This window comes from Ornithorhynchus anatinus, chromosome 2, assembly GCF_004115215.2.
Source record: "Ornithorhynchus anatinus isolate Pmale09 chromosome 2, mOrnAna1.pri.v4, whole genome shotgun sequence".
In the NCBI taxonomy this organism is placed as follows: Eukaryota; Metazoa; Chordata; class Mammalia; order Monotremata; family Ornithorhynchidae; genus Ornithorhynchus; species Ornithorhynchus anatinus.
The window spans coordinates 97,610,264-97,754,442 of NC_041729.1; the positions used below are offsets into that span (position 1 = coordinate 97,610,264).

Here is a 144,179-nt window from a genome sequence, read left to right on the forward strand (position 1 = left end):
AGATGGCGGGACACAAACGCCACCAATAATGGTCTGGAACACAGCCAGCTCACTAGCACTGAAGCAAAATTCACAACAACCAGCTTTCCTGAACAGGACGTAGAAAGGATGATCAGATATTCAGAGCTGAAACGGGGACGGGAGGGAGCACTCAAGCAGGGAGAGCAGAACAGATGTTTTAAAGACTCACTGAGTCCAAATCTCAAACAATGCAACATAGCTGTGAACCGCTGGAAGACCACTTTGGCTGAGAGGGCATCCTGGCGGTCAGCAAGCAGAAGAGGACAACATCTCCATTACAAGAGACTTAGGAAGATCGGGAGAATGAGAAACAGATTCAGAGAAGTCGACAGGACCTGCAAGGATCCATCCATTAGCATAGCAAAGGACAATATTTCTGGGCCCACGATTTGGAATGGAGTAATAATAATAATAATGTTGGTATCTGTTAAGCGCTTACTATGTGCCGAGCACTGTTCTAAGCGCTGGGGTAGACATAGGGGAATCAGGTTGTCCCACGTGGGGCTCACAGTCTTGATCCCCATTTTACAGAGGAGGGAACTGAGGCACAGAGAAGTTAAGTGACTTGCCCACAGTCACACAGCCGACAAGTGGCAGAGCTGGGATTCGAACTCGTGAGCCCTGACTCCAAAGCCCATAGCAGAGTAGCAGAGTAGGAGTATGGTCTAGAGGAAAGAGCGTGGGGATGGGAGTCGGAGGATCTGGGTTCTAATCCCGGCTCTGCCGCTTACCTGCTGGGTGACCTTGGGCAGTCGCGTAACTTCTCTGTTCCTCAGTTTCCTCCTCTCTAAAATGGGGATTAAATACACGCTCTCCCTCCGAATTAAGTTGTGAACCTCATGTGGGATGGGGACAGCTGCCCATCTACATATACTTTCTCTATTCCAGTGCTTAGTACAGTACCTGGCACGTAGGAAACGCTTCAGAAAAACCCCAGCTATTATTCATTCACTCACTGTTCCTCTCATCCCCATCCATGAGTTGGCTTGCAAACTATAGAACCATACATGAAACTGATCACTGGATCAAGGAGCGGAAGAAAGGACCTTGGATTTTCCTGTGCAGGAACTAGCCTTGTAGCACTCTCCATGCCAAGTCTAATTATAATAATAATAATAATGTTGGTATCTGTTTAGCGCTTACTATGTGCCGAGCACTGTTCTAAGCGCTGGGGTAGAAACAGGGGAATCAGATTGTCCCATGTGGGGCTCACAGTCTTAATCCCCATTTTACAGATGAGGGAACTGAGGCACAGAGAAGTGAAGTGACTTGCTCACAGTCACACAGCTGACAAGTGGCAGAGCTGGGATTCGAACTCATGACCTCTGACTCCAAAGCCCATGCTCTTTCCACTGAGCCACGCTGCTTCTCATGCTGATTCTGTCCCCTTCTCAGGCTGTGCGTGCCCCAATTTTGCTACTGCACCTCTTCTCAAAGGAACCCACTTTGATTTCACCCGTGATATAGGTTGGGTAGAGAGGGGTAGGTTGGAATCACGGTCCAATCTCTGCTCCTGGACTCCACCATCTTCCCCTTCCTCCCCATGCTCTTTCCACATGGCCCAGTCCTTCTGTGATGGGAGGACTCTGCTACACCAGCCCCACATCAAACACCACACTTGTGAAAGCAAACACAGCCCCAGCTTGGCCACTGAAAACTTGCCCCCATTCCCATTAGGACATCCTAGAATTAGCAAATCTCTAATTACTTTTCAAGCTCTGTAGTAGAGCTGATGATAAAAAAAAAAAAAAAACCGTAGAAGGCTTTGCCACATCCTTAATTCTAAAAATCTGGGGGTAATTTAAGAGAAGCATAGCCATGTGTTTTTGAGTAACTAGCCATTGTCTCTTTTGTAAGCATAGTTTCATGTCCAAGAAGGATTTAGAGCCCACTCAAGCCCTTAAAAGGCTTGGGCAAGAGCAAGGTATCATACACACTCACAACTCACAAACACACAATTCACCCCCAAGGTTTTGGGTAATCTCCAGCTCTAGATGCATGAATTCTGAAGGCACCAGTTGACCAGTCTCCTTCCCAGCATCCTTACTGTGGCAAATCACAACTTGCAGTGGCGTTGTGTGTATATCTATGATTCTATTTATCTATTTTGATGGTATTGATGCCTGGCTACTTGTTTTGCTGTCTGTCTCCCCCTTATAGGCTGTGAGCCCGTTGTTGGGCAGGGACTGTCTCTCTCTGTTGCCGAATTGTACATTCCAAGTGCTAAGTATAGTGCTCTGAACACAGTAAGCACTCAATAAATACGATTGAATCAATTGTACACCTTCCTAGAGATGCAGATTGCATAAATGATGTGAAAATTAAACTGTTTGGATCAAAAGCTGCCCCTGCCCTCCACCACCAAAAAATCCCCAAGACATTCCTAATGAAATAATGTACTATGGCCTAAGCTCACCCTAGTATGCCTTCAGCAGATGTAAGCAACTTCTGAGATGAGCCTGTGATTTGTACCATGTATGCGTGCGTTCCCAATGCATCGCCCAAAGGCCATTCTGTATTTGCTCGGTTTGCACAGGTACATTGTGTTCTCTCGTGCACCATACCCACGTAGTGCATGCCTCGAGTTTGTGAGCCCTTTCGGGTAGAGATGTTCAATTGAATCCTGTCGACTTTTTGGGTGACGCTTTCGGTTCCATTGGTGCTTAGTATAGTGTTGAGTTGGAAATCCTAAACACTGATGTATCTCTTAGCGGGCTTTAATAGGTTTCATAACACTGCTTTTTGGTGTTGTGGTGGGAGTGTTCTCTTCACTGACCCTATAAGAGTCTTCCTGTTAAACGTCAGGTTAAAACCTAGTTTCCAGGTTTAAAACTAACGTACTGAGCCACTTCTTCAGTTTGTTGGTCTCTGGAGGTAGACACTCTGACTTACTCTGTGTGAAACAATAGAAGTGATGAGGGGATTAAAAGGGCAGCAATCACATGTTTGTCTAGTGAAAATGACGGCACCCTTGATTTCACCTGAATCCTAAGATATGGGCTTGTCACAAATTTGGATATGGGCCAATGAAGGAGTTCGCTTTCTTCCTATAAAATTGGATCCTCAAACGTGTTTCCTGTTTGGCCTGGAAATCTGCTGATGGACAGGTGCTGCCCTAGCCCTGATTCCTTTACTCTTCTCTGGAAAATATCTGTGGAGTCGCAATTTAGGAAACATATTTAGGTTTCAATGGCCAGACCTTGCGGGAATGGGACAACTCAATGGCCACTTTTTTTTTTTTTCATTCTCTGAGGACAAGTTCCCTTCCTTGTCATGTAATCCTTTAACCCTTATGTTTGAGTGAGGGTAAAGTAGGGACTTCTGATGATAACAAAACAGCTCATCTAATTCTGCTTATCCTTTGGCAATTCCATTGATTTGCTGGAGTTTTTGTTCTGGTGAGGGAAAGAATATGGGTCTGGAAGGTAGAGGACCTGGGTTCTAATCCTAGCTCTCCCACTGGGCAAGTCACTTAATTTTTCTTTGCCTCAGTTTCCTCATCTGCAAAATGGAGATTCAATACTTATTCTCCCTCCTACTTAGACTGTGAGCCCCGTGTGAGACAAGAACTGTATTGTATCTATCCCAGTGTTTAGTACAGTGCTTGATACACATTATGCACTGAACAAATACCACTAATACCTTCCTCCCACTTTCTTGCATATTCCTCCTCTCTTTGATTTTTTTTTTTCAGCCTCTCTCTTCTGGCACCTTCTCGACCTCTAACATCCCCAATTCTCATATATATATATACGTATATATATATATATATATATATATGAAATCCTGTGCTCCACTGACCCTTCGGGGATTGCTTAATATTCCTTCAGCTACTCTTGTCCTAAGATCTGTCCCAACTCTCTTTGAACTCGATTTCTGACCTTCTTTAATCTGGATTTCTTTGTCACATCACCCGCGGCTCCTCTCTAACAACTCCCTCAGCCAAATAAAATCATCTACATACTTCACCCTGCTGCCTGGATCATATGTTTAAGGCATCATTCTGCATATGCTGCCATTGGCTTTAAGGCATTCAGTGAGCTCTCTCTCCTTCTTACTTATCCACTTCTCCCATTTCCCATGCCCACTTTGCTCTTCTCAAACTAACAACTCACTGAGTCTCATTCTCATCTCACCTCAGACCCAGCTCTCTCCACCTACTGGGCTGTAGACCATAAGGTCCTTGTGGGCAGGGAACTTTTCTACCAACTCTGTTCTACTGCATTCTCCCAAGTGCTTAGTACAGTGCTCTGCACACAGTGAGTGTTCAATAAATACCGTTGATCGGTTCTATGCCCTGCTGAAATCTTACCTTCTCTGGAAAGCTCTTCACACTGAATGCTTTTTGCCTTCCTAGACCATACTCTCTCAATTACCACCTCAGAATGTCTGTGGTACCTCCTACTTAGACTCTCTCTTGCCACCTGTAACACTTCTGTACCTATCGACTTATGCACTGAACTTTTTAATCACTGATTCATCCACATCCATTTTTCTATTTTCTTCCTCCCTGATTTATTATTTTTTTTTGCTTCTAGCTCTATTATACTCTCCTAAGCACTTGTACACTGCCCTACACATTATAAATCTTGTTTTATGCTGTCATCTCCGAGACAGTGATGCCATGGACGCACCCCTCTCAGAACGCCCCACCTCCGTCTGCAATCGTTCTGGTAGGGTATCCATAGAATTTTCTTGGTAAAAATACAGAATTGGAATACGGAATTGGTTTACCACTGCCTGCTTCCATGCAGGAAACTTGAATCTCCACCCTTGACTCTCCCCAATGCTACTGCTGCCCAGCAAAGGTGAGCTTTGACTTATAGCAGATTGCCTTCTACTCACTAGCCACTGGCCAAGCTAGGAATGGAATGATGATGCTGGTATTTGTTAAGCGCTTACTGTGTGCCGAGTACTGTTCTAAGCACTGGGGTAGATACAGGGTAATCAAGTTGTCCCACGTGAGGTTCACAGTCTTCATCCCCATTTTACAGATGAGGGAACTGAGGCACCGAGAAGTTAAGTGACTTGCCCACAGTCACACAGCTGACAGGCGGCAGAGCAGGGATATGTGTTTACTTGACTCTGCCAGGGAGGGACCCTGAGAGGAGACCCAATAAGTAATGTTGATCAATTGTTGCTTTAGATCCCGGAGACCACCTGTTAATTCTCAAAACTCTTTCCTGACTAGGTTTCAGTGACATGGCTCTCACTTTATACTCTTAGCTCTCCTTCTCTTGGCCTTGCTTTGTGTTTTTTTCCTCTGTGTCCTTTAGGGGAGGTGGAGTGGGAAAAGAGGTAGAGGAAAAGTTCTAAATGGCTCAATTCTGGGACCTCTGCTCTTCTCACTCTACACTCATGGTCTTTGGGAATTCATCAAATTATATGGGTCAATTACCTCTTCTTTATGATGTCACCCAAATCTGTCTCCATCTGCTCTCCAGACTCACAAATCCTGCTGTCTTGAAGATGTCTCCCATCTGAATCTCACATATCTAAAACTAAACTTCTTATCCCCCCCCATCTGAATTCTTCCCTCTTACTTGACTTTCCCACCACTTATGACAATCCCACCTGTCTCCCTATCCACCTTGTTATAATTTTTGATTCCTCTTTCATTTGCATCCTACACTGTGAGTCTCTAAATCTTGATGATTTCTCTTAAACTTCACTCTTCTTCTCCACATTTCCAACCCTCATGCTCCTAACCAACCGTTATCTCCCAGCTAGATTGCTAAAACCTCCTTTCCTGCCACCCGCCTCAATTTTTTTTTGTTCTTTAAATGGTATTTGTTATGCACTTACTATGTGTTAGGCACTTCACTAAGAACTGGGGTAGATATTAGCCTAGATGGACACAGTCCATGTCCCAAATGGGGCTCACAGACTCAATTCTCATTTTACAAATGAGGTAATCAAGGCACAGAGCAGTTAAATGACTTGTCCAAAGTCACACTCTTCCAACTGTTCTTTCACTATTCAATAGTATTTATTGAGCGCTTACTATGTGCAGAGCACTGTACTAAGCGCTTGGAATGAACAAGTCGGCAACCGATAGAGACAGTCCCTGCCGTTTGACGGGCTTACAGTCTAATCTTCATACAGTCTAATTCTTCATACAGCTGCATGAATCATTTTTCTAAAACTCTAATAAAAGCATATTACTCCCCTCCACTCAAGTCTTCAATGGCTGCCAATTTGGTTCTTGCAGAAAACTAAAGCTCCAGACCATCAATAAATATGATTGACCGACTGATCAGTTTCAAGGTTATCCAACAGCTAGGTCCCTTTTTCCTATCTGTCCTCTCGCTCTCATACCCAGCTCCTTCTCTTGGCTCTTTGCAAGCAAGCATCTAAACCAGCCCTTACTTTCAACTCTCCAACCTCCCACCTATCTGGGCAATGCCTTCTTCTCAGTTTCTCTGCACCAGGATTCTCCCCTCTTTCAATGCCCACCTAAAAGGTATCTTCTTCAGGAAGTATTCCCTGTTCAATCTGAAATCATCCCTTCTGCCCTTGGATTTACATATCTGTATATGTTTGTTGTGATGATGATAATGCTGTTGGCATTTACTAAGCACTATGCGCCAAGCATTGTACTAAGATCTGGGCACAAAATCATGTGGCACACAGTCCCTGCCCCACATGGGACTCACAGTCTAAGGGTTGTCATCAACTGTGTATATTTGTAATTTATTCACTTTTTTATTTATGCACCTGACATCTGTCATCTTGTTTGACTGATTCTCCTATTAAAATTGTAAATTACTCGAGGGCAGAGACCTCATCTTGTTTTGTAAATCCCCCAGTTCTTTGTGTTTTGCACATAATAGGCTCTCAATAAGCACTGATGATGTTGGCGTTTATCTACATGAAGAACTATTTTTTCTTCTCTCCTCTCTTCTCCTTTTTCTTCTTCCCCTGACATCTAAATTATTAGAAATCATCTATTTCTCATGGTAGGAGAAAAATTGGTAGGAAGAAAAGCCATGATTCCCCAAGACAAGTGGGTAGGTAGAGATAGCTGGTCACTGAGGATGAGGGGACAGAGAGGGAGGAGAGGCAACCTATAGATTACTGTATCCACTGTTGCAAAAGGGAGTCATTTAATTCAATGGTATTTATTGAGCGCTTACTGTGTGCAGAGTACTGTACTAAGTGCTTGTGAGTACAAGAACAATAAACAGACACTACCCCTGCCCACAACCAGCTTACACTTTAGAGGGAAGTCATTCTGCACAGCCAGGGAGGGGAGGGAGGACCGTGGCTCACACTCCAGGGCTGGAGCTGCTGATTTGCAGGAAGGATGAGGCTGGGCAGAGCCGGAGATCCCTCTGTTGCCCTGGTAACTGTGGCATCTCCCGCCCTCGGTCCCTCCCCGTGCTCCGGAGCAGCATCGATCTATACAGAGATGCCATGTGCACATTGAAGAGCACAGGCAATGTGCTGCAGGGCAGAGCAAACTGGATTTCCCCTGCTACTTACCCCCATGTGATAAAGTATTTATATGGGATTTGTGGGCATGCCAATTTATCTGATTTTTTTTTGGTTGTTGTAGTTGTCTGTAAACTTAGAGATGATTGGTAACCTCTTTCTGTTACAGATGGCTTTTTCCCCATAATGAATAAAAAAATGATGATATTTATGTGCTTACTATGTGCCAGGCACTGTTCTAAGCGCTGGGGTAGATAGAAGGTAGTCAGGTTGTCCCATGAGGGGTTCACAGTCTTAACCCCCATTTTACAGATGAGGTAACTGAGACCCAGAGGAGTGAAGTGACTTGCCCACGGTCACACAGCAGACAGGTGGCGGAGCACTTTCCGAGACCCTGAGTCCCCATGGAAGCTCAAATGAGAGGTCTTAGTCTATGAAGCCTGGCTTTGCAAGCTCAGCTGAGGGATCTTAGTCCATGTGGCCTGGCCTTGCTGGTGAAATTATGCTTTTTAGTTAATCACTAACTACATGCCCAGCACTGTACAAGAATATCAGCTCCCACGTGGGACTCAGAAGCAGGGGGACCTAATGGAAAGAGCACAGGCTTGGGAGTAGGAGGACCTTGGTTCTAATGTTGACTCTGCCAACTGCTTGTTGTGTGAACTTGAGCAAGACACTTAACTTCTCTGTGCCTCAGTTACCTCATCTATAAAATGGGGATTAAGACTGTGAGCCTTATGTGAGACAGGGTCTGTGTCCAACCTGATCAACTTGTATCTATCCCACAGCTTGGTACAGTGCCTGGCGCATGGTGAGCACTTAAATACCATAAAAAAATCAAGGTTTCTGCATTGTGCCTCCTGGATCTGCTGGAGAGAGAAAGAGGGAAAGAATTTCCTCCTGTTTAGAAATCCAGGATTTAAACCTCTTCCAGTGAAATCCAAAGGTGACTGCTTTAGCCTCCATTCCCAGCCCAGTTACCCTGCTCTAAAGACAAATGCTTTGCAAAAATCTTGTACTTGTCCCAGAGCTTAGAATAGTAGCTGGCACATAGTAAGTGCTTAGCAAATCTTGTCTTGTCTCATGCTGTTGAGTCATCCCTGATCCATAGCGACGCCATGGACACATCTCTCCCAGAATGCCCCACCTTGATCTACAAATGTTCTAGTGGTGTATCCAAAGAGTTTTCTACATTTAATTATGAAAATGATTTACCATTGCCTGAGAGGGGAGCTTAGCAAATACCATAAAAAAGATTGTGGCATATAGTAAATGATGATGGTATTTTTTAAGTGCTTACTATGTGTCAAGCACTGTTCCAAGTGCTGGGGTAGATACAAGGTAATCAGGTTGTCCCATTTGGGGCTCACAGTCTTAATCCCCATTTTACAGATGAGGTACCCGAGGCACAGAGAAGTTAAGTGACCTGCTCAAAGTCACACAGCTGACAAGTGGCAGAGCCGGGATTAGAACCCACGACCTCTGACTCCCATGCTCTTGCCACTAAGCCACGCTGCTTCTTCAAGTGCTTAAAAAATACCTTCGTAATTATTATTACTATTGTTATTATGTGGATTTAAGAGGGCACTCCCTCTGGCAAGTGTTTCCTGAGGAAAATATTTTCAGACCCTCTGGCTTCTCACTGAGGAATGCTATCTCGATGTGCCCAGATGCACCTGAAGAGAGGCAGGGATGAGCCCATCACATTCCTCTTTCCCCTATGACTAGCCCCAGTTAAATTTTCCTGTAGAACTCTTTTGAAGAGACCAGAGGAACAGGTGAAGAGGTTAAAGGGGCCACAGCACTGGTGCCTTGAGGGTCAAGGGGCCTCTGATTCTTTTTTTTTTTTAAAGTTAGTGATTAAAAAATTTTAAATCTAGGCAATCAGTGGTATTTTTTGAGCACTTACTGTGCAGAGCACTGTACTAAGTTTTTGGGAGAGTACAATAGAACAGAATTGGTAGCTATGTTCCCTGCTCACAGTGAGCTTACTGTCTAGAGGGGGAGAGAGACATTTAGTATAAATAAATTATGGATATGAACATTAGGGCTGTGCCGCTGAGGGTGGGGTGAATACCAAGTGCCTAAAGAGTAGAGATCCAAGGTAAAAATCGAAGTAAATAATGGTCACTTTGTAAATGAACAAGGGCAATGTGCAGCCTGTCTGAGGAAAAAGATGTCTAGTTGCTCTCCTTCCCCTTCACCCTTGTTTTCCCTACAACTAGCCCACTCCTGAGCTCATAGAGGCTGACCAGCTCCAGAAATGATGGTTTAAGGAGAATATTCCAGGCTCTCCCCTTACAACACTGAGTATGGAGCCCCTCGTAGCCTTAGCTCCCATTTCTCCAAATTCACAGTCTGGTGTGGCAAGGAAACCAGACTTTCTACCAACACCACCATCGGAGAGTTGGTATCCATTGCTTTACTGAACTGGGTGTGTACTGTGTGCACTGTAATAAGCCCTTGAAAGCATACGGTAAGAGTAGAGAAACAGTTTGCGGCCTAGAGAAGCTTGCAGTGTAATTAGGAAAGACAGGAAGATACAGATTGCGTGCCTAGAATGGAAACAAGAGTCTAAAGAGATACACAACTTTTGTTACCAACAAAAGTTGATAGAGTGGGCGGCCTGGACTAATCTGGCAAAACTAGTCTGTGAGTTCAAGGTTAAGGCCACAGATCCTTATTCAAAGGTTAAAGCTAAAGATCCTTCCATGGATCTCATTGATCGTTTTTTTTCTAGAGCAATCCAGACTTATCTTTCCACTGGAGTAAAGAAAGGGTTTTTTAATAACAACTAGCAGTGTTAATGCATCGCATTTCCTTCCCTGTGTTATTTAAACAAGACTCGCATTTCTTATGGATCATCAGGTATTTATAAGGATCCTGGATCACACACTGGCAATCGTCTTCTTTTCATTAGGACAATAAATACACGAGAGTCCTCGGGGTTTTTGACTTACCCCTTTTGGACTTAGCGGTGCACGTTTCTCATTAAGCAATAAACATCTGTCATCTGCCGTTCGTTAATATTAATTATAAATGGTCAGTGGCACATGGGCTTCAAGTCCAGCAGCTGAGAGTTTTCTAAATTTGATCTCTTTAGGATCTGTAGAGCAAAAAGTGTGCAGAGCAGTTCTTTGGTGCCTACGCCGACTTGAAGGGTAGTTTGCAACCAGAGGTTTTTGTTTCTGCACTAGGCCATCTCAGGGGGCGACTGGCGGAGGGCTGCAAACTGAGAAGGGCACAAGGGTAGAAGGTTGGGGAAAAGGGAGTAGCGGGGAGCTACAGACAGAAGAAGCCGTCATCCTAGATGCCACAAGCCTGCCCGGTACGGGCCGTGTGTCTCATCTTTCATGAATGAATGCTGCAGAATTTTAGCTCTGAAAGCCTCTTCTTCTCCACCACCCCCCTCCTTCCTTTTTTAAATGGCATTCCTTCTGATGACAAATGAAGAAGAGGAGTTTCAGAGAGCAAATGGATAGGAGGGAAGACGTTCCAGGATGAGGGGAAAAAACTCCGTGGTTAACCCTGACGTCAGGGCTGCCTTTCCCAGTTCTTTATCTCTCCATCTCCTCGGTAATACAGCTGAAATAGTCTCTTTGCAGGCTAGTTTTTTTCCTTACTCGTGATTCTCCCAGCACTGATCTCTTGCTCATGCCTCTTTCCCTGTCTTAACACCTTTGGCTGCTCCATTTGACAAGAACCATATCCCTTTTATTGCCATTGTTCTTGTCTGTCCGTCTCCCCCGATTAGACCGTAAGCCCGTCAGACGGCAGGGACTGTCTCTATCTGTTGCCGACTTGTTCATCCCAAGCGCTTAGTACAGTGCTCTGCACATAGTAAGCGCTCAATAAATACTACTGAATGAATAGCCTCCTTTAATACCACTTCCTCCATGAAGCCTCCCCTGATTCATTCTCCCTCCTCCTCAGTCATACCCGCCAATTGGCCTTCTCAGCACATGTTCTGTTTATTTCTCAATGACTGAGTGAATTCTAATCTTGATATAATTATCTAAATCCATTCTCACTCTCTCTTGACTACTCTACAGACATCCGTTTATATCCACTTGACTTCCCAGTTATACTGTGAGCTCCTCACGTGCGTGGATTGCATCTCAAACTTCTTTCCTAGGTCTTCTGTGCACCACATACTAAGCTTTGCAAGCTGTATTCGTTCAGTTGATATTGTTGCTGGTGATTCTGAAAATATCTAATGGTGCTCATTCACAATTTGACCTTATACATTTCCTGGCAAAGCACCAGACTTGTGTTTTAAAGCCTGAAGGGGCTTTGCAGAACAAGTAGATGGTATTGGCCCTGAACCCTTTTTTTGGTTTTGTGTGTGTGTGTGTGTGGTGGGAGTGTGTGTGGGGGTATTCATTAAGCACTTACTTTGTGCCAGGCACTGTTCTAAGTACTGGAATAGATGCAAGGTAATCAGGTTGGATTCAGTCCCTGTCCCACATGGGACTCACATTCTTTATCCCCATTTTACAGATGAGGTAATTGAGGCACGGTGAAGTGACTTGCCCAGGTCATGCAGTAGATATGTGATGGAGCTGGGATTAGAACCCAGGTCCATGTGACTCCCAGACCCATGTTTTCTCCTCTAGGCTATGCTGCTTGTAGTTTTTAAACATTAAAAACTCCTGAGGTGATAAGGCTAAAGAAGCAGCATGGCATAGTGGATAGAACACAGACCTGGGAGTCAGAAGGTCATGGGTTCTAGTCCCAGCTCTGCCACTTGTCTGCTGTGTGGCCTTGGGCAAGTCATTTCACTTCTCTGTGCTTCATTTACCTCATCTGTAAAATTGCGATTGAGATTGTGAGCCCTAGTGGGACAGAGGCTGTGTCCAACTTGAGTTGTGTATATCCACCCCAGTGCTTAGTACAGTGCCTGGCACATAATAAATTCTTAGCAAATACTGTCATCACTAAAGCCAATGAAATGACAGCTCATGTGAGTCTGATGAACTACTCATAACATGGATAGGGTGGCCAGCTTTTTGTGTTTTATTCCAGATAACCCATTTGCAACTGCTATGCCCCCATCCCGCTCTGACATAGTATCAGATGCTTTTATATCCAGTTATCTTGATTTTTGGAGCCGAGCCTTCCTCTGTCGCAGCTGCTGCCAGTGAGTCCATGGCTTGGACACTGTGCTAGACTTAGTGGTATCCTGAGAGGGTATGCAAAGGCTTTGGTTCAAGTTGTGGGTTCTGGGGCCTCCCCAGAGAAACGTTCTGCAAATGCACAAAATCAGGAGTTTTGCAAAACATCGAGTGATGGCATTACATTACACTCTATACCCTGTGTAACATACGTGATGTCTTATGTAACTACTTCATAGAGGTGGGCCATCAGTGGCCAACATGAAGTGGATGGGTCATCTTGGCAGATTGACTCATGAATAAGCAGTCTTTATCAAGGACTGTGTGGTGATTATAGCAGAATTCCCCCCAAATAGTTTAGCTTCTGTATTTCCCTATTGCCACTCGAAAGAGGATAGCACAATTAATAGATCTTTTTAGGCATTACCATCGCCTACTTACACTGCGAGCCTCCTGTGAGACAGGAACTGTATCCTTTCTGCTTATTTTGCATCTACCTTAGCACTCAGAATCATGTTTGGCACATAGTAAGTGTTTAACAAATGCCCCTATTATAATTTTACTACCTATGGGAGCATCTGTGGAGTCATGACAAGTCTGTACTTTTGCAATCTCCCTATATATAGTATTGTTTCACCACCACCACCACTGTCCTCTAAATTCTACCCAAAACTCAACTCTAACATAAAGCTACCCTGATTAGCTTTTTGTTCCACAGCACTTATGTAGCCCGGAGGCCCTAATGTACATATATGTAATTTATTTCTATTAATGTCTGTTTCCCCCTCTAGACTGTAAGTTCACTGTGGGCAGGGACTGTTATACTGTACTCTCCCTAACACTTAGTACGTTGCTTCGCACACAGTAAGTGCTCAAATACAACTGAACGATTGAAATGAATGAATGGTCACACTGCACACTACTGTTTCCTCAAGACTTGTCGAAATGTTTTTCTGTTCATCACTCTCTTGTAGTTTCTATTTGAACATTTTCATCTTATGCCAGGCTGTCTCCCCCATTACACTGTAAGTTCTTTAAAAGCAGTGATCCCTGAATACCACTATGTTCCTCCCAGCAGTATAGACCTTATGTACTTATTTTTATTCTCTTATCACTCCTCCTAGCCTGTAACTCATTTTTGTGTGTCTCTCCCCCAGTAGATTATAAATCTGCTCACGTGGTCAGGGAACATATCTACCAACTCACTTGTATCATACTCTCTCAAGCACTTAGTACAGTGCTCTGCACACAGTGCAGGCTCAATAAATACTCCTGATTGGTTGATAAGTTCTTTTCAGGCAGGAATCATATCGATCTCTGCACACTCCCAAGCATCTAGGACAGTGCTCTGCACAGAGTAATTGCCCAATACATTTTATAGATTGGCTCCATTTAGTCTTTTCTTCCAAATGCTCTTGGGGCCTACCAACCTCTTTCCATGTGTTGTAAAAAAAAAAAAAAAAAAATAGGTGTTCAATCAATACTGTTATTGATGCTGATAGTGATTGCATAAACTCGCTTAATATATGTTGCGCGATGGTATTTACTGAACATCTACTGAGGGTTGTACTCTCTATTAAGCTCTCGGAAAAGTCCAACAGATGCCCAAGACATGTTTCTGGGGAGCTTACCTTGCTATATGTGGGTTTTGAGAACCCAAAAATATGTGAGACTGGTTATTAATGCTTAAAATATAATGAAGTCACAATGTCTAAAAAGTCACAAATGTGTCCATAAGGTTTCTGAGTTAAAAAGATATTTGGGGCAGAGAGGACTTTTTTATGACAATGTTCTACTGAATGAGAGGGTGTGTACGTGTGTGTATGTGTAAACATATGTAATTTCAGCCTCTGCCAGTTAAAAAAAGAAAAAAAAAAAGGCCCCCAAAATACCACAACAAAAGCCGTCGACATGGTCGCTACTGGGATTGCATACCTTGTAAGTGAAGGAAAATTCCAAAGGGAGACAGGAAGTCTGGGAGAATCAGCTCATGTAGCAAAATGATGTAAGGAATAAGCAGCTCACTTGTAAGGAGTTAAATCTTCTATAACAAGTTATTTGGTGAACATTCTTACAGAAAGCTTCAGGAGCAAAATTGCAAGTGAAGTGGTGATTTTTATAAAAAACAATATCTCCATGTGGAATATTGAATATCTGCACTAGAGGACTGTTTTCTTCTGATTTACCTATCAGAACCCTGAAGATGAGCCTTCAGAGGAGAAAGATTTGGCCCCTGACATTTCGCTGGTAATTACATCTCCTAGAGGAATAGAACAAAGTTCAATTTTAATCCACGTATTTAGTCCTTTGGGATTTAAGTACTAGGTAAAGCATTTCGGCCTTTTTCCTTGATTGTCACTACTGAACGGACCTTTTCTGTGAGACTACCCGTCTACTTTATTATTCCTTGCATTTCTGATCTATTCAGTTCCTGTTTAATGGAATATTAAATTTTTAAGAGAAATTCCAAGTTCATGGTAAATTCCTTTGAGCATGTGTTACCGGAATGTAATCGTCCCTAAACTCAATTGTATAGTGGGAGTGTAACTTCCCCTGTGACTTTAAATACCTTTAAACATCTATGGTTAACATTCTCACTACCTTCCTGTGGCAAAATATACAGTCCTTTTAATTACCCCAAATGCTCAACATGTTTGTAATTCCCAAATTGCCACTCTATCACAGTTAACAGCACTATTTATTGCCACTGTGTATTTCTAGAATTTGACTGGAATATTATTTTCAGCTACTGATCCAAGTATTTACCACTGAACATTTGTACGATTCCATTTCAAACTTGCCTAAATTTCTTGTGGCTTAGTATTTATTTGAAGAACGCTTTCTAGCAAAGCTCTGCTCATGTCCACGTCCCATTTTCTATAATCCTGTTTTTAAAAATCTGCAGTTGTCTTTCTTGTCCACTGCAAGTTGCTAAAGAAGAGAGTGGCTGATGTTTTAAATCCGCTATACATGTTGTTTCTTTCTGGTCCCTGGGTTTTTAGTTTTGGTTTGACAAATGGATGTAAAATTTATGTCCATCCCAACAGTAACAAGTTTCTCTAAATGCCAGGGCTGTGTGCCATCATCTGCTTTACCAGTTCATATTTTTTTTTAACAGGTTTTTTTTTTAACCTGTTTTAACCTGTTTGCATGTGGAGGATTTTTCATATTGAAAAGAAACAAGCATTTAAGCTACTGATAAACCTTTCTGTGGAAAGTTTTAATGAACCTAGCTGTGGGGGAGGCAGGCGAGAAGGAAGATGTAAATGGAGGATGTGCAAAGCCGAAGAAGATGGAAGTAGATAAAGTTGTATTAATGGGATGAGAGCTTCCTGGTGGATTGACTAAGTGTGTGAGGCAGAGTGAGGGAATAACCACTTTGGAGAACAGGAGGATTTACAGTGAAGCTCACACAGGTATTCATCTATTCTGTTAATGTTTACCTCTGGAACCTTTCTGAGGCACGACTGAGCATGGATCCAGTTTGAACCTTTGTGCTACAAGCTTGAGGGAAGCAAGATTCGAGTCTTTTCTTGTTCCTCGGGCTCCTGTGGATGAGCTTCTGACTCCTAGATAGAACCATCTAATTGTAAAAAATGGAACGTGTTCTGCATACCAGTGGGTTCTATACCTGTGCCGTGTCCAAGTCAGTTTTATTTTAGGGATGAAGAATTACTCAGACTTCTCCATTTTCTTCATGGGCTCAAATGACCCAGTCTCTGTGTTTTAGTCCCTAACTGCAACTCTAGTGCTAGACCAGTGCCATGAAAATCACCTCAATTTCTATAGGCCGTGTAAAGGAAGAAATGATCACTGCCCTCATTTTGAAAAACGAATCAGTGGTATTTATTGAGTGCTTACTGTGTGCAGAGCACTGTATTAAGTGGTCAGGAGAGTACAGTACGATGGAGTTGATAAGGCATGATCCTTGACCACAAGGAGCTTACAGACTAGAGGGGAAGACAGTCGTTAAAATTAATTAGATGGACATGGACATAAATGTTGTGGGAGTGGAGTGAAAATCAAAGTGGTTAAGGGTTACAGACCTAAATTCATAGGCGGTGCAGAAGAGAAGCCAAATAGGGGAAGTGAGGGCTTAGGCAGGGAAGGCCTCTTGAAGAAGATCTGATTTTAGTAGGACTTTGAAGATGGGGAGAGTAGTGTCTCAGATATGGGGAGTTCTAGGCCAGTTGGAAGACACGAGCAAGAGGTCGGGGGCAAAAAAGATGAAATTGAGGCACAATGAGTAGGTCCGCATTAGAGGAGCAGAGTGGGCTGACTCGGTTGTAGCAGGAGATCAGTGACGTAAGAAAAAGGAGAACTGATTGCCTTAAAGCTGATAGTAAGGAGTTTTTGTTTGATATGGAGAAAGATGGGCAACCACTGGACGTGTTGGAAGAGACAGGGGACTTGGGCTGAAAGGTGAGAAAGTAGACGAACCTCAGCCGGGCCCGAAACCGAGCTGTCCGTAGGTTTGGAAGATCCTTACCGAATCTGACCCTACTTCAAGGATAGGAAATGTGGACTGTCTTGGCAGAAATGAACAGTGAATAAACAAAGCAACCCTTTGCGAGGCAGATTCCTCAATTACAGCAGGTTGGCTCCCAAAGGCTCGAGTCGTGACCCAGCGGCATATGCAAAATGTAAACAAGGGATGCAGTAATTAGCTTCAAGTTAATTTTGAAGTCTCCGTGGTCTGGTCCATAACCGAGTAAAGGGTCAGTGACCATGCTGTTGTCCTTCACACAGAGCACGCACTCGAACAGCTGCTGGTGAGCATAAGACTGTTGGAGCAGCGGTTTACTGGGTCAGACCGATAGTCCATCCTTCCTGAGGCTCTGTCTCTTGACAGCAGCAAAGAGACAACTGGAGGAACGCTGTGATCCATTGCAATCCTGAACAATCGCCCCCAAAGTTAAGGATGGCCTGTGCAACGCCTCAATTCTCTCTTCTAGATCCTGACTTTCCTGCAGTAATCCTTTATAGGAAATAGCGTGTTCAAGAGGAGCTGGGAATCGATTCATTTATCTCTGAATTGATCCGAACTCCTCTCGAACCTGAGGATATTTCCTGCCTGCACAATTTCCTGCTGTAATTCCACACACCTATTGTCAAATGTCTTTAAGTCCCTAGAGTACCATTTTCCTCCAATCTCCAAGAGGAGCCTCATTTCCCCTCCTCTTTCTCCCTTCTGAGTCATCTGTGTATTTAGATTTGTACCTTTTAAACGCTTGATACTCACCCCACCTTCAGTCACTTAGGTTCACATCTGTAATTTATTTTACTCTCTGTCTCCTCCTCTAGATTGTAAACTTCTTGTGGCAGGAATGTGTCTAACAACTTTATTGTAGCGTATTCTCCCAAGCGCTTAGTACAGTGCTGTGCACGTAGTAAGTGCTCAATAAATGCCATTGGTTGTAAAATTTGAGGGGGGAGTTGTACCCATCTATCATAGGCACACGCTAAGCAAACTCGTCAGGAATTTTGAAGGAGAAAACATCTAGTTTCACTCTGTCGGGATCGCCCTTTCTGGATTCCACCGCTTTAGCCATGAGCTATGGGTGATTCCTATCATTTCCAGCTGTGATTACAATGTACAAATAGACATTCTTAGAACAATAAAAGTATCTTTTAATGCTGAGTGGGAGAGGGGCCAGATTAAGGAGGAATCCTGAAAAACAGCTTTAATGCAAATGAGGTGCCTATTTGGGCAGTGAATGTCTCCTTGTGATTTTCCTTCATTTCCACTTTTGGCTAAACAAATGAATAGAAGATCATCCAGATTTCATTCTCTGATATCCAAGTTTGGGGCTCTTCAAGAGCTGAATTACAACAACAACAAAAAAACTTTTTTGCTGGTTGAATTGCTGGTTGAATCCTACTCCAGGACACCAGCCCTAGTTTGATCCACCACTGAGAAGCAATGAGGCTTAGTGGCTAGAATAAGGGCCCGGGAGTCAGAAGGACCTGGGTTCTAATTCTGACCCTGCCACATGTCTACTGTCTGTCCTTGGGAAGTCACTTAACTTTTCTGTGCCTGTTACCTCATCTGTAAAATGGGGATAAGAGTGTGAGCCCCATGTGAGACACGGACTGTGTCCAACCCGATTAATTTATGTCTACCCCAGCTCTTAGAACAGTGCTTGGCACATAGTAAGTGAGCACATAAGTACCGTAATTATTCATTTTTATTATTACTGGCATAACGAACAACTGTAAGGTTTGGGAGTCTGGATTCAGGCAGATCAAAGGAGCACTTTCTCCAAAGTACACCACTCTAGTGTTCTGTGATGGGTAACCCATTGGAAACCTGGCAAAGCTTAGCCTCATCCAGTGGGACATTAGTTGCCTGCCTTGGAGTGTCAGGTATCAAACCAATCCCTTTTCAGAGAACCTCAGGAGGCTGATGAGCCATCCAACATGTCACCAATCAATCAATTATATTTATTAAGCACTTACTAGGTGCAGAAAGCAGTTCTAAGTGCTTGGAAGAGTACACTGTAACAGAGATGGTAGACATATTCCCCGCCCACAGGGAGAAGCAACATGGCCTAGTGGAGAGCCAGAAGGACCTGGGTGCTAATCCCAGCTCTACCACGTGTCTGCTATGTGACCTTGGGCAAGTCATTTAACTTTTCTATGCCTCAGTTACCTCATTTGTAAAATGGGGATTAAGACTGTGAGTCCCATGTGGGACATGGACTATGTTCAACTTGATTATCTCATATCTACTCCAGTGCTTAGAGCAGTGCTTGATAGATAGCAAGCCCTCAATGAATACCATAATAATAATAAAAAGGAGTTTACAGTCTAGAGGGACCAACCACAAGTAATTAGTTGGTAGTTCCCAGTGATATTTAGCCCTGGGATACTGTGACCTACCCCCAACCCCATCCTTTGAACAAATGCAGTAGAAGAATGGACAGCATGGTCTATGAAGGTCCAATTCATATTGTGATTCTATATTTTAAGGAATAAAGGGAATGCTACCTTGAATTTGTAGAGATGCTTTACTTTTCTACATGTTGTTGTTTTTATTTTCATTTCATCTTCACTTCACCCCTGGGAAGTCAGGTTTACTGTCTCTCTTTTTCAAAGTAGGAAAATGGTGGCTGGAGGGGTTAAGTGGTTTGTCTGAGGTTACCTAGGATCTCAGTGCAGATCTGGAACTAGAACAGGCTGCTGTCTCCCAGATCCGTGCTTTTTCCACTGAACCCCACTTTATCATGAAATTCACTTCCTGCTTTATTGCTGGAAATGTAACTGAAAACACAGCTACCATCACCAGCACGCACCCTCGCTCACAAGTATAGCCCACACCCCTACTTTGGATAGGCTCACCTGTCAGGGAAAGTTCCTACATCATTCACTCGATGGTATTTATTGAGTGCTTAGTCTGCGTAGAGCACTGTATGGAGAAGTTGGGAGAGTCCAGTAAAATAGACTTGATAGATCTGTTACCTGCCCTCAAGGAGCTTATATGTCAGGTATTGTTTCATCTGTGTAAACCTATCAATCTACAGTGTCGTGTATGTAATTTTTCTATCCCAGCGGTCTGCTTTTGCTGTTGCTCTAATTCATCCTGACTGCCGTGCAAAAACCTGAATAGGTGGTAGCATTTATTGAACATCCACTCGGTGCATTGTACTGTGCTGGGGAATTAGAGAATGACAAAGTGACCTGTGCCCCGCCCACAAGGAGCTACAGTCCAACAGGGGAGTTAAGCATAAAAATATTTACAACTATTTAAAAGTTAAATACTTTGATCAGGCAGCTATTCAAGAGGCCTAAGGAAGGTGTAAGTGATTCATAAATACAAAGTCTGCAGATTACTTTTGAGATGCTATCTTCTAGCTACACGTGCTCAGTAGGAAACAGAAGCAATCGTAGGTTTAAAATGTGAAAATGCCTTCTAAGAGATTTTCCACAGCGCTGAATAGAAACGAAATCTCTTCTAAGAAACAGAAATGTAAATGGTCCTGCATCTGTCCCCTCCATCTAGCTTTTCTTTCAAGGTTAACAGGAATTTTTTTCTAATCATTCTCAAAATCTTGAGTGGCTCAAGATGACATAATGGAGGTAAATTGAAGTTAGAGATCTTAATATTTTAATTTAGATTGTATTCTTTGTCTTTCAGTCAACTGAGCATTTCTTCTCGTCTTGAATACCTGCTTTAGGAATTTTAGCAGTGGTTTGGGGTTTTGGGAAATCCAGTGAAAGATGTATTAAATGTCTCCGGAAACCCAGTTACCTCCATGTGGTTTTGAGAGGTTTCTGAGAAGAGTCAGACACAATGGTTAATATTCACCCAAAAGTTGGGAATTACAGAAATCCGAAGCAAAGATATTAAAAACTAAAAGCATGAAGGCCTGATTTTAACATGATTAACTTAGCAAACTGAAAATTCTGGCTAAAAATAGGACAGAGCAACCAAGGATGCACAGGCCAAGCATCTTTTAGACTGTGAGCCCGTTGGTGGGCAAGGATTGTCTCTGTTGCCGAATTGTACATTCCAGGTGCTTAGTACAGTGCTCTGCACATAGTAAGCGCTCAATAAATTTGATTGAATGAATCAGCAGTCCTGTAACTGAATGGCCAAACCTGAAAGTGTAGACAAATGCAACTCAATTGGTGCCAGTGTAGGTTACATCTATCTGGGACTACTGAGTGACATCATGGGCTGGTTCAGAACAGCCCTCTGAGACATTCACCTTTACAATTTCCCCACTGCTCAAGTGTCTTATGAGAGAAGCAGCGTGGCACAGTGGAAAGAGCATGGACTTAGGAGTCAGGTTCTATTCCCGGCTCCGCCACCTGTCAGCTGTGTGACTTTAGGCAAGTCACTTAATTTCTCGGTGCCTCAGTTACCTCATCTGTAAAATGGGGATTAAGACTGTAAGCCTCACACAGGACAACCTAATTACCCTGTATCTGCCCCAGCACTTAGAACAGTGCTCGGCACATAGTAAGCACTTAACAAATACCAACATTATTATTACTGGATAGGAGAATGTGGGTTTAGAATGTTGGCATTTGCTGGTTTTGGTGGCGTGCTCCCAGCAAGCCCAGAGCATGGGTCACTGGTAAGATATAAAGAAAATTAGGGATGGAGGACATGACCTTGGAGAAATCAGTGGCTTCTCTAGGTATCTGCTGTGTTACCTTGGGCAAGTCACTTAACTTCTCTGTGACTCAGTCACTTCATCTGTAAAACGGCGATCAAGACTGTGAGCCCCAAGTGGAAGAGAGACTGTCTCCAATCTGCCTACCTTGTTTCTACCCCAGCTCTTTGAACAATGCCTGGCACTTAACAAATACCATTATTATTATTGTTATTAGAACTAGCTTGATTTATGGTTTACAATCTATCCAGATGAAACCTGAACACTAGATAAAATGTTGGTAAAATGCTTCTCTTCCTTGTCTTTGCCCGGCTAATGAAGTGCCCTCTTGTACCACTTTAACTGTCCCTGATCCCAAGGGCCCCTCTCAGGGTTGCATATAGAAAGTTGCCAGTCCTCTACCAGTCTCGACTACAGGAGGGACAGACAAGCAGAGGCCTGTCCATTCCGTTCCTAGCTTGGGCAGTGGCTAGCTAGTGGAAGCCAATCTGCTAAAAGTCAAAACTCACCTGTGCTGGGCAGCAGCGGCATGGGAGAGATTCAAGGGGGGAGACTCAGGTTTACCATGTGGAAGGAAGCAATGGTAAACCATTTCTGTATTTTTACCAAGAAAACTCTATGGATCCACTACCAAAATGATTGCAGATGGAGGTACGGCATTCTGGGAGAGCTGTGCCATAGTGTCGATATGGGTCGGAGACGACGCGACAACATAAGGAAAGACAAGATCCCAAGGGCTTTTCTTCCTCTCCCTGCCTTTCTCTGATCCCTCACTCTCCCTCTCCTTCTCCCTCTCCCTTTTCCTCTACTCAGGACACTTTTTCTTTTTTCCATTTTGTTCTGGAGAAGAGTTCTTTTCACAGTCTACTCTCTCTTGATTTTCAGTATCAAAGTCTTTCATCCTTTATGAATAACCAGCCTTTGCCACCCAAACAGAGCTAATTAAAAGTTCTCAAATTCTCCAATCACCTCAGACTTGAAAGATCAAGGCAGGGAGATGACAAAATTAAAGTTTAAAAATCACAAAGGATGGGATTAGGTGAACAGTGAATTGCATTTCAACCCATCCCACCACCCAGGACAAGCGTTATTACCATGAAGGAATTTGGTCCAAAACATGAAGAAGGAAACACTTTTTCACTCAATGAGAGGAAAGCAAATGAAATTCATTCCCATAGGAAACTGTACGGGACAAAATATCAACAGATATGAGGGCTTTAGAGAAATTGGAGTAAATGTCCCCAGTGAGTTACTAGACATAAAATTGGTGATTTTTGATGGTTCAGAGCACTGTACTAAGCACTTGGGCAAGTATATGTCAGCAATAAATGGTTACATTCCCTGCCCACGACAAGCTTAGTTTACCACACGGTTCCTCCAAGAAACTTGTTGCCACTTTCATGGCAGAATATTGGGCTGGTTGGGTCACTGAGCCTATCTAGTTAAGTTTTCATGTCATCCACACTGCCTCTAATTTTAGGATTTAGAGAGAGAAACACTCCACATCTCATAGTGGTGGTATTTGTTAAGCATTTACTGTGGGCCGAGAACTCTCCTAAGGACTGGGGTAAATACAAGATAATCAGATCGGGCATAGTCCCTGGCCACATGGTGCTCACGGCCTAAGTACAAGGGAGTAGGATTTAATTCCCATTTTATAGATGAGGAAACTGAGGCCCAGAGAAGTTAAGTGACTTGTCCCAGGTCACACAGCAGATAAGCAGCAGAGCTAAGATCAGAACCCAGGTCTTCTGTCTCCCAGGCCAATGCTCTATCCATTAGGCCATGCTGCTTCTCATATAAATGTTTATATACAATTTAGAGTTGTATGGAGCAGCACATTTATATTTAATCTTGGGTCCAACACATATCTGCTATGTGACCTTGGGCAAGCCATTTAACTTTTCCGGGCCTCAGGTTACCTTATCTGTAAAATGGAGATTAAGACTGTGAGCCCCAGGTGAGACAGGGACTGTGTCCAACCTGATTAACTTGTACCTACCCCAGTGCTTGGCAGATAGTAAGTGCTTAACAAGTACCATAATTATTATAATATGGATTTTATGTTTATGTCACTAACCTTAGGTGCAACCTTAGAATTGAGATCCTGGTCATCAGTCCAACTAGCCTCCCACACTCAGGAGGGCAAAGAGGAAGCCAGAAGAGTCTTCTCATGATGCCCTACCCTGACGGAAGTTATATGGCAGTACTTGGAACTGAGCCCATCAGAGGAAAGGTGTGACGAAGAAGTAAGGGGGCTAGATATTTGTGGAAGAAGATCTTTGGCTATCTTGCAGTTGAGAGGGTGGTATTTATTGAGCGCTTACTATGTCCAGAGTGCTGTCCTAAGCGCTTGGGAGAGTACAACAGAATGAGCAGACACGTTCCACGCCCCGTGCCTAGGAAAAGCAGGTCACAGAGAAGGTGTATTGCTGTGACCCTGGGCTTACCCAAGATCAGAGATGAACCCAGGCGTGGGCTAGGATAGCTCCTAGCAGGTGCTCCTAAAGGGACGCCAGGGGCTATTTCACTCAGGATTTAATGCCGTGAACCCCGGGAACATACCTGATCTATTCTGGACTGTGAATGTCTACTACTTTGCCTTGAACCCCCGTGGACATGCAAGCCAGGTTTGTATAGCAGAGGGTGTATGCCTGGAAGGGATTTCTGGATAGAAAACTTCTGTTTCTGGCCTGATTCCACAAAGGGAAAAATCATCTCACTTAAAGCAGTGAAGTAACACTAGTCCCAAGTCGATAAGATAAACATGTAGGCAAGACAAGATGAATGGCTCTTGGAGCCACTAGTCCCGCCTCCTCAGGAACCCTGAGGTCAACACAGCTGTTTGAGATTCTCTAGCCCCAGGCCCCCTGCTGCTTCGCCGGGAAGCCTCGTGGACTATTCCAGAGTCCAGTCAGGGTGGCAGTGGAGATTGAAGAGCAGCATAGAGCGGTCGGAACTCCCGGGCAGCAGCTGTCGATCAAGTGGCCTCCTGAGCCAAACGGAAGGCATCCAACCCCAGCCTGGGTCAGGAGATGGCTTTCCGACGAGCTAGAAATATGATGAGAAGATTTTCTATTTGCCACGTACCTTCGGTTGGACGGGAAATGGATCTGAGAATAGCTGAGCCGTTAAGAAACAGGTGGAGGCGGGAGTTTCTTAGAAACTGTTCTTTGTCTTCCCATGCTTAGGTGCTGATGACACTAATGAAATTTCCTTACCTCCTTGGTCTTTATATTTTCTGGGGCAGAACGGTGCTCTCCCGGTGTATCTTAGGCATGCGTTTTTAGAGCGATAGTGAGAATGAAGGTGGCTTATAATGGAACAGCTGCAAACAGCTGGGGAAGTAGTTGGTCCAACTTGCAATCGAGATAAGAATCAGGGAAGACGCTTAGCCTGGGAGAAGAGAAGATCAAACAGGGATCTACAGACTTGTCTCAGCAAGACCAGTGAAGGCTGGGGTGGATCTTGAGACTCCTGGAAAGAAGTGAGCCGCCTCCAAGGGGAAGGTCGCTGAAGGTCCGGTTGGATCATGGGCAGTGGAAACCAAGGAACACCCTTCCCTCTCCAACCCAAAGTTGGTTTTCTTCCAATCCCCCCCCCCCGAATGCATTCACTCCCCTCTGTCTATTGGTAGCAATGGTGCTGACTGAGAGCTTTCTGAAGATAGAGCACTTAGTGACCTCAGTCTTTTGGGACACCTTGAAGAAACAGAAAGATCGCTGCCCAAGAGGAGTTTACAGTCTAACGGAGGAGACAAGGAAACATAAACTGGCAAAAATACAATAGTTAAATGAGCCCGAGAATAGACGTAAATAGTAAACCCGTCTCGTTTAAATAAACAAATGACAACTAAGTAAATAGGTAAGAGAAGAGGGCTTCTGTGGGGGATTGATTTGGGTTAAAAACTGCCCTCTCAGCTTGCTTTAAATTGAAACAGAAGTATAACAGAGGATGAGAGAGTGGTCTGTTATGACAGCGGTGGTAGGTCTCACTAATGGCTGCTGGACTCTTAACCACTTTGATACTCACTCCATCCTGACAGCACTAATTAATGTACACATCCTGATACTCTACTACTTCCTCTCTAATTTATTTTAATGTCTGTCTCACCCTGTAGCTCTTTTTTTTTCATGATATTATGTATCAGGCACCATACTTAATGCAGGGTAGGTAAGAGATAACCAGGTTGGAGACAGCTCCCATTCCACATGGGGCTCACAGTCTAAGTTGGAGGGAGGAGTGTTTGATCCCCCTTTTACAGATGAGGTAACTGAGGCACAGACCTTTCTGAGCTCACAAGAGGACCTGGGTTCTAATCCTGGCTCTGCCACATGTCTGCTGAGTGACCTTGGGTAAGTTAGTTCACTTCTCTGTGCCTCAGTTACCCCATCTGTAAAATGGAGATTAAATCTTACTCCCTCCTACTTAGACTGTGAGTCCCACATGATATAGGGATTGGGTCCAATCTAATTACCTGGTATCTACCCTAGCACTTAAAACATAGCACAGAGTGCTTAACAAGTACCATTAAGCAGCGTGGCTCAGTGGAAAGAGCACGGGCTTTGGAGTCAGATGTCATGGGTTCGAATCCCGGCTCTGCCACTTGTCAGCTATGTGACTGTGGGCAAGTCACTTAACTTCTCTGTGCCTGTTACCTCATCTGTAAAATGGGGATTAAGACTGTGAGCGCCACGTGGGACAACCTGATTCCCCTGTGCCTACCCCAGCGCTTAGAAAAATGAATGAATTAGAACAGTGCTCTGCACATAGTAAGTACTTAACAAATACCAACATTATTATTATTATCCTTATAATTATTAAATGGAGGAGCCCAGATTAGAACCAAGATCATCTGACTCCCAGGCCCATGCTTTTTCCACTAAACCTGCTCTTTATTGGCAGAGATTGTGTCTACCAATTCTATTGTATTATATTTTCCCAACTGCTTAGTTCAGTGAGCACAATAAGAGGTCAGTAAATGTAATTATCCACCCCTCCCAACCCCAGCCCCTCAACAGATGACTGGCAAGAAAAACACACTGAGCTTTAGGAATGCATATTATATAGTATTCTTAAGATACATCTACACATATGAAGTATCTGGATGCTTTAGTCTCATAGCACCTTTGAGACTGAATTAGCCAGATTTGCCACAAAAAAAAAATGAAAACAAACAAAAAATGAAAAAAAACAAGCACTCATGGTCTTGAAATACCCAGACTATTCAGGTTAAATTATTCTAAACATTCCTTAGCCCTGAGGCTTCTCCTCTTTCTGATAAGGTATTGTACTTTTCTTGGTGAATCTGTATCATTTCTCCTTCAAGGTAGCTCTCTCTCTCTCTCAGTCCACAAGGACAACCAACGTGTTCTTCCTCCAAGGATCCTGTTGCCACTGTTGGAGTCAGAATATTGGACTGAAATATCCTTGGGGTTGCCTGAGTTATGGTTTTAAATTGGATTTAAATTTTTATCAAGTTCTGACTCAATATTAGAGAAACAGAGTGGCCTAGTAGAGCATGCAACTGGGAGTTAGAAGGAACCGGTTTCTAATTCCAAAGCTGCCACCTGTCTGCTGTGAAACCTTGAGCAAGTTACTTCACTTCTCTGTGCCTCAGTTACCTCATCTGTAAAATGGGGATGAAGACTGTGAGCCACATATGGTACAGGGACTGTGTCCAACCTGATTAGCTTGTATTTATCCCAGCACTTAGAACTGGGCCTGGCACATAGTAAGCATTTAACAAATGCCATAATTCCTATTTTTTAGAAAGGCATTGCGGGACTTTCAGCATTCTTTGTAGTTAGTGAGACTACTTAGAAACTAGATGATGGATCGATAATTCCATTTATTGCCCTTGGACTTACATCCTTTATTCACCCTTCCCACAGCACTTATGTACATAATCAAATTTTTTTTATATTGTTTGTCTTCCCCTCTAGCCTGTAAGTTCACTGTGGGTAGGGAACGTATCTACCAACTCTGTTGTATTGTACTCTTCCAAGTGCTTAGTACAGTGCTCTGAACACAATAAGTGCTCGATAAATATGATTGAGATAAAGTGCTTACCTTTATATTTGAACCTGACCTTTCTACATGCCTATACAACTTGGCATTCATGTAAACATTACGAATGTTCTATTAACTATTAATAACAATCAAAAACAACATATCCATGGCCCACCTTAGCCTAAGACTCTGTCTCTACAGCAGCAGCAAAAGGCTTAGAATAGTTACATTCCTGGACATTCATCCTGTGGCTAGATACGGGCCATCTAATGATGCCAGTTTTTCCCCTTTACATATCTAACTTTCCCTATAGAAAATGGGAATGTGCACTTCTTGAGTTAGTGTAACAAATTAAGGGGGTGATATTTTCAGCTGTTTGGTTTCTCAAGATGAATGACCTCTCCGTTCTCAGAGTCTGAAAACTTGTGGGATAGGAATGAGAGTCTCTGCCTCTCTCTTTTTTCCCCCTCCTTCTTCTTTTTCCCTTCCCACCCCCAGGCCTGGGATTCAATGAAACTTCAATTTAAGGGCCCAAGGTTGGAAAAAGTGTGAAATTAAGTCAGGAATACGCCTGGCTATCAGACTTCTGATAATGAACTTCTATCTTGCTTCCTGCAATTTTCAATTCACATGGCTGGCTAGTCTGCTCTTCCCCCTCGTTCCTCAATATTGCTGCCTGAATCCCTCCTTCTTGACGAGGTGACCGAGATCCCGCACACTGTGGAGTTAAAAGTGTATCCCTGTCCCAAGTGCACACTCTGAGGAGAACGTTTTATGTTATGCAATAAGGGTCATGATCAGGACGTGGAACAGAAGTGGTGGGAAGATGAGCCAAAACCGTTATTTTCCTTTGGGAACTGAGAATATTCAGCATCTGTCAGCTTTAGTTCTGTTCCTAACCGGGTTCGGTTCCTCGCTCGATTCCTGTATTTACCTGGTAATTTTAAGATTCTGTGTTCACTGGCTTCCTGGAATATCATTTGTTTAAAAAAGAAATGAAACGGTTTCAATTGTCATGGTAACTCTTTTGGTGAGCGGCGTTCGTCAAGAATTGGGTTGCTTACAAATCACTGGAGGATTTAATCAGGACCTGGGGCCAAACACTATTCTCAGTTGTGGGCATGACTCCTATTGGCTTCAAAATGGCCAACTTAAATAGGAAATGAACCGAAAAAGGCTATCGCAATAAACTCTGTGAACACAGTCTCCCTCCAGGATCCATTCCCAGTTCAAGTGTCATGGCTGAAAATGACTCTCGACCTTGTGCTTTTCAGAGGCGATGGGTTTCACTGCTCATATTTGAGTTCACGAAGCACACTGGCAAAATGTAAACATGGCGACCCCTCTCTCACCCCAGATGAACTCACATAAATTAGCAACCAAATTTAATTTTCCCTTTCTACAAGTCATTGGTCACAGTTAATAACATCATCATCATCATAATTTATTCTGAATCCTGCTGAAGTAAATGGCACATTTATGGAAAGAGAGAAAATGATCAGAGAACACCTGTAAGTCATTAAATTTTCCTGAAAACCATTTAAAAAAAACAATTCTCCATAAACACAAGTAATTGAACTTTAGTAGGAAAGTACCAATGAGAGTGAGGAAATAGATGTTTGCCAAATTCTGTTTCTAAAATCAAATATGTTTTGGATTAATTGGCAACGAGGGCCAAAAAGGCCTCTTAAATTGGCCCGTGTCCATTCCTTAAGCTACATCTGAAGTCAAAGGTTTAAAAAATTTGCAAACCAAAGCAACCCACTCAAAAACCCATTGGCTTTAAATCAATAGAATCAAGGCCCATGTAGATACTGCACTGTAGCTATTCACTGTCAAATCTTCGGCTGGCTTCCACAACATGAATGCATAAGAGACCTTTCCTATTAAAAGGAGCAGAAACACCTCTCAACTGAATTAATCCACCCTCTCCTCCTGCCAGCTTATGGAGCCGTTTCTGGGAAAATAGAAATCAATGTTTAGCCTACAAGAGAGGAAAGGGAGGCTGTACACTTATCCGGGAAATCAGGGTTATATAAAAAGTCAATCCAATTTTTGGCTATCTGTAAAAACCCCTATTCATCTACCTCATGGCAAGAATATGGGAGACCTGTGTTCTAACCCCAGTTCTACCACTTGCCTGCTGGATGACCTTGGGGAAGTCACTTAACCAACCTCTCTGTGCTTCAGTTTCCTGATCTGCAAAACTTGGATTAAATACCTTTTCTCTTCCTACTTCAACTGTGATCCCTTTGTGGGACAGGGACTGTGTGTGATCTGAATGTGTTGTATCCCTCTCCAGCAGCTGGCCTCCTGCTTGGTGCACAATTAGAATGTGCTAAATGTCATTGTTGATTAAATAAACCTCCGCTTCCCTGGACCCCCAGGGCCAGTCGGGAAGGGGGGACCCCATTACAGGAGAAAATCTTTTCACGTGAATTTTTTTCTTAAAAAATGCAGTGCTTTCCCGCTTTTCAAGTCAACAGGTTCCCCGTATGCTAAAATTTTATGAATTTGGCCATTTTCTTCTCTTCAAGCAAGGGATCCCTTAAGGTCTGACCTAGAACTCTGTTGGATTGCTTCATTTGAACCCCTAAATATACCCCAAGAGTCACCCCAACATCTGTTTCAGTGGTGTCATTTAATCCTATTCTCCCCAAATTCAGCAAGGTTTTACTGCCTTCTCTCTACAGATGCTGTAGAGCAATGCATACACACTCCAAAGGATTCCCTATTCCCTCTCCAAATATATTCCCTAATTCTTTGTAAATCACCCTTAGTTGTGGAAATGCAAAAATTAGTTTCCCCGGCTTCTGTGTGTAGGCAGCAAGGCAAAGAGGGAAAATATATGAACAGGGGAAGTTTGTTACCACCCACTGGCCGAACTCAATCATCATCTGGTTGCTTGGGGAACACCGCCGATGGGCAGATCCTATGTGCCCCTCTTATTAGAACCTCTGGATAATGAAGACAAGGCCAGTTGATACCTTTGGAGAATCAGAGGTTGAGGTGGGCCACTTGCTGAAAAGGGTAATAATGATAATAATTGTGGTATTCTTAAGCCCCTACTATGTGCCAGGCACTGTAGTGAGTGGTGGGGTGGATCCGAGTAAATCGTGTTGGACGCGGTCCCCGACCCCCATGGGGCTCACAGTCTCAATCCCCAATTTAGAGATGAGGTAACTGAGGTCCAGAGAAGTGAAGTGACTTGCCCAAGATCACCGAGAAAAACAAGTCACCCTGAGGAAGGAAGGGAGAATGGAAAGGAGAGACAGCTATCAGCCCAGACAGACTAGCAGAGGCAGGTATGCTGCTCTGAGAGAAACTGTTGCCATGCAGCAGTAAGCCCAGTCCGGGAAGTGAACCCAGGAACAGGGGCTTGGCTGTCAGACACCAGTGGCATCTAGGGGAGAGTGGCACAACTGCAGATTGAGGAATTGTGTTACCCTCTTCCTGCTGTGGTACTGTAGTCTCAGGACCCCTACTGCTGGTCAGAAAACTGTTGTAGTTACTGCACCCAACATACAGCCTCGATGCTACATTTTCATACATCTTAGAACATTTTCTCTGTTCCCCCTGTTTTTGATCACCCATTTAAGTTCAACATACAACAGGTGTTTGGGTTTTTTTTTGTGTGTGTGTGTGATCTTGTCATGTTTGCTGCTCCATGTGGTATTGGTAGAACTGTTTGTAGAACTGTGGCCTAGTAGGCCCCTGCAGGATAGGAGCCAGAGAGACCAGAGTCCACAGCAGCTGTACAATAATGCTTCTTCTGGGAGAGAGGGTTCTCTTTATTGCCTGTTTGATGTTGATATTGTTTGGAGAATTGTCAGAGAGCTTCCTAGTCATTCACTCATTCAGTCGTATTGATTGAGCGCTTACTGTGTGCAGAGCACTGTACTAAGCGCTTCCTAGTGATCCTGCTAAGGTTTATCGAACCATCCTCGCCTCGTGCCTGTGAACAAGTCTGGGATTTGAAGGCTCATAGTACTAATCAGTGTCCCAGGCTTTAGGGGAAGGGGAATCAAGTGACTTAATTACAATTATAGTACTTAAGAGCTTTCTATGTGCCAAACACTGTACTAAGCACTGGGGTATATACAAAATCATCAGGTTGGACACAGTCCCTGACCCCCACGGGGCTTACAGTCTAACTAGAAGGGAGTAGGAATGGGTCCCCATTTTACAGATGAAGATTACAGATTTGACCCAGAGCGCAGAACGCTGAGGGTCATAGAACCAAAGAATATAATGGCCTCAGTTGTTTTATTTTTTAATGATATTTGTTAAGCACTATATTAAGCACTGGAATGGATACAAGCTAATCAGGTTGGACACGGTCCACATCCCACTTGGGGCTCACCGTTTTAATTCCTATTTTAGAGGTGAGGTATCGGAAGCCTAGAGAAGTGAAATGACCTGCTCAAGGTCACACAACAGACAAGAGGCAGAGCCGGGATTAGAACCCAGGGACTTTTGACTTCTAGGACCATGCTCTCTCTACTAGGCTACAGTTCTACCAATACCACATGGAGCAGCAAACACGACAAGATCACACAAGCACACACACACACACATACAAAAAAACCCAAACAGCTGTTTTAAGATGAACTGAAATGGGTGATCCAAACCAGGGGGAACAGAGAAAATGCTTCAAGATGTAGGAAAATGTAGCATCAAGGCTGAACGTTGGGTTACGGCTATCGCAGACAGACCGGCCTAGGGCACTACTGCCCAGAAAGGGGTGATCCTTTTTCCAGCAGAAGCTTTGAGAGACTCATAAAACAGAGAAGACTGAAAACAATACTAAGTGCTTGCTGCAAACAACAAATGTTATCAGCACAAGAGATTTTTACGTGTGCAAGATGTGTTCTGGACAGGCAGTATAGCTGTAATAATAATAATAATGTTGGTATTTGTTAAGCGCTTACTATGTGCAGAGCACTGTTCTAAGCGCTGGGGGAGACACAGGGGAATCAGGTTATCCCACGTGGGGCTCACAGTCTTCATCCCCATTTTACAGATGAGAGAACTGAGGCACAGAGAAGTTAAGTGACTTGCCCACAGTCACACAGCTGACAAGTGGCAGAGCTGGGATTCAAACTCATGACCTCTGACTCCAAAGCCCACGCTCTTTCCACTGAGCCACGCTGCATCAGAACCCCTGGATAAAATCACCTGCCCTGGCAGAATTTTTGAGATTCTGAAAACTATATGTGCAAGTAATATGTCAGAACATACTGCAAGACAGAATTCTGTAGGCTCAGCAAGGATAGACAGTGTGAGCCCCTGGAGGAACAGGGTTCTTGTTTAATTCCCATCTGTGTTCTCTTTGCCAATGCTTAGTGTAGTGCTCTGCACACAGTAAGCACTTAATAATAATAATAATATTAATAACGTGGTATTTGTCTAGCACTTACTATATGCTAAGCACTGTTCTAAGCCCTGGAGTAGAATCAAGGTAATCAGGTTGGACACAGTTCCTGTCCCACATTGGCTCATGGTCTTAATCCCATTTTACAGATGAGGAAACTGAGGTGCAGAGAAATGAAGTGACTCGCCCCACTGTCTCATGGCAGACAAGTGGCAGAGCTGGGATTAGAACCCATGACCTTCGGACTCCCAGGGCCTACTCTGTCCACTAGGCCAGTATTTCAGTGATAGGGTCAGCAACCTTCCATGAAGGTTCCAGGAGGATGAGGTAGGTCCAGTGCATGCTATATTGCGGGATTATGATTATGAAACCAACACAACCCATTTGGAAGTTCTCTCCATACCTCTTTCTCCCTTCTGACACTTCTTTCTTTGCACTGTGCACTTCCTTGTTTCACTCACGGCGGGGCACGGGCTGCCCTTGGCTGAAGGATGTTGGACGATTTCTCTGATTCGGGTTTCGGTCCCTCGTTTGAAGCCACACGTCTTCCCTTTCTTCGTGCACGGACCCCACGAGCTCCATTCGCTAGCTTCACAGTGCACTGCAATGAACAACAAAGTCAGGCAGGGTTGGCTAATGGCCTAGGTTGGGTTCTTAATTTCTACCGATCCCAGGGCTCAGAACAGTGTTGGACACACAAGCGTTTAACCAACACCATTAAAAAAAAGTTAAACACAACAATTCATTTCATTTGTGCCATTAGATTGTAAACTCCTGGGTCTGGTGGATGGGGGCGAGGGGGACGACATGTGGTTTGTTTCTCTCATATTTTCCCAAATGCTTAGTACAGTGAGCTGCATCCAAGAGGTATTCAATATGTATCACTGATTGATACTAGCCAGAATCTCGGTCCACATGCCATTTAGGTATCTCAAGAATGGGTGGGATTATTTGAAGCTTTGGCTTCAAAGCTCTCCATCACCTTGTCCCTTCCTACCTCACCTCCCTTCTCTCCTTCTACAGTCCAGCCTGCTCCCTCTGCTCCTCTGCCACGAATCTCCTCACTGTGTCTCATTCCCTCCTGTCCCGTCGTTGACCCCCGGCCCACGTCCTACCTTTGACCTAAAATGCCCTCCCTCCTCACATCCGCCAAACAAGCTCTCTTCCCCCTTCAAAGCCCTACTGAGAGCTCACCTCCTCCAGGAGGCTTTCCCACACTGAGCCCTCCCTTTCCCTCTGCCCCTCCTCTCCTCCCCATTGCCCCTTTTCCCTCCCTTTGCTCTACCTCCTTCCCCTCCCCATAGCACTTGTATATATTTGTACATATTTATTGCTCTATTTTATTAATGATGTGCATTTATCTATGGTTCTATTTATTTTGATGGTAGTGATGCCCGTCTACTTGTTTTGTTTTGTTGTCTGTTTCCCCCTTCTAGACCGTGAACCAGTTGTTGGGTAGGGATTGTCTCTATCTGTTGCCGAATTGTACATCCCAAGTGGTTAGTACAGTGCTCTGAACACAGTAAGGGCTCAATAGATACGAATGAATGAATGAATGATTAAAGCACAAAAGTGGGGAGAGAATGGAACAGGAAAGGGGGGGAGGAATAGAGCGTCAATTTGCAACCTTTCAGTACTCATATTCCCACACATCGCTGACTGGAAGGAGCATCGGATGGGGTGACTGTGTTTAGCAATCTCACCTAGAGGCTGTAGGAGCCTTGACATTTAAATCAATCCTGGTGGTTTCTTGTTTGAACTGCTGCATTTTTCCTAGCAGAAGTTCCCTCTGCATAAAAGCATCAGTTATTTCTTTCCATTCAGCCATCCCAACAGAAGTGGCATCCTATTGATAAGGGGAACATTTGGAAAACTCCATCCCCTCAACATCAGTCCATAACCATCATCTGGGACAGAAACTGTGTCCAATCTGATGATTTTGAATCTACCCAGAGCTTAGTACAGTGCTTGGCACATAGCAACTGCTTAACAGATACCATAATCATTGTAATTATAGTCTCTTCTCTATGGCCTCTGCATCAATTTTGGATCCAAACTCTCTCTGACCACATAAATAGGTAGTTGTCCCTTGATATTCATGGAGATTGGTTAGAGAAATCTCCATTAAAGAGAGGAAACCACAAATACCCACTGAACCCAACTGCAGTTAAAGCACTAGAAGGTCAATCCTACTATTAGTGGAACGAGCATGGGCCTGGAAGTCAGAGGACCTAAATTCTAATCCCGGTTCCTCCACTTGTCTGCTGTGTGACCTTGGCCAAATCACTTAACCTCTCATTTTTCTCACCTGGAAAATGGGGATTCAATACCTGTTCTCCCTCCTACTTAAATTGTGAACCCTGTGTGGGACAGGGTTGCCGAATTGTCTGTTGCCTGTTGTCTATCTGTTGCCGAATTGTACATTCCAAGCGCTTAGTACAGTGCTCTGCACATAGTAAGCGCTCAGTAAGTACTATTGAATGAATGAATGACAGGAATTGGGTCTGATTGGGTTATTTATACCTCTCCCAGTGCTTAGCACATCATAATTGCTTAACAGATGCCACAGTTATTAACTCACAGCCATCTGGGCTTTCTATAGGGGGAGGAGGGAGTGGAATTGCCTCACTCTAGAGGCAGGGCTGCAGTTGCTGAAGACCAAAGAAACCAGAGGCAGCAAGGGCCTAGGGGTGGGGCTACAGCCCACCGCCATGGCTACAGTGGCCGTGAGGATGGGCATTGCCAATAGCAAATAAATAAAACCGCAAATGACACAGGACTGCTGTTCATTGTTTCCTCTCCTGTAAGGTTGTGCAGTGGTTGGCTTGGCTCAGGTTTCAATCAGTGCTACTCGCTAGAAGAATCTGACCTTCTACAGGAATAGAAACATAAACCCATCAGCATTGTCGCGATTGGGTCATCTCCCTGTCTAGACTGTAAGCTCATTATGGCAAAAAGTGTCCGCTGATCATTTTGTACTCTCCCAAGCACTTAGTACGGTGCTCTGCAAGTAGTAAGCAGTCAATAAATACTGCTGATTGATGGATTGATTGGGTCAGACTGTGATACCCCCAGCTCAGAACCCTGCCTCAACTGGCTTCTCATGGCTAGGGATGGACCATCCAGGATTCCTAACTGTTCACTTCTACATCTCTGACTTTCCTCTAGTAGCCCATTGTGAACTTCTTTTCCATGAATTTCACCAAATCCCCTCGAACATACCAATATTTTTTTTTTTCCCTCTGGAATATAAGCTCCTTGAACGCAAGAACTGTAGCTACAAACTCTATTGTCTTGCATTTAGTACAGTGCTCTGTACACAATAAGTGCTCAGTAAATAGCATTGATTGCTTTAGGCCTGCCTAATTGTCCATGGGAACAAATTCTATGTGTTAACAACTTCCTGTTTGAAAGTGCATTCCCTTTTTGTTTGTGGGCATCTCCTGACTTCCTGCCCCTCATCCTGGTACGGTGGGATTTGGAGAGCAACTATTCTGTATCCACCCAGTTCACTCCCTGTATCATTTTATAAATTACCATCACGTCCCTTCTCAGCTTGCATCTTGCCTGACTGAAAAGCCCTAATCCTTTAAGTGTATTCTCAACTTTCTCCATCGCCCCCAGTTGGCTTGGTTGCATTTTTCCTTTCTCCGGCTCTGTCATTTCCTTCCTAAGAACCAAGGATCAGAACTGTCCACTGCATACAGATGAACCTTAGCGATGACACCTCTTAAGTGTTGCTATGAAACAGTGTCGCCTAGTGGCTAGAGCACGGGCCTGAGAGTCAGAAGGACCTGGGTTCTAATCCCGGCTCCACCACCTGTCCGGTGTGTGACCATGGGCAAGTCACTTAACTTCTCTGCATCTCAATTATCTCAGCTCTAAAATGGAGATTAAGGCCGTGAGTCCCGTGTGGCGCAGGAACTGTGTCCAATCTGATTTGCTTGTATCCCCCCAACACTTAGTGTCGGTGTCATCCTTGACTCTTGACACCATCCTTGACACCATCCTATCCCTCCGTCGACCCCTGGCTCACGTCCTCCCGCGGTCCCGGAACGCCCTCCCTCCTCACCTCCGCCAAACTGATTCTCTTTCCCTCTTCAAAACCCTACTTAAAACTCACCTCCTCCAAGACGCCTTCCCAGACTGAGCTCCTCTTCTCCCTCTACTCCCTCTGCCATCCCCCCTTTACCTCTCCGCAGCTAAAGCCTCATTTTCCCCTTTTCCCTCTGCTCCTCCACCTCTCCCTTCCCATCCCCACAGCACCGTACTCGTCCGCTCAACTGTATATATTTTCGTTACCCTATTTATTTTGTTAATGAATTGTACATCGCCTCGATTCTATTTAGTTGCCATCGGTTTTTACGAGATGTTCTTCCCCTTGACTCTGTTTATTGCCATTGTTCTCGTCTGTCCGTCTCCCCCGATTAGACCGTAAGCCCGTCAAACGGCAGGGACTGTCTCTATCTGTTGCCGACTTGTTCATCCCAAGCGCTTAGTACAGTGCTCTGCACATAGTAAGAGCTCAATAAATACTGTTGAATGAATGAATGAATGAATAGTGCAATGCTTGGCACATTAGTAAACACTAAACAAATACCACGATTATTATTATTAAGTCCAATTCCCCGCCTTTGCTATTTTCTGGGAATTTTTCATTCACTTGGAAGACATCTAAAGTCATTAAGGAAATGAAAAGAAGTGGATGGAAAAAGAGATTTAATGATTAGGAGTGAATGTAGAGCCATGTTCACCTTTTATAATGTCTTCTGCATCATTATCAAACACTAGTAGTCATAAGGTTTATTAAGCATTTACTATGTGCAGAGCACTACACTAAGAACTGGGAAATAAGCAAAGGTAGGAATTAGATCTGGGGATACTGTTGGGAAGTGAGTGAACTCCTTTGAGAAAACTCCTTGGCAGCTAAGGGTATCTGTACCATCTTCCTCTTCTTCTCTTCTTACCACCACCAAGAGTCTTTTGAACAAAATGAAGAAGCCCCCAAATACAATATTTGATCTAAGATGGGCTGAGAGCCTGCTTATTTGCTTGGAATTCACATACAGCTGGCAGCATTCCAAATACACTCATGTCACCAGTCCCTAGAGAATTGAGCAGAACCAATTCCCGACTTTTCAGGCTGGCTGGTGGCTGGCTGATTCTTTCTGTGATTCCTGGGTCAGGCTAGCTCTGAGGCACAGGGGTGAGGGCCAGGAAGGAGGGTGAGAGGACATTGCTCCTGATGTCCTGGATTCAAATAGAGATTTGGGAACATAGAAGCCTCGTAACCTGGGTTGGAGGAAACAGGGAGGGAGCAGAGACCTCTTGCTCTGGACTGGAAGTTCAGATGTGGATCTGGGGATTTGATTTAGCTCATTCTGTAACCGGGATGTGGACCCCAGTTATATCCTTTATATTTTTTCTCAGCGCTTAGTGCAGCACTCTACATACAGCGAGTGCTTACTACTATGATCAGAACTACCATTGTCTCATCCTCTGGGCCAACTCCAACCCTGGGCCGTTGGACTCACGAGGCAGGTAGGATTCATCCCAGAAGCCGTGGATTGTTCACCGATACCCCCATGTGAGGGGAGTACCTTCTTTTAATCAAGTCCTGTTGCGGACTCTCCTCAGCAGGAAGGTTATTATTTAAAGGGTCCCTTCAGCAATTCAACTCCCTCCCTCTTGAAAGCATAGCATGAGGTACTTTGCCTCTGCAAGTTATCCCGTTTACTGAACCAGGAAACCAGTCTGTTCATCATTCCTAGCTTCAAGGAAGGCCAGCCTCTGGCCCCCAGCCCCAACCTTTCCAGAATACTCCCTCGCCGGTGACCACCAGGAGAGACATTGAGTGGAGATTCTCTGGTTGAATTAAGCCTGAGCTTCCTGATGCAGATTCTTCTTTTTATAAAGTCCTGTTTGTTAGCGCTTACTGTGTGCAAGGTATTGTTCTAAGCGCTGGGGTTGATATGAGCTAATCAGGTTGGACACAGTTCCCGTCCCACATGGGGTTCACAATCTTAATCCCCATTTTACAGATGAGATAACTGAGGCACAGAGATGCTAAATGACTTGCCCAAGGTCAAACAGCAGATGGATGCCTGTTTACTTGTTTCGATGTCTGTCTGCTCCCTTCTAGACTGTAGCCCACTGTGGACAGAGATCGTCTCTATTGCTGAATTGTACTTTCCAAGTGCTTATTACGGTGCTGTGCACACAGTAAGCACTCAATAAATATGATTGAATGAATGAAAATGACAGAGCCAGGATTAGAACCCAGGGAATTCTGGAGAGATCTGCCAGAGATTTTTCCCCGATGTCTAACTCCAGTGTGCTGGGGTCTGCTGTCTTCATTCACTGAGGACTGACCTCCTCCCTCAGGAACTGAGTTTGCCCAAAGTCATATGCCACATGACTTGAGCCACAGGATCTGGAGGAGGAACCCACGGTGATCTCTTTGGGGGTGGTAGCTACTTCCAAAAGGTTCACCAAGCGTGGGACGGGAGTTGCTGCACGCTGCTTAAAATGGAGAGGAAAAAAACTGTCCGGGAATGACAGCGATCCCTTATGGAGATGGATGGAGGGTCCAGGAAATCGCACAGTTGCAGTTAAACATTGGAATCACCTCCCTCCGTGTCAGGCCGAGCAAGTCGAAACCCTCCCCTCTTTCCAGGCAAAGGGTAGGGCCATATGAACATCTCAGAGGAGACACTCGAGAGACGTGGAATCAATTTAGATGCTGTATGCGATGGAGGCCCGAGCCAGCTAGCTACTTGGTGGCCACCAGTGGCGACTCACAGAATTCAACTCTCATGGCAGTTGAGCCCGATCTAGAATTCGTAGGAATGCTCGCTCTCTCTCCCCTCCCCACCCCTTACAGGAACACCCTTACACCCTTGTTCCTGTGCGAGATGAGATCTGGTTTGTAACACAGGCTCCGGGGGGGTTTCTGAGGTAAATATAATGGTCCATCATCCTCCATTCCCCCAAAACTATAGAAAGAAACAGGAAGCAGTGAGACCACATAGATAAGTCCATCAGCTTGTGTAGTGGATAGAGTCTGGGCCTGGGAATCAGAAGGTCATAGGTCCTAATCTTGGCTCTGCCACTTGTCTGCTGTGTGACCTTGGACAAGTCATTTTACTTATCCGTGTCTCAGTTGAAAAATGGACTGTGAGCGCCACATGGGACAGGGACTGTGTCCAACTCGATTTGCCTGTATCTACTCCAGCACTTAGTCTAGTGCCTGCACATAGTATGTGCTTTACAAATATTATTATGAATGTGATTGTAAGAGGGCCTGAGAGTTAGGAGACCTGGGTTCTAATTCCAGCTCTGCCACTGGCCTGCTGTGTAAGTTTGGACAATAATAATAATGAAGAAGAGAAGCAGCGTGGCTCAGTGGAAAGATCCTGGGCTTGGGAGTCAGAGGTCATGCGTTCGAATCCTTGCTCTGCCACTTGTCAGCTGTGTGATTGTGGGCAAGTCACTTCACTTCTCTGTGCCTCAGTTACCTCATCTGGAAAATAGGGATTAAGACTGTGAACCTCACGTGGGACAACCTGATTACCCTGTATCTCCCCCGGCGCTTAGAACAGTGCTCTGCAGATAGTAAGCGTTTAACAAATACCAACATTATTGTTATTATTATTATTATTATTAATGATGGCATTTTTTAAGCACTTACTATATGCAAAGCACTGTTCTAAGTGCTGGGGAGGATACAAGGTAATCAGGTTGTCCCACATGGGGCTCACAATCTTAATCCCCATTTTACAGATGGGGCAACGGAGGCACAGAGAAGTGAAGTGACTTGCCCTAAGCCACACAGCTGACAAGCGGCGGAGTTAGGATTTGAACCCATGACCTCTGACTCCTCAGCCTGGGCTCTTTCCACTGAGCCACACTGCTTCACTAGTCACGTGATCTCCCTGGGCCTCAGTTCCTTCCAGTGTAAAATGGGGATGATGAAACCTGTCTCTCCCTACCCCTCGGAGATGATGTTTTTGTAGTAGACGTCATACTAGCGGCATTTGCTGAATGCTCCCTTGAGGTAGTGTTCTGTACTTGGCTCTTGGGAAATACAGAATAACAAAATGACATGTTCCCTGCCCACAACGAACTTACGCTCTAACAGGGCAGCCAAACATAAAAACATTTACAAGGATAAAATGAGATCACTGAGGTGAAAACGCTATGTAATATTAACAGTGCTAAGCTGTTTTTACTCAAGGGCAGTGGAAATCCCATATTGCTATCAACAGGAAAAAAAAATCTACAACTCCTTACTCCGGAAACCCCTCCCTTCTCTATTTTTGATCAAAAATAGTACAGTAGCTCTCGTTATTGAATACATTTGTACAAATGCATGGTGAAATTGAGATTTTTTTTTCCAGGACTGATAATGGACCTTAAGGTTACTATCTGCAAAAAAAAACTTTTTTTTTGAAAGCTTTAGACAGCAGAGAAGGGAATAGCATTGAATGGAATCCTGAAGTAAAATAGATCCCGTTCCTGATATACCTCGAAAGAAATGTGATCTTATCTCCATGATTACGAAGAACAAAACATAACTAAGAACCCAACCACAAAATACATGGCAAATCCAAACATATCGAGGGGTAGGAGTAAACTCAGACTTGTGGTTGATTAATCAATTGATTATGGTACTTATTCAATCGATCAATCAATTGTATTTATGGAGCACTTACTGTGTGCAGAGCGCTTGGGAGAGTACAATATAGACAGAGCTGGAGGAAATGTTCCCTGTCCAGAGTGAGCTTACAGTCTAGAGGGGGAGACAGACTGCAATATAAATAAATAAATTGCGGATGCGTACATAAGTACCGTGGAGCCGAGAGTGCAGTGAATAAAAGGTGAAAGTCAAGTGCAAGGGTGACGCAGAAAGGGGTGGGAGAAGAGGAAATGAGGGTTTATCTGGGAAAGGCCTCTTGGAGGAGATGTACTTATTGTAGGCTTACTATGTGCAGAGCACTGTGTTAAAAGGTGGAGCGGATACAAATACCCAGTTAGTTTCCCCAGAAGGACGTTGGGCTGCCAGGATTTGGCAAATCGAGGTTCCTGGCAGAAACTTTCCCTCAATGACTTACCCCACCCGTGCATTTCTAACATTCGGAAGTTCTGCTCACCAACGCTGGTGCACTCCATGGTGTGATTATTGGTTTCCAGTCCTTCTGGACAGCTGTCGAGGCACTTCCCCATGTGGATGTAATATCCATTTTTACACTTTGTGCAGAAGGTTCTGGTGAAACAAGTTTCACACTCCGCTTTGCATTCTGAAAGACGAGAGGAGAGAGGAGGAATATATCTCGCCTTTATCACCCTCCTTAGACCACCAGTCCCCACTTCTGTAGATCATCCCTTAAATTTAACTTGACAGAAAGCTGCAGGGCAAGTAGGCTGGTTACTTAAAGAAATTGGTTGAAATGTTTTGTGTACTGTGGACTTTGGATAGAAATGTGTTGTATTTTTTTCTTCTCTGATCCTTAGCTGGTCTGTTTCCCTAGGTGGAACGGATTGGAATTTTTATCTTGAATCAAAATAAAAGAACAGAACTCATCAACTTCTAGGCTTTGAGGTTATAAACCTATTTTGCTCCTTTCACGGTATTTAGGTCAATGCAGACTACATCCACAATTTTGTGACGATACCAGGAGACGTACAAATACGTGGGTAATTATTTTATCTTGAATCCTGCAGAAGGAGAGTCCAGCGACCAACCTTTTAGAAAAATTTATGTTCAAATCAAAAAGGAAAGTTCCTGAACTCTTACCAAGGCCAATCATGGACATACCAAATGGAGAATTGAAAATATGTGAAAAGAGACTCTGTCTTTATTGACTCTTGTTTCCTTTAGCATGGGGGGAAAAAAAATCAACATTTTGGGGAAGAACCAAGGGCAGAAACCATGTTTCCTACTGGTACAAACAGAAGTAACTTTGTTTTCAACCCAACAAAAGGAGTTTTGCAATTTATTATTTAATCGCACTGGCAAGGGACAACTGAAGTCTGTCTGAGTCCCTTCGTCTTGAGATGGCAAGATTCTAATTAACTGGGAGAAGCGTCTGCCCAGTTGGCAACTGAGATCCAAAGGTTCTGGTAGTTCTGGACTCCCCCCATCCCCATCCTGCCACCAGCCTGCCTAGAAACCTTGTGTCTCGGTGGGACGAGATAAGGGAAGGTGGGGCTGCTTAGTGGAAAGGCACAAAATGACTCCTGTCCATAATACGGATGTGTTGCTGCCAGTCTTTCTGAGGGAGACTCTGCGGGGGAAGGAGTTGCAAGGCCTGGGAGACTCTCAGCTTCAACTTCAAGGGGCAATTAGGAGAATCAATCAATGGTATTTATTAAATGCTTACTATGTGCCGAGCACTATACTAAGTGCCTGGGAGAGTACGATGCAACAGAATTAGCAGATATATTCCATACCCACAGTGAGATAGGTTCGGAGTCATAAGGTTCAATTGGCCCATGCGAAATAGGGTCAAAAAGCAATATTTTTCCACTACAAGAAGTTGCAAAAAAATATGCCTGCCCCACGAAGAACCACTCAATATCATGTTCCATAGACTATCATAACTTGCTGCTCAAGAGCCAAACTAGACAAATGGAATAAGCCCTTTTTGTTTCGTCTTTGAAATCAAAGGTTTATATTTGAAAAATACTTGTTTTTTTATTTGTGGATCTTCATACTGAGGACAGTTTAAAAGTAAGGCTTAAAAGCAAGCATTGCCTTTGCATGTCCCTTTGCAACTTTTCATCGCTCTAGTTATTATTAGCAAACAACTCTCCTGTGTTTTAATTCGGGGAGTTTAAAGGTTGGCAGGGATCATGCCTACCAACTCTATTGTATCATATTCTCCCAAGTGAATAGTACTGGGCTTTGAACACAGTAAACGCTCAATAAATACCATTGACTGACTGGGGGATTTTGTAAATGAATAGCTTTCAACCAGTCTGGAAATGTAGACTCTCTATGTGTTGGAGAGTAGAAAACAGGCAAAGGGTTTTTTTTTTAAATGAACAAGAATTTCTTGGAAAGATTTAAGACTTGGAAATGGCTGAAAGTGGCCAGTTCTTACTAAACCTAAACTGGCCTGTCTCTCCCTACTTCACCCCAGTTATTCGTTTTGCACAGCAGTCACTTTCTCTCTAAACACTCCTCACAGCCTTTGGCAAATGACCATGCTGAATTCTGTGAGCTAGCTCTCTCTCTCTGAAGATGAGCATGCGAGTAGTACGAGATAGAGGGTTCTGGAAGATTAGGAAAATAGAGGCCGTGCAGGACCTTTCATTAGAAGAGAGTCAACACTTGTCAGTTTATCCGCTGGTTCTCACAACATCACTCGAAAGGGAGATAAATTTGTCTCTGTTTTCCAGATTGGAACTGCAGGAGGCTACCAGAAAGAACAGAATGATACCGCCGGGTCGTTGTGCTTATTTTGAATGAAAGTCTATTTTCCCAAGTTGTTTTTTATGTTACATCATCGAGTCTTCTAGCAGCTTCATGATATTTAACTCTTAAGGCCAGCGAGATACTGCCCTGGGTAACTGCCAACCCCGTGGCAATCAGGGGAATTTTTCTTAAACTTCTAAGGGAAGCTTAGAAATCCACAGGTATGATTCAGTTTCCTCCACTTACAAAATAAGCCAAGATTCTTCTTTCCAAGACATGTATGGAAATGGGGTCGGGGCGGGGGGGGGGCGGTGGCGGGGGGGGGTCAATCGATCAATGGTATTGATTGAACACTTACTGGGTGCACGGCAGTACAAAAGAGTTATGAGAGTCATAACAGGGTCAGGATCAGGTAAACGTTTATTTAGCATTCACTGGATGAACAAAGCACCTTGGATGCCATACGAATGACAAGGCTCTGAAGGTGACAGTCAAGCACAGCTAAGTCTGGGCACTTACTTGTACACTTATTTATATCTGGATATCGTGTCCCAAAGTATCCACTTGGACATGAAGAGAGACACACACCAATCTGCTTCATTCCAATCCTCTCCAGAACGAAAAAGAGTCGGGGCTTACATGACAAGCACCCGTTGTAATCAGAGCAGGTCGCACATCCTCCTTGACAACCCTGGCTCACGTTAGGATGCACTAAGGAAACAGGGGGAGAAAGACAAAAATCCAAAGTTAAACTAAAGAAGGTGAGAGCCGTGTTTTGAGTACCGGGGAATCTTCATTTCGTTCCACCGCCTAGCAAGACGGGAAGAGATGTAGTTTGTTTTTTTTCTTTACACTCCTATCTCTGATATTTTTCATTCCTTTCAGCCCTCAGCTTGCTGTTGTATACTTAAGCTGATTGGACTTGCTCCTTTCTTACAAAACGACGGCGCTTTGCATTCATCTTTTAATGATTCTTCCCATAGTGAGATTGTCTGCTGGGAAATTCATCATCAGGAAACGTGATGGAATCCACCTCAGCCTTTCTGCTACGGCCCGCCTATAACTAGCTGGATTGTTGCTATAACTTAGGTGCTTATTTGCATGCCTTTTTTTAATGAATTATTATTTTGGCTCTTTCAAAGCCCGGCTGGGGGAGACCCGTCTCTAATTTCCATTCTTGAGCCTCTATAGTCCTCACAAGGTAGCTTTGACTAAGGACAGCAGGTTCTGAGCCTAATTCTTTAGCACCATATCCTCTTGGGCAGCAGGATTTACTCTTTGACCCCATGCAAATTGGTCCTGAAAACTCAAGCCGCCCTGCCCACCCGCCTGCTTTTCCTGGAACAGTCACTCTTGGCGAGGAGTTAATCTCTATGAATTACCACATGGAACATATGTAAGGATTTATAATCATCCATGTTTAGTTTTGGGAGGTTGTATCCTCCTGACCCTGTGTTGATTCCCTGAGGGCTGGTCCAGTTGTCAAAAAAGAGACAATCAATGAGTCAAATAGTTTACATGGGATGGACGCCACCACAGTTCTGAGATGCGAGACATTGTATTAGCAAGATTTAGTGAGCAAACTCCTGGAGATATTTGATCACATCAGCATTTATTTGGCCATTTTTTTACATGTCCAAATCACTGAGAAGCTGGGAAGCAAATCATTGAGAAACAGCATGGCTTAGTGGATAGAACATGGTCCTGGGAGTCAGAAGGACCCAGGTTCTGAATCCTGGCTCCACCACTTGTCTTCTGTGTGACCTCGGACAAGTCAGTTCACTTCTCTGGGCCACAGTTACCTCATCTGTCAAATTGGGATTGAGACTGTAAACATCATGTGGGACAGGGACTGTGATCAATCTGATTTGCTTGTACCCAGCGTGTCTCAATGGAAAGAGCAGGGGTTGGGGAGTCAGAGGTCTTGGGTTCAAATCCCGGCTCTGCCGCTTGTCAGCTGTGTGACTTTGGGCAAGTCACTTAACTTCTGTGCCTCAGTTACCTCATCTGTAAAATGGGCATTAAGACTGTGAGCCCCATGTGGGACAACCTGATCACCTTGTATCCTCCTCAGTGCTTAGAACAGTGCTTTGCACATAGTAAGTGCTTAACAAATGCAATCATTATTCTTATTACCCACCCCAGCACTTAGTACAGTGCCTTGCACATAGTAAGCCCTTAAATATTATTATTATTATAATTGCCATTATCATGCTTCAACTATTAACACTGACTGTTCATACTAGGGCTTTTGAGAAAATTGACATGACCAAAAGCAAAGTTTATTGGAGATCATTTGCTTTTCAAAATAGAAATCATCTGCTACCACAAGAAAACCATATACAAAAAAGGAAGAGAGAAGGTCAACCCACATGGTTAAAAATAGAAGAATAAGCTGAAAAAAAAAATCCATGAGTAGAGATTGAAGATGAAGCTTAACAGGAGACATGCTTGAAGTTTACTAAATCATGAAGGTCGAACACAGAATTGTTGTTTCCAAAATCCCACACCTACCAAGGGCATCCGATATTGTTGGCAGGTGGTATGGTCAAAACAACATAAAAGGAATAACTTTCCTCCAGAAAGCTTTCTCCAATTAATTCACAACACTCCAAGTCATGCCACCCCAACAGACATTCTTAACACTGAAATATTATATTCCCATTCCCAGCACATACAGATATATATGGGTATAGTCAACCCTTTATTCAACTACTTCTTGTTCCTCCTATTCCCACAGTTTGTAAATAATTTTTCTTTGTCTGTCTCCCCCATTAGATTATAAGCTTCTTGACTGTACTTCTGCTGCACTCTCCCAAGGGCTTAATGACCTGCTTTTCTTTCAGGAGGCCCTCAGTAAATACCAATGATTGATCAGTTGCAAATACTTATTCACTCAGCAGGTGGTAAATGGATCAAATTGGTTATCACGGGAAATGTGCCTCTGAAATTATCGGCAGATCCAAGAGGATTTGGATAAATTCGTGAATGAGGGGTTCATACTGAATCGCTAGAGGGAAAGTTAGAGATGTAGAGGGGAAGATTAGGGATCCTTAACCCAGAGGATGGTCTCTGTAGGAGAATTTGCCCAAACCTTTAGGCTTTCTTAGCAGAGAGAGAGAATACTAGACTGGATGGAACATTGGTTTGAACCTGAAATGACATTACTAATGCTTTTATAGCCTTGATTCCTGTTGATTCCCTCTAGTCTTTAAGCTTCTTGTGGCTTGGAAACCTGTCTACCAACTCTTTTATACTGTAATCTCCTAAATGCTTAGTTTAGAGGTCTGCACGCAGTAAGTGCTCAGTAATTACCACTGTTTGATTGACTGAGTGTGACAGAAATTCCAGCACCTTTGTAAAACCAAGATGATGAGGTCAGATATGCCCAGTCTTTTCCAAAGCATCTTGGACCATCTGCTATCAGTCGCTGCAAGACCAGCCCCCACAGAAAGCCTGTTGAGCCAAGGACAAATGCCTCGTCATTATTAAAGCTGTCTTCCAGGCTAAGCCCAGTGACCGCAGAGCGCTTCACCACAGAAAACAAATCCCCGTGGGCTTAGTTGGACAGGGACTCTGCAAAGTGAACCCCAGAAGGCGTTAGTTGAGAACGAGAGGTCATCCGGTTGACTGACCAGCATCCTCTGCCTAGAGGAACCAACCCCTGAATCAGCCACAGGAGCCGCAAGTAGCTCCTTCTCATTCCAAGAAACTTTGTAAATAAACGGAGGGGGGTGGGGAAATGTTTACGGCAACAGGGAGAGAGGGGAAGCCTGCTTCTTCTGTGCGTTCATTTAGGGGTCCAAGAGGCAGTTGGACAGGACCTTACATCACAGGACCTGAGGGGACTGATGTTTTGGAATGTATTTATGTTTCATATTAAAGTTTGGTGTGTAATGATTGGGAATATTTGGAAGATGTGTGCAACCTTTTGGGCCATGAAGGAGAGGAGAGAGGGAGAGGAGAGGAACAGGAAAAGAAAAGAAAGAGAAACTTTCTATCCATTAGCTCTTCAGTATCCAGAGACAGCTGGGGACTTTCTACCCAGTGGGCCTCTGGCTAATTTATTGATATTTTTCCAGGATATATTCATGACAAGATGATGCCTGGAGCTAAAGACAAGGTCCCAGAAGACAGCTTGAAGGCTGGCTGAAGTTCACTGTGTTGAGATTTTAGGAATCTGGCAATGAAGACATCTAGCCCAATGCTACACCCTGCACTGAACACTCAATTTTCACTAGCGAAGCCACTTTCCGGCCTCAAGAATATTGGACTTAGAGATGCATGTGATGTCTCATGCATCATACCAGGCATGACATCATATGCTTTGGCAAAAATATGATGGGTTTGTCTAAATGTAGGCTATTCTTTTGGAAGGAGTCTGACCTCCTCCTCAGTTGCTTCAGGGCCTTTGTACTCCCTTCCCAATTCTCTGTGAACAAGGATGTCACAGACCTTGGCACTGAAAATAAAAATGCCAGATAATAATAATAATAGTAATAATGGTATTTGTTAAGCTTACTGTGTACCAAGCACTTTTCTAAGCACCTTTCTAAGCGCTGGGATAGATACAAAGTTATCAGGTTGTCCTATGTGGGACTCAATCTAAATCCCCATTTTACAGATGAGGTAACTGAAGCACAGAGAAGTTAAGTGACTTGCCCAAAGTCACACAGCTGACAAGACTAGAACCCACCACCTCTGACTCCCAAGCCCAGTTTCTTTCCACTAAGCCACGCTGCTTCTCAGCCAAAAAGTCAACCAGGCAGAGAACAGATCAGATGAGATCCAGAGTGCCCAGTATACAATCAGGTCATCCTAATAAAACCATAAGTTAAGTTATGCTTTCCTAGGCATTTTGGTCAGACCACTCTTAGTTTCTTTCAACAGGCTCCTGATTGGGCTCACTGTGGTGTGTTATTTAAATAAATTGCTTGTACCCAGGAGTAGGACTGGGTGACTTTAAAGTGCAAATCTACCTTTACATGAAATTTTGCAAAAACATGACCCTTGAGTTGTAGAATAATCGAATGTTTCATACTGACTTGCTAAGATTGACCAAAGAGAAATCCCCATTGCAACAAGCAGAATCCAAACTGTAGTTCTATCTGTAGTTCAAACTGTAGTTCTGTTCATTCAATTCATTCTATCGTATTTACTGAGTGCTTACTGTGTGCAGACCATTGTACTAAGCCCTTGGAAAGTACAATACGGCAACAGATAGAGACAATCCCTACCTATCGACAAGCTCACAGTATAGGAGGGGGAGACAGATGACAAAACAAGTAGAGAGGCATCAATACCATCAAAATAGATAAATAGAATCATAGATACATAAACATCATTAATATCTGTAGCATCCCTGTAACATTTTCAGCCATGCAAGGTAAGCACTAGTTCACATTCTTAGAACATCAACAATCATTTGACATATCTTAAAAGAGAAAGTGAGGATCTGAATGCAAATTTTTTAAATGTACCAAAGGCATCCTCTCTGTATCTTTGACCGTCATCACATTCTCCAACTTAAGTACCACCTGGAAAAATAGGACATAATTAAATCTACAAGTGTATCAATAAATTAAACTCAATGAAATTGAGGTGATTGCAAACTACTCTACTTTCTCTCCTGAAGAAGTGCTTATCTCATCATATAAGTGACATCATCAGCTGTACTTATTTAGTTCCTACTGAGCTATAAGGTACTTGCAGGTGTGTAGAAGTATAAAATGTCATCCCTGTCCCTTAGTTGTTCATATTATTCCCCAATTATCCTAAAGATGTTTCTCCATTCATTCCTAAAACTAAACAATTTATCAAAATATATAGAAAACACAAGAGAAATTCCCATTTTCCCCAAGACTGACAGCTCTCCCTTGTTGAAATTGTTTTAAACTCCAGTTGTGACCTATTGGAAGGAATTATCTAGGGAATCTTCTCCCCTGAAGATTTTTTTTTTTTTAATGGGTTACTTTCCCATCTGGCAAGATGGTTGGAGTGTGGTCTTGCTTGAAAGAAAGGGAGGGTGGATTAGATCCTTCCCAACCTTCAGAATCTATGAGTCTGGGATCAGAAAGATTCTTCATGTTGGCTTTGGTGGAAGTGTTTGCTTGCTTTCTTGCTGTATAAGGATCGCTCAAATTATGTTGTCAGTATTATGCAACTAGATATTTTAAATTTCCCACACTGCCCTGGGAGGCAAGACTTTCTGCTTCTGTGGGATCCAAAACCACAGAAAACTGCAGGAAGTAATAGATTTTTACTTAAACCCTTTTCCCTCGCTTTCTTTTGCACAGAGCCAGAACCTGGAAATGAAGACTCCAGCTAGATTGACCCAGTTATGGATGACTCCTTAATTCCTGCAGGAATACACAATTCCACATATGTAGGTCATACCTATACATCTAGGGGAGAAATGGGAAGGCAGAGGATGCAGGTGAAGAGAAGGGCAGACTGAAATAGTAAAAAGTCCATCCTGGGACTTCTAGGCTTCAGGAGGTGGAAATTATTTCCATTACTCTGCATGGATTTCATATCAGTGATTGCCCTTCTCTGGAAATTAGGCTTAATGAAATTATTCTGTTATCCACGGAGTGGAAATATGGGGATGGGGCAAGAAGGAGAGGAAGGAATGGCATGTAACCAAGTTCTGATTCCCAGAGGAAATGGTTTCCATCTTCAACATTGCTAAACAGTGACTTCAATTTGCCTTGCCTCCCTTTCAATAACCAGGGAGAAATAAGGTTTACTGGGCTCTTGGGCAGGAAGTTAGGCACAGAAGGAGGTGCATTGGCTCATTTGGTACCACTTGGGGCCTGATTTAGGGAATTTCTGCTGCAAGATGGAAAGCCTCTGGCTGAGGGAATTGGATTCCCCCTGATTTTCAGCATAGCCATAAACTAGAGCACAGTGGTGAAATGCATGTGTGTTTCCAATAGCTTTGTTCCATGTAATTGCACAGGGCTGAATTCCCACTCCTATCAAAAGAGAAAAAATTATGTTTGTTTAGTCTGATATAGAATGCATATAAATCATCATCTTCTTGGGAAGCAGCACTGCCTAGTGGAAAGTGCACAGGTCTGGGAGTCAGAGAACTTGGTTCTAATCCCAGCTCTACCATTTTATTAATGTCATTTGTTTAGCGCTAATATGTGTGAAGCACTGTTCTAAGCATTAATCAGATTGGGCAGAGTCCCTGTCCCACATGGGGCTCACAATCTAAGTAGGAGGACAAAGAGGTATTTCTTGCTGTAAGACCTTGGGCAAGTCACTTAACTTCTCTGTGCCTCAGCTTTCTCATCTGTAAAATGAGGATTAAATCCTGCTCCCTCCTACGTAGACCGTGAGTCCCCTGTGAGAGAGGGAACGTGTCCAACCTGAGTATCTTGTATCTACAACTCTTTGTAAGTGCTGCACATAGTAGTCGCTAACAATTATCATTATTATTATTATTAAAAAATGTCCTGAAGGAGTTTCAGTGCTGAATCATTCTGGATATTGCCATAGCAGTCTCAAAGCCTCCAAGAAAAAAAACAAGATCATTCAGAGAAGTTGACCTTCTAGTCAATTCACCCAGTGGTGGCCATTTCAAAGGCAAAGTTGTTCTTTCCTCAGCAAAGGGCACATTTAGAAAACTTGTTGCCTCAGGAAGTTGTGCAAGACAAAAGCAATGGCAGGTTCAAGAGAGATTGGAAAAATTGCTGTTTGAGAGGTCCATGTTGGGTAATTATTATTATTAATAATAATAATAGTTGTGGTATTTAAGTGCTTACTATGTGCCAGGCACTGTTATAAGCACTGGGGTAGATACAAGATAATTAGGTAGGACACAGTCCCTGTCACATATGGGATCACAGTCTTAATCCCCATTTTACAGATGAGGGAACTGAGGGCCCGAGAAGTGAAGTGACTCACCCAAGGTCGTACAGCAGACAAGTGGCAGAGTCAGGATTAGAACCCAGCTCCTTCTGGGTTAACGAAGAAGTTAAGAATGTAGAGGGAAAAGTCAGGAGTGTTGGCTAATCTATCTCTAACCAGAGAATGAAAGTCCAGTAAGGTGATAAATGGCAGGGTTCCTGAACAGGTCCTGTGGCCACTGATGAGGTGAACACAGAATAGTAGGCAACTGGACTCTTGATATGATGGTGATGATGGTATTTGTTAAGGGCTTACTATATGCCAAGCACTGTTCTAAGCACTGGGGTAGATACAGGGTAATCAGAATGTCCCACATGGGACTCACACTTTTAATCCCCATTTTCCAGATGAGGCAAATGAGGCCTAGAGAAGTTAAGTGACTTGCCCAAGGTCACACAGCTGACAAGTGGCCGAGCCGGGATTCGAACCCATGAACTCTGACTCCAAAGCCCGTGCTCGTTCCACTGAGCCACGCTGCTTACAGAGTTGATAGACATGTTCCCTGCCCACAATAAGCTAGCCAGGGAGAACCTTTTGGATTATTTTAGGCAATGTGTTACATTGTTGTGCTGTTGTGCTCACATCTCTCCCTTCTTCAACAGAGGCTGTCCAATTACCATCCATTTCTTTCCGCAGCAAGCAAAAACTCCTGAACGTTTTTTTGATGGTACTGTTAAGCGCTTACTATGTGCCGGGAACTGTACTAAGTGCTGCGATAGATACAAGATAATCAGGATGGACATAGTCTCTGTCCCACAGAAAGCTCACAGCCTTAATCCCCATTTTATAGACGAGGTAACGGAGGTACAGAGAAGTTAAGTGACTTGCCCAAGGTCACCCAGCAGACAAGTGGAGGAACTGGGGATTAAAACCCAGGTCTGCTGACTCCCAGGCCCCTGCTCCTTCCCTTAGGCCACGCTGCTTCTACCAATGACTTCAAGGTTCTCCATCAACTTCCTTATCTCTCCTTTTCACCTCTGCTCCCCAGTCTGCTCCGTTTACCACTCCCCAGTCAATCAGTCAATCAATCAATGGTATTTATTGACCACTTACTGAGCACTGCTTCCTACTTGGCCCATTGCTGTCTACCAACTCTACTGTATTGCTCGCTCCCCAGCACTTTAGCACAGTGCTCGAGACACAGCAAGAACTTAATAAATGCCATTGATTCATTGATTGTATCCTGCTCATGCCCTCCCTGCTGTTTGGAACTACTTCCTGCTTAAGATTTGCCAAGCCCCAGTTCTCCCCGGTTTCACTCCATAATAATCCTAAAATCCCACCTACTTCCAGGAGGCATTCCCAAGGTAATAATAATAATTGTGGTATTAAGCACGTAATATATGCTAGACATGGTACTAAGCTCTGGGATAGACACAAGCTAAATCAGGTTGGACACATCCCCTGTCCTATGTGGAGCTCAAACTCTTAAACCCCATTTCACAGATGAGGAAACTGAGGTACAGAGAAGTGAAGTGACTTGCCCAAAGTCACATAGTAGATAAGTGGCATAGTCGGGATTAGAACCCAGGTCCTCTGACTCCCGGCCTGTGCTCTGTCCACCGTACTTCTCCCAGTTAATGTTCTTCTCCCAGGTCAGAGTGTCCTAAGCATCACCTCAGTTCTTATTTATTGATTTTTGTACTATTTAAACACTTCTTCACTTCCCCATCCTCCCATTCTCTTATTCACTATTAAAATAATTCTGTCATCCTTGAAAGAATGTAAATTTCATAGGGGCAAGGATTGGGCCTTTTTCATCTATATATTCTCCTAACTGCTTAGTACAGTGTTCTGCAACTAGAGTAGACAGTAAATAGTAATGCTTAATTGATCATACTTAATTCGAAGAGGTCAGGCTGAACCTAGTAGACAGAGCTTGAATTGGATGTTCCAAAGTTCACATCTGAGCCCTTCCAGAGACTGGCTTTCATGAGCTTCCACAAATCTAGTCAACTTCTGGCCGCCCATGTATTTAAATTGTAAATGATGAATTATTGATTTATATTAATGTTTGTCTCCCTCTCTAGATTATAAACTCATTGTAGGCAGGGAACATGTCTACCAACTCTTACTCTCCCAAGCATTTACTACAATAAATACCATTGACTGATTGATTGATTACAGAGCTTCCTCCTCTGTAAACTGAGGGTAATGCTTCTCTGTTCCTGCCTCCCAAAAGCAGAGGTGAATTTGTGATTATGAATAATAATAATACTTTCTTTAGCACTTACTATGTGCCAAGCACTGTTTTAAACAGTGGAGTAGATGCAAGGTAATTGGGTTGGACAAAGTCCCTGTCCCCATGAGGCTCACATTTCTTAATTTCCATTTTACAGATGAGGTAACTGTGGCCCAGAGAAGTGAAATGATTTGCCCACATGGCAGACATGCGGCAGAGCCGGGTTTAGGACCCAGATCCTTCTGACTCCCAGGCTCGTGCTCTATAGGAAACCAACAGTAGAAGACGATTCCGGGCCTCTGGGATCCAGAGGACAAAGCGTGGTTGTTTTCGTGATGGTAATTTCAAAAGGCAATAAGCTTTAATTTCCCTCACTTTGAAAGGTCAAAGGCAAATGTGCTGAATCTACTACAACTTGTCCTTTTGGATGGATTCCACCATGGCGACCTGCCCACTACCTCGGAAGGGTAGCCTCCCCCACGCCTCTGCGCCTAGAAATAGTTCCAAGTTGCAAGATGGATGTGACTTGTTGGGCCAAGGGTCAGCAGATTAGAAAACTGGCCCAGTTACTACAGCAAGATGGCCACAAAAGGTGGAGCCAGAACACAGACTTCATCTTGCAAATCATTTAAGAAGACTATCACGCAAACGAAAAATTGTACTTAGCCTGCAAAAATTACCATCTCTCCTCTGCCTCCTCCTTCCCATTAGGATGCAAGACCTTAAGTAATACCTTCACTGGATCAGATCAGTCGACCAATGGAACTTATTGAGGGCCTGCTGTTTGCAGAGTACCACGTTAAGTGCTTGGGGGAGTTCAAGAGAATAGGTAGACATGATCCTTGCCCTCAAGGGACTTACAGGCTATTGGGGGAGATAGACATTAAAATGAATTACAGTAGAGGAATCTACTGACTATAAGGATGTGAGAGTGAGGTTGAAGGTGGAAGGTGGAATGAGCACTTTAAGTGGTCGGGAAGCAGCGTGGCTCACTGGAAAGAGCACGGGCTTTGGAGTCAGAGGTCATGGGTTCGAACCCCGGCTCTACCACTTGTCAGCTGTGTGACTTTGGGCAAGTCACTTAACTTCTCGGTGCCTCAGTTACCTCATCTGTAAAATGGGGATTAAGACTGTGAGCCCCACGTGGGACAACCTGATTCCCCTGTGTCCACCCCAGTGCTTAGAACAGTGCTCGGCACATAGTAAGCGCTTAACAAATACCAACATTATTATTATTATTATTATTAATGACTCTAGTCAGTGGAAGCAGCGTGGCCTGGTGGCAAGAGCACGGGCTTGGGAGTCGGAGGTTGTGTGTGACCTTGGGCAAGTGGCTTCTCTGGGCCTCAGTTACCTCATCTGTAAAATGGGGATGGAGACTATGAGCCCAGTGTGGGACAGGGACTTTGTCCAACCTGATTAACTCATATATACGCCAGTGCTTATTTGGCACATAGCAAGTGCTTAACAAATACTGTAATTATAGTTATTATTATTATTACTATTATGGGTGATGCAGTAGGGAGGGAGAATAGGATAGGAAGATTAGAGATTAGTCAGGGAAGCCTTCCTGGAGGAGATGAGAGTTTAGTAGGACTCTGAAGATGGGGAGAGTAATGGTCAGTCAGAAGTGAAGGGCCCGTGAGTTCCAGGCAAGAAGGAGGGTGTGAGCATGGGGACAATGGCAAGAAAGACAAGAGCAAGCTACTGTGCCTAGTTTGGTGCTAGAGGAGTGAAAAGTGCAGGTTGGCTTGTATAGGAAAGAAGAGAGGATGCGTTGGGGAGAGTGAGAGCTAATTGACTGCCTTAGAGCCATTTTGTTTATTTTGAATCTACTATACGTGGGCTTCGGTGGATGTCCCCTCTTCCTGGTGGTAATGAGATTTGATGGAAATGATTTTGTACTTGCTCTGTTCATTCAATCATATTTATTGAGCGCTTACTGCATGCAGAGCCCTGTACTAGGTGCTTGGAGAGTACGATCCTCCCAGCCATTGTCTTTCTGGAACCAGAAGTCCTAATCTCAGTTTGCCATCATATGGAAGCCGTTCCATCACCCAACTCTCTCTGGATCTGTCAGCTTCGGTCTTCACTAGACTGTAAGGTCCTTCTCTAAACTATAAACTCCCTGTGGACGGTCAGTCGTATTTGTGCAGACCACTGTATTAAGCTTTTGGGAGAGTAAAATATAACATTCATTCATTCAAATGTATTTATTGAGCGCTTACTGTGTGCAGAGCACTGTACTTAGCACTTGGAAAATACAGTTCAGCAGTAAAGAGAGACAATCCCTGCCCATCCAGGTCTTACAGTCTAGAAGCGGGGAGACAGACATCAAAACAAGTAAACAGGCATTAGTATAAATAGAATTATAGATATATACACATCAAAATAAGTAAACAGGAATCACTATAAATAGAATTATAGATCTATACATATATACATAAACTCTGTGGGGCGGGGAAGGGGGAAGGGCAATGGGAGCGAGTCAAAGTGACATGGACGGGTGGGGGAGCTGATGAAAAGGGGAGCCTACTCTGGGAAGGCCTCTTGGAGGAGGTGATCCTACAATAGGGCTTTGAAGTGGGGAAGAGTGATTATTTGGAGGATTTGAGGAGGGAGGGTGTTCCAGGCAAGACGTAGGACATGGGCCAGGGGTCGATGGCAGGACGGGCGAGATGTAGGCACAGTGAGAAGGATAGCGGCAGAGGAGTAGAGTGTGCGGCCTGGATTATAGGAGAGGAACGAGGTGAGGTAAGAGGGGCAAGGTGATGGAGAGATTTGAAGTCAACGGTGAGGAGTTTATAACAATAACAATTTTAATTTTTGTTATTATTGTTATAAACTTCTCACCGTTGGCTTCAAAGCTCTCCATCTCCTTGTTTATAACAATAAACAGGCACATCCCCTTTCCGCAATGAGTTAACATTCTAGAGGGAGCTCACGGTCTAGAGGGAATATGTCTATCAGTTCTGTTGTATTCTCCTAAGCACTTAGTATAGTGTTCTGTTCACTATAAGAACTCCATACATACCATTGACTGAGTGACTGACGGCAAGGAGTTTCTGTTTCACATGGGGATGAATGGACAACTAACGGGGATTTTTGAGGCAGGGTGAGACGTCTGAAGAACAAAGTTTTAGAAAAGTGATCCAGGCAGAAGGAGAGGGATGAGGTTGGAAGTGGTGAAGCCTTTGGTGAGATCGATTAGGAAGATCCATCCAGTCCACTGTTCTGTCTATATTACCGGAAACAATATTCGGGATGGTTGCCTTCCTGGATGTCCATCATCTTGGTTTTTGATAGACTGCTCAATATTCCTAGGGTTCTGCCTTTACCTCACCGACTTTCCCTCTAGTATTGGACTCCTTGTCTACGTACATCTCAAAAACCCCCTTGAAACTCCTAATACTTTCAGCTGTTCATTGTCATGTAGGCATAAATTCCACATCCATCAGCCTGAGCTATATATCTTTTCCCCAGTCCTATAATGTCTCCTAGGCACAGCTTCCCTGCCCCCTATATACTGTAAGCTTGATGTGGGTCAGGGAACGTGACTACCAGCTCTGTTATACTGTACTCTCCCAAGTGCTTTAATTCATTACTCTACCCACAGTAAGTCCTCCCTGCACACTGATAAAACTTCATACAAAGCAATGTATAAAAATAGAAAGCAAGCAAAAGAGGGAATGAAATTGAAAAGGTAATATACACCAATGTGGTTTCAGTAAAATTGTGGTATATGCTAAATGTTTACCATGCGCCAAGCATTTGACTAAGCTCTGGAATAGATACAAGATAGTCAAAGACATGCAGGTGTTCAAAAAGTAAATGTCTCCATCACATACAGTTCAAGGAGGTCCAGTGGATTAAAAATGAAATACAAGATGTTCAAATCTTTATTCCACCATCTGTTTGGTGTGCATAGAGAAATTAATGCCACTGGTGCTGCTAATCTTCTTGCAGTATAGCTCAGAATTACTTGGAATTCCAGCGTATGTTGAAAAGACGTGATGAAAAGAGAGGCTGGAGTAGTTTTGAAATATGTATTTTATTACAAATGAGTTGTAAAGATTTTGTAAAGAGAAGCAACGTGGCCCAGTTGAAAGAGTATGGATCTAGGAGTCTGAGGATCTGGGTTCCAATTCTGTTTCAGCCGCTTGTTTTCTGTGATCTTGGTCAAGTCACTTAACTTCTCTGTGTCTCAGTTTCCTCAACTGTAAAATGGGGATTTGATACTTAGACCGTGAGCCCCATGTGGGTCAGGAACTGTGTCTGACCTGACTGCCTTGTATCTACCCCAGCACTTAGAACTGTGCCTGACACCTGGTAAGTTCTGAACAAGTACTGTTAAAAAAAGTAAAGATTTAAATTACCAAACAGTGGGGCCTGCCAACTGTCACTGGATGCTAAGAACAAATAATTTCATGAAATTTGTGGAGAAGCTGTATTATGTGGTTCATGTATTTAGAGAAGCAGCGTGGCTAAGTGGATAGAGTACAGGCCTGGGAGTCAGAAGGACTTGGGTTCTAATCCTGACTCTACCATGTCTGCAGTGTGACCTCGGGCAAGTCACTTCACTTCTCTGGACCTCAGTTACCTTATCCGCAAAATGGGGATTAAGACCGTGAGCCCCATGTGGGACAGGGATTGCATCCAACCTGATTAACTTGTATCTACCCCAGCATCTAGAACAGTGGTTGGTACATGATAAGCACTTAACAAATACCATAATTAAAATTAGTAGTATTATGGTTTGTTAAACAGACCTAGGGAAACTTTTAAAAACAAATCCTATCACTTTACTCTTTCAGGAGCCCTGAAAATATTGTGAAATACCCCCTCTTTGTCCTAGCTGTCATTTAACAGCAAACCAACATCTTCAGATATCAGTGGGTTTTAACACCGGTCCATTTCATCCTGTCAGTGTTTCAAACAACAGTTGGGCTCTGTGCTTTCAGCCGTGAAGATTGCAGGTGCTCAAGGCAAAGCTGATTGTGTCTGTAACTACACAACTAAAAAGAACAGGAGAAAGTAAAATTCTGTGTTGGGTCTAACCATCACTGTAGGAAGATTCTCTGCCTTTTAGAGAGATGCAGCATGGCCTAACGGAAAGAGCATGGGCCTGGGAGTCAGTGGACCTGGGCTCTTCCACTTGCCTGCTGTGTGACCTTGGACAAGTCACTTAACTTCTCCGTGCCTCAGCTCCCTCATCTGCAAAATGGGGATTCAATATCTGTTCTCCCTCCCATTTGTACTGCGAGCCCCATTTGAGACTTGGTTATCTTATATCTACCCCAGTACCTAGTACAGTGCTTGGCACATAGTGAGTGCTTAACAAATACCACAATTACTGAAAAATGTCCTGCAAGAACATCAAATGTTTTACTTTCTTGAAGTTTTAAAGCAATCTGGTGAAGGGAGGTTAAGGTGTATATTCTAGAGATAGGAAACTCTGCTTAAAATAAAACCGCGGCAAAAAACCGGCTTAACATTAACGAGTAATTATGCAGCCTTTCAACTAAAATCAAAGGAACCTAAAATAATAGATGATAAACTGTACATCTTGGTCACTTTTAACAAATCTCTGATATGCATTTTTTGGCAAATGTATATAAGCTTGGTAACTTGGGGCTGTGGTCCCACTGCCAGGTAACCAAACCAACCTGCAAATGGCCACGGGACCAGCCAGCCTGGAGAATTGTGGCTAGATACTTAGATGCCTGACAGAGAAATGGTCCAAGTCTTCACAGGGTAAAAATAACCCAAAACCCAAAAACTCTTATTGGAAGAAAAAGAATCCTGACATTACATCTTTTTTAAAGGTGAAAAAGTTTTCGGTCTCCTTCTCAGTGCATCAGAGGGGTGAAATTTACAGGGATATTTTGACGTAGTTTATAGAAATGGGACAACAGGCGTTTCTCTGGGGCCGTACAGAAGGGGGTTGGGATCTCCTGGTTGGCTGCGAGTTTCACTTTACGGCTAGGATAAGGCCGGCCTTTCAATCTCTGGCCTTTCCCTCCTTAGAAGAGGAAATACTGCACAATTTGAAATGTTGGTTTTGTTCTTTTTCCTTCCAGAATTGAATTATTTGGCTGCATGGAGATTCTGTATCTGAATCCATCAGTGGTATTTATTCAGCACTTACTGTGTGCAGAGCATTGTACACCTTGGAAGAGTGTGCACAATAGAGTCGGTAGACACCATCCCTGCCCACAGGGAGTTGTTCTCAAACTGGGGTCCAAGCGTCTCTGGACTGCTACTAAGCTAAATTTTGCACAGGAACCCAAACGGTAAAATCAGAAAGGTTGAATCAGTCACCTTGAACCCTCCTACCTCACCTCGTTATTTTCCTACTACAACCTGGCTGCACGCTTCACTCCTCTGATGCTGACCTACTCTCTGAATTTCAATCTCGTCTATTTGCTGCCGACCCCTCGCCCACATCCTGCCACTGGCTTGGAAAGACCTCCCACTTTATATCCAACGGAAGATCACTTTCCCCACCTTCAAAATCTTATTAAAAGCACATTTCCTCCAAGATGCTTTCCCTAAGGCCACACTTCCTGTTCTCCCACTCCCTTCTTCATTATTCTCCTACTTGGATTTGCACCCTTGATTCACTCCACTCTGAACTCCACGGCACTTAGGTATATACCAGTCCACATTACTTAAATCTATACCAGTAATTTATTTATTTATATCAATGTCTGCCTTACCCTCTAGACTATAAGATCAGTGTGGGTAGGGAACGTGTCTACCAGCTCTGTTATACTGTACTCTCCCAAGTTCTTAGTACAGTGCTCATACTTCGTACAGTGCTCAACACACAGTAAGAGCTCAAAAGATACGATAGATTGAATCCTTCCCATACCCTTATTGAATAGTTGACTTTAAGGACTCATAGCCACAGAAGTGCCAAAACTGTACCCCTTCCACAACCTCCAATCAGTAAGAAACTTGGGTTAAACCAGGCAGCCCTTTTCTGAAACGTTTCGCCCCATTTCCCGCTCAGAGAAGCTAACAGAGAAGGAAGTATATTTTCTCTTTTGGTTCTGCCTTGAATTCTTTTAGAAAGCCAATCTTCTACTCCTTTCTAATATTGTTTTAGTCCTGCATGGAATCAGTTTGGTGCTGGAGGTTCTGGACGACTCCAAAATTTGAGGTTCACTGATCTGCAAGATTCCTAGGCGAAATAATCTCAAAAATCTCAGTAGTCTATGTAAATCTAAATAGCCTAATAATCCCAATTCTTCTACTACTACCTCGACTAAGAAGGAGCTTAGCCTAATGTAAAGAGAATAGGCCTAGGAGTCAGAAGCTCTGGGTTCTTGCCCGCTGTGTGACCCTGACCTTTTCTCTGTTTCAGCTTCTTCATCTGCAAAATAGATATTCAGTACCTGTTCTCTCTCCTTCTTAGATAGTAACTCCAGAGTGGAACAGGGACCGGGTTTAATCTGATTATCTTGTATCTATCCAGTGCTTGGTCCACAGTCTTTATGAACAAATGCCTAACAAATGTTAAAATGTAATTATTTAGTCAATGGTATTTTAGTGGCTATTGTGTGCCAAGCACTGTATTAGGTACTGGGGAGAATACAATACAGTGGAGTAGGTAGATACAAGGAGATTTCAGAAGAGAGGGATTAGTATTGTTATTATCATCATCATCATCATCATCATCATCAATTGGTCATTGCCAGGAGTAAAGGAAAACCAGAAGCAACATGTCCTAGTGGAAAGAACCCAGGCCTGGGTGTCACAGGGACCTGGGCTCTAATCCCAGCTCTGCCACTCTTCTGCTATATGACCTTCGGCAAGCCACTTAACTTCTCTATGTCTCAGTTATCTCATCTGTAAAATGGGGATTGAGAATGTAAACTCCATTTGGACCTGATTAGTTTGTATCTACCCCAGCACTTAGTGCAGTGCCTGGAACACAGTAAGTGCTTAACAGATACCATAAAAAAAAATTACACACTGCTGGTCAAGTGGTGAAAGAGTGAGTCAAATTAACCAGCGTGGCCTAGTGGAAAGCACCTGGGGCCTGAGAGTCAGAGGACATGGGTTCTAATACCAGCTCTGCCACTTGTCTGCTTTGTGACCTTGGGCAAGTTACTTCACTTCTCTTTGTCTCAGTCGCCTCATTTGTAAAATGGGGATTGAGGCTGTGAGCCCCATGTGGGCTAGGGATTGTGTCCAATCTGATTACCTTGTACCTACCCCAGCGCTTAGTAGAGTGTCTTGTACAAAATAAACTCTTAACAAATACCAGATTATCATTATTATTATTAATTCAACTCTAATTGACAAAGACCACCAGCCTGGGAGTCAGAGCACCTGGGTTCTAACCCTGGCTCCGCCACAAAAGTGCTATGTGACCTTGGGCAAGTCACTTAATTTCTCTGTGCCTCAGTTCCCTCACCTGCAAGTTGGGATTCAATACCGGATCTCCCTCCAAATTAGACTGTGAGCCCCATGTTGTAGTTACCTCAGTATTTGGTAAAGGACTTGGCATACCGTAGGAGTTTAATAAATAACACAATTATTTAAGTCACTTTCATTCTTCATCCCCACCCACTCGTCCCACTGCCACCTGGAGTGAATCTTAGAACACATGGGTGAAATCTAGTTGAAAATTTGTGTACCAAGCAAAAGTAGTTGCCTGGAAATTTTGTACTTTCCCAGCTCTAATAAAGAGCATGTACATCCGCCTGAACCAAAGATTTTGGAGGGAAAACTGTTGAGCTGGATGGGCTCCTGGCCTGACCTGGTAATAGTCTTGCTATGAACATTCATGCTGCATAATCATTCCCTACATTTTATCAGATCACAGAACTGCAAGAAATTGCCAACATTCGCAGGGTCTACGGGAAATAACAATTTAAAGAAATGATGCTGCTCTTGCTTCTCTTTCTAATGAAATCCTTTCTTTGGCACTCAGAGGTGGCCCTGAACATCTGTACATTTGTTTGGCCGAAGGAACGAAGAGCCCCCCCGGGCTACTGATAAAGTCTGTCTGTGCAGTTCTGCTTAACAGCTAGGTCTCTGCATAAATATTTTCTTCTGACTTGCCAACAACTCTATCAACCAGTTAGTTCCACTGCTGACACTACAACAACATAGATCCAGTTAGCCAATAGCACATGCTTGGGGTTTTGAGATATCCATTTCTTTATCACCCCAGGGGGAGGAAAATGTAAATTGCTGGATCAAAATCTTTAGCTGTTGCTAAAGGAAGTTTCCCCCTTCTTGAGGGATGGCTGCCGCTATTCTTGCTAGTCTGCTAAGTGAAAAGAGAACAGAAGCGAGGGGTAAACTGGGAGAAGAGGACCCAGGATGTTTCAGGGAGATCCAAGGTGAATTAAAGAGTTGGTAGGTGGCATTAGTAATGTTTTGTAATAATTACAGTACCTGTTAAGTGTTTACTATGTGTCAAGAACTGTTCTAAGCACTGGGGTAGATTCAAGTTAATCAGATTGGACACAGTCCCTGTCCCACACGGGGCTCACACTCTTAATCCCAGTTTTATATATGAGGTAACTGAGGCACAGAGAAGTGAAGAGACTTGCCTAAATGCCACACAGCAGACAAGTGGAGGAAGTGGGACTAGAACCCAGGTCCTTCTGACTCCCTTGTCCATGCTCTATCCACTAAGCCACACCACTTATCTGAGGCAGCATGAACTGTAGCTATCTGGTACTTAACAGTGGGCTTCTATATGAACAATGCCCTGGTTAAGAGAATGCGTTTTTTTTGGTGAACCCTAATTAGAGGCTAAAACATCCTCAAAAGTTGGTCATATTAATAATTATGGTATTTGTTAAGAACTTAGTATGTGCTGACACTGTTTTAAGTGCTGGGGTAGATACAGGGCAATCAGATTGTCCCACATGGGGCTCACATTTTTAAATCTCCATTTTTTATAGATGAGGCACCGAGAAGTTAAGTGGCTTGCCCAAGGTCACACAGCAGACAAGTGGTGGAGCGGGGATTAGAACCCACGACCTCTGACTCCCAAGCCCGTGCTCTTTCCACTAAGCCACGCTGGTCATCTTAATATGATGAGGTGCTTTTGCCTCCCTTGTGATTTAAGAACTGCAGAAGTAGAGAGGCATTTTCTTTCAAAAAAATTGACTTTTTTTCCTTAATGGCACTTGTTAAGTGCTTACTATGTGCCAGGCTCTGTACTAAGCTCTTGGATTGGTACAAGCTATCCAGGTTGGACTCAGTCCAGTTCTACATGGGGAGCACAGTAGTAATACCCATTTTGCAGGTGAGGTAACTGAGGCACAGAGAAGTTGCTACTTGCCTAAGGTCCCAGAGCCAACAAATGGAGCTGGGATTAGAACCCAGATCCTTCCGCCTCCCAGGCCCGTGGTCTATCCACTAGCCCAAGCTGCTTCTTAACTTTTGGGTCATTTAATTTGTCAATGTAGTATGAAGAGGCCTGCTTCACCCTGTCAGGTAGGGTTCACTGTGGGTGCACCGGATGGCTGGAATCTCAGGGAGAATGAAAAGATGGGAGAGGGCTAGGACTGTAGTTCTAAACCCACCCAATTCCTGGAATCTCAGGAGGAGAGAAAATGTGTGAGGAGGCTTGCACTGTGGTCCAAAACCCATCTGGTGAAGTGTAAGACGGCAGGATGGGGAGGCTGTCTGTGTGATCTTGGGACCCAACTTCCACAAGCAGGAAAAGTTGGAATCCAGTCCCATTTTTGAAATGGGGATTCATCTCCCTCCACACTCTCCAAAATTGTAAACTCCTCAAAGGGAGAGTCTCCATTTTTTACTTCCATTGTATGTTCCTAAGCTTCTAGTAGAGTGCCCTCCACCCAAAAAGTGCTCACTGTTGCACTGCTCTCTCCCAAGTGCTTAGAACAGTTCTCTGCCAAAGGAAGCACTCAGTAAATACCATTGATTGATTAATCGACCAAATTGGCAGTGATAATGTCGATGACGATGACGGTGGCAACCCCAGATGAGAACATCTTTTTTTTCCAATTCTGGACAAACTCTGTTTCCCGATATTGAAGATTGGGCTGAGAAAATAAAGGGGTATGTCCTCCCAATTCCTCAATCGGGTATCAGGAGGAAAGAAACAAGGGGGAGAGAGACTGATTGAATGCCCATTTGGGGATATTGAATGTCGGGTGACTTTTTGCACGAGCAAACCTCGCAGCCTTACGATCTCATTCCTGTAGAGTGGGCAGCTGACGGGGCAAGCATCTGAATCTGGGGCCCATTCAACCACCACTGAGACTCTTCACAATAGACATCCTCTTCCCTCTGCTAGATTGTAAGCTCCTTAAAGACAGGGATCAAGTCTACCTACCGTACTGTACTCTCGCTAGCGTTTAGAGCAGTGTTCTGCACCCAGTTTGAGCTCAATAAACACCATGGATTGGTTGTGGTCAGGGTCCCTTCTGGGCCCGGAGTGGATGGCGACTAGCTGAACTTCAGAGTGATGAGAAAATCAGGGAAGGCCAGGTGGGTGTCCATGAAAGAATGGGATAAAGGGCAAGGGGTTTGATGCTGTCGACTGAGAGGATGAGGCAAGGATTATCTTTTGTTAATTCTGGTATTTAAGTATTTTCTATGTATCAACCCCTCTCAGGGTCGCACTTGGAGAGTTTCCAGTACTCTACCACTCCTGACTATGGGAGGGAGTCACGCAGAGGCACATCCATTCCATTCCTAGCTTGGGTAATGGCTAGCGGGTGGAAGGCAATCTGCTACAAGTCAAAACTCACCCATGCTGGGCAGCAGTGACATGGGAGAGAGTCGAGGGCGGAGACTCAAGTTTACTATACGGAAGGAGGCAATGGTAAACCACTTCCATATTTTTAACCAAGAAAACTCTATGGATACACTACCAGAAGGATTGCAGATGGAGGTGGGGTGTTCTGGGAGAGAAATGTCCATGCTATTGCTATGGGTCGGACACGACTCGACAGCATAAGACAACAATTAATCAAACACTGGTCAAAGAGCAGAGGACAAAACTAAGACCCAGTGACTTGCCCTTTCCTGGTGCTTGGCCTCCACAACATCCCTAGGAGAAGGTAATTTGGGAGAGCTGCTCTGGACTTTCGTCTTTATAGGACCCACCCCTCCTTTTTATGGTACGTTAAGCCTTTACTATGTGTCTAGTCATGTTCTAAGACCCGGAATTGATACGATTTAATAAGACTGGATACAGTCCCTATCCCACTTGGAGCTCACAATCTAAGTTGAGAGAACCATTATTGAGTCCCCATTTTGCAGTTGAGGAAACTGAGGCACCGAGAAGTGAAGTAACTTGCCCAAAGTCACCAAGAGGCAAGTAGCGGAGCCAGGATTAGAACCCAGGTCTTCTGGCTCCCTGGCCCATGCTCTTTCCACTAGGTCACGATCCTTGTACGAAAAGAAATCACTTGGTTTGAGGAAAATTGTCCCAGTTGGGAGCCAAGAACCAATATGGAGCATAGACTTGGTCCTGCAGGGTAGTGGGATGTGCAGGGAGGGAAATCACTGTTCCTGGAAGCAGCATGGTATAATGGATGGAGCCTGGGTCTGGCAGTCAGAAGGTCATGAATTCTAATCCCAGCTCCACCTCTTGTCTGCTGTGTGACCTTGGGCAAGTCACTTCACTTTCTGTGACTCAGTTACCTCGTCTGTAACATGGAGATTGAGACTGTAGCCCCATGTGGGACTGGGACAGTGTCCAAGCCAGTTAGCTCGTATCCATTCCAGCGCTTAGTACAGTGCCTGGCACACAGTAAGCACTTGCCTGGCACACAGTAAACACTCATTCATTCAATAGTATTTATTGAGCGCTTACTATGTGCAGAGCACTGTACTAAGCGCTTGGGATGAACAAGTCGGCAACAGATAGAGACAGTCCCTGCCGTTTGACGGGCTTACAGTCTAATCGGGGGAGACGGACAGACGAGAACAATGGCACTAAACAGCGTCAAGGGGAAGAACATCTCGTAAAAACAATGGCAACTAAATAGAATCAAGGCGATGTACAATTCATTAACAAAATAAATAGGGTGACGAAAATATATACAGTTGAGCGGACGAGTACAGTGCTGTGGGGATGGGAAGGGAGAGGTGGAGGAGCAGAGGGAAAAGGGGAAAATGAGGCTTTAGCTGCGGAGAGGTAAAGGGGGGATGGCAGAGGGAGTAGAGGGGGAAGAGGAGCTCAATCTGGGAAGGCCTCTTGGAGGAGGTGATTTTTAAGTAAGGTTTTGAAGAGGGAAAGAGAATCAGTTTGGCGGAGGTGAGGAGGGAGGGCGTTCCGGGACCGCGGGAGGACGTGACCCAGGGGTCGACGGCGGGATAGGCGAGACCGAGGGACGGCGAGGAGGTGGGCGGCAGAGGAGTGGAGCGTGCGGGGTGGGCGGTAGAAAGAGAGAAGGGAGGAGAGGTAGGAAGGGGCAAGGTGATGGAGAGCCTTGAAGCCTAGAGTGAGGAGTTTTTGTTTGGAGCGGAGGTCGACGGGCAACCACTGGAGTTGTTTAAGACTTAACCAATACCATAACACTTAACCAAAACACTTAACCAATACCATAATTATTACTTAATAATAATAATGTTGGTATTTGTTAAGCGCTTACTATGTGCAGAGCACTGTTCTAAGCTCTGGGTAGATACAGGGTAATCAGGTTGTCCCACATGAGGCTCACAGTTAATCGCCATTTTACAGATGAGGTAACTGAGGCAGAGAGAAGTTAAGTGACTTGCCCACAGTCACACAGCTGACAAGTGGCAGAGCCGAGAGTCGAACTCATGACCTCTGACTCCGAAGCCCAGGCTCTTTTCCACTGAGCTACGCTGCTTCCCGATAATAATAATTATAATTATTATTATTATTATCACTCTTCCTCCCCACTGGAGCAAGTCAGAAGTGATATTTCCCAAACCAACCTATTTGTCTGGGACTCGGAAGAACTGAGATCTGGTTGCAGCTCAGCTACTGGCCTAACTAGAGAAGTCAAGTAACCTTTCTGGTCTCAGCTTTATCATAGAATAATCCCTGCTTCTCCTGATCAATAATCTAATCAAATGTATTTATTGATCACCTATTGAGCCCTGTATTGAGTGCTCCCTGCTTTCAAGGAGATAATAATCTAAATGGGTAAGCAGACACAAGAATAATTTACGAATAGGAGGAAGTAGACAGCGGAAAGAAAAACATGTGGGAAATCAAGTGATTAAATAATAATGATGGTATTTGTTAAGTATTTAACATGTGTCAAGCACTGGGATAGATACAAGTTAATCAGGTTGTACACAGTCCCTGTCCCACATGAGACTCACAATTTTAATTCCCATTTTACAGATGAGGTAACTGAGGCACAGGGAAGTGAATAGACTTGCCCAAGATCACACAGCAGACAATTGGCGGAGTTGGGATTAAAACCTGGGTCCTTCTGAGTCCTAGGCCTGTGCTCTAAATAATGAATGGAGTATGTAAATTCACATGTATCAAAGTGCTGCCAGTGTTGCTGATGGACTAGTAGAGGGTTTGGTCCGGTGAGTAGAAAATTAATCGAAGTAAGACTCCTAGAAGAGGTGAGATTTCAGCAGGGCTTTGAAGATGGGGTGAGCTATTATCTAGGAGATTCAAAGAGAGAAGGAATTCCAGGCAGGAGAAAGAGCATGATCCAGGGGTCAGACATGAGAGAGTTGAGAATGAGGTGAGAAGGTGAATTATAGGATGTTTGGAGGACAAAATGAGATAAATAATGAAAAAGTGCTTCGGAAAAAGAAAAGCACACTGCAAATTCAAGTACACTCAGTGCTGCCATAACGTGTTTTTTTCCAACATATTTGGGCAAGGGCGTTGTTAGGGAATTTGGGAAGGTTCGCCCAACCACCGAGCCTGTTTAGCTACAGGGCGCACCGTGTCAGGAGAAATGAACTGTGTGCATGCGCGTGAAGTGAAACGGGTGAACATTTTGTCCGAGTTTTCCGAAGCATGGGATTGTGGAAGAGTGCAATCTCCACACTATCGGCAAGAGGAAGGGGTTACCTTTCTGCTCTAAGCCAGGTCGTGCTCCCTTCTTAAATGAGTTTTCAAATCTAGGCATAAACCAAACAAGAAGGAGCCTTGGCCTTCTCAGACAGAGAAGCTGAGAAGCAGCGTGCGCGTAGTGGGTAGAGCGTGGGCCTGGGAGTCAGAAGGTCGTGGGTTCTAATCCTGACTCTGCCGCTTGTCTGTTATATGACCTTGGACAAGTCTCTTCACTTCTCTGTGCCTCAGATACCTCATCTATAAAATGGGGATTGAGACTGTGAGCCCGATATGGACAGGGACTTTGTCTAACCTGATTTGCTTGTATCCACCCCAGCTTAGTACAGTGCCTGGCACACAATAAAAGCTTAACAAATGCCATAATATATATATATATATAAAAATGTATATAAGTATATGTGTCTATAAATATGTTCATATATTCATTCATTCAATAGTATTTATTGAGCACTTACTATGTGCAGAGCACTGTACTAAGCACTTGGAATGTACAATCCGGCAACAGATAGAGACAATCCCTGCCCGCTGACGGGTTTACATGTATCTGTGGGGTGTGTTTTTTTTTTTTAATTTTTCCAGGTGTCCTGTGTCACCCTGAGGTACAGGGCTTTGTCCTGTTCTTCTCTACCTTGTGGCTCTTGCTCTAACATCTCAGAAGCAGGACCCAAGAGACCCAAGCTTCTCCACTAGATTGTATGGTCCTTGAGGGCAGGGATTTTGACTATCAACTTAGTACAGTGCTCAATAGTAGGGGCTCAATAAGCTCAATAAGTACCATTGATCGATGGAGAGATCTCCGATATAGGCCATGTTGCGCTCGTTGATTTTGACCTAGAACCTGTGTAGGACAGAGAAGTATGTGTTCTGCCAGTGAATGAGCCATCCTTTCAACAATGGTTTGAGAGACAAGAGAAAAGTCCAGTTAGGTAGAGTTGGAGTTTCGGACTGGCTTCCTACATTTTCATGGGGAGGGGGTGGGACACAAGTGTACCCTTCTAGACTGTAAGCTCGTTGTGGGCAGGGAATGTGTCTGTTTGTTGTTGTATTGTAATCTCCCTAGCGCTTAGTACAGTGCTCTGCACATAGTAAATGCTCAATAATTTTGATTAGTTGACTGACCGCTCGAGTGCCAGGGATCGTTTCTAATTCTCAGCTATATATTCTTTCCTAGGGTTTAGAATGGGACTTTTCACATCATCAGTCAATCGATCAAATTTGTTGAACACTTACTACGGGCGGAGCGCTGAACTAAGTGCTTGAGGGAGTTCAGTATGACGGAATTAGCAGATATGTTCCCTGCCCATAACAAAATTACGGTCTTCTAGAGGGAGCCTTTAGTCTTACTAAATACTATTACTGCGACCAAATGATCTTTTGCTGATTTACCCAAAAAGAAGAAACCCACAAGGGAATAGCCTACTGATCATGCCCTAGTGGTTAGAGCACGAACCTGAGAATCAGAAGGACCTGAGTTCTAATCCCAGTTCCGCCACCTGTCTGCTGTGTAAACTTGGGCAAGTCACTTCTCTGTGCCTCAGTTACCTCATATGTAAAATGGGGATCGAAGCTATAACTCCCACATGGGACAGGTACAGTGTCCAACCTAATTATCTCCCCCAGCACTAAGTACAGTGGCTGGCGCATAGTAAGCGCTTAACAAATACCATTGAAGAAAACAGATTCTCAAAGTTGAGGAGAACATGAATCAGGAGAAGAGGATTACTGGACCAGACCAGTGGTTCATCCAGCCCAGAATTCAATTCCCAACAGCAGCACCGGGATGATTGAATGAATCATATAGTGGTTTCCCTCCCAGTCAACCATCTAGAGATGGACCATTCAATACCCACAACTCTCTTCACAACTCTTGAGAAGTATCATGGCTTGGGATTCAGAAGTCGTGGGTTCTAATCCCGCCTCCGCCACCTGTCTGCTGTGTGACCTTGGGCGAGTCACTTAACTTCCGTATGCCTCAGTTACCTCATCTGTAAAGTGGAGATTAAGACTGTGAACTCCACGTGGGACAACCTGATTACCTTGTATCTACCCCATTGCTTAGAACAGTGTTTGGCACATAGTAAGCGCTTAACAAAGACCATTCTCTCTCTCCTCTACACCCTGGACTTTTCCATGTGACACTGGAGTGGTCAGTAGTAGTTACCATAAAAGGGTTCAGAACCGCCTGATGAGAGACACCACCACACTATTTTTAAACATGCAAGATTTTAGTGTCTGTTAGTAAAAGGAAATCCAGTTAATCATCTAGTGTTAGAGTTCAAAAATAGAAGCCAGTCAACAGTCTGAAGATAGAAATGAGCAATTCTGCGATATGCCTCCCACTTTCCGGCTCTATCAAGCACTACATGGCCTAGTGGGAGTCAGAAGGTCATGGGTTCTAATCCTGCCTCTGCCACTTTGCTGTGTGATCTTGGGCAAGTCCCTTAACTTCTCTGTGCCTCAGTTACCTCATCTGTAAAATGGGGATTGCGATGTGAGCGCCACATGGGACAGGTACTGTGTTCAACCCGATTTGCTTGTGTCCACCTCAGCACTTAGTACACTGCCTGGCCCATAGTAAGTGCTTAACAAATACCATAATCATTATTATTATTATTATTGTTGTTACTAGTCTCTTGTTTTCTCTTTCTGAGAATCACCACTGACACTGTGCTCCATGATGCTTTCAGTTCTTCAGCATATTATAAATTTATGTCTCCCTCTCTAGACTGTGAGCTCACCATGGGGAGGAAACGTGCTTACCAACTCTGTGGCATTGTAGTCTCCAGGTTCTTAGTACAGTGCTCGGTGCACAGTAAGCGCACAATAAATACCACTTATTGACTGATTCAGCATAAATTGGGAGAGGATGAAAATGTCTTTGGTGTTAATGAATGTCAGGCTTCCTAGTCCATCTCCCCCATTCCCAACCAACTTCTTGTTTCTGTTTTATAGTGATCCTGTTTTCCAGAAAGAAAGCCGGTGGGTGGGTATAAAACCCACTCATAATCTTCTGCTTAAACCTCCCTTCTCATGAACACATTCACTGTGCTTACACAGTTTAGATGGGTTTGGGCAGAAATTTATTTTTAGCATGTAGTATTTTCTCCATTCTGTCCTCGGAGTTTAATTCCTCAGTCAAGGTTAAAATGCACTATGCCCCAAATTATGCATACAGTCCCTGTCCCACAGGGAGCATTTGGGGATATTACATATTAGATGTCTTTAGGTGGTTTCATGAGTTCAGGGGCGATTCTTTCCCCTTTCTTGAATGGGGAAAAAGAAATGGTACAGGCCTGCAACTCATGTCCCCCACTGGTTTATGCTGGGCATAGAGATGAGGGGGCCTGATTGGGCAGGGAGAGGAATGAAGGGGGAGGGGGAGGAAAGAGAGCGTGGTGGAGCCAACCCAGTTTGCAGAACTATTCATTCATTCAATCGTATTTATTGAGCGCTTACTGTGTGCAGAGCATTCATTCATTCAATAGTATTTATTGAGCGCTTACTATGTGCAGAGCACTGTACTAAGAGCTTGGAACGTACAAATCGGTAACAGATAGAGACAGTCCCTACTCTTTGACGGGCTTACAGTCTAATCGGGGGAGACAGATAAGAACAATAACAATAAATAGGATCAAGGGGATGAACATCTCATTAAAACAATAGCAAATAAATAGAATCAAGGTGATGTACATCTCATTAACAAAATAAATAGGGTAATGAAAACATATACAGTTGAGTGGACGAGTACAGTGCTGAGGGGATGGGAAGGGGGGGGGGAGGAGCAGAGGGAAAGGGGGGAAAAGAGGGCTGTGAGGAGAGGTGAAGGGTGGGGGTAAAGGGAGCAGAAGGAAAAGGGGAAAAGAGCATTGTACTAGTCGCTTGGAAAGTACAATTTGGCAACAGATAGAGACAATCCCTACCCAACAACGGGCTCACATTCTAGAAGGGGGAGACAGACAACAAAACAAAACAAGTAGACAGGCATCAATACCATCAAAATAGATCAATAGAATTATAGATATATACCCAACTACTTGTAATAATGTTTGGGAATTGGGTTAGGGAGAGACTAGGGCACTCCCCAATTTTAAGAAGTTTGCGATTAGGCTCCTCCAGGCAGGAGAAGCAGACCCACACAGTAAGGGTCAAATTGGCTAATTTCTCCAAGCCTTGGGGTAGGGGGAAGGGGTGTTAGAGAGCAGGACAACTGTGCCTTCTTCCAAGAAGCAGTTTTGCTTCCTAAAATTCTCCTCCCACTCCACCTTCCAAACAATTCCCGAATTCCCAAATTCACTTTGACTGAACTGTAGACCCAGAAGGCTTGCTCGGGTCACCAACAACCTACACCCTGCCAGCAGACACTTCAGCTGAGTCTCTGTTGGGAGGGTTCTGCCTGCTTGCTTTCATTCCCTGATGGTTCATTCATTCATGCATTCATTCATTCAGTCAGTCAGTCATATTTATTGAGCGCTTACTGTGAGCAAAGCAGTGTACTAAAAGCTTGGAAAACTACAATGTAACAATAAACAGACACATTCCCTATCCATAACAAGCTTACAGTCTTGTCTGAGTCACTGTGTAAAAAAACTGCTCTCTAAATGACCTTTTCTGGGAGCTTCAGGGCACCCAGAGAGGTCAGCTTATTCTCCCCCTTTGCCAGGGCAAAATCCGGGCTGGAGAGGAGACTTCATGAGGGCTCAGTGTGCCCAGGACCATGCTTCCACCCTGCCAACAAAAGAATAATCCAGCCAACCACTTGCCCAAATTCTCCATTTTTTTTAATGGTATTTGTTAAGCACTTACTACGTGCCTGGCATTGTACTAAACGCTGGAGTAGATGCAAGTTAATCAGGTTGGACACAGTCCATGTCCCACATGGGACTCACACTCTTAATCCCCATTTTACAGATGAAGGCACTGAGGCACACAAAAGTGAAGTGACTATCCCGAGGTCACACAGCGGAAAAGTGGCAGAGTTGGGATTAGAACCCAGGTCCTCTGACTCCCAGACTCATGCTCTATCTACTAGGTGATGCTGCTTCTCGTTTTCCATCTGGACTCAATCTCCAGAAAAATGTATCGGCAGCCACACCTCTGCAGGGCAAATCTAACCCTCAGGACCGAGCAGCAGCAAGCCAGAGCAGCAACAAGGGGCTTGTTGCTGGAGTCACTTCCCCTTAAAAACAGTAATAATGAAGAGGATATTTATCAAGTGCTCATTATGAGTCAAAGTTAAACCTTGTGGGCAGGGAACATGTCTACTAACTCTGTTATGTTGTACTCTCCCAAGTACTTAGTTCAGTGGTCTGTACAAGTAAGCACTCAATAAATATATTTGACTGATAAGGTAGACAAAAGATCACCAGATCACAAAGAGTTCCTGCTCCACATGGACCACTCGGTCCAAGAGGTAGAAAGTGCAGATATCTTACCCCCATCTTGCATGTGAGAGAACTGAGGCACAGAAAAGTATAGTGGCTTATCCAAGGTCACACAGCAGTCAAGTAGCAGAGCTAATACTAGAATCCCAGTCTCCGGACTCCCAATCCTGTGCTCTGTCACTAGGCCATGCTCGTCTTCTAGACTGTAAGTTCGTCCTCTAGACTGTAAGCTTATTGTGGTCATGGAATATGTGTGTTTATTGTTACATTGTACTCTCCTGAGCGCTTAATACAGGGCTCTGCACACAGTAAGTGCTAAAAAAAAATGATTAAATGACTGACTGATCCCTCAAGCTATGTCCTTGGATGCCCTGTCCCTTTAAGCCCTCTCCTCAGCGGGTCTGACTGACAGAGAGTGCAGTGGACTCTTGCAGGCCCAAGCCCTCCCCTACCTTCCCAACTACTGTTTTGGTGACCGAGAGTCCATATAGACTGACAGTGGGGTGAGGACAGTATTTTTAGGCAGTAGCTGACAATCAGGCAAGTCCCTCGATCGGTGAGAGTGGACATACACGTATGAGCAAGGAATCGCATGCCCCAAACCCAGGTCTGCACAGACTTGTAGAAACACATTTCTGGAAATGTTATGACAAGCATGTAAACTTTCATTTGCTTGGAAACAAAGCTAGAATCACTGGTGCCCTGTAGAGCAGGCTGGATGAACATCTTTTTTTTTTTGGTTAAGCAAACATTGGTTTGAACAAGAACATAATGAGATTTATTCCTCTGATTAATGTATCATAAACAGAGATTCTTTGATAATGGCGATCACTGCTCCCATAGTGTTATGATTATCATATCTGGATTGCTATCCTGTCTTAGCATTTTAAGAGCCACTGGTAGCCATTCTTTCTCTCTCTCCCTCTCCTCTCTCCCTCTAGCTTCAAAGAGCACTAAGAATATTTCCATTAGGGAAAACATTAAACATTAAGTGCGATCAATTTATCCTAAACATCTACCAGGGGAAATCCTTTTCTTGTGAAATTTTTTTTCCAAAATCTTTTTCCCATGTCTACATATTGCCACCCCTTCCATTTGAATCACAGGCAGTGAGGGTACCCATGTACCAAGCGCTTAGTACAGTGCTCTGCACATTGTAAGCGCTCAATAAATACGATTGAATGAGTACCCATGCCGAGTCCTTTGTCATCAATCAGTCGATCAATCGATGTTGTTTACTGAGCGTTTACCGTATCCCGAACATTGTATTAAGTGTTTGGAAGAGTACATTACAAAAGAGTAGGCCTAGACTCTGAGCTCCTTGTGGGTAGGGACCGTGTCCGTCAACTCTGTTTTACTGTACTCTGTTTTAATGTACTCTCCTATGCACTTAGTATGGAACTCTGGACAGAGTAAGCAGTCAATAAATATCATTAATTGATTGATGCATGATCCCTGTCCACAAGAGTTTGTAGTCTAAAGTTCCCCCAGTCTGCAGTACATTACAATATAGAGAAGCAACATGGCCTAGTGGCTTGGGAGTCAGAGGTTTGGGTTCTAATGCCGCCTCCGTCACTTGTCAGATGTGTGACTTTGGGCAGGTCACTTAACTTCTCTGTGCCTCAGTTCCCTCATCGGTCAAATGGGGATTAAGGCTGCGACCCCACGTGGGATAACCTGATTACCTTGTATCTACCCCAGCGCTTAGAACAGTGCCTGGCACATAGTAAGCACTTAACAAATACGATCATCATCATCATTCCAAACCTTGCCCATTCAGGAAAGAAATGCTCATAGTGCAGTCACGGAGTTCCAATCCAAGAAGGTCCATGCTTGACTCTGGGGCTGAACATCCTTCTAGCTGAGGCACTTGTTACCCTGAGCAAGGACCCAAGAGTTTCCTCTGCCATCCCCCTCTGGATTCATTTTCCTAAAAGTGATCCCAGAGAAGCTGGCACCCCCAATCTGGATGCCGGATAATAATAATGATGGTATTTGTTAAGCAATTACTATGTGCCAAGCACTGTTCTCAACAGATGGTGTCCAGCCTCTGGTGAGCCCAGCGGGAGGGGAGTTGGAGAGACCACGGGAGGAATACAGTGCTCTGCACCAGTAAGTGCTCAATAAATACGATTGAAAGAATGAGTAGCAGCCAATCCACTTGCTTAGAACTAGTGAAATGCCGTTAGGAACATTGATTGGATCCTTTCCCATAACGATGCATCAGGCTGCTTCTCTCCGCTTCCCTCTCCAGGCTCCAACGCCCTGCCAACTCTCCAGGGACTCCTTACAAACAACACACTACGGCTCCAATTTCCCTTCACTCTAGTTTTTGCTCTCTTTCCTCCCCTTTGCATTCCCCCTCCCCCCCACCCGCGCTTAAGAGTACTATGTCCAACGCCTAAGATAGCACAGTGCAGGCCTGTTGCAAACATGAATAAAATCCATCATTTAGGAACAGTTACTTACACTTTGTTTAATCTCTAATGGAAAGGATTTCTCTAAATATTTATATCGGAACAGTTGTCAGAATGAACCCTGGAGATGGCTGCCCCTTCCCCTCCTCCCCGCCCCAGGAAGGGAAGGGGAAAGGAGAGATTCTTAGGGCTGTAACTAGCTCCTCCGTCAACTTGACTAGAATGAGCTGGAACTCGCAAAAAGGGACTTCACGGATCAGAGCGATTCATGTAACATTTTTGAAAAGCTACTTTAGTTTACAGCCTTGTAAAAAAGGCTCTCAGCTGGCTGCAGCTTTTCAAGTGAAATGATCATTTGGGTCACAGAGACCCGGTAAATAAATTGTAAGTCATGTAGGCGGCTTGCCCTGGAGGGTGGGAATTCTATGCTCTGGCTTTCTAATGGGATTCTAGAGTCAGGAAGGGAAAGGACTGGTCCCTTGGGAGAGAAACTGAGAGAACAGTAAGAGTGTGAGAGGAGGCGCTGGAGAGAAATCTGTCTGCCCCAAGCCAAATTGCCAAGATAAATGCTGCAGTATTTCATCCATTAACTCTGCTTTCGGCATGTTTGTTTTTTCTTGGGGAGAGCCTTACAGAAGACTGTTTAGTTCCTCTTGATAGGGGCTACAGGATGGTAGGGATGGGTGGAGACGGGAATCTGAATGAGAGTAGTAGTAGGGAGATACAAGAGAGAGGAAAAGAGAGATAGGGAGATGGAGATAGACGATAGAGAAAGAGAGAGAGATGTCTATGATTCAATACACAACTGTGGGAAATATTGCGAGTTTTCTTTTGAACTTAGTCTTGGTTTCTGATTAGAGCATGTAGAGTGCATATTGAGAAATTAAGTTGTATGCTTTAAAAATAAAGTACCTGGGATGCAAACTATCCATTAAAACATGAGGAATACATTACCTGCCAAAGAAAAACCTTCAATACACAATACTGAATCAATTAATCACATCTGTTGAGCACTTACTGTGTGCAGAGCTGTATGCTAAGTGCTTGGGAGAGTGACAGTATAACAGAGCTGGTACACACATTCTCTGCCCACAACAAGTTTATAGTCTAGAGTGGGAGACAGGTATTCATATAAATAAATTATGTAAATATATGTAAGTGCTGTGGGGCAGAGGGAGGGTTAAATAAAGGGTGCAAATCCAAGTGAAAGGGTGATGCAGAAGGGAGTGGGAGAAGAGGAAATGAGAGCTTAGTCAGGGAGGCGTATTGGAGGAGATGTGCTTTTAATAATGTTTTGAAGGTGGGGCAAATGATGATCATAACAGTATTTGTTAAATGCTTACTATGTGTCGAGTACTGTTCTAAGCTTTAGAGTAGATACAGGCTAATCAGGTTGGACACAGTCCCTGTCCCACATGGGGCTCACATTCTTAATCCCCATTTTACAGATGATGTAACTGAGGCACAGAGATGTGAAGTGACTTGCCCAAGCAGACAAGTGGCAGAACCGGAACTAGAACCGAGGTCCTTCTGACTCCCAGGCCTGTGCTCAATCCACTAGGCCAACCTGCGGACTTGAAGAGGGAGCGTGTTCCCGGCCAGAGGCAGGACATGGACGGGATAGATGAGATCGAGGGTACATTGAGTAGGTTGGCATTTCCAGCAGTGAAGTGTGTGGGCTTAGTTGCAGTAGGAAAGGAGCTTAGTAAGTTTGGAGGGAGAAAGGTGATTGAGTGCTTTAATTCTATGGTAAGGAGTTTCTGTTTGATGCAGGGTTGGATGGGAAACCACTGGAGATTCTTGAGGTGAGGGGAACCATGGACTGAACAGGTTTGTAGAAAGTTGATCCAGGCATCAGAGTGAAGTATGGAGTGGAGTGGGGAGGGACAGGAGGCAGGGAGGTCAGCAAGGAGGCTGAGGCAGTAATCAAGGCCGGTTACGATAAAGTCTTGGATTAACGTGGTAGCTGTTTGGATGGAGCAAAAGGGCAGATATTTGTGATGTTGGGGAGGTTGAACCAACAGGATTTGGTGACATTGAATACTTGGGTTGAATGAGAGAGAAGAGTTGAGGATAATGCCAAGGTTACAGGCTTATGAGACAGGGAGGATGGTGGCGCTGTCTACAGTGTTGAAATATCAGTGAAAAGACAGGGTTTGGGAGTTCTGTTTTGGACATGTTAAGTTTGAGGAGTTGTCAGGACATCAAATTTGGGATGTCCTCAAGGCAGAAGTAAACGTGAGCCTTAGCAAAAGAGGCAGATCACAGGTAGAGATGTAGATTTGGGAATCATCCATGTAGGGATGGTAGTTAAAGTCATGGAGGCAAATGAGTTCTTCAAGGGAGTGGGTGTAGATGGAGAAGAGAAGGAGACCCAGAACTGAGACTTGGGGGATTCCCTCAGTCGGGGAGGTAGAGGAGGAGCCCACGAAAGAGACTGAGAAGGAGAGGCCAGAGAGATAGGAAGAAAGACTGAAGAGGACAGTGTCAGTGAAGCCGAGGTTGAATAATACTTCCAGGAGAAGGGAGTGTTTGACGATGTCAAAGACAGCTGAGAGGTCGAGGAGAATGAGGATGGAGATGTTGGATTTGACAAGAAGGAGATCGCTGGTGATCTTTGAGAGAGCAGTTTCTGTGGCATGAAGGGGACAGAAACCAGAATGGAGGGAATGAGGAAGAGAATTGGAGGAGATGAGTTAGAGAGAGCAGGTATAGATAACTCACTCAAGGAGTTTGGAGAGGAACGATAGGAGGGAGTTAGAGTGATAACCGGAGGGAGCTGTGGATAACTGGAGGGTTGAACTGTGATGGAGGTGGTATTGAGCTTCAAAGGAATGTTACTGCTGATGAGGTCAATCAGTCAATTGCATTTATTAAGTGCTTACTGTGTGCAGAACACTGTACTAAACACTTGGGAGAGTACAACAATATAACAGCCACATTTCCTGCTCACAACGAGCTTATAGTCTAGAAAGGGAGACCAACATTAATATAAATAAATAAATGACAGATGTGTACATAAGTGTTGTGGGGCTGGGAGGGGGGATGAATAAAGGTCCAATCTGTATTTGTGGGGGTGGCTGATTTGGCCAAGGAATGAATGACCCTCCATTCCACACTGCGTGTTCCACATTGGGTACGAGGAAAGACTGGTGCTAGTCAGGTGCTGTGTTTGCCTCATCATGTCTGCCACTCTTTGCAAATCTTCCTCTTGGTTTCCCAATGTTCCCAAAGTCTCTGCCCAAGTACAGTAACCCCTCTCTTGATAGCTGCACTCATTCATTTATTCATTCAATCGTATTTATTGAGCACTTACTGTGTGCAGAGCACTGTACTAAGCACTTGGAAAGTACAATTCAGCAACAGAGACAATCCTTGCCCATAAAGGGCTCACAGTGTGAGAAGCAGCATGGCCTAGTGAAAAGACCACAAGCTTGAGAGTCAGAGGTCATGGGTTCTAATCCCGGCTCCACCACTTGTCAGCTGTGTGACTTTGGGCAAGTCACTTCACTTCTCAGTTACCTCAGTTACCTCATTTGTAAAATGGGGATTAAGACTGTGAGCTCCATGAGAGACAACCTGATTACCTTGTATCTACCCCAGCACTTAGAACAGTGCTTGGCACATAGTAAGCGCTTAACAAATATCATCACCATCATCGCAGTCTAGAAGTGAAGGTGGTCTACTTTGGTCATTTCTCATCAAATCTGCTGCTATGTCTCATTGTTGGAAACTGGACTGTGTTGTGCCCTTAGATTTGTTTTCTCCGACTTCCTGGCTTGGACGTGCCCCATTTCTGTTCTCCGTAGAACAGCTGCTTGCATATCCTGCTGACATTTCATCCTTCACAACCTCATTAAACTCTGTCCTTTCCTGTCCATCCAAACTGCTACCATGCTAATCCAAGTTCTTTTCTATCCTGCCTTGATCGCCCCATCAGTCTTCTTGCCGACCTCCCTGACTTTCATCTCCTTCCACTCCAGTCCATACCTCACGCTGCTCTCCAGACCATTTTACTACTCAACTGTTCAGTCCATGTCTCCCCAGTCTTCAAGAACACTCAGCGGTTGCCCATCCACCTTCACGTCAAACAGAAACTCCCTACCATAGGCATTAAAGCACCCTTGCCCCCTCCTACTTTACATCCTTGGTTTCCTACTACTACCCAGACCTCACACTTAACTCCTCTAATGCCAAACTACCCTCTGTACCTCGATTTCATCTATCACTCCTCCAACTCCTCACCCATGTCCGGCTTCAGGCCTGAAACTCTATACCTCTTCTTATCTGACAGATAATCACTAAATTAAAAGCACATCTCCTCCAAGAGGTCTTCCCTAAGTCCTCATTTCCTCTTCTCCCATTCCCTTCTGCATCATCCTTGCACTTGGATTTGCACCCTTTATTCACCCCTCCTTCAGCCCCACAGCACTTATGTACATATCCATAATTTATTTATTTATATTAATGTCTGCCTCCCCCTCTAGATTGCAATCCCTTTGTGGGCAGAGAATGTGTCTACCAACTCTGTTATATTGTAGTCTCCCAAGTGCTTAATATAGTGTTCTGCCCACAGTAAGTGCTCAATAAATACAACTGATTGATCATCGATTCTCCTCACAGGTCCTGGCCAACAGAACAGTTCAGATGTGTGCTTCTCTCATTGCTGGAGAACTTCCTGTGTTCCAAGACTTCACTGGGTGGTGATCCTATCTTGATAATTGCTATTGAGTGTGGTTCATAGATAACGCTTACTAGAGCTAAGTACAGTGCAGAATTAGCAAATACATTCCCTGCTTGTAATGAGCTTGCCATCTAGAGGGACCTTATAGTCTAGAGGACTTTGAAGGTGGAGAGTTTGGTGGTCTGCCATAAATGAAGAGAAAGGGAATTCCAGAACAGAGGGAGGAAGTGGGAAAGGGATCAGTAGCAAGATAGATGAGATTGAGGTTGGGGATAGAGGGATAAAATGTGCAGGCTGAGTCGTAGTAGGACCGCAGTTAGGTATGGTAGGATGGGGAGAGTTGATTGAACGCTTTAAAGCCGATGGTAAGGAGTTTCTGTTTGATGGATAACCACGGGTGGTTTTTGAAGAGTGGGGAGATGTGGACTGAATTTTCTATAGAAAAATGACACAGGCAGCAGAGTGAGATAAGGACTGAAGTGGGGAGAGAGAGGAGGCAGGGAGGTCTGCAAGGAGGGTGATGGCGTAGTCAAGATGAGTTATGATCAACATAGTAACAGCTTGGATGGAGAGGAGAGGGTGGATTATAGCAGCGCTATGAGGGGAGAACTGACAGGATTTTGTGACACTGAATATGTGAGTTGAATGAGAGGGCTGAGTTGAGGATAATGCCAAGGTTACTGGCTTGTGAGTCAGGAGAATGGTTGGATCTACTGCGATGGGAAATGCATATTAAGTTTGGGGTGTTGACAGTCCCGAGACTGAGCTCCCCTTCTCCCTCTACTCCCTCTACCGCCCCCCCCTTCACCTCTCCGCAGCTTAACCCTCTTTTCCCCCCATTTCCCTCTGCTCCTCCCCCTCTCCCTTCCCATCCCCTCAGCACTGTACTCGTCCGCTCAACTGTATATATTTTCATTACCCTATTTATTTTGTTAATGAAATGTACATCGCCTCGATTCTATTTAGTTGCCATTGTTTTTACGAGATGTTCTTCCCCTCGACTCTATTTATTGCCATCGTTCTCGTCTGCCCGTCTCCCCCCATTAGACCGTAAGCCCGTCAAACGGCAGGGACTGTCTCTTTCTGTTGCCGACTTGTTCATTCCAAGCGCTTAGTACAGTGCTCTGCACATAGTAAGTGCTCAATAAATACTATTGAATGAATGAATGACATTCCCTATCTATGCTCAGAATCAAGTTTCCAGGGAAGCCTCTGATATTTCCTCAGCCCTTTGCACCCAAGCTTTGATGCACCACCATTTCTGCTTTTCAGTGAAAACCTGACACCCACAAGCAAGAAAGACATGCCAATGAGATCTCCAGATTGCCAGCAGGAGCTGTTCCCATGCCATGTTCAGGGTTGTTGCTGAGTGTCCCAACCTGTTTTCCTCTTAAACCACTTGCAATTTCCTCAGTGAGGGAGAGGGATGCTCTCCAGCCATTTAATCTATTGTATAAACTGACTGCCTGGTAGCTTCAAAGCACCCTGGGCTGAGTATAGTAGAAGCAAAAGGTAAAAGTCTCTCCCCTCAAGGATCTTACAATCTAATTGGAGTGACAGACAAATCCAAAGCTTGTTAATCATGATTGATTATGGTATTTGTTAGACACTATGTGCCAGGCACTGTACTAAGCACTGAGGTAGGTACAAGAAAATCCGCAGTCTCACATTCTCAATTCCCAATTTACAGTTGAGGTGTTGAGGAACAGAGAAGTGAATAACTTGTCCAAAGTCACACAGCAGACAAGTGGCAGAGCCGGAACTAGAACCCAAGACCTTCTGAGTCCTAGGCTGGTGCTCTGTCCACTACACCACGCTGCCCTCTTTGTGGGCAGGAAAAGTGACTACCAACTCTGTTATATTTTAGTCTCCCAAATGCTTAGCACAGTGCTATGCACGCAGTGCTCAATAAATATGATTAATTGATGCCATGAGTCTAAATGCTGCTACACACCTAAATCCCGATGCTGAATGCAAATGCATAACTGCTAAAGGGGATCCTTGGTTCATGCAGTTGGGTCACTGGAAATTAATCAGATAAGATTGAGGTATATTGGAAATTAGTGAATCAGTGAGGGCTTTTTGGAAGAAGTAGGCATTCCACGTAGGCAATTAGGAGAACTTTGAAGATGGAGTGGGCAGTCTGGGGGCTTTGAAAAGTGGGGGAAGTTCATTCATTCAATAGTATTTATTGAGCGCTTACTATGTGCAGAGCACTGTACTAAGCACTTGGAATGTACAATTCGGCAACAGATAGAGACAATCCCTGCCCAATGACGGGCTCACAGTCTAAACTCTAAAATTCCAGGAGTGTGTACACAACAAGGACGAGGACCTTGAAACGGGAGAGTTGAGTGCGAGGAGCCAGTGAAAGGAAAGGTTGGGAGGAAAGAAGAGCGTGAGCTGAGAAGCAGAGGTTAAAGAGTGCTAATATGGAAGATGGGAAAACTTGGAGAAGAAGCTTGAACCCAGAGGTAGGAAATTTTTGCTTAATTTGGAGAAAAATTCATAGTCACTGAGGTATTTTGAAGAGTGGGGAGAATTTCTGCATCTGTTCTCTAAGGTTAATGATGAGAATGAATATGCCATGGAAGGTGGATGCCTGATCAAGAGGCCTCAAAATCCAGGATCTCTCCCCAAGCAGTGAAGGGTGGAGACCAACTAATTCACTTCTGTTGTTAATTTGTTTCAATCAATCAGTCAGTCAGTCATATTTATTGAATGCTTATTGTGTGCAGAGCACTTTACTAAATGCTTGGGAGAGTACAATAAAAGAGTCGGTAGACACATTCTCTACCCACAAAGAACTTGTAGTCTAGAGGGGGAGAGAAACATTAATGTAAATAAATACATTACAGATATGCACATTACTGCTGTGGGACCGAGGGTGGAGTGAATAAAAGGTTCAAATCCAAGTGCAAGGGCAGCACAGAAAGGACTGGGAGAAAAGGAAATGAGGGATTATTTGGGGAAGGCCATTTGGAGGAGATGTGAAGATTAGCTTGGAAGATGGGGAAAGCTATCGTCAGTCGGATATTAAGGGGGACGAAGTTCCAGGCAGAACGTAGGAGAGGGGTCACCAGCAAGATAGCTGAGATCGAGGTACAGTGGATAGATTGGCATTAGAGGAGCGAGGTGCGTGAGCTGGGCTGTAGAAGGAAATCAGAGAGATAAGGTTGGAAGGGACAAGGAGATTGCTTTTAAGACAATGGTTTCGAGTTCCCGCTTGATGAGGGCAACCAAGGAAAGACGATGGCTAAGACAAATCCACATTCTTGCATGATACTCTGTTAAGGTTGACCCAGATCTACAGATTCTGCAGAGACGGCTGGCTCACAAAGCCATAGACCTCTCTTCTTGCCTCTGTGGTCTGGAACAGTAGACACGCTGAGCTCTCAAAAGGCCTTAGACAAAGCACAACAGAGGAGCCCGTTCATCTCCCGCTTTTCCAAAGTTACGCTGACACTATCCTGGGTTATCCAGTTGCCAAGCTAATAAACTCCGGGCCAAAGAAAAATAAATACGTAGCTCAATGGATTGGGTCATGCGACTTGTACCACATATTGACTGAGGGTCAATTATGACTGATTAGCATTTATGAGCTGCAGGCTGTGTTTGGTTTGTTTGTCAAAGGTATACCGGCAGCCTGCCGGTTGCCAATGAAGACTGGCCAGAGAACAAGATATCTGATTGCTTCTCAATGAGTCCATTTGGAGACGAAAACAGTCTCCACTGAATAGTTACACAGAGGGCAGTGCTGGTTGGAACACCGAGTCTACCAAAGTGGTGAGATGTTCTGAGTTCACCTTGGAAGCCCTCAGAATATAAAAGTCTGTGGGCAGAGTACTGATCGGAGCACATCACTCCCCTTTCCAAGCCTCTCCAGGAGTTCCTCGCTGCCTCTCGCCTGAGGCAAGAAATTCCTAGCCATCAACTTCAATTCCCGTTCATTCATTCCTTCGTATTTATCGAGAGCTTACCGTGTCCGGAGCACTGTACTAAGCGCCTGGGAGAGTACACTATAACAATAAACAGGCACATTCCCTGCCCACTCCATTTGTTTATTCCCTCTTACCTATCTGGTCTCTACTCCCACTTTCCCGCACTGATGCTCTTCGCTCTTCCCAATCACATCTCCTATGTCAGGCCTTTGTCCCTCCAGGAAAAACGTCCCCACTCAATTTCTCCATACTACATCCCTTCCCTCCCTCAAACCCTTCCTTAAAAAACTACTTCCTCCCAGATGCCTTCTCTGATTCCCCACAAAAACTGTTTTTCCCTCAGTCACTTCAGCAATCCTAGGTGCTCATTCGTTTCAAGTCTCATTACTGATTTCTCTACCCTCTCATATGGTTTGTTGTTTATATCTCCTACCCTTCTCTCTTAACTCCTGCATATTTGTTCTTTCCCACCATGACACTGCCAACTCTGTATCGACAGGGACTTTTATATTTTCTCGCTTCAGTGCTCTGTGCACAGGGGGTGCTCAGTTGAAAATGACTTTTTTAAAAAATTTAATAGCTTTTGTTAAACCCTTAATATGTGCTAGGCACTGTATTAAGTGCTGGGGTAGATATAAGATAATCAGGATAGACACAGTCCATGTCCTAAGTGGGGCTCATGGTCTTAATCCCCATTTTACAGATGAGGTAACTGAGGGCCAGAGAAGCGAATTGACTTGCCCAAGGTCTCACGGAAGACAAGTGGCAGAAGCAGGATTAGAACTTTGGACTCCCAGGTCCGTACTCTATCCATTAGACCATGCTGGAACAGGATTTGGGTCTGTGAGGTAGGGAAAAAAATAGCCTGATGATACATCTTTTCTTACCACTCAGAATCAATGGTTTCAATACAAACTCTAAGTCAGTGAATAGACAGGGTTTATTTCAAATATGTTGGCTAATATCTGCAAGAAATACACAGATCGAGTTTTGGCTCTGCACACAGAAAGCGCTCAATAAATACAAATGAATGAATTTATCAATCACCTATTGAGTGTGATGCAATTAACCAAATGCTTGGGTAGATGCCAATGGAGTTAAAGTACATATTTTCTGCTTCCCAGGAACTTTAATGTAAAAGAGGAAACAGACAGACAAAAATGATTCACAGAGTGTAAAAGCAGCTAGTACCAATGGCATTCTGTGAATCATTTAATATTACTGCAAGTTAGTCATATTATTTCAAAAAATATTTCTATTACATTCCAGTTGACAGTCAATGGCCCAGAAGTTTTCAGTGGCGTGTGTATGAAACTGGGGTTTTTAGTTGTCTTTTTTTATGGGATTTGTTAAACGCCTATTATGTGTGAGGCACTGTACTAAGTGCTGGGGTAGAAATAGGCTAATCCGATTTAACAGAGTCCATGTCCCACAAGGAGCTGACAGTCTTATTCCCCATTTTACAGATGAAGTTAACTGAGGTACAGAGAAGTAAAATGACTTGCCCAAAGTTACACAGCAGACGAATGGCGGAGCTGGGACTGGAACCTAGGTCCTTCTGACTGCCAGTACCCTATCCACTAGACATCGCTGCCTCTCATGTTCTTCAAACGGCAGCAGGGATCATGATGGTCATGGAAGGAAACTGTTACGGGCTGTTTCTCCTGCAGAAAACCAATTTTAGGAGTGGGTGAGAAGCAATGTGACTTAGTGGAAAGAGCATGGGTCAGGGAGTCAAAGGACCTGGGTTCTAATCCTGCCTCCACCACCTGTCTGCTATGTGACCTTGGGCAAGTCACTTAACTTCTTTGTGCCTCAGTTTCCTCATCTGTATAATGGGGATTTGATACCCGTTCTCCCTCTTACTTAGACTTTGAGCTCCATGCAGGACAGCGACTGTGTCCAACCTAATTAACTTGTACCTACCCCAGCCCTTAAAACAGTGTTTGACACAGAATAAGCACTTAACAAATACCATAGAAAGGGAAAAAAACCCAAAAAACCTTTTGACTAAGCAGTCTCCTCTCAGGTCCAGAATAAAGGGCACCTGGGACGGTAGTAAGAGAGGTTTCTCATCTCATCCGCTCCACCTGCTCCTGCTAATCAGGTTTGTGTCCATCCGTCCATCCATCCCTCTAAGGTGCGGATGAAAGTGGGAAGTGGGCAGCGGGGAATGGAAAGGAACGGACTGGCTTGGTAAAATGGTTTGCACACAGTAAGCTCTCAATAAATACGACTGGATGAATTAAAGAAGGGGGGGCAAGGGAGTCTGATAACTGATTGTGAAGTTAGGTAGGGTAGGGTGGCTGTAATTGTGTGCGTAGAGGGTGGGGGGAAAGTTGCTATGAGCTGAGCATGAGGGTGGCAGGCCGTCATGGAGGACTCTGAAGAAGTGAGACTGGTTACGCAGTGATACAAATAGTTCGAGTGAAACCTGAACGCTGAAAGACTCCACTTCTCGAGAAAATTTTCAGATACCCACCTCGACCCACGCCGGGTGTCGGAGGTATCTAGGATATTTCTCTGAAACGTGATATGGGCCTCTGTTGGGCCTGGTTAGGATATAGGTTTTCTTTCTGAACTCCCACTTCTCACTTCCCCTGCATCTATCATACTAGCCGACCTGTGGGTCGGGGCTCTCCGAACGTCAGCAGTCCCTTGTAGAGGGTCATCATTCCCCCTGATTTCATCCGGCAGGGGCTGGTTTCCTTCTTTGACATCTGCTCTGTAGAGAAAGCCAACAGGATTCTTGAAGGGAGAGGGACAACTCCACCAGTACTGACTCTCAGAGAAATAGATGTGTGTAGGTTTGTGTAGGCGTAGGTGGATGCCCACAAGTGTCTTCATGTAAGCAGGTGTGTCTTAATAACTGTATAGCCGTGCATATGTGTGCTTGCATGTGGTTGTGTGTGCATATGAGCTCACACCCACCTGAATGAGCCATGTGGGTGGGCATACATGTGCCTTTTTTATGTGTGGTCATGTGGAAGCTTGGATGTGCATGTATGTTTGGGAGCATGTGTATGTGCGTGTGCACAAGTGAGTGTGGTTGTGCTTCCTGCATCGGAGCCAGAAAAGGCAGCAAAGCATTTTACGAGTTAGAAGAGGAGAGAACTTGGCTTGTACTAGTGCCCCACTTTTATTAGACTGTGAGCCCGTCAGTGAGCAGGGATTGTCTCTATCTCTTGCCGAATTGTACATTCCAAGCGCTTAGTACAGTGCTCTGCACATAGTAAGCGCTCAATAAATACTGATGAATGAATGAAAGAATCAGCTGCAGGGTGGGTGCTATTGATGAGAAGAAAATTGGTGGAAAGAGCATCGTTTTCGAGGGAGCTTCCTCCACTCAGTAGCTCTGGTGGTGGCTTCTAGCTCTGAGAGAGCTGCAGATTGGAAGCTGTTGTCATTGCAGGCTGAAATACTGAACTCCAGGTATTCGATCTCAGTGAGCAGCATTTCTAAATAATAATAATAATTGTGGTATTTGTTAAGTGGTTACTATGTGCCAAGTACTTTAGTCAGCACTGGGGTGGATACAAGCTAATTGTGTTGGACACAGTCCCTGTCCCAGTTAGGGCTCACAGTCTTAATCCCCATTTTACAGATGAGGTAACTGAGGCAAAGAGAAGTGAAGTGACATGCCCGAGGTCTCATTGCAGACAAGTGACAGAGCCAGGATCAGAACGTAGGCCCTTCTAACTCCCAAGCCTGTACTCTATTCACTAGACCACGCCGCTTCCCTCCTCAGCTAAGAGAACATGGAACTAACCACACTTGGCCAGAACAGTTCCCTGGCTGGTGGGTATCAACCATCATCTTCATCCTCATCATCCTCATCAGTAGTTGGACAGAACACCTACAGGGTAAAGATCTCTGTGGGCAGGCAACACGCCATGTCTTTATTCAGTACTTCCTAAGCACCATGTTGTAGAAAATAGGGGCTAAATGAATCAGTCAGTTGTCTTTATTGAGCCCTGTATTTATTGTATGTAGAACGTTATACTAAACTCTTGGAAGAGTACAGTCCAGAAGAGTCGGTAGACATGATCCCTTCCCACAGTGAGCTGCTATTACTACTGATGTGTGCAGAATACTGAGGATCTACAATAATAATAATAATAATAATGTTGGTATTTGTTAAGCGCTTACTATGTGCCGAGCACTGTTCTAAACGCTGGGGTAGACATAGGGGAATCAGGTCGTCCCACGTGGGGCTCACAGTCTTAATCCCCATTTTACAGCCGACAAGTGGCAGAGCTGGGATTCGAACTCATGAGCCCTGACTCCAAAGCCCATGCTCTTTCCACTGAGCCACGCTGCTTCTCCACTTTACTGAAGTGGAGCACTTTACTGAAAAGCTGCTGTGTGCAGACCTCTCTCTAGGTGCCCAGTATGTGTGGGGTTTTTTTTTTTTTTTGGTTGTTTTGGTTTGTTTTTTGTTTTTTGGGGGGTGTTTTTTTTTTTAACAGTATGTGAGTGTTAAGCACTTACAATGCACCCAGCACTGTTCTAAGCAGTGGGTTAGATACAAGCTAGTCAGATTGGACACAGTCCCTTTCCACATGGAGTTCACAGTCTGAGTCCCCATTTTACAGATGAGGCTCAGAGAAGTTAAGTGACTTGATCAAGTTCACATAGCATATAAGTGAAGCAGTATGGCTTAGTGGATAGAGCACTGGGTCTTGGGTTCTAATCCCGTCTCTGCCATTTGTCTGCTGTGTTACCTGGGACAAGTCACTTCACTTCTCTGGGCCTCAGTTTCCTCATCTGTAAAATGGGGGTTGAAACTGTGAGCCCCACGTGGGACAGTGACTCTGTCCAACCCAATTTGCTTGTATCCACCACAGCGCTTAGTACAGTGCCCGGCACATAGTGCTTAACAATTGCCATAATTATTATTATTATTATTAAGTGGTGATCCTGGGATTAGAACCAAGGTCCTCTGCCTCAAAGACCACTAAGGCCATTCTAAATGGTGCTCCAACTGTGTGCATGGTTCTATATTTGGTGGTTGGGAAATAAGCGTTAGAAGTATGAGATGCTCTTATGCCACCCACCACCAAAGAGAGTTGGCCTTCGGATGGATTTACCTTGAACATCCATCATTGTGGGCAGGGAATGTGTCAGTTTATTGTTATACCGTACTCTCCCAAGCTCTTAATACAGTCCTATGCACACAATAAGCACTCAATAAATACAATTAAAATAAAATGAATGAATGGTAATTACTGAGTACAGAACACTTCGCTAAACGCTTGGCACTGTACTGTCATCACTGCAAATTCAGCAAGTTGGAAAGTATGACCATCCAATGAAAGATGCACTGGAATAAAATACCAAGGATGACCATCTCTTACCTCTCAAACAAAAGTGATGAAACAAAGGGGGTGTTTTTCGCTTGGGTTTCCAGCTTGGGGAAGAAGCCATTTTTTCCTCCCACAGCTGACCCAACTGACCCCCCAGTCTTGTTCCTCTCTGGACTCCACCAAGACCTGAGAGCTAAATTGAGCAGGACCGAAAAGAGCTAATAATAATAACAATAATAGTAATAATAATTGTAGTTGTAAAGCACTAATATAAGTATTATTATTATGGTACTTGATAAGCTCTTACTATTTGCCAAGTTCTGTTTTAAGCACTGGGATAGATGCAAATTATTCAGGTTGGACACAGTCCCTGTCCCACATGGGGCTCACACTCTTAATGTCCATTTTATAGATGAGGGAACTGAGGCACAGAGAATTTAAATGAGTCGCCCAAGGTCAGATGGCAGACGTGGAAAAACCAGGATTAGAACCCAGCTCCTTCTGACTCCTAGGCCTGTGCTCTAACCATTAAGCAGTTCTGTTTCCCCCCTGAGCACTGCCAAGCGCTGTACTTAGGGCTGGGGCAGAGATACGATAATCGAGTTGAAGTCAATTCCTGTTCCATGTGAGACTCACTGTCTTAAGTAGGAGGGAGAATAAGGATTTAATCTACATTTTACATATGAGGAAACTGAGACAACCGGATGTTAAGTGATTTACCCAAGGCAAGTGGCAGAGTCTCAGGATCAGGTTATGGTCCTCCGTTTTCCCGGCCTGTGCTCCCACGCTCTTTCCACTAGGCCATGCTCTTTCTCAAGAATTTCAAATCAGATCTTTCTGTTACGAGAGCTCTTTAAATGATGCCGATTACTCCCAAACCCTATCCGGCTGCCCTCTAGAAGCCTCACCCCTCTTTTCAACCCAACACCCAGATCGAAAAATTGGCACCCGATGTCTGACGGCCCAATCAACCTCACAGAAGCTTAGCATAGAACGGTCGTTGCTCTAGTAGTTCCCCTAGAACCGATCGGACCCAGTAGGATGGCGAATGATCCGGGAAGGCTGGAACGGTGGAACGATAAAAGTGGCTTGACCTTTCTTCCCGTTCTCTGGGAGGCTGTAACTCATCTATTTTCTGAGAAAGAAGGGCTCGGCCAAGCAATATTATCTTTCTCCTGGGCAAGAGGCAAGGCGAAGTAGTCGTTTTCCCTTAATAAACTGGATTTTCAGGCAGCAGATATTACTTGCTGTCTTCTCTGGAGGGTTCTCTTCCTCTTGCCCATATTCATAATAGTCTGTTTTTCTTCTCTTGCTCCTCCTACGTCTGCTGTAGCTACAAGCTCACCCCACCCAAGTCTCCTTCAAAATGCTCCCCTTCTGTAAAACCTGCATCTGTTAAACACACTAGCAGGCTTAGTACGTGCTCTTGGTCTTTGACTCCTACTCTTTCATGGAGTCTGATCTCTATCAGTCTTTTCTTGCCACAAAATGTCACTTGCGTAAACAATGCTCCATAAATAAGTAATGGGGCTCTGTCTTAGAGGTCTCTATTCTCTAGACCGCTGTTTGTCAGGAGTGACTGCTACCTCATCTCTTATCTCAACCCCAGAGGCCTGATTCTAGTGAAACTGGCATTGTTTCCAACAGCTTCCCATTTACAACAGTGACTAGTAAATTAGAGACCCTATCAACTCCGCTGAGAGGACAGCTTTGATGGAAAGTTACTCTTCTGGCCTGAGGCAAACACTAGCATAAATTACCAGACCGAATTAGTCTCAGATGAAGATAGGCTTTCCGGATAAAGGGAACAGTGAATTAGCTGTTTTTCTTCGGTTGTGATGATCCGTGATTTTTAATGCTTTGACTAAGACAGTGATAGATTTTCTTGTTTCAGCATCCTTGCTTCTCTATAAAATATTCTCAGTTAATAATAGTAAGAATAATAATAGTAGTAATAATAATAGTATGTGTTAAATGGTTACTATAAACCAAGCACTATACTAAGTCCTGGAGCAGATAGTCCTGGAATAGTGGAATTCAAAAGAACTGTGGTGTTTGTTAAGCTCTTTTCTGTGTGCCAAATACTGTACAAGGCATTCAGGTTGGACACAGTCCCTGCCCCAACCAGGTTTTACATTCTAAGGTAGAAGGGAGAACAGGTATTGAATCCCCAGTTTACAGGTGAAGAAACTGGTATACAGAGAAGTTCAGTGACTTGCCCAGGGTCATACAGAAAGTAAGTGGCAGAGCTGGAATTAGGACTCAGGTCCTCTGATTCCCAGGCCTGAATGCTAGGCCACGCTGCTTCCCTGGGTTGTTTCTACTGGGACAAGATATATGTCCCAGGAGTTCAGTGGGCTCTTACAAGTTCTATGCTGGTCTCCTCTAATTATAAAAATTATAACCAATAGGGAATTCAGCAATCACAAACCTAAAAAAGCATCTCAGTGTTAGTACAGGGTGGTCTGGGATCTGTCACACTCTACTGTGAGACGCACCCGTGGCCTAATGGAAAGAGCACGGACCTGGAAGTTAGAGGGTTCTAATCCCTAGTCCAGCCCTTGTCTGCTGTGTGACCTTGGGCAAGTCACTTAACCTCTCCATCCCTCAGTTTCTTCATCTGTAAAATTGGGCAGGGAATGTGTCCACCAAATCGGTTATAGTGTTATATTGTACTGTCCCAGTGTCTTAGAACAGTGCTCTGCATTCAGTAAGTGCTCAATAAATATGATTGATTGCTTGATTGATTAAAATGGGGATATATTACCTGTTCTCCCTCCTACTTGGCCTCTGAGGCTCCACAAGGGACAGGAACTGCATCCAGTCAGATTAACTTATATCTACCCAAATGCTTAGAACAGTGCTTGATACATGGTAAGCACTTAACAAATTCCACAATTACTGTTATCATTGTTATTATTATTACTGCATAACCAAGAAGCATTGTCTTGCCATCCGTCCCTCAAACCTGACAACAGCTGCACCAATCCTGAGGGCAAAGAAGAATGAACAACTTTGGCATCCGCTCAGCCATAATTATTCCCAAGGGCCCAGTGAACTGGTCGTTGAGTCGTCGTCACCTCACCCTCAGGGCTGCCTGGTACCTCCTTCTGCCGCCACCAGCCCAATGTGACCCTGATCAGCTCATCCAGATTTCTCTTGGAAACAAGAGTTAAAAAGTGTCATCAGCCTGAGTTGTTTAGATGGGACTCGGCGATTGGCAGGAAAGCCCAAATTATACTGGATGGAAATCAGGGCTGTCTTCAAATGGGTCAGGGCAAAATGACCAGTAAGGGACCATCCATCCCAAGGAAGGGGAAAAAAGCTATATAAGAAAGAGAATCACTATACTGGGAGGCAGATGTACCTGCTGGATTCTAATCTCGGCTCTGCCACTTGTCTGCCGTGTGACCTTGAGCAAGTCACTAAACTTCTTTTGTGCCTCAGTTTCCTCGATTGTAAAATGGGGATTCAGTCCCTGTTCTCCCTCCTAATTAGACTGTGAGCCCCACATGGGATGGGGACCATGGCTGACCTGATTGATTTACATCCGTCCCAGTGCTTAGAACAGTGCTAGATACAAAGTAAGTGCTTAACTATACCAGTAAAACAAAAACAGACAAAAATAAAACCTTGGTTAGCTCTTTCCTCCCTCCTGTCTCCTTACTCCATTATTATCAGGGCTCTTTCAGGGAAGAGTGAACCAGCCCCATGGTTTTAAGGAATCCCTCCCCTCCCTGCCCCAATGCAGATCTGTCCAGCCCATAATGAATCAGCTGATGTGGGCCAAGTCAGGTTGTGAACCACAGGGTAATAGGCTCGGTGTAATCGTTGTGGTAGTTAAGTGCTTACTATATGCCACGCACTGTACTAAGCACTGTGATAGATTCCAAATAAACTTGTCCCACATGAGGGTCACAGTCTAAGTATGAGGGAGAATTCCCATTTTACAATTGAGGAAACTGAGGCGCAGAAAAGTTTAAGTGACCTGCCCAAGATCACCCAGCGGACAAGTTGGCAGAGCCAGGATTAGAACCTGGCAGGTACATCTGCTTAAGGAGCAGTGCTCATCTTCCCACCCAAACCCTGACCTCATCCCGACTTCCGCAACTCTGTAGTTGGCACCGCCGTCCTTCCTTTCTCACAGGCCCGTAACCTTGCCGTTGTCCTTGACGCTTCTCTCTCGTTCAACCCACATATTCGATCCTTCACCAAATCCTGTCGGTCCCACCTTCACAACACCACTAAAATCCGCCCTTTCCTCTCCATGCTACCACGTTCATGCACTCACTCATTCTATCCCGCCTGGAGTCCGCATCAATCTCTTTACTGACCTACCCACCTCCAGTCTCTCCCCACTCCAATCCATACTTCACTCTACTGCCCAGATCATTTTTCTACAAAAAAGTTCAGGACACATCACCCCCCTCCTTAAAAAACTCCAGTGGTTGCCTACCCCCCTCCTCATCAAACAAAAACTCCTCCACGTTGGATTTAAAGCATTCAATCCGTTTGCCCCCTCCTACCTCATCTCGCTACTCTCCTACTACAACCCAGCCCACACACTTTGTTCCTCTAATGTGCTTCTCACAGTGCTTCTCACTGTGCCTCAGTCTTGCCGCCGACCCCTTGACCGTGTCCTGCCTCTGACCTGGAATGCTCTCCCTCCTCAAATCCAACAGACAACTAACTCTCCCGTCCTCCAAGCCTTCTTGAAGACACATCTCCTCCAAGAGGTCTTCCCTGATGAAGCCGCTTCCCCCCTTGTCCTCTTATTCTCCTCCCTTCTGCGTCGCCCTGGCTTGCTCCCTTTCTTCTTTCCCCTCTTTCAGCCACTTATGGACATATCTGGAATTGGTTTATATTGATGTCTGTGTCTCCTCTCTCTAGACCGTAAGCTCACCTTGGGCCGGGAATGTGTCTGTTGTTACGTTGTGCTCTCCCAAGAATTTAGTACAGTGCTCTGCATACAGTAAGCACTCAGTAAATATGATTGACTGACATATCGCTTTCTTCCCCTCCCTAGGGATGGGTGGCCCCGCAGTGGCTAGTTTGTCTTGACCCATATAAGGACAGCCCTGATTCCCACCCACGATATCTTGGGCTTCCCTACGAACCCCAGGGTCCAATCTAAACAGCTCCGGCTGACGACATACTTTAACGCTCTGTTCCAAGACCCATACTCTTTCCACTAGACCACACTGCTTCTTTTGGTCTTCCTCTGACTAAGTGGAGGAAGGGAGGTGTGGCAGGTCCTGGCAGACACAGCAGATGTAATGACCGCACACCACTGTAGCTGAGCAAAAGGATCAGGCATGCATGACCACCCCGTGCCTTTGCTGAGCAAATACCAGCCCCAGCTGTGCTAAGGTCCAACTGCGGGGACTTGCCCACCCACAACTTCACCCCAACCCAGACGTGAGCTTGTCACTGTTGGAGTTCCAGGCCTGGAATGGATCCCTTCGTGGGTCTGGATGGGGGAGAGATGGGTCCCAGACTCACGACCAAGCCAGACCGGTCCCTCAGGAATTCACCCCATATAGGACTCCACTTCAGAGGGCGCCGCAGGCCACAGAACTTCAAGGGAAATGAGTGCTCATTTTCCTGTCCACTTGTTGACCCGATGTAAAGGAAACCACATTTTCCCAAAAATGCAGATCTCAAATTCTATCGTTTTATAAACGTGACTCCGGGTCAAGGTTTGGTGAACCGTGAGCAACTAGGAGTGGACTATGCATTCGTGGGAGATTCCGGGGAATTCTGAAGATGTTTTGGGATGAAAAAGCAGCACGGAGGTGATTCCCATTTGAGTAGGATGTGTCACTGGAATTCTCAAATGGAACCTCAGGCAATGGAAGAGGCAGAAACTGTCCAGTGACCCTCTGTGGAATGGAAGTGGGAATTGAAAGGAAAGTTGGGAGTCTGGCTGCCTGTCTACTGCAGAGGATTAAATACCTGTGCTTACTGGAAGCAAGGATGAAAATTCCATTGCTCTAGGTAAATCAATCAATTAGGGGCATTTATTGAACACTTTCTGGGTGCAGAGCACTGCATTAAGTATTCATTCATTCATTCAATTGTATTTATTGAGCGCTTCCTGTGTGCAGAGCACTGAACTAAGAGCTTGGAAAGTACAATTTGGCAATAGGTAGAGACAACCCCTACCCAACAACGGGCTCTCAGTCTAGAAGGGGGAGACAGACAACAAAACAAGTAGACAGGCAAGTACTTGGGAGAGTGAATAACAACAGAGTTGGTAGACACATTGCCTGCCCACCAGGACTTTACAGTCTAGAGGAATCTAGATGAATCCTTGCCCCGAATCTAGGCTAAACTCTTCTACAGTGCTTTCAGTTCAACTTCGCCGCCAACTTCGAGAGTCATCTGTTCCCAGTTGTTACCCTAAGTATTTTGGTGAATAAATGTGTCATTTCTGGAATCCATCCATTTGCAGACTCTGCCTTCTATGGTGATGCTAGTGGGACATTGGCAGGAATCATATATTTTCCTCAATCAAGCAATCACTGGTATTTACTGAGCACTTACTATGTGCAGAGTACTGAATGAAGCGCTTGGGATAGTACAAGAGAATTAAAAGACACATCCCCTGCTCATAACAAGCTTACAGTCTAAAAGATGAGCTTGCAGTCTAGAGGAAATCCACTCCTAGGATTAGGATGGACTATCCAACAGCACCCAGTTTTTCCTCAGTGACCCTAATCTTTCCCTTAGTGTTCATTAGAGACCTCTTGCCTAAGAATACATTTTTTTTTCCCAGTACAGGGGGAATTATCAAGCTGCAGTTGTGATCTTACTCTGGCTCTGATTTAGAAGGTTGAAATGCTCACTCTATCACAATGGTTTCGGATATATATGAAAAAAAATAGTAAGAAATGATATTCTGAGGACGGATCATTAAATAGCCAAGGTACTAGATGGCGAACCACAGTTAATTGTCCTTTGTGACTAGCTCTACAATGATTTTCACTAGCAACATTTAGCTTTCTTAACCAATCCCAATACATTCAAAATGGAAATGAAATGGAACTAGTGGGTAAGATGCTGACTGGAACTCAGAAGGTCTAGATTTTATTTTTTTGTCCGTGACTTGTCATCAGTATGGTTCAACTATCCTCTCAATCCTTCATTAGAGCGGCTTGCCGTCCCGGCTCTCAGTCTGGGCTAGGTTTGGACACTGGAAACGTAACATTCCTACCGAACTCCTACCCATTTGAATAAAAGGTAATATACAAAAGTTAAAAAACCTAAGAAAACTTCATTGTCTTGAGAAAATTTGGGACGATTGCCTGCATTTGCACGATTGAATTTTTCCTAAGTAATTCTCTGAGAAATTCCCTGTGGAAATAGCAGATGGTGACTCCATCTTGTGCCAAGATTACCAAGAAAACAAAAACGCCCTTATCAGATTAGAAGCACCTGCAAAGCAATCGTGCTCCTTAAATTGATTTTTAGAAATTATTTCAAGCTTTTCTTATGTGAAATAGATGCAGGTATTTTGTAAGAAAATATGATTTCAAACACCATGAAGCAGAAAATGGGATTTCCTAGTTCTCCAAGGCTCCCAGAGGTTAAAAATATGGATCTTGTGTTCCCTTACCCCTACCATTTTTGAAAATGGAACATTCCATTCTTCCCAATAACGCTGAAAGACTGTCGGAATAAAAATGCTGGTAATATTCCTAAGGAGGAAGATCCTATGAGCTAAACAAATGAAGGCGTGAGGAGCAGCAGGTTTTGTTTTCAGGCTATTTGATTGTGCTAAGGTGTGATTGCAAGGTCATGAATCAAAACAATTTAAATCACCTATCAACTTACCAACCCTCCAACACATAGTCAGTTGAATGATGATGTTATCACTTGAAATACTGCAGACAAACCACAGAAGGAGGGATGCACATTCTTTCTCCAAACCCCCAAAAAGTAAAAAAAAAACAAACCAAAAACCACACACACACACACACACACACACACATAGACACTTCGGGCAACTGAAAATTAGTCTTCAGCATCTTGCGGGAAATGAAAGTTAGGTTAGCAAAAATATGTCAGGGTAGAATGCAGTGTCAGGCAAAGAGACGGTCCACGGAGAACTGCGTATACAATTTCAACACACTGTCTTACATGATTCTCACCAGGTCTCAAAACGGAATATTGTTTTCCTAATGGTAACTAAAGTTGACTCTTTCATTTTGTGAAACTCAATAGCCACACTGGTGGTATTTCAAGAATGCACTATTTGGAAAAAGGATATTTTGATGTGATGGAAGGGGAGGGAGGGGGAAGGGGTTGGGAACCAAAATGTAAACTTTGGATAGAAGAAAATTGATTAGTTGGAAAAGCTGATTTTGAAATACTTAGCTTAACTATTAGAGTTCATCTTTTCAACAGAATTAATTCCCGATGGTAAGATTTGGGGGTGAATTCTGAGGGGGGAAAAAAACAACTGTTAGGCCCCTGTCCTAAAAACATGATACTTTGTTGGATGATTGAACATTTGAATAACTACATTTTAGGCATTTTCTCTGAAGCTCGATCTCAAGTTCTTCTTTAACCTTTGAATATGTACATAAAAATAGAGGTACAACTAACACAAATTGAGTTGTCAGGGGATAGTGATATAAGTTCGAAGCATATGCTTGGGAAATGAGATGGTGAATCTTATCCGGAAGGGAAACTTTAGATGGGAGAATATTTCAACAAAGTTTCTCTGGATGCAAATGGAAATTTCTCTATTTCACACGTAGAAATGTTGACACAAGGGCGGTTTCATATTCATTTTCTATTCCTCATCAATCTACCTAAATTTGAAATTGAAGAGGCATTATCATCGTCACCGTGCTAAAGTGATAAGCAGAAGGTGATATTAATCTGTGGAGAATTCGAGAACTGGTGCTAAGAATGGTGGTAAGAGAGTCTGTGCCATTTACTGTCATTTGATTGTTGTCTTCAGATGTTGCTTGCCTGCATATGGGCTTGGTTATGTGGCCTCAATTCATAAAACGATTATGCAATCTGTACAAGGATTTTCCACCAAAAAGAATGTACTTTCCCCAGAAAGTGATGCACTTGCCTCCCTCGGTAAATCACTTTTTCTGGCAAAAAACTGGAAGCGGCTTCAGGAGCGGGAAACGTTCACAAGATTTTCAGAGAAAATAAAATTAGCACCCTCCAAAAGGAAAAAAAAACCACATAGAGATTTGGGGCATATCGGAGATTCAGCGGAGGCATAGAAACAGTCGCAGATCTGCCTTTTCGGCCCTAGTTCGCAAGCATTGCTAAACTGACACTGTTCTATATACAAGGTAATCAGAAAGAAGGATTTTCGGGTGAAGAAGAACCAATTCAATTCCCGAGACAGTGGTTTTCCCTTGGGAGAAATTCCTGTTATTTTCCTATGGATTTAGAAGTTAATTTAATCACCTTTTAATTCTCTCTCTCTTTTTAAACGTTTGGTATCGCCGTGTGGAAATTCGGGTTATCGTCTCGATAATAAGGCCTCGGCCTTAATTTGGGAAAGGAGGGGGTTCTGGATGGAGTGATTTTTTTTTTTTAGCAAGGAGTAAAGGCAAGGGCCGGCCCCGCGAGGACATCCCAAATTGAAGAAAGGCTGATTCTGATTCTTGCTTTTCCACCAGCCCCCCAGACGTCTCTCCTCAAGGCTGGTCGCGTCCAAAAGAGAAATGGGTCTGATGTGATCCTGACGATCGCTCCACCTGCTTTAGAAAGACTAGATGGGCCCCTTCTCCCCAACTCCCCCGTTTAATTCAACTTCTTCGGGCTCCTTCGTCCAAAGAATAAGTCCACCGCGTCCGGGAGGAGAGTGGAGGGAAGAGAGGGATGCTTTCAGAGGGATTCTTGGACCATGGGGACGTGGTGGCCCTGTCGCGGGGGGGCTAGGTGCGCCCTCCCTCTGCAAGGGGCGTGGTGGGGGGTCTGGGCTGCTGAGTGGGGCCCAGGGGAAAGCAGGCGGCGAGGCCCCGGCGGCTGAGTTCGGGCTGGCACCTGTCGGCAGGCGGTCTCTTCTCTGCCTCCGTCGACACAAGGGGTCGCCCCTCCCCCAGAATTGGCGCAGGCCGGTCCTCTCCAAGAGCGCGGTCGTCGCGCGGGGATCCGACGCCTCTGAGAGCGGGGGCGGGGGGGGGGGCTTTGAGGGGTAAGGGGTGCTCTCTGATGCCCCTTCACCCCACACCTCGAAACCACCCCCGTTCCCATCCCCCCCCCCCCACCCAGAAAAAGAAAGTAAAGAAAAAAGGCTCCCTTAAGGGGAAGGGGGACCCTCTTCCAAACTCTCACCTGTTCTCCCCGCTCCACCAAAAGGGCCCCCAAGGCCAAACTCTAAGTTTTGAGGGGGGCTGTTTAGGGGTGGGAGGAAAGAGGGGTCGCAAGGGGAAGGAGGAAGGATGAGGTTATGGGGGGGGGGGGAAGAGTTATCCCCCGATCCTTTATTTAGAAACTCTGGATAGACTCTTCCCTCAGGGGGAACACTGGAAACAGTGCCCCTAAAAAGACTCCATCCCTCCTCTCAGATCCAAGAGGGGTTTTTTTTGGGGGGGGGAGGGTTAGGGTTGGGAAGAGAGAGGGGGAGCAAGGAGGAGGAGGAAGGAGGAGGTTATAAGGGTAAGAGTTATCCCCCAAATCCTTTACTTGGAAATTCTGGGCAGACTCTTTCCTCAGGGTGAACATTGGGTACAGTGTCCCGAAAAGTCCCATGCCTCCTTTCAGACCAAGTCTTTTGGGGGGAGGCTGTTTAGGGGTGGGAGAGGCGGCCAGTAGCGCAACTATTCTGCTAGCTCTTCTCCCCAACCCGTCCTCCCCAGGGGTCTTTTTTGGGCAGGGACTGTCTCTATCTGCTGCCGCGTTGTACATTCCAAACGCTTAGTAGAGTGCTCTGCTAAAGGTTCAATAAGTACTATTGAATAAATGAATGAACCTTCTCAGGCCGGGGCGGGATGACCGTCTGGGAGGTTAGTACAGTGCTCCGCGCAGAGTTAAGCGCTCCATAAATCATCATAATAAGTGGGCAGGTCACTGAACTTCTCTGAGCCTCGTCTGTAAAATGGGGATGAAGACTGTGAGCCCCACGTGGGACAACCTGATCGCCTTGCGTCTACCCCAACGCTCAGAACAGTGCTTGGCACGTAGGAAGGGCTTAACAAATACCATCATCATCCATAAATGCTATCGATTGATCGATGGGTTCGGGGGAGGGGGGAGGGGTTAACCAGAGGGTAGAGGGGGGTAGATCGGAGGAGGGAATGGGAGGGGGCGGGGGAGGAGAGCTGTGTCTAGGTGTGGGGGGTAGACAGATGCGGATGATGGACAGATGTGGGGAGGAGGATGGAGAGTCCGGGGGTGGCAGGGGTGGTCGGAGAGGGCTAGCCGGGCTGGAGGTAGCCTTTAGGTGGACGGAGATGGATGGCCTGGGAGAGAGGAGCTGTGATGAGGGGAAGGGCATATGGAGGGAATGAGGATGGGAAGGGGCGCCCAGATCTCTCCCGAAGCCGCCTCCTCCAAGAGGGAGCCTCCCCCAAGAGGTCCGGCCCGGGTTGGGGGAAGGCGGGGAAATAATACAAACCATTGAGGGCCGGGGGATAATAAATCGGATGCCCCTGACATGTTTAACTCCCCTCCGCCCCCCCCTCTGAGGCATCGCAGCCGTAGGGGGAGGGGGGGACCAGGGGGAAGCCCCCGGCTCTCTGGCCCGGCCCACTGAAGTTCGTGTTTTTTTCAAGGGTTTTGAGGTGAATCAAACCTTGTCTTTCCTCGGGCCCGGCATACAAAGGGGGCTTTCAGGGCAACGGCACGGGAGGGATGGGGAGGGGGGAGAGACCCAAGCCGGGATGCCAGAGGATCTCTGAACTTCGGTTTGAAAGCCAACCGCCCCCAATCTGCCCGCTCGCCCGCCCAGGTCCTGGAGGAGAGACGGGGCTCGAGGGGAAGGAAGAAGGGTGAGGTTTTAGGGGTAAGGGTTGTCTCTGCAAATCCTTTACTTAGAAACTCAGGACAGACCCTTCCCTCGGGGAGGAGACACTTCCCCCAAAAGGTCTCCATCCTTCCCTTCGAATCCAACCTGGCCAACTAGCCCCCGTCATCTCCGGCTAAGGCTGTCAGAAGGGGTGGAGGGGCGAGGGTCCTGACATTTACTGGGATTTACCTCTACAAGAAGACCAGAAGTGTTGGAGGACGGGATTGGAGACGCGTCCTGCCTTGAGCCCGTTTTTTCCTGCAGGTTGGGCTGGGAACGGGGAAGGATGCTCTGCCCGTTAAGTGAGCCAGGTGACTGCGACTCCGTTGGGCTGGAGAGGATAATGTGGGTGGGTGGGTGGGTGTGAGTGAGTGGGATATCCGAGTATGTATGAATAGTAAGGATGCCCACTTGGAAACGTGCGCTGGTGTGTGCATGGGTGGATACGGGCGGGTGGATGTGAGCTCCTGGGTGGATGAATGAGGGGGACGTCAATGAGCATGAAGAAGAACCGAGAGCCATCCTATCCATCCGCTCCCCCAGCCCTGTCCGGGACCAGCCCTGTCATTCATTCATCCAATCGTATTTATCGAGCGCTTCCTACGCGCGGAGCACTGTACTAAGCGCTTGGAACGGGCAATTCGGCAACAGATAGAGACAATCCCTGCCCATCTGTCCGGGACCAGCCCTGCGCAGGACCGGCCCGGCTCGCTCAGTTTCCCCTCCGAGCAGAGAGCAGGGGGGACGGGTGGAGAACCCCGGCTCCTCTCTCCCCCTCCACCTGCCCCTCCCCCGGACCCAGCAGAGGGGTAGGGGGTGGAGGCACCCTGGAGAAGCAACCTGAGGGTCTTTAAAAGCCTCCCCTCATCTCCCCCTCCCTGCAGAGCGGGTGTCCCGGGGGAGAGCCAGGAAGATGACTCTCCGGGGACAGAGAGTTGTCCCGGCAGAGGGGGCCAAGCCGGGCTGGGCTGAGAATTGGGGAAGGGGAAAGAGAGCGTGGCGGTGGGCGTCTTGACCGTCCCAAGTCCCCCTCCACCGGTGGGGAAAGACAATCCTAGCCTAAGAACGGCTTGTCAGCTGCCCTAAAGAAAACGTCTCTTTGACTCTTCCGCCGTTGTCTCTGCTGCAAGGGATGGATTGGGAGCGTTGGGAAAATCAAAGGAGGAAGCCCCCCTCTTTTCCCTAGGGCCAGCCGGACAGGTGAACAGCAGAGAGAGACAGAGAGAGAGACAGACACACACACTCAGAGAAAGAGAGAGGGAGGGAGGGAGGGATGGGGATGGGGGGGCGCGGACGGTCCTTAAACCGGAATAAAAATCCACTTACTTCTCCGCTGTCGCCTTCCCCGGGGGGCGTTCTGGCTGCCGATGTATTCCATAAAGTTCAAAATGATAAAAAACCAAGAAATCAGTCGCAAGTGCATAGTAACCCGGTAAGGCGTTCCTTCGTCTTCTTCTCTTTCGTCTTCTTTTCCTCCTGCCTTTGCGCGCGTGTGTGCCTGTGCGGGGCTGCGTGCGTCTGTGGGTGGGTGGGTGTGTTGTGTGTGTGTGTGTGTGTAGTGTGGGGGGGGGGGGGTGGGGGTGTGTGTTGGGCAGGTCTTGGTGTGACCCAGACAGAGGCGAGCGGGAGAAACCACTTGGCCACTCAGCTCCAACGGGAGAGATGGGGATGGGGGGCGGGGGTGGGGAAGGGGGTTGGGAGGGTGGGGGAAATGCTCCCCTTCGCCCCTGCCCCAGCCGCCGCGGGGGGATGATGATGATGGTAGTGATGATGATGATGGTGGTGCTGGTGGGGAAGGAGAGGGGGCGGGTGGGGGAGGTGGAGAGAAGTGGGGGGTGGGGAGGAGGGGATGGATGGGGCGGGAGGAGGATTGGATTATTGCGCTTTGGGATGGCCCGAGCCAGGGCCCGGGGCGGGTCTCTCAGGCCAGCGGGCCCCGGGTCGGGACGGGGGTCGGAGGGAGGAGGAGAAGGAAGAGGAGGAGGAGGAGAAGGAGGAGGAGGAGAAGGAGGAGAAGGAGGAGGAGGCCAGCTGGCACCCCAGGGAGGCGGCTGCTGCAGGTAGCATGGTGCGCGCCTGGGCCGAGGGGGGCCGGTGGAGATGTGTCGGGGGGAGGAGGGGGCCTTCAGCACCTCGGCCACGGCCCCTGCAGCCCCCGGTGGCACTCAGGACCTCTCCGCTGCGACCCTCGGGGGCGGGGGGCCCGGCCAAGGGGAAGGGGAAAGACGCAGCCCCGGAGTGCCAACCCCAAAAACTTCCATCTGCGGGAGGGCCCCGGCAGCCGGAAAAGGACCGGAGGGCTCGGGGGAGGAGGAAGGGGCTGAAGGGGAGGGGCGCAGCGGGACCTGGGGGTCAGAGGCGTGGGTCCCCTCCCCTCTGGAGTGCCGTGAGAGACGAGGGAAAAATCCAGGAGGATCCGGGAATAGCGGGCGGGGAGCTAATCCCCTCTTTGGGGGGTGCGCCCCGGGAGAGATTGGTGGGTGCCCCGGCCGCTCACCCCCTCCCCGATTCTTCCCCTCGCTTCCCTTTTTCCTGGGATCCCCCCCTGCCAGCGAGCTCCCCTCCCTCCCTTCGCCCACCCCCTGCCCGGGAACTATGTCCTTTCCCAAAACGTTCTTTTTGGAGCGTTCGAGTGAGAGACGGGGAGTAATAGCCGCTGTCTCCCCTGCCCGGTCTGGCGGGGAGTAAATCGTCCCCAGGGATCCCTTCTGGGAAGCTAGGAAAGTCGTGGGGAAGCCCCCTCCCAGGGAAAAGTCCTCCTAGATATCCTCCCCCAGTCCCTTCCCATTTCTCTTTTCTCTTTTTCCCCCTTTTCCCCCCTCCCCTCTCTTTCAGTCTCTCGGGAGGGAAGGGTTCGGTCTAGGAGCGCAGGGCCGGGAGACAGTTTGGGAAGAGGTGGTTCTCGAAGGTCTGCAGACCCCCCACCTCCCCCAGGGGCGGCGGAAAAGGAGGAGATGGGCTCCCACGACGGCCTTTCTGTCTCCTTGAGCTGTCCCCCTCTGCCACCTCTCTGCCCCCGGGGTCCCCCATGGAGTTGGGGGAGGCACAGAGAAAGGGTTGCCTGCAGGGGTGCAGGGGTGCGGAGCTGTCCACCCCTCTTCTGCCCGACTCCGGGGGCTGCGGATGGGGTGGGACTTGGGGTCCCGCGCCCTGCCAAGCTCTCTCTTCTGCCAACTCCTCTGCCCAACTGATTGAGGACTTGGAAAGAAAGCGTCAAAACCCATTTCCCAGAAAGTCACCCTAGCTAGGGCGGGTCAATTTCTCCCTCCCTGAAGTCTCTCCCTCTCGTTGTCTCCTCCCCTTACCACTACTTTCTCTACCCACCCACCTTTTGATTCTCGCTCACTTTCTCGTTCACTGTTTCTCTTCCTCAGCCTCTCTCTTCTTCTGAGTCATCGTCTCTGCCTCCCTCCAGCTCCTGCTCTCCCCGTTCCTGGTCAGGCCATAATAGAGAGAATAACAGAGAAGCAGCGTGGCTCGGTGGAAAGAGCCTGGGCTTGGGATTCGAAGGTCCATGGGTTCGATTCCCAGCTCTGCCACTTGTCAGCTGCGTGACTGTGGACGAGTCACTTAACTTCTCTGTGCCTCAGTTCCCTCATCTGTAAAATGGGGATTACCCGTAAGCCTCACGTGGGACGACCTGATGACCCTGTATCTCTCCCGGCGCTTAGAACAGTGCTCTGCACATAGTAAGCGCTTAACAAATGCCAACATTATTATTATTATTATATTAGCTGCTATATCCACAGGGGAGCGAGAGCCAACCCCTTTCTGACCCACCTGTAGGGGTGAAAATTGCTGTGGTCCCCTGGGACGGATAGTGTAGCTAGATGTACCTGGCATCTAATATCTCCTGAGCGGGAAGGCTTCCTCCACCCCCCTCCACCCCAGCCCCACCACGCACACACACACACTCACACACACACACACACACACACAAACACACTCACACACACATCTCCCCGATTAAGGCTAGGCAGCAGTAAGGAGCCCAGCATGGAATCTGCATTCCTGTCAAGTTGACAAAACATAGAATGTGTAGAGAGGCAGTGCTTTCTGTTTACCAAAATATGGAATATTATGCATCCCCCCCGGCCCCCCCCCGACATTCCAGAGTGCATCCTGTTTGCCAAGGTAGGCAGAAAACATGCTTTCCTCTGAATAACTTGGGGACATTTCCTGAAAGCAGAACTCCATACAACATTATTCAGAATATTTCAAGGACACTTTCCCCAATTTGTGGAAATATTTTCACTCTCCTAGCTGAGAATATATTTCTCTCCCTCTTCCCTCTGCATTCTTAGGATATTTTCCTTTCATGACACCTGAAAATCAGAAAGGTTACCTTTCTGAAGGGGGAGGGACACACTCTAAATAGGATCGATTCCCTGAATGTTCCTAAATCATGACTCCTAATGAGGTGGAGGGATCTTCTGCCTTTCTGTGAGGCCCTTGTTTGCCTTCTCCTTGCCTCTCAGATTTAACAGCTCCAATCTGGAATAGCTGTCCCATAAAAGTTTCAGGGATTAGAAGGGCAGCAGGAGGTTCCCTTTGAAAAAAAAAAAAATACCTGAGTGGCCTGGGAGGCATGGGATTTCCAGAGGGATGTAATATGGTGCACTGCCTCAGGGACCCAAATCCGGGGGAAAGGTAGGGTATTTAGCCATTGAGCATTTGCTGGGAGGACATTTACAGGGTTCAGGGTGTGTGTAAATCAGTGGCCAGGCCACAGCAGGAGTGGGGAGCTCGGTTGCCTTCTCTGGGGGGGGGGACCCCGGCGAGGCCGCTTGGAAGGAAGGACTGCCAGATCCAGTGGTCAGGAAAATTATGTCAAAAAATAAATGCTATTCCAAGGAAACATAAGGAAAACATTAAATAAACGGCGGGTGTATTCTTTCTCTCTTGACACTGTGCTTTAGAATAACTTTTTCGTGATCCATGTTACCATACTATTAAGTGTGTGTTGACTTGCCCGGCCTGGCCCCGTTCTCCCCCATCTGTTCCTGCAGCATGTGGAAGCGTCGCACGCCTACTTTGTGCAACATCGTGCCATTCGTCTCTGCAGCCGCACGCGAGCGTTCCCGCTGGCCACAGACTCACGCCCGAGCCCGCTAAGGGGGACGGGTCCGTCACGGTCGGAGCGGACGGGGGCATCACCCGGTGCGGTGGCCTGCGGTGTTTCTGCAGTGAACCCACAGCCCCGGAGAGGAGGGGGAGATCGTGACGGAAAGGCGGTGGCCAGCAGAAGGAAACCGGAGATGGGTCTCAAAGCAAAATGAGACAAGAAGCCTTGGGAGACTGTAGGTTGTGGCACCCTGAACCCGGATCTCCCTTCCCCTACACAAGACGGTAACGGGCCCTTTTGATTCCCAGCTGTAGTGACATCATAGAGAGACAATGATTGTCACATTGTTGAACTCCCAAGGCAGTAAGCGGAAAGAGATGGAAATTCCCATAGCAATAAGCGGAAGGAGACGGAAGGGACCAGGGAAGACTTAGACACAGAGAGCGGTAGCGTGAGTGTCTGGAGTGGGTCAGGGGAGAGGAGAGACCTCTGGGTTCTGGTGCTGAGTAGCCTCCTTCTTGACAGGATTTGAGCCGTTGAGTCTGGAGATCCCGGGGGCTAACCGGCGAGAGTGGGAGTTTCAGAATTGCAGAAGCCCCGCCGCACAGAAGACGCCCAGGGAAACCCATACCGCACCGCCGAGAGCATGAGAAATCTTATTATCCAGCCGATGAAAGCCAGTGGAACCCGGAGGTCCCGTAAGGGTTTACTTGCAGGGAATGAGGGGCAAGAGCGGGAAAGCTGCACTGTTGGTAAATGTGATCGAATGGGATAAGGAAAAGGAGGAAATTAAAGTCTTTGGGATATCGATTCCTGCCTTTAAGAAAGCAGGGAGGAGGGAGCAGCCGTGCTTTCCTTAGAAATAGATTTTCTTTTACTCCAAGTAAGCTTTTAACAGTGAAGTAGGCCCATCATGGTAACAGTCTAAGGTTTGAGATCTGGCCAATTAGTGACAGGCCGGAGCATATCATCACGTAGCAAACTACTTGCTTGGCAGGGGAATACTGGAAATCTCTTCTCTTGAAGCAGAATGGTTTGACCTCCCTAGATGTCCAGTTTCTCAGTAGCCTCCTGACTCCGGACATGAATCAACTAGGATAAAGCAGTTTTAGATCTGCTTCATCCCCAAACCAGCAGGGGCAAGGGGAAAGTTAAGGAAAGTTAAGACTGGTGAAGGGTCTATCCCTGATTATGAGGATGGGTTTCCAAAATGGCAACTGTCCTGGTTGTCTGTGAGACAGAATCCTGGGCTGAGCCTGCAGTGGAGTTGCCGGTAATCTTCACGAGTGTGTACTGCTTAAGCATCTAATGTTTGTTATTAGCCACGTAGCATTTGGATGCAAGGAAGATGGCCCGCGTGTGTGACTTTAGAAAGGCTGGTTGACCAAAGATATGCCCTCCCAATTCCAGTGAGGTTGGGGGCTAGGCAGAGGGGTGGGCGGGTGGAGGGGGCCGGGCAGGGGGTGTGGGGGAAAGGGATGGCGGGGGATGAGCCCATCCTCCAGCCAAGACTCATCCCGTTGGCTCAGAGAACGTTCCTTTGTGTAATCTGCCCCCACTGGCTCAGCACTTCTGTACATATCTGTAATTTATTTATTTCTATTAATGTCTGTGTCCCCCTCTGCACTGTAAGCTCTTCGTGGGCAGGGAATGTGTCTGTTTATTGTTATAGTGGACTCTCCCAAGACTCAGTACAGTGCGCCGCACACAGTAGGTGCTCAATAAATGCGATTGACTGACTGAATGACTCCCCCTCTCTCCTGTAGATATTTTCGGGGAAGACCGGGGATTTAGGGGATCTTCTAATAGTTTAGTTCTTTTCCCGGTTAAGGAGTCAGGAGGAATTTCTTCCTTGGCTCTCTCCTTGTCGGGGATCCATAGTGGGAGGCGATGTTATCATCATCTTCTGGTTCATCCTGTAGAGGTCAGTGGTCAAGGCTGGCTGCCCGTTTCTCTGGGAGCAACACCGTGGTTCACTAGCTCTGCCAATCATCCAGTTCCTGTGGCTCGTTGTGAACTGTGTGTCGCTGGCAAGGTGGTGGGGGGCGTCGGGGGCGGGGGGGGGAGGGTGATGCTTGCTAATGGCCGGCCGTTCCATATGGTTTTGTTTAGGTTAATGATTCAGCAGGTTTGCTGGTGCAACCCTGGCCGCGGGATCCTCCTCATGGGAACTGAGCTGCTTCAGCTCCCCTTTCCTAGAGCCATTCCTGGAGAAGAGGTCCGCCTTGAGGCTCAGAGAAGCGGAGGAGACTTCGGCATGAACAAAAAATAACGGGAAGAGTTGGACTGGGTTGGAGAAGCACATGGGAACGATAGCTCTCCCGAACCCTACCACAGCCGTAGATGTAAATTCATGGCAGGATCGGTCTAATGGAAAGAGAATGGATCTGGGATCTGGCAGACCTGGCTTCTAAATCCCGGCTCTGTCATCGGGCTTACTGTTTGACTTTAATCAATGGTGTTTACTGAGTGCTTACAGTGTGCAGAACACTGTACTAAGTGTTTGAGAGATAATTAATAGACAGGTTCCCTACCCCTAACAAGCTTTCAGTCTACAGGACGAGCTTGCAGTCTAGAAGTCTTGACTTGGGGCAGGTTACAGAGTAGCCTCTATGGGCATCAGTTCCCTCATCTGTAAAATGGGGATAACAACACTTGTCTCTTCCTATCTCACAGAAATGTTGTGTGGATGAAATGGGCTAACGGCCATGAATGCATTTTGGAAAAATGAAAATGCTATAGAAATTTTAGACATCACATGGAGGGTTCCCGGGTCAAAGATGATGGGGGGGATGAAGTGGACTAGGAGCAGGGAGACTCCCCCTTTCAGGACCAGCCCCCAGAGATAGAGAGACATCTGTCATCATTGGCTTTTCTGCTCCAGGGGAAGAGTCCAGCCATGCCAAAAGCCACAAACAGGTAGCAATTGGAAGGCTCCACAAACTGGCCACTATGACCTTCTTTCCCGAAGACTAATCACCTCAAGGGCCCCTGTTCTCAGGATGACGGTCTGATGCCAAACCCGGCAAGGGGACAGAAGACCACCCCTGGCCCATTGAGGTTCTTTCCCATGCTGAAATCCTCAAATTCTATAACTGATCAGGAGCCACCAGTAGGGAAAACAGACTCTGTGGCCCTCTCCAAAAGGATTTGGAAGTCCTGGGGTTTTCAGCAAGATACAATTCAAACGGAACACTTCAGAGAAGGTAACCTTGATTTTTTTTTTGTTGATTGAAATGCCTTCGGACCGGCAGCAACAGTCTGCTGTGTGACCTTGGGCAAGTCGCTGAACCACTCTGTGCCTCATTTACCTCATCTGTAAAATGGGGATTAGTAATGTTAATAATGTTGGTATCTGTTAAGCGCTTACTATGTGCAGAGCACTGTTCTAAGCACGGGGGTAGATACAGGGTCATCAGGGTCACAGTCTTCATCCCCGTTTTCCAGATGAGGGAACTAAGGCACAGAGAAGTTAAGTGACTAGCCCAAAGTCACACAGCTGACAAGTGGCAGAGCCAGGATTAAGACTGTGAACCCCACTTGGAACAACCTGATTACCTTGTATCTACCCCAGCGCTTAGAACAGTGCTTGGCATATAGTAGGTGCTTAACAAATACTATAATTATTAATCCGGAAATTTAACTGGCGTGGTGGGGAGTGGGGGCCAGTGGAGGGATTGGGGGAGGAAGGGGTCACGGGATGTTGAAAACAAATGCAAATGAAACGAGTTGTTGGAATCCAGAGTTTTGATTTGGGAGGATATAGTTATACAGAAAAAAATCTTTCTTTCAAAATCAAAAGTTCAATGAGGGACTCTCTGTCTTCAGGAGAGCTGGGACTGGGGAGAGGGGGTGATTAAAGCAAAATGATATAATTCCAGTTTCTATGCTGAAATTCATCAGAGCAAGAAAAAAAGATGAAAACTGCTAACTTTTGGAACAAGGAAAGTTAAGTGCGGGAGGCACTCAAGTCAGGTTAGAGATAGCCCGGTGTCCTACAAGGAGGAAAACATTCCAAACTCTGGGCTCTTTTTTCCTTTCCAGACACCTTTGACCTTGTTTCTAAAACTGACACTGGATATTTGACAGTGGGTGGAGAGGACCTTGTCTAAAAAGAACAGCTTCGAAATTCCAGACGCTTGGTGAACCCTCCGCAATATCCCAGACATTCTTGAAGGATGCTCATATCCGCGATATGATCAGAGTTTAAAGACGCAGGCGATGAAACATTCTTTGCTCGGCTTCCAACCTTTACAACACTGCTGAACTGAGTGAGGTCAGACAGCTCTCAAAGCCTACCAAGTTCTGTGTGCTGTAGGCTGAACACAGCAGTAGGAGTTAATGTCGAAGAGCCTGTGCGAGACTGATTTATCCTGTGGATCTGTGAAAGGCAGAGAAGGCAACTGTTGGAAAGGGGATATACACCCACGGTGTGAGTTTTTCCTCAAAGGGAATCTCTCTAATTCTAGGCCCCCAAGATTATCTAGTTTGTCTATAAGGACATGGTGTAATTCTGAAAATGGAACCAAGGAAAACACAAGATTTCCTACCCTCTGGGCGTCTATAGAGGGTCCCAGAAGGACTGATATTCTGGAGTACAGGGAAAGGAATTCTGGAATAAATCCCCCATCATTGAATTCCAGGCAATTCAGAATGTTCCCTCAGACCAGAACCCCATTCCTTTCAATTCTCATTCTGGCCTCTATGGTGTTGGATCATTTTAAACATTATTTCATTCATTCATTCAGTAGTATTTACTGAGCGCTTACAATGTGCAGAGCACTGTACTAAGCGGTTGGAATGTACAAATCGGTAACAGATACAGTCCCTGCCCTTTGACGGGCTTACAGTCTAATCGGGGGAGACAGACAAGAACAATGGCAATAATTATTGTCGTTCATTTTCTTTTCGATAACTAATCTACACGTCAATTAAAGTTGCTGACCTTCAAACAAATCCAACAAAGTCAGTTATTCCATACCGTGTTCAAATCTATTGATTCCCCAGGTGTTGACATACCAGAGAGATCACCAGCAATAAATAATGCCCCGAGGAAGACTGTACGGATATTTCTCCTTTCTTCCTCCCATCCACAATGACTCTGATCTTCTTAGAGCCACTCATATGGCCTACCAAGTACTCATAGAGTCCACCTGATAACAGGTCTAGCCCTGTTTACTGATGAGTGTATTCTGTAGGATTGGATGAGGACCTTAGCTAAAATCAGGAGAGATTATATCTGACACATATTCAATTTCCCAACCCTCCCAAGACATCAGGCCTAGATAGAAGGAAATTGGATTAGTCTGACAGCACTTGTTCATGGGCACAGCCATGCAATTCGTCACCCAGGACCTTATTCTCCTCAACGTGTCTGTAGATTATTTTTCTTGATGGGTCTGTTCTGGAATTTTTGCAGGGATACAAGTTCAGTTTAGAAGGCTATGTTTAATCAGTGTCTTACTAATCAAGCCTGTCTTTCTCAGGGTGTTTTGTCTTTTTCTTTTTCAAACATTGGCCCTCGTTGACCCTTTCCCGATTTTCCACCAATTCTCTGAACCTCTGCAAGTTCCCACAAACGCGTAGACACGATCCTGTGGTGATTTGAGCTGTTTCTGTAACTCCCCCAGGATTCCAGGAATCAGGGTTCGTAGGCTAGAATATGTGTTTCCTCATTCAGATTTGTTTTTAAATTATGCACAATTCAGTTGATTTCACTAAGATCCATGGATCCCGTAGAGACGCAACTACCTCTTACCCACTGAAAGAAAATGCCCGCTTATTAATTGCCAAGAGCGGTGCTGACAATACGGGCTTATCGATTGAAGTATTATTTAGAAAAAGGGTGACCCAATGAAAAGAACTCAGGATGCGGAATCAGAAGACCTGGGTTCTAATCCTGGCCCCTTACTTGCCTGCTGTGTGACCTTAACTTCTCTGTGCCTCAGTTCCCTCATCTGTTAAATGGGGGTTAATCTGTTAATCTGTTCTCCCACCCACATTAGATTGTGAGCCCTATGTGGGACAGAGACCGTGTCTGATCTGAGTGTATTGTAACTACTGAGTGTACTGTAACTACCCCAGCTCTCGACAGGTAGTACATGCTTAAAGATTATTATTCATTATTATTCCTCTATTGTCTATTTTTGAGGGTAACTTTTCCATTCCTACGATTCTTTTCTCCCATTGATAAATTCTCCTCCTCCCTTGGGGGAAATATTTAGTTTAAATAGCGCTTGAACCCCCCCCCCCCCTCCGGCCCCCCCCACCACCCCGAGGAAGCAGGAGGGTTAGGGTTTGTAAAAACAAAAAGTTCTGAAGACTGGGATCCACATTGTACTCCTTGACTCTTCACTGACTCACTGGGTAACTATTTAACCTCTCTGAGCCCCAGAGTCTCTCAAGGCAAAATGGGATGATCATAATGCTTACTTGTCCCTTAAGCACTTTGAGATCCTGGGTTCTGGAAGGGCACCGCAAAGGCATAATTTATGATCATTTCCATCCTGAACTGTAACAGGAACTACGAGGCCAATACAATAATTAACCTTTTGTAATATGAAGTCAAACACGGCATTTGGCAGATAACTCTGTCCGGCTTTCCCCCCACCCCAGCACGGGATGGTGATTTCCCAACCAAATGCACTGAGGTTGCAAAACAGCATGAGCCTGCTGAGGGCCGGAATTAATGAGGTGCTAACAGGGCCGACGCTGAGGACCCCAGATGCGAGAATGTGAGCCTCCGAGGGAGAAGGCAGGCCTCATCATTTCAAACAAAAGTGTCATTTAAATAAACAGAAAGACAAGTACACTCAGCCTGGGGGGTGGGGGTGGGGAGAAGGGTCATTAACATTAGCCCGGGCTCACCCAAGGCTCCGATACAAGAGGGTCCGTCCGGATTAGTCCCGCTGCCTCTCGCGATTTGTGAAAATCGAGACGTGTTTCCCAAAAAGCTTGCAAAAGAAGGTGAGTGGTTGGTTCTCGGATGCACCAAACGGTCGAAAGGGCAACACACCCCGGACCCTGCTAATCCCCCTAGGAGACTTTCTCCCAACCTTCCACCGGGACAGTAATCAATCAAGTCACCAATCAACTATTAAAGCCTTAGGGTCCAGCTAAAGGGTGTTTATTCGAACCAGGTAATGAAAGCTGAGGCTATTGATGCCCCTGGGCGGGGGGGGGGGGGGGGGGAGAGGGGGGAGATGGCCTTTCTTGTGCATGCTTCAAACTTACTTTGACCGAGGAATTAGTTCCCACAGGTTCCTGGAATAGGATCCAAGAAAAAGTAATTTTCGTACAAATGTTTACATGGAAGCAGTAAAGACCTACAAAGTTTGGGCTGCCTGGAGTTCGTTGTCTTATTTTGTTGACTGTATCTCAGTCCATTTGGTTGGTTGCAAATAGCATAAATGAGAGCAATTCGCAAAGTGTTAAACGAGGAAAATATAGGGAAAACCAGACAACAAAACGGTCGGCAATTAATCTTTCCATGTCTTTTCTTTTTATAAGAAACGATCCTGCAATATGAAAATCTGGGCGTATTTCCTATTAGGCACATCAACACATGTCCTGGTTCTAGCATTTAAACAGTGAATTTACCAATCGTACAGAATGTCGTTATTGAATTTAAATTTAAAATACTGGATTTTGGGTTGATTTAAACCAATCAGATTTAAGCCGCTTCTAGGTGACTATGTCATTAGAACGATCTATCCTGGTACTGATGACTAATTACAGCTAGCACAGATTTGAGATTCTTTTAGCTTTCAACTAATTGAAAGCTAAAAATGTCAATTTTGTGTCAGCAGTAATAACCTTTATGTCTTGGCAGTGACTGTAAGCAGTGGGAAAGGGTATGTTGGAGTCATAGTAGCAGATTTTCCACAGAAACGATTGGTTTACCTTTACACATCACTAGAGAGATGAGTTATTTTAAACATTTTAGTGAGATTTCTGTTGTGGGACGGCTAGGTTGGAAGTGCAGGAGCAAAGAAATCTCTGTTATGAAGCCTTTTCCTGCAGTATACTCTAGAGGGAGTCAAATCTAAGAAAGTTTATTTATCTTTAATGCCTTCAATTGGTGTTTCATCTTTCCCATCCCCAAGATCTGTTTTAAGTCTCCCCGATAATACGAGTCTATTGTTTGCAGGTAAGATGTGTGTTTAGGCTGGAAATAACCCAGACTCTATTAAAATAAAAAGTGAAAAAAAGCCATTATTTAGAAGGTTACCTCCTTTTCATAAATATCCACAGTTATTATTCAAAAAGAAAAAAAGGCATTCGGAGTTCAGTTAAAGTATCTAACGAAGCAGGAAGGAAGGGAAGGCAGCTTGATTTGGGAGTTCCATCATTAATTCATTTCCTTGAGTGTTTCAGGTTTGGGGTTTGAAAGTACACTAATTCGGTTGAGAGTATTCACAGACCTGTATGGAGACACTTTCCAAGGAGTTGAATCGAGTGTCTGGAAGCTGTGGGAAGGAAATGTAGATTCTTGCATTTTCACTGATGCTGCTTCATAGGTATATTCTCTAAGACATCACTGGGTCACTATTTTGTCTTTTGGACCTATTTTTTGCAGGTCAAGGCAGACACAGTGGGACTGTTTAAGATTCACATACTGTTTATTGTTCTGGATCAATTGCCCCTCTGGTTTGGGGTATCCACCCCACACTAGCTAGCTACAGGAGCAGAGAACATTTTTCAACATGAAAAATTTCTAGAAAATAAACTGTAAAGTCTATTCCTAAACGCTTAGTTCAGTGTTCTGCACACAGTAAGCACTCAACAAATACGATTGAATGAATGAATGAATGAATGAATGAATGATTGAATTCACGTAAAGACCATGAACGATGCCGACAGTGGCACTAAAATGCTTGGAGAAACAGCATGAGGGTCTGCTCTCCAGGACGCTGATCCTCACAACTAGGAGGATTCCGTTCCCCTCTAGACTGTAAGCTTGTTGCGGGCAGAGAAAGTGTCTACCAACTCTGTTATATTGGACTCTCCCAAGCTCTGCCACTTGTCGGCTGTGTGACTGTGGGCAAGTCACTTAACTTCTCTGTGCCTCAGTTCCCTCATCTGTAAAATGGGGATTAAGACTGTGAGCCCCACGTGGGACAACCTGATTCCCCTATGTCTACCCCAGCACTTAGAACAGTGCTCGGCACATAGTAAGCGCTTAACAAATACCAACATTATTATTATTATTATCACACAATAAGTATTCAATTCATTCAATCGTATTTATTGAGCACTTACTGTGTGCAGAGCACTGTACTAAGCGCTTGATAAATACCACTGATTGATTGAATAGGGATGGACCATTCATCTATCACATTGAACTTTCCACTCCAGTAACCTACTTTGGACTAATCATCCATGAGTTTATCCAAATCCCTCTTCAGCCTACTGTTATTTTTAGCCTGCAAAACTCCCTGTGGGGGCCAGTCCCACGTGCTTACTGTCTGCTGTGTGAAAAGGGGTTTCTTTTCACTAGTTTAGAACCTCTCTTTAGGTCACGAGCCCCATGAAGGAAAGAGACTGGGTTTGATCTGATTCTCCTATATGTACCACAGAGCTTAGGGCACAGTAACGACTTACTAAATACTATTAAAAAAGTGCCCTTTGTCCTTTCTTGAGGCCAGAGTCTATTTTCAATTAATATTCACTATCCAATATCATCTTGCCATGTGTCTGGTGGCAAACTAGAAGCGGATTTTGTTGAGGGTGGTGACGGTAATGGGAACCATGTTTGGAGTGAGGGAAGGAAACCCAGAATTTTGAAGCAGCAGAGTCTAGTGGAAAGAGTACAGGTCCGGCAGTCAGAGGACCTGGGTTCTAATCCCCGCTCTGCCAATTGTTTGCTGCGTGACCTTGGGCAAGTCATTTAACTTATCTGTGCCTCAATTACCTCAGTTACCAAAATGGGATTTAAGAAACAATTCTGTGTTCATCATGGCCACCCATTTTCTCATTTTGTAACTCTTAAACTATGTTGTCCATCATCCTTCACCTTTCCACAGTGTAGGGTGCTAATCTTTACAGTCTCACTCTATAGAACTGTTTTGCCTCCCTAATCATTTTAGCTGCCCTTCTTTTTACCTTTTCTAGTTCTGCTAAATCCTTCCAAGAGCAATCATTGGTATTTATTGATTCCGTCATTGTGTGCAGAACACTATACTAAGCACTTGGCTGAGTACAAGATAGCAAACACAATCTCCACCCTCAAGGAACTCACAATCTCGTGAGGGAGTCAGGCATTAAAATGTGTAATTTCAGAATCATGTGTATGAAGGTTTGTGCTTATCTGGCTTAGTTTTTCACAGTATTTTTTGAGCTCTTACTCTGCAGGGTGAAGATAAACCTTTGGAAACCCTTATTTAGAGCATTTTTGTTTGTTTTTATAGTATTTCTAGTAATATTTACAACATTTATAGCTTTATTTTATATAGACTATCTGTAGTATTTTGTTTATAGTGTTTTTATGTGGGGCGAAGATAAACCTTTGGAAAAATCTTAGTGAGCTTATTTCATTTTCATTTAAGTCAATAATTCAGAAAATTGTCAAGGGAGATTAGGGAAAAAAAACCATCACGGAGTATTTAATGTAGCAATTTGGTTTAGATTTCCCTCCCTGTGGCTGACCTTCCGTCCGTCCTGACCGGATTTGCTAGCACTATCCTCCTGTGGTCCTCTTCCAGAGCATGCTTTCTCTCCAAGATGAGCATTTATCTGCAGCCCCTCCACTTTTGCAAATAAAATGATTCAAGACCTAAACCTAGCATGTTTGGAAATGGTCGTTTGTGAAAAAAATGTTTTCTTTTCTCCAGCCCAGTTTGTCAGAGTAACCAGGCCCAGAAGGTCACCCCTATGGTTCATTTAGGGGGCACTAAAAATAATTTAAGGAAGCATTGGGAGCTGAGCTTTCAAATAGCTCAGCGTGGGTGGGCAGAGTTTGTATCCCCACCCTAAGAAGGCCCAGTGGGCCTTGGGCCTTTTTCTTTCTTTGGGGACAGTTGGAGAGGCTTTGAAACAGATATGGGCTATAGAATAGCCATGTGTACCGACAAGCTTGTTGGTACAAGCAAACCTCCCCGCTGGTTGGATTCGTGAATATTCCAGTCCTTGGTTTGAGTATGGAAACTACCCTGCTATTGATATTGACCAGGGTAATCAGGGGTGGGGTTAATTTTCCGATTGGGTTTGACTGATGTTTCCCATTGGAACAATGTGTCCTCTAGCCTCAAAGAGGGCCTCATAGGGCATGTAAATGGGAGTTGGAACAAGAGGCCACCGGGATCCACTTGGGTGGGGCTGGTGAAACAAACCGTGTTGGTTGACAAATGGGGGCTGGTTGCCTGAACCTGGGTAATCTCTGTTTCAAGGAAGGAATACCCTTCGTCAATCATCAGTGGTATCTACGGAGAGCTTACTGGGTGCAGAGCACTGTACTAAGGACTTGGGAGAGCAATGCTGCAGAGTTGTAGATCTATTCCTTTTCCTTGCCCACAGCGAGTTTACAGTCTAGAGGGAGAGGCAGACATTACCTGACAGCTGAATGGAGGCTTAAGACAAACAGGAATACTGTACAGCCAAACACCATTTATAACACTCTTCTTGGAGGTTTGTTTGATTAGAGCCCTATTTCATTTTAAAGCCTGGTAAAACTTGCAGCACTCTTTCAGTTGGAGGTAATAATAATTATGGTATTTGTTAAGCACTTATTATGTGCAGAGCACTGTTCTAAATGCTGAGGGAGATTACAGGGTAATCAGATTGTCCTACGTGGAGCTCACATTTTTTAATCCCCATTTTTACAGATGAGGTAACTGAGGCCCAGAGAAGTTAAGTGACTTGCCCGAGGTCACACAGCAGACAAGTGGCGGAGTGGGGATTAGAAACCACGACCTCTGACTCCCAAACCCATGCTCTTTCCACTAAGCCAGGGAGGTAATACTCAAAGTTTTCCTTGGCTAATGTACTTCCCTCATTTGTTAGTGTGATTAAAGACCACTTAAGTTTCTCTAATGACAGACCTCTACGATGTTACCCACAGGTGCCTTTTCACTGATGAGGATGAGAAATCAATAATAACAATAATTATGGTACTTGTTAAACACTTACTATGTGCCAAGCACTGTTCTAAGCGCTGGGGTAGACGCAAGGTAATCACGTTGTCCTATGTGGGGCTCACAGTCCTGATCCCCATTTTACAGATGAGGTAACTGAGGCACAGAGAAGTGAAGTGACTTGCCCAAGGTCCCACAGAAGACAAGTGGCAGAGCCAGGATTAGAACCCATGACCTTCTAACTCCCAGGCCCGTGCTCTAACCACTAGGCCATGCTGCTTGCACTTTGAAAATTAAGTACTGTAATTATATTTGTTTGAAATAAAAATCTAATTTAAAATATTTCATTTTGCAGCTTGGCTTTTCATTCATTCATTCATTCAATGTTATTTGTTGAGCGCTTACTGTGTGAAGAGCATTGTATTAAGCGCTTGGGAGAGTACAGTATAGCAGTAGACACATCCCCTGCCCACAGTGAGCTTACGGTCTAGAGGGGGAGACAGACATTAATAGAAATAAATACATTACAGATATTTGCATAAGTCCTGGGGGGCGGGGAAGGGGGGTGAATAAAGGGAGAAAATCAGGGCTACACAGAAGGAAGTGCGGGGAGAGGAAAGGAGGGCTTAATCAGGGAAGGTTTCTTGAAGAAGTTGTACTTTCATTGAGGCTTTGTGGAAAGAGCTTTATTTCTTTAAATAAATAAATCTTTATTTAGACTGTGATAGTCTCAGGTGGACAAGGGATAATAATGTTGGTATTTGTTAAGCGCTTACTAGGTGCCGAGCACTGTTCCAAGCGCTGGGGGAGATTCAGGGTAATCAGGTTGTCCCATGTGGGGCTCATACACTTGTAATCCCCATTTTACAGATGAGGGAACTGAGGCACAGAGAAGTTAAGTGACTTGCCCACAGTCAGCTGACAAGTGGCAGAGCCGGGAGTCGAACTCATGACCTCTGACTCTGAAGCCCAGGCACTTTCCACTGAGCCACGCTGCTTCGCCTTGGCCCCAGACACTTAAGCACTGAGAGCCTATACAGAGAAGCAGCATGGCTGAGTGGGAAAAGCCTGGGCTTGGGAGTCAGAGGTCATGGGTTCTAATTCTGGTTCCGCCACTTATCAGCTATGTGACCTTGGGCAAGTCACTTAACTTCTCTGTGCCCATTACCTCATCTGTAAAATGGGGATGAAGACTGTGAGCCCCACGTGGGACAAGCTGATTACCTTGTACCTACCCCAGCGAATAGAACAGTACTTTGCACATAGTAAGTGCTTAAGAAATACCATCATTATTATTATTATTGATTATGGTTTTAATGTTCTGTGCGGTGTCACCCACATTGCCCGTTCCCCGCCATTTATGTTCTAGCCAGAAAGCCTCATCCATAGTAATAATTATGAATAATAATTGTGGTATTCGTTAAGTGCTTACTATGTGCCAGGCACTATATTAAGCATTGGGGTGGATACAAGAAAATAGAGTAGATCATAGTCCCGTGTCCCACATGGGGCTTGCAGTCTCAATCCCTATTTTACAGATGAGGTAACTGAGGCACAGAGAAATGAAGTGACTTGCCCAAGGTCACATAGCAAACAAGTGGCAGGGCTGGGATTAGCACCCATGATCTTCTGACTTCCAGGCCCATGCTCGATCCACTTCAAGCTGCTTCTTCTAAGCCATGGACAGCTCAAGTATGGGGTTCCCACCTACCTGGGTGGATCTTACGTAGAGCTTTGGACAGTGGGGAAGAGGGTTTCTTCCTTTTCTTTCTCCTTTCCATTTCCTTTCACCTTGGCAACTCCTGATAATTGAGGAGATTATCATTTGCTATATGCTATGGATGAAGATGAAAATGATAGTCCAGAGAAACCCAGTGGGGAAGGAAGGTGGTGAGGAGTTTAGGTGAGGCATAATGGATGGAATGTCATTATCTTTACACAGCAGAACCGAAAGAAGGCCCATTGCCCTGCAGGAACGGGGGTAGCCACTAAAGGAGTCCCACGGGAGGTAGAGCTTTTGCAAAACTAGAGCACCGGGAGTCCCTGCAGCCTCCTGATTTCGATCTAGCCTTGCTGCCTTCTGTCAGATCACCTTGGAGCTGAACTTCCTTTGTCCTACCGGGAACCTGCAAATCTGATCACAGGCTGAAGGCACTGCAGAGATTTGTAAGCAAAGATCACCTGGAGATGTGGGGCGTGAGGATTCCTCCCTCCTATAACTGTATCTAGCTATTTAGTTTTACATTGTTAATTGTGTAATTTATTGTTTTGCATTTCAGTGTTATTCTCTACAGGTCTGGTTACTCTCTCCTTAGATTGAGAACCCCTTGTGGGACAGGGACCTTGGTCTACACTGTTTAAATTGCTATGATCTCGGATTTAGCAGCACTTAGCAAATATCAGGACTACTACTATCCAGTTCCAATAGGATGGGATGGGGCATTTCCCAGTACAAAGCAAAAACCATCGAGAAAAGCCACGAGGGCTGGAGAAGATAGAGATAAAGTGAGCTCAATCAACACTGAGAAATTACTAGCATGGCACTGAGATTCTCAACCTCCCTAGTGGCTCTGCCCAGGAAAATCTGAAAGAACTATCCAGAAAGAAGCAGCTCATGAACCACCTCTCTCTCTTGTTTTCCGTATTCTTCCCTATGAAAAAAAACAAATCACCAGCAGGATGCTCTCAAAGAAGCAGCATGGTATATTCATTCATTCATTCAATAGTATGTATTGGGTGCTCACTGTGTGCAGAGCACTGTACTAAGCACTTGAGAAAGTACAATACAACAATAAAGAGTGACATTCCCTGCCCACAACAAGCGTATAGTCTAAAGCAGGGAGACAGACATCAGTACAAAGAAATAAAATTACAGGTATGTACATAAGTGCTATGGGGCTGGAGGGGGACCAACGGGAACAAAGAGAACAAGTCAGGGTGAGGCAGAAGGGTGTGGGAGATGAGGAAAAGTGAGGCTTAGTCTGGGAAGGTCACTTGGAGGTGATTTGCCTTAAATAAGACTTTGAAAGTGGGGAAGAGTAATTGTCGGATTTGAGGAGAGAAGGCTTTCCAGGTCAGAGGCGTGACTTGGGCTTGGAGTCGGCGGCGAGATGGAGGCACAGGTTGGCACCAGTGGAATGATGTGCAGGCTGGATTGGAGAAGGAGTGAAGTGAGTTGAGGTAGGAGGGGGCAAGGTGATGGAATTCATAGAGCAGGGGACAGAAGGACCTGGGTTCTAATCCCAACTCTGCTACTTCTTTGCTGTGTGACCTTGGGCAAGTCACAACTTCTCTGTGTCAGTTACCTCATGTGTCAAATGTGGATTAAGTCAGTGAGGCCTCACGTGTGACAGAGACTGTGTCCAACCTGATAACCTTGTATCTACTACAGTGCTTAGAACAGTGTTTGGCACAGAGTAAGCACTTTTTAAATATCATCTTTATCATTATTTATTCAACTATGAAACCGTCACAAAATGTTTACCCTCTATACTTATCTGTACACCTAGAAACAGGAGTAAACCGGACCAGGTTAAGAGTCCTTAATCCACTCTTCTCTGGGACATTCCAGTTTGTTAGAAATGGACTTTTACGTTAGTTCTTTTGGCGAGTAGATTCTAACTCACTCCTGCAGAAGGGGCGCATATGCAGATATACATTTGAAAGTGGACTTCACTTTCAAAGGGTTGCAAATTACTGATGTATCATTTGTAAAATTCTTGACCCACCTCCCCCCTCCCCCAATGTGTTATGAAATAGAACAAAAGGAAATGGGTGAGAACTACCTCTATTCATTGCTTGCAGATTCATTTTTAAGGATAGCAGTGACACTTCCATCAGTCCAAAAATAGAGGGGAGAAAGCACAGAAAGAGAGAATGGTTCTTGTCTGCCTTTCTCCCCCGATTAGACCGTTAGCCCGTCAAAGGGCAGGGACTGTCTCTATCTGTTGCCGATTTGTACATTCCAAGCGCTTAATACAGTGCTCTGCACATAGTAAGCGCTCAATAAATACTATTGAATGAGAGACAGAGAGACAGATGGGAGGTACTGTGAGACAATCGAGAGAAACAACTGAAAGAGGCAGAGATCTATCCATCAGCCATATTTATTGAATGCTTACTGTGTGCTGAGCACTGTACTAAAAGGCTGGAAGAGTACAAAACAATGGAGTTGGTGAACATAGTCCCTGCCCAGAATCTAGAGGGAACTAACAGTCTAGAGTCTATCTAAATACAGCTAGAAGGACACAAAGGAATGATGGGAACGAAGACACAAAAAGAGACAGGCAGAGATACAGATGAAAGGAAGGGTTATGGAGACTTCTCTCTCTCTCTGCCTCTCTTTCTGGTCAGACTCACAGGAGTTTTTAGAGGCTGCCAAGAGATAATCGCCTGTCCCTTTCCTCCCCCTTATAACTGAGGCTGATTGTTCCCTCTGACCACCCTTGTCAAAAGCAGGACCAAATTTCAAGTGTCAGGCCTTCTAAATTAGAATTGTCAGGCGAGGGGAAGAGGCCTTCCCTACTGCTCTCAGACCTGCCGGTCTCACCTTCACAACATTGCCAAGATCCACCCTTTCCTCTCCATCCAAACTGCTACTTTGCTGGTACAATCTCTCATAATATCCTGACTGGATTACTGCATCAGCCTCCTCTCTGATCTCCCATCTTCCTGTCTCTCCCAGCTTCAGACTATACTTCACTCCGCTGCCTGGATTATCTTTCTACAGAACGCTCTGGGCACATCATTCCTCTCCTCAAAAACCTCCAGTGGTTGCCTATCAACCTTCACATGAAGCAAAAACTCCTCACTCTTGGCTTCAAATCTCTCCATCACCTTGCCCCCTCCTACCTCATCTCCCTTCTCTCCTTCTACAGCCCAACCCACACGCTCTGCTCCTCTGCCGCTAACCTCCTCACTGTACCTCGTTCTCGTCTGTCCCATCACGGACCCCTGGCCCACGTCCTACCACTGACCTGAAACGCCCTCCCTCCTCACATCCGCCAAACTAACTCTCTTCCCCTCTTCAAAGCCCTACTGAGAGCTCACCTCCTCCAGGAGGCCTTCCCAGAATGAACCCTCCTTTTCCCTCTGCCTCTCCTCCCCTCCCCATTCCCCCTGCTCCCTCCCTCTACTCTTACCCCTTCCCCTCCCCACAGCACTTGTGCCTATTTGTCAAATATATTTATTACTCTATTTTATTAATGATGTGTATATATCTATTATTCCATTTATCTTGATGGTATTGATGCCTGACTACTTGTTTTGTTTTGTTTTCTGCCTCCCCCATTTAGACTGTAAGCCTGTTGTTGGGCAGGGATTGTCTCTATCTGTTGCCAAATTGTACATTCCAAGCACTTAGTACAGTGCTCTGCACACGGTAAGCGCTCAATAAATACGATTGAATGAATGAATGAAGTAGCTATTCTGGAATACCTACTAGCAGGAAGCAAATGAAATCATCAGAGGAACCAGAAAAAAGATCCTCCCAATCAGTTTGCCTCAACCAGGTCTGATGTAGTTCCCCCAGATTCCAGGGAGACACGGTTGCTTGGACAAGCTCGATGCTGCTAGTGAGGGACAGTGAGGGAGCTGTGGGACTGGGAGGGAAGGTTTCAGTGACGAGGAGGCTGTTGGGTGTGTTGCGGGCCACCAGAGCACCTCCATTTTGCACCTTCTCCTGGGGTTGGAAAGAACCAGATCTTCCACAGCCCGGCGGGGTCCTCGTTGAGGGAATTAATAAAATGAGTCCCGTCTGGTGGTTAGTGCAGTTTTCTGTCCATTGCCCTGGGAGAAGGGCACTATGGTGGGTTTGTAGACTTTCTGGTGCTATTTGCTACTTAATTTCCCCGTGGTGAGGTAGGCTGTGGGGTCAGGCCCTGGAGTTTCGTCAAAAAGCTTTCCTTAGTGCCCACTCCATCCCTCCGGCCAAGTCACTGACCCAGACCTCAGAAAAGTCTTGGTCTGGGTCTCTGTTCCTGCCCTTCAAGGAGCAGAGAGAGGGAGGGTATGGGAACTGGGGTTGTCTGGGTTTTTTTTTTTAATAGTATTTTTTAATTGCTTACTTGTGCCAGGCACTGTTCTAAGCACTAAGGTAGATAGAAGCTATTCAGGTTGGACACAGTCCACATCCAACATAGCACTCACCCTCTTAACCCCCATTTCACAGATGAGGTAACTGATGCACAGAAAAGTGAAAGGACTTGCCCAAGGCTACACAGTGACAAATTGGAGAGGCCAGGATTAGAACCCAGGTCCCTCTGACTGCCAAGCCCCTGCTCTTCTACGCAAGTTTAAAGTTACTTTGGGAATATGGGTAGGGAATGTGTCTGTTATATTGGTATATTATACCCTCCCAAGCACTTAGTATTGTGATCTGCACACAGTAAGTGCTCAGTAAGTACGGTTGACTGACCCACTGAGTATATTTACTAGGAAACTGTCATCCTAGGAGGAAAACCTTGAGAACAAAAAGTTAATTTCAAAATGAAATGTGGGACACTGTGCGTGTTCCTCATCCCCCAGCTCCCTTTACTGAAGGCCAGTACTCCCTGGAAGATAAGCTACCCTGACTCTCTTCTAAGCCCTCTAAGTCCTCCTCTTCAGCGCAGGTGCCTCAGGCCACAAGTTTTCCTACTTTCGAGTTTCTTTATCTTAGTGGGCATTTTTGGATCCTAATGGGTAGAGGTGTCTAATTCTCCCCAGTTCCTCCATCTGTCTTTCCTTCTCTCCATCAGGAGCAGAGTCTTTCCCTCAATTCATAAACAGCGGGGAGGCAGTTTGTCATGGTCTTTTGAGGAAGATCTTGCTCCTATAGAAAGTGAAGGCAGAGGGTCTTGGACTGTATTTCCAAAGGAGTCCTCCCTCATGATCCCTGCCTTTGGAGTCAACATTCTTGGCACTCTCTTGTTCATTTTAAAGCCTCACTGCCTGAGCTTGGAAATCGGGTACTCCATGAGTCCGACAATGAAGCAAAAATGGTTTGGTGGGCGGAGCTATATGTATACAATTGCAGTTTTTCAGAAATGTTCGTCTTTGACTCTAATCCCCAGTTGTTCTCTCTGAAATCAGTTGGTTTTTTTTTTAATGGCATTTATTAAGTGCTTGCTATGTTCCGGGCACTGTACTAAACGCTGGGGTACATACAAGTTAATCAAGTGTTTGTCGGTTGTCAGGGTGATTTGACGTTGGGACAGGTTGCTGAGAGAGAAGTTTTTTGTTTCCAGGAGATCTTTAAATAAAGATCAGCCTCCCTTCCCACCCCCAACTTTGATTTATTCGCTCAACTGCAGGGGGTTGGACCAGATGATTGCTCATGGTCCTGTCTTGGTCTGGGAGTCTCTCATTCTTGGGCTTTCATCTCAAGAGCTTGTGTTTTGAATTTATATTAGGTAACAGAAACCAGTCAGCAATCTGGGTATAAAACAAGGAAAATATGTTGTTTGCTCATTCAACTCAGTTGACTGTTACCACAGAACAGGTCATTAACCCTAAAATGCCACATTTTCCCTAAAACTAAGACCGCATAAGATTTTTAGCCCCACAGTTAAAAATAAACTCTTGAGCAGGTGTAGCCCACTTTCAGAAAACTCTTTGTTTTGTCCTGCTTCCTTGTGGGATTCAAGATCACTTTGAGGGGACAAATGGTGAAATCTCCTGCCTCATATTCCTGCTTAGACTATGGCGAGAAAGAAGGGTGCAGCATATTGTGAGTTGGGTGTGTGATTTTCGCTCAGATTAGTCAGACACTGGCAGATTTGGGACTGGAACTCAGATCTTCTTATCGCCAGAGCAGCACTCTATTCACTAAAACAACAGCAAGGCTGATGGGATAAATCAGTCAATCAGCGGCATTGGCTGAGTGCTTACTATGCACATAGCACTGTACTAAGCACTCAGGAGAGTGCAGTACAAGTAGGACTTGTTCCTGAGGGCATTAGGAGATGTCTTTTGGGATAGATTCTAAAGGCTTCTAGTATCTTGCAAGTGGATGACTCAGAAATGACAGAGTATGTGGAATATGAGTGTGTACGCTAATTCGGATTGGAAAAAAAATATTTGGTGGGTTTTATTGAACCCCTTATGTAACTCAACCTTCAACCAAATCGAAATACATTTTCGCCTATCTGCTCTACTTTTTCTTGCTAGTCATGGCTGTATGTTGTAATTAAGGGCTTAGTCTCTCTTTCCAAACCTGTCATTTGCCTGATTTTGCAGTGTATTAATAATCCTGTATTTGTGACATCACAAGCAATTGCCATAATAACGGTATTTGTTAAGCGTTTACTATGTGCCAGGCACTGTCCTGTGTGCTGGGGTAGATACAAGGTAATCAGCTTGTAATCACAATATTAATCCCCAATTGACAGGTGAGGTAACTGAGACACAGAAAAATTGAGTCACCCACAGTGATGGATGTTGCTTACAGGTTCAACAGCATGAAAAGAGGTCTGTAACCAAAGTCATTTTTGGAGGGTGCTTAGAAGTTAAATTTGACAATAAGAACAAAAAGAGTGCCCTTTATCTTACATGCATTTTCCTTAAAAGTTCAAAAAAATTAGTGGATAAACTAGGGGAAACAGGGGAGAGGGCTAAGAATTGAGGGTTTAGAAAATTTGTCTTATATCTGTATATTGTTCTGGGGCCCATAGGATGAAACGATGCTTGGTTGTTTCCTGTAAGAAAAAATGAAGCTGCCCAGAATGGAACGAGTGGGAGAAGTCTGGAGAGAGAGAAAGAGTGAATAGTGACTAAAATAAGGTGAGAAAAAATGGAAAAAGTCCAGTTCCTGATTTCCTAAATTCTTAGGCAAAATGCCTATTGATAGCAACGGGAACCTTGCTCGTCCTGCGTCCTATCTTGCAGTCCTGAAAATAGCAAAGCTATGTCGTTCCAGTATGTAGATTCTGAAATAAACAACTCCACTTTTGTGTGACTTCAAGCTGAGCGGGTGGATGGCTATGGCTTCAGGCCAGTTTGGTGGGTCCAGTGAGATAGATTAGAATAATAACTCAGATTAGTTTTGCAGGGTGGTGCTCTTCCGAATGGCCTCTGGAGCATCTTAGCAGTATTTTTTTTTAATTTTTTATTTTTTTAATACAGCATGTTCTGATGAAATGCCTTTGCTTTGAGTAGTAGGACTTGTTAGACCACAAACTTCCGGACATACTTTTTGTATATCCTGATGAAAACTCTCAAATTTCTGCCTGGAATATAAACATCTGTGGGATCAGTTTAAGAACTAAAACTTAACCAAGAATTTGCAGAGAGTAAGTAAAGGGAGGAGTGGGAGGCGGTGAGTGGGGGTGGCAGTGTAGAGAGGGGCTAGGGTCTTGCAGTTAGCTCAAAATGGCCCTCATTTGGGTCTTGCCTTGATATGTTTTCAGCCTCTACCATGGGTTTAACAGAGATCCCAGGACTTTCCCAAGGACCTGTGACTAGACACTTTCCAAGATTTGAATCCATTAGCAAAATACCAGTGGTCTTTCTCCTCTCAAGACTGTAAACCTGGAATGGGGAAGTGGGAATTGAGTCAGTTCCTTCTCTTCCTCTTACAGCTTTGTCTCATCCTCCTGCCCCTTTGATGAAGAACTGAATTTTCTTGCTCACACGCTCCTCTCGGATCTCCCTTCCGAGAGTCCCTTTCACTCTCTGCTTCCGTCTGTGGCACAGCTTTCTGCCTCACAGCTTCTCTAGGATGGGCCGCAGGGTATCGCAGGGTATCACAGGTATCTCTCGCAGGGTCCTCTTCAGACGGTAAATGTCTGAAGCAACTGGCTTGGGTGAGCCGTCTGAGAGGTGGCCAAGGGACAGCAGTTGGAAGCTGTACCTGTGTGAAGTGGAACCAGGGAAGGGGATTCGATGGTTAATGGTCTCCACCGAGAAATGCTCTAGGCTTAGGGGATTGGGTTACCTTGGACAAGTAATTTAATTTTGCTGTGCCTCAGCTTCCTCATCAATAAAATGGGAATTAAATACCTGTTCTTTCTCCCCCTTTGGCTGTGAGCTCCACTGTGAGACCGGGCCTGGATCTGCCTCTCTTGTATCTATTCCAGTGTTTAGTACAGTGGTTGGTTCCTTCTAAGTGCTTAACAAATGCTGCAATTATTATTACAATTATTATTAATAATAAAAACAATCCATATGATATCCTTATGCTATTCTGAATGTTCCTTTATGTAATGAAAGGAGGGAATAGTGATTTTTTTCTCTGTCTCGGGGTGGTCAAATGCCTGAAACTGGGCCTCATCTCTCCATTCATTCATTCATTCATTCATTCATTCATTCATTAGTATTTATTGAGTGCTTACTATATGCAGAGCACTGTACTAAGCGCTTGGAATGTACAAATCGGCAACAGATAGGGACAGTCCCTGCCCAAGAGACTCTTCTCATCGGAGACTTAGTGCTCAGGTGCAGAAATATTAGTTCGAACTCTGGTGGCACATACCTTCCACCTCAGTCCTACAGGTTTCAATAAGGACCCTGTCAAATGGTAGAGGTGCAGATTAGCCTTCAGTGTCCTCCTCAATGGGCAGACCTGGACAATTCTGTTTTCTGTTTCTATCGCTCGTCTTTCACCCTTCCTGTCTCCTCATGGGCGAGTGGGGAGACGGAGGAGTGTTTGAGCAGAGGAAATCAAGCCAGTTGATGATGGGAAAAGTCGCCCTGAGTGGCAGTGCCATCCAGGGTGTCGACAGCAACGCTCAAAATGACCACAGAGCTTAAATCCAGGTTTAGCGGTTTCATGGGCAGGATTCTAGTGGAAAAAAGGCTAAACGGAAGCCCATACATATCCACACCAACCCCAAACATGCCACTGACTAGGTTTCTACAGACTTTTTACATGTTTGGTATGAGCTGTGTAGGGGTGGCTTCAGTTAAGCATTTTGTCCAGATTTCACTAGCAATATTTCACCGGGTCACCAGACAGGAGACTGTCTTCCATTTAAAATTGACTCTAAAGGTAGGGCGTAGGAGTTTCCTGAAGTAATAAATAGGAGATTACTGCTATGGAGGGTAAATTCGGGCTTTTTAAAAAACTTTTTAAAACTGACTCGGGCCGGGATTGGGAACTATTTTATGTTGGATTGCAGGCTCCCAGGCCCAGATGCCAGTTACCAGAGTGGAGGGCATATGAGGGCACCCATTTCCTTCCTCAACTAAGGAGGAAATTTTCAACTAGGGAGGGAAGTTTGCATCTCTATCCCAACAACTAGGCTGATCTTAGAGACAATTTCCACAGGGCCGCCAGACTCACTGTCTTAAACAATATCCCACCAGTGTTCTCCCTCCTGGGAATCTTTTTTGGAGTTCATTCAGCATCTTGTAAGCTCCTTTTTTTTAATGGTATTTGTGAAGCACTTACCATATGCTAGGCCCTGCACTTAGTGCTGGGGTAGATACAAGCTAAGCAGATTGGGAACAGTCCATGTCCCACATTGGGCTCACAGTCTCAAACCCCATTTTATAGATGAAGGAACTGAGACACAGAAAAGTAAGTCACAGACAAATGGCAGAGCCAGAATTAGAACTCGGGTCCTCTGACTCCCAGGCCCATGCCCATGCTTCCCTCCTTTGGGCAGGGATTGCACCTGCCAAACTCTGTGGTATTAAACTTTCTCAAGTATTTAGTAATAATAATAATAATTCTGGTATTTGTTAAGTGCTTACTAGGTGCCAGGCACTGTGCTCAGCGCTGGGGTGGTTACAAGCAAATCGGGTTAGACACGGGTCTTTGTCCCACATGGGGCTCACAATCTCAATCCCCATTTAACAGCTGAGGAAAATGAGGCACAGAGAAGTGAAATGACTTGCCCAAGGTTACACATCAGACAAGAGGTGGAGTGGGGAATAGAACCCACAACTTTCTGACTCCCAGGCCCATGCTCTATCCACTGTGCCATGCTGCTTCGCTACAGTGTTCTACACACAATAAGGGCTCAATCAATACCACTGACTGATTAATCTAGTCGGAAATTTGTGGATCTAGGGTGTTAGTAAGAACGTGCAGTGTTTTGGACAGTGAACAGGATTAATCAATAAATTACAGGTAGGGGAAGCAGCGTGGCTCAGTGGAAAGAGCCTGGGCTTCGGAGTCAGAGGTCATGGGTTTGACTCCTGGCTCTGCCACTTAGCTGTGTGACTGTGGGCAAGTCACTTGACTTCTCTGTGCCTCAGTTGCCTCATCTGTAAAATGGGGATTAACTGTGAGCCTCACATGGGACAACCTGATTACCTTGTATCTACCCCAGCTCTTAGAACAGTGCTCTGCACATAGTAAGCGCTTAACAAATACCAATATCATTAACAGTATAAGGATCTGTACATAAGTGCTGTGGGGCTGGGGGTGGGCTAAAGGTCAAAGACCAAGAAGAAGCGTGGATTAGTAGGATGGGGAGATGAAGGGTTAGTCTGGGATTCCAAAGTTGGATTTACTAAATACAGGAAGGCAATTGTAAGGGAGAAGAAAGAAAACCCAGGGATAGAGGCAGTGGTAGGGATAGGTAACACAGAGAGGGAAGAACACAAAAAAGAAGGGAAAAAAGAATGTCACAGCAGGTGGACAAAATCAGGATGTTGATAACAGCCAGAGTTTAGTTCAACATCTCATTTCACTAAACAATCTCTTGCTCCTTTGTTGTTTTTGTTTGAACATGGTGCTATTGGCAGCCTGACTGATAAAACCCAAGGGGGATCAACAGTCCCTTTCTCCTTATGCATATTAAAGTTTGCCCCCTGTTTCATTGTTGTGTTCATTACCCACAGTGTCTGACACCATTTTCATTTATCCCCTTGGATCTTCTTGAACCTATTGCTTCAGAAGTGTCACTGCATTTCTAATGGCTGCGTGCCGTGGATCTGCCTTCTATTGCTGCCTCCTAGCAGTGCACAGACCAGCTATGTTGTCTGAGGTTTGGCCTCAAAAAGTTGTTTGTGCCATCCCTATTGATGATTTCATTCCTTAAGTTCACTTTACAGAAGTTGTTTGGGTGCCCTATTGTAATTAATTCCCATCACACAGGAATATGTCTGCTTATTGTTATATTGTATTCGCTCCAGGGCTTAGTACAGTGCTCTGCACACAGTAAATGCTCAGGAAATGCGACTAACTGACTGACTGGGGGGTGACTGTTACCACCCCAGTTAGGGCTGGTGATCCTACAGGTCAACAGAATTTGTTGAGCACCTCCTGTATGCAGAACACAACTCTGAGTAGTTGGGATAGTTGAGAAGCAGCGTGGCTCAGTGGAAAGAGCCCGGGCTTGGGAGTCAGAGGTCATGGGTTTGAATCCCGGCTCTGCCACTTGTCAGCCGTGTGACTGTGGGCGAGTCATTTCACTTCTCTGTGCCTCAGTTACCTCATCTGTAAAATGGGGATTAACTGTGAGCCTCACATGGGACAACCTGATTACCCTGTATCTACCCCAGGGCTTAGAACAGTGCTCGGCACATAGCACTTAACAAATACCGACATTATTATTATTATTACAGTAGATGAAGAAGACATACTCCCTGCTTTCAAGGAGGTTGTCCCCTGTTACTGTGTCGTCTCTCATTGACAGCATGGCCTAGTGAAAAGAGAATAGGCCTGGGAGTCAGAGAAGCTGCATACTAATCTCTGCTCTGCCACTTGTCCGCTGTGAGACTTTAACTTCTCTGTACCGCAGTTTCTCATCCGCAAATTGGGATTAAATCCTACACCTTCTACTTAGACTGTGAGCCCCATGTAAGACATGGACCGTGTCCAACTTGATTATCCTGTATATTAATACATTCATTCATTCATTCATTCAATAGTATTTACTGAGCACTTACTATGTGCAGAGCACTGTACTAACCGCTTGGAATGTACAAGTCATTCATTCATTCAATAGTATTTATTGAGTGCTTACTATGTGCAGAGCACTGTACTAAGCGCTTGGAATGTACAAATCACTAACAGAAAGAGGCAGTCCCTGCCCTTTGACGGGTTTACAGTCTAATCAATTCGGCAACAGATAGAGACAATCCCTGCCCAATGACAGGCTCACAGTCTAATCCGGGGAGACAGGTGGTCAAAAACAAGACAACGTAATCATGATAAATAGAATCAAGGGGATGTACACCTCATTAACAAAATAAATAGGGTAATTAGAATGTATACAAATGAGCACAGTGCTGAGGGGAGGGGAAGGGAGAAGGGGAGGAGCAGAGGGAAAGGGGGCGTAGCTGAGGGGAGGTGAAGTGGGGAAGGGAGAGGGAGCAGAGGGCGGAAGGGGAGCAGAGAGGGAGCAGAGGGAGCAGAGGGAAAAGGGGAAGCTCAGTCTGGGAAGGCCTCTTGGAGGAGGTGAGCTCTCAGTAGGGCTTTAGTGCTTGGCACATAGTAAAGGCATAACAAAAGCCACAATTATTGACCTTCTTGCCTCCAGGCTCATTCCTCTCCAGTCCATACTTCACTCTGATTCCTGAATCGTTTTTCTGAAACGTCATTCAGCATGCAACATCTCATTCCTCAAATACCTCCAGTTGTTGTCCAACCATCTCCACATTTATAGGCTTTAAGACACACCATCAACACTCTCCCAGTTGCTTATTAGATCTGTATCCTTTGGGCATTTAGTATTCATTCCACCCTCAGCCTCACCGCACTGATGTACATATCCATAAATTACTTATTTATAATAATGTATGCCTGCCCTCTAGACTATAAGCTCATTGTGGGCAGGAAATATGTCCACCAGCTCTGTTGCACTTTACTCTCCCAAGTACTCTATCCACAGTAGGAGCTCAATAAATACCATTGATCAATTACAGTCTAGCATCAAGCTCACCCTACTCTCTATTAATATGTCACACAGGAGATAATTGACAATAACAATAACAATTATAATGATAATTGTGATAGCAGCATAATCTAGTGGAAAGAGCATGGGCCCGTGAGTCAGAGAATGAGGGTTCTAATCCCTGCTCTGCTGTGCTGTATGATGATGATGTTGGTATTTGTTAAGTGCTTACTATGTGCAGAGCACTGTTCTAAGCGCTGGGGTAGATACAGGGTAACCAGGTTGTCCCACTTGAGGCTCACAGTTACTCCCCATTTTACAGAGGAGGTAACTGAGGCACAGAGAAGTGAAGTGACTTGCCCAAAATCACACAGCTGACAAGTGGCAGAGCCGGGAGTCGAACCCATGACCTCTGACTCCGAAGCCCAGGCTCTTTCCACTGAGCCACGCTGTGTGACCTTGGACAAGTCACTTCATTTCTCTGCGCCTCGTCTGTAAAATGGGGATTAATAATGTTGGTATTTGTTAAGCGCTTACTATGTGCCGAGCACTGTTCTAAGCGCTGGGGGAGACATAGGGGAATCAGGTTGTCCCACGTGGGGCTCACAGTCTTAATCCCCATTTTACAGATGAGGGAACTGAGGCACCGAGAAGTGAAGTGACTTGCCCACAGTCACACAGCCGACAAGTGGCAGAGCTGGGATTCGAACTCATGAGCCCTGACTGTGAGCCTCATGTGGGACAGGGACTGTGTCCAACCTGACTAACTTGTATCTACCCTAGTGCGTAGAGCAGTGCCTGGCACATAGTAAGCACTTAACAAATACTAGTATTATAATTATGATTATTATTACTTACTATGTGCCAGGCATGATACTAAGTCCTGGGATACATACAAGGAAATCGTGTCAGACACGGTCCCTCTCCCACATGGGGCTCACAACCAAAATGAGAGAACAAGTATTGACTCCCCATTTTACAGATGAGGAAACTGAGGCACGGTGAGGTGGCTTACCCAAGTTCATAACACAAACGAATGACGGAGTCGGAATTCAAACCCAGATCCTCTGGCTCCCAGGTCTGTGGCCTTTCCATGTGCTTGCAGATGTTGGTGGAACTGCCCTAAAAGTTATTATAGCATCTTTGGTAGATTCAGGTCTCGTTACCATGTAGAAGGCTGGGCATAACAATTGCTCTAGAGACCTTCAGTTTGGTCCAAACTTTGTTCGCCAAAAAGGGATATCATAGGGCCTCTCCCTTAACTCTAGAGGGATTAGGCTGGGGAAAACTTTCTGGGTCAGAGTTGGTTTTTTTTAATTATTGCTGCCCTGCCTGTTTGATCAATCATAAAATACCCCAAGCTCCTTATTTGTTCATGGCGAATTAAGTCGCAATCCTCCACTTTGAGTCCCGGGGAATTGAAACTTTTTCATTCTTGTTGTTGCTTTACCCTGTCTGAGCTCCAGCAGCAGTCTGGGGACCATACAGAACGCAGAGCTAGATAAGACCCCTCCCTAATGTGTGTCCAATCTAAATAAGACTGACAAGACAGGATATAATGCAGAGAGAGGATGGGTGGCTGGCTCTGGGAGACGCAGTTGGCATCTGGTTTCATTTCTCGACTGTAGGTTCTCTGGACCCCACCCACAGCTGCATCCATTCCAGCCTTTCAAACACTGGACACCAACTGCGTATCTGAGGATTGTTAAGCATATAGTGTGTGTGGCCTGTCAGTTCAAGACATCAAGGGGGAGGGAAGACCATACTGTGTGCAGGCAACTCTATCAGAAGAATGTTTGTAGTGTCTGTCGGCGACTGAGCCTGAAACCAAGCAGATATCGAGGCTCGTTCAAGGTAGACCTCATCGGTTTGACGAAGATCTAGATAATGCTTTTGAATGCTATGTTGGTATGTGGTAAGAGGATTTCTGCCTTGTGCCTTCCAGTCAATTAGACTAAAGCAAAACGCCTGGGAAATCTTCGTGACTATGGGGATCGTGCTGTCTCTTCTTGACTTACAACTGTGTTGCATGAATGGGTCCCAGATAATTTAGTAATTTAACAATTTAAAAGTAGCTTGGCAGTCGGAGACAGACCATTTAAGGTCACACATCATGACCAATTGGATTATTATTTTGTTCATCTGAGGTTTAATCACAGTAGAGTCTCACTCTTCTTACTTAGCTAATCCACTGACCCTAACTCTCCTAGAGCATTTCACCACACCCAGCTCTGAGAGAAGATTTAGGAGCTGAATAGCTGTTATGAGAGTCCGGGACGTTTCCTTGTCGACATCATCCCAAGCACTTACTGGATATTCTACTGTGTGCGGAGTATGGTGTTGGGTGCTTGGGGAGATAAAGTAGAAGTGCAAGACATGATTCCCTGTCCTTTAGGAGCTTACGGTCAAATGGAGGAGGATAATGACATAATAATAGGATTATGGGGGAAGGATAATTTCATAACAGATATTCAATAGTTGATCTTTGGGGCTCTCGACGACCGGCACCATCATGTTTCCGTGACCTTTGAGAATGCCCCGTCGAGGAAGCCAGCTGCAGCGACTAGCAGAGATTGTACCTGGTGGATCTGACCCGAATTTTGCATCCTCTGCATGAAACATTTATTAGAGGCACTGAAAGGTCTTGCCGATCTCAGTTCGGATCTCTAACCTAAAACAGGTGCTAGCAATTTGAATAAAAGAAAACAAAACACCCATCTTTTTGAGGCAGGCAGAGACGGCTCTGAGCTTTCAAAGTGAACGTTTCAAGCAAAATTATGGAAAGTTGCAGTGGAACAAGGACCAGTCAGTCAGTCAGTGGAATTTCCTTCTATTTCCTGGGGTGTTCTGACCAAGATAATGTTCTCTCACCTCAGGGATCTCTTCTCAGAAGCTGGCTGCCACAATTTCCAATTTTGCTTTGGATTCTGGCTCTTTCTTTCTTAGCTCAGTCTGATGTTTTCTCCTGCTGGTGTGTAGTTGTTTCTTTTGTGTGGGGGGAAAAACAAATGCTAGTATTTTTAGTTATTTAGAGGGCCTTTGGGCTTAAGGAAGTTTATTTAAAGAAAAAATTTCATTTGTTCTGTGTAAGCTGTATGAGAGAGCTCAAAACACAAACTGCACAGGGGCCCAATCGTACTGATTAGAAGCTCTAAATGTCGCTAGGAGTGACCCATGTAGCGAATAATTTGTTTCCCCAGGAACATATGGAATCCACTGACTTCAGGAAATATTTTAAGAGCGCACACATATTTTTTCAAGACGTTAACATCTCAAGGGAGAAGGAGGAATAAAAACATGACAGGGAATAATTTAAAATGGCAGGTACTGCAGTTTGCTTGTTCTGCGCGGGAAACCTGATATTTGATCCGAATTTAGATGATTTTCTTAGGACGGCTCTAAAAAAAGTTGATAGAATCCATTCCAAATTTCCCTTAGATTTATTTTTTCCTCCTCCTTTGAGGAATTTTGTTGTTTTTGAATGGCTTAGATTGTGGGTACCAAGAAATCAAAACATTGCACATTATTTCTTATAAAGTAACCACAAGAAAAAGAAAATGCAGAGGCTCTGATTCACCAAGAATACTGCTTATTAGTTATGGTATGGTTCAGTGGGAAAGCTGAGTCCAAGATTAAATTATATTTCACTAGACTATGACACAATCAAACCTTGATTTTTAATTCTTTTTTTCGGTAGTGGTAGGGAGGCGCAGTGGGAGGAGGGGAGTGTAACGATCAGGTGATTGTAACTTTTTAATTTCAAAGTTTTCCTAAGTTTTTGATAAGATTGTTACCTATAAGTATGGGCTCAAAAACTTCGAAAAGCCCGTTATCATGTTAGACTGTCCCCCATATTTCTGTAGATAAGTTGCGTAGGGTAGGAAGTCTACAGGGTTTTGGAAGACACCCCTCTGGAAAGGAAGAAACGAAGAGTTTGGATTCACTATGTAGAGGTGAGGCTCTTGCTCTGAGCTATTAAAGGTCTTCCCCTAAATGCAACTGCATTGTGTGGTCCAGCTTCAGCCAATCCCATGGACCTGCAGAAGGTGGGGCCTACAGTAAGCGCTCAGTAAATATAATTGAATGAACTAAATGCATTGGTCACGGAAATCTTCGTTATTTTTATCACTCTTACCAATGGTCCAGTTCTCAACACCTTTCTAGGGAAGCTGATGATAGAAATTGAGTGCAGAGCTTCAGGTTAAGACAAAACGCGAAAACTAGCAATCTCTTTAGACTAGAAACACATACAGTCATATCGGGCTTACTGATAATAATTGTGGTGTTTGTTAAGCACTTACTATGTGCCAGACACTAAGTGCTGGGGTGGATACAAGGTAATAGGATTAGACAAGGTCCCTGTCCCAAGTGGGGCTCACAGTCCTATTCCCCATTTTACAGATGATGTAACTGAGGCCCAGAGAAGTGAAGTGACTTGCCCCAAATCACAAGCAGACCAGTGGCAGAGCCAGGATTAGAACCCACTACCTTCCGACTCCCAGATCCGTGCTCTAACCCCCTACACCATGCTGCTTCCTTCAGGGTGCCTAAGGTGGAATAAATTCTCCAAAGAAGCAGTTTGGGGTAGTCTGGGCTGCCAACAATAACAGAGGGTCCTGGGACCATCCAGGAGATACAACACAGAGTGTGACACATAGGGATATTCTTCCTGACAAGTCCACTGCTGCATGTCCCGGGGTGGAGGGATGGGGGAGAGGTTGCCTCTGTATTCTCCAAGCTCTCCCTGGTTTCTAGTGTCATCCTTGCCAACGCTTCTCGATGTCTGCTAGTATTTCACCAGCCACCTCCTCTTCCCAGTGACCTCTGCAGTCCAGCCAGCATTTGCTCAGGAGACCAAGTTGTAGGATGCTGGGATTTGGAGCCAAGAAGGAGATCCATTCTGGTGTAGAGAAGCCATGGAGCCCTGAAATCTTGAGCTCGATTACAGCTGCGAGCTTGTTGGGTGGGGAGGGGTTGGGGGGTGGAGAGGGAGGTAGGTGATGCTGGGACACAGTATAATAATAATAATTATGGTATTTGTTATGCACTTACTATGTGCCAGGCACTGTATTAAGCACTGGGGTGGATACAACCAAATTGGATTGGACACAGTCCCTTTCCCATTTGATGTTCACAGTTTCAATCCCCATTTTACAGATGAGGGAAGTGAAACACAGGAAAATAAAGTGATTTGTCCAAGGTCACACAGCAGACAAGTGGCAGAGCTGGGATTAGATGTGTAGTTTGCTGAAATCCTCCTAGCAGCTGTCATCTCACTGGAGTAAGCCCAGCAAGGATCGTGTCTTCCCGAAGTATGCTGAAGAAGTTACCTCTGGGCTGCGTGGGTTGCTGTCCGTTCTCTCTATTGCGTACCTTAGTCTATTCTTGCTTTTATTTTCTTGCTCAAGGATAAAGTTTTTATTCAAGATATAGGCATTTTGTCATTTGGTTTCTCATCCAGGTTTCATTGCCTTTTGTCTCAATCAGTGGTACTTACTGAGTCCTTACAGTTCACAGAACGCTGTACTAAGTGCTTGGGAGAGTAAAATATACCAGTTGGCAGACATGATCCCTGCCCATAAGGAGATTGCAGTTGCAGAGGTTCCATTGCAGTTGCAGAGGTTCCGTTCCTGTAGTCAATCCTTATGCTTTTTTTCCCCAACTTCTCTTATGCTCTAGGGTTTCCCTCCCTGGCTTTGGGAATAGCCCCCGGCTGCTCTCATGCAGTCCCAAGCTCAAATCTGCATCTTTCTAAGCCCCCCAGAGCCCAAGATGAGGTTTCAGAGAAGCGGGGGGAGAAGCTGAAACAATGGTGATGGTACAGAAAGCTGTTCATTCTGATGTCATTGAGCCAGGGGGTGGGTAAGAGATGATAAAGGACAATCTGAAAGTTATTCTGTTTCTTTGCCCTTAGACTGGGAGCCCCATGGATTGTCTTGCATCAACCCCAGTGCTTAATGTAATGCTTGGCACATAGTAAGGAATTAACCAATACCACAATTATTATTACCATTATTGTTATTATTATTATTCTGCTCATTCCCCTGTTGGCACACAGATCCACAATACGACCATCAGGAAGCAATGTGGTCTAATGGATAAAGCATGGTCCTGGGAGTCAGGAGGTTCTGGGTTCAAGTTCCCGCTCCACTACTTGTGTGCTGTGTGACCTTGGACAAGTCACTTAACTTCTCTGTGCCTCAGTTACCTTATCTTTAAAAGGGGGATTAAGGTTGTGAGCCCCATGTGGGACATGGGCTGGGTCCAACCTGATTACCTTGTTTAGTGCTTAGAACAGTGCCTGGTATATAGTAAGCGCTTAAGAAATACCATCAAAAACAAACAAAAAAATCCATCTGGACTTTCATTCCTTAACATTGTCCAGAGAAGAAGGCTCCCCCCGACCCCCATTCCCCTGGAGCCAGGGCGGAGAGCCCCAAACCCGAACAGACTTGAACCCAGAACTGAAACACCGTCCTCCATGTCTTCCCGTATTGAAATATTCCAGTCCCGTCAGGAAAACCCCTTCTTTTCCCAGTCACTAGGACACTCTCAAGCCTAGCTGGAAACTTGGGATGAGCTACACTTTGTGTCCGCCTGGAAAGGTATAGAAGAAACAATGGATTTGCCCACATAAGTGGGAACCAGAAAGGTATTGGTTCCTACTGGAAATCTGGGTGACACTAACAAATAACACAATTATTATTATTAATAATAATGATGACCATAATACTAGTTATTAATTATTTTACTGCACGCACAGAACTTATCCCTCTGCTGGTGTCTCCCACCCCTCTGAACCATCAGGTTAAACCATCAGAAAACCACTAACACCCTCTCATTGAGCCATCCTAGGACTAGCTTCCCAATCTGCCTTGTGGCAACAGGGCTGAAAGGTGGGCTTCGGATTCAGAGGTCATGGGTTCGACTCCCAGCTCTGCCACTTGTCAGCTGTGTGACTGTGGGCAAGTCAGTTAACTTCTCTGTGCCTCAGTTATCTCATCTGTAAAATGGGGATGAAGACTGTGAGCCTCACGTGGGACAACCTGATGACCCTGTATTTACCCACATAGTAAACGCTTAACAAATACCAACATTATTGTTACCTGGATGACAGCACCACTTAAACTCTACCGATCCCACGTACCAACAGACTGGTTGGATTTTGACTTTCAAGGAAATGACACGCTGTCCTCTAGCCACTGTTACCTATGGGTCTTAAAGCATTTATCTTATTTTTGTCTTTTAGGTTGTTTTTGTGTTTCCTTATGTGTATTTCTCACACCTTCCACCTTATTCTTAGATTTTGAGCCCCTGAAGGGCCAGGGACTATGGGTAATTCTCATCCATACACCTTTCCCTGGAGCTCGGTACAGAACACCCTGTAGATACTTACCGAAACCTTGTTACTACTAGAACATTTATCTCCACTCTCTACTTTTCATTTTTCTTCTAAAAACTTGTGACCTCTCTTTGGAGCCCTGAAAAAGAGACATTTCTGAAGCTAAACCTTACGAAGAGTCTATCCAAGAATCAATCAATGGTATTTATTGAGCCCTTATTGTATCCAGAGCACTGTACTAAAGTGTTTGGGCAGTACAATACAAGGAGTTTACAGTCTAGAGGGGGAGACATATATTGAAATAAATTTTAATAAATATATATATATATATACCCCAGAGCTTGAGGGTGGGGTGAATATCAAGTGCTTAAAGTGTACAGATCCAAGAAATGGATGCTTCCCAGGAAATCGTCCTTATCATGTTCCCTTCCTCTAAGGAAGGAAATAAGAAAGACTTCAGGCACTGACCTGAGAAGAAGCTATTTAAAAAAACTTGCACAAGCATTCCGTGGTAATCCAGAGAGGGCAACAGGGTACAAATATTAACCCGTAAGACTGTTCAGACGTTTTTCAATATCCCACTATTATATCAGGTCTGCAGCACAAAACCTAATTAGTAGAGCTCAGTAAACCCTGGAGTGGGAAGGTTTGATTTTTTAAAAATTTTATGGTATTTGTTAAGCGCTTACTATGTGCCAGGCACCATTCTAAGCACTGGTTTAGATACAAGGTAATCATTCATTCATTCAATAGTATTTATTGAGCGCTTACTCTGGGCAGAGCACTGTATTAAGCGCTTGGAATGTGCAAATCGGCAACAGATAGAGACAGTCCCTGCCCATTGACGGGCTTACGGTCTAATCGGGGGAGACAGACAAAAACAATAGCAATGAATAGAATCAAGAGCAATAAATAGAATCAAGAATTAATCAGGTTGGACACAGTCTGTGCCCCACATGGGGCTCACGGTCTTAATCCCCATTTTACAGATGAGGTAACTGAGGCACAGAGAAGTTCAGTGACTTGCCCAAGGTCACACAACAGACAAGTGGCAGAGATGGGATTAGAACCCAGGTCCTTCTGACTCCCAGGCTCGTGATCTCTCCACTAGGTCAAGCCGCTTCCCTTTTTGATACTATAGGTTTTTAGATTCAGCACAAGCTGTTTTACCAAATTCCTTGCATTGACCTGGTTTGGCATTGGAAGATTTGTGACAAGCCATCCCGAAAGTCGATCCATAGCCCTAACACTCCTTTTTCTTCTAGTAATGATGGTCTGAATTCCTGATTTCTCTGCCTTTATCTTATTTGGACTGAGGTACCATTTGCTCGACATTTGCTATCACAGGGCCAGAATTCCAGAGGGAAGATTGACATTTTATTATTACATCACAATCTAATGCTCCAAGTGCCTCTTACTAAGGTAAAGGGGTAGTTGCCTGGTATCATTTGACTAATTGATTTGATCTCTAGAATCCATCGTCCTTTCCTCACCAATCAAGCTGTTACCATGTTGAGCTGAGCATTTATCCTATCCCACCTTCATACTGCATACTGCATTAGCTTCGCTGCTTCCTGTCTCTCCCCACTGTACTTGGGAGT

General features: G+C 45.0%; 1 protein-coding gene and 1 long non-coding RNA gene across 2 annotated transcripts; one reads left to right on the forward strand and one right to left on the reverse strand.

Annotated features, from left to right (window-relative positions):
- Window positions 1-33,439: 33,439 nt before the first annotated feature.
- Window positions 33,440-104,884, reverse strand: RSPO3 (R-spondin 3). Its single transcript, XM_039914594.1, has 4 exons — window positions 104,662-104,884; window positions 45,016-45,207; window positions 42,191-42,376; window positions 33,440-33,678 (listed from the first exon to the last, which is right to left on the reverse strand). The coding sequence occupies exons 1-4, from the start codon at window positions 104,756-104,758 to the stop codon at window positions 33,440-33,442; spliced, it is 714 nt and encodes a 237-aa protein (XP_039770528.1). The 5' UTR covers window positions 104,759-104,884.
- Window positions 104,885-105,334: 450 nt separating this feature from the next.
- On the forward strand, window positions 105,335-109,210 carry LOC114809224. Its single transcript, XR_003756999.1, has 2 exons — window positions 105,335-105,395; window positions 108,345-109,210. It is a non-coding gene; the product is annotated as an uncharacterized LOC114809224 (long non-coding RNA).
- The last annotated feature ends 34,969 nt before the right edge of the window (window positions 109,211-144,179 follow it).

Bases quoted from the DNA above. Each gene is read 5' to 3' on its own strand.
- RSPO3 (XM_039914594.1), bottom strand. From the start codon at position 104,758: ATGCACTTGCGACTGATTTCTTGGTTTTTTATCATTTTGAACTTTATG. The intron at 42,377-45,015 runs GTAAGTGCCCAG...CTCGTCTTTCAG, and splicing joins AGATATAAATAAGTGTACAA to AATGCAAAGCGGAGTGTGAA. The intron at 33,679-42,190 runs GTAAGTCATTGA...TGTTCATTGCAG, and splicing joins GTTAGAAATGCACGGGTGGG to TGCACTGTGAAGCTAGCGAA.